General features: G+C 39.2%; 5 protein-coding genes across 9 annotated transcripts; 2 read left to right on the forward strand and 3 right to left on the reverse strand.

Moving 5' to 3' along the window:
• Positions 1 to 16899: 16899 nt before the first annotated feature.
• mlip (muscular LMNA-interacting protein) lies at positions 16900 to 45893 on the reverse strand. Of its 4 annotated transcripts, none has more exons than XM_083922935.1 (12): positions 45728 to 45893; positions 39668 to 39793; positions 33679 to 33816; positions 31656 to 33230; positions 30820 to 30891; positions 30276 to 30356; positions 30112 to 30195; positions 29962 to 30006; positions 29553 to 29597; positions 28609 to 28671; positions 28361 to 28486; positions 16900 to 21396 (listed from the first exon to the last, which is right to left on the reverse strand). In XM_083922935.1, exons 1-12 carry the CDS (start codon positions 45755 to 45757, stop codon positions 21187 to 21189), a joined length of 2595 nt encoding a protein of 864 aa, XP_083779061.1. In that variant the 5' UTR covers positions 45758 to 45893; the 3' UTR covers positions 16900 to 21186. The 4 variants fall into 4 exon arrangements, with proteins under 4 accessions (XP_083779061.1, XP_083779060.1, XP_083779062.1 ...); XM_083922934.1 differs by having other exon boundaries at positions 29553 to 29600; XM_083922936.1 differs by lacking the exon at positions 39668 to 39793 and having other exon boundaries at positions 29553 to 29600.
• Positions 45894 to 55867: 9974 nt separating this feature from the next.
• On the reverse strand, positions 55868 to 79596 carry lrrc1 (leucine rich repeat containing 1). Its single transcript, XM_083923527.1, has 14 exons — positions 79013 to 79596; positions 71170 to 71287; positions 70478 to 70556; positions 68581 to 68670; positions 64961 to 65017; positions 64718 to 64781; positions 63904 to 63978; positions 63409 to 63553; positions 62939 to 63057; positions 61457 to 61540; positions 59595 to 59710; positions 59103 to 59275; positions 57912 to 58051; positions 55868 to 57312 (listed from the first exon to the last, which is right to left on the reverse strand). Exons 1-14 carry the CDS (start codon positions 79169 to 79171, stop codon positions 57154 to 57156), a joined length of 1578 nt encoding a protein of 525 aa, XP_083779653.1. The 5' UTR covers positions 79172 to 79596; the 3' UTR covers positions 55868 to 57153.
• A 2467-nt stretch (positions 79597 to 82063) lies between these two features.
• eloal (elongin A, like) lies at positions 82064 to 88049 on the reverse strand (the record flags this gene model as incomplete). The annotated part of the gene is made up of 12 exons (XM_083923232.1): positions 82064 to 82168; positions 82332 to 82438; positions 83417 to 83528; positions 84143 to 84323; positions 85203 to 85300; positions 85386 to 85550; positions 85630 to 85723; positions 85806 to 86155; positions 86519 to 86715; positions 86807 to 86919; positions 87032 to 87088; positions 87972 to 88049. The coding sequence occupies 12 exons, from the start codon at positions 88047 to 88049 to the stop codon at positions 82107 to 82109; spliced, it is 1614 nt and encodes a 537-aa protein (XP_083779358.1). The 3' UTR covers positions 82064 to 82106.
• A 941-nt stretch (positions 88050 to 88990) lies between these two features.
• On the forward strand, positions 88991 to 93047 carry klhl31 (kelch-like family member 31). Of its 2 annotated transcripts, none has more exons than XM_083923325.1 (3): positions 88991 to 89124; positions 90050 to 91255; positions 91348 to 93047. In XM_083923325.1, the coding sequence occupies exons 2-3, from the start codon at positions 90081 to 90083 to the stop codon at positions 92078 to 92080; spliced, it is 1908 nt and encodes a 635-aa protein (XP_083779451.1). In that variant the 5' UTR covers positions 88991 to 89124; positions 90050 to 90080; the 3' UTR covers positions 92081 to 93047. The 2 variants fall into 2 exon arrangements, with proteins under 2 accessions (XP_083779451.1, XP_083779452.1); XM_083923326.1 differs by having other exon boundaries at positions 89072 to 89124; positions 90053 to 91255.
• A 4168-nt stretch (positions 93048 to 97215) lies between these two features.
• On the forward strand, positions 97216 to 107201 carry gclc (glutamate-cysteine ligase, catalytic subunit). Its single transcript, XM_083923138.1, has 16 exons — positions 97216 to 97854; positions 98976 to 99088; positions 100924 to 101106; positions 102141 to 102254; positions 102539 to 102597; positions 102976 to 103112; positions 103278 to 103352; positions 103523 to 103639; positions 104460 to 104598; positions 104696 to 104808; positions 104918 to 105010; positions 105135 to 105239; positions 105375 to 105456; positions 105540 to 105649; positions 106265 to 106385; positions 106497 to 107201. Exons 1-16 carry the CDS (start codon positions 97705 to 97707, stop codon positions 106676 to 106678), a joined length of 1893 nt encoding a protein of 630 aa, XP_083779264.1. The 5' UTR covers positions 97216 to 97704; the 3' UTR covers positions 106679 to 107201.
• Positions 107202 to 109162: the final 1961 nt, after the last annotated feature.

A 109162-nucleotide genomic window follows, 5' to 3' on the forward strand; every position in this document is an offset into this window, starting at 1 on the left:
AACCCTAAATAAACCAGGGAGCTTTAATCGCTCTCATCTTGCTTTAGTCGCTGAAATATTCGGGTGGATCAATCCAAACTGTGGTTGGGATACAGCTGCTCTTGCATCTGTCCAACAAGCACTTCTGATGTCCTTGTAAATGCAAGAAGGGTTGAGACAGATTGTGAATTCATGACTTGTTATTGGTGACGTGTGGCTTTTTCACCTTGTCTGGACAGTTTTCATTCTTGAGAAACTGGCTCTTTATGTAACATCTGCATTCACACAGGGAAAGCTGCAATACCCAAAGACATTTCACAAAAGCTAGCACAAAACGTACAATAAGTATTCTCTTGAAGGCTAAACTAACAAGGTGAGTGGGACCTTGATGTTGCTGACATTTTCACTCATACAAATATCGATTCAAGATGTTTAGTGTCACTCTGTCACACATGTAAAATACTTTTGCTTGAAGGCTCCATTAAAGAAAAACATAGAAGTAGAAAATGTTAGTGACAAAGAAGATATAACAAAAAACAAATATAAGAGGCAATGGGAAAAGAAGGAAACACACACACACACACACACAACACACACACACACACACACACACACACACACACTCACACACATTATTACCATACATTATTAATATATTTTGTTATCAAATTAATCTTCAAGACATGTAAGTTGTTGAATATCTATTTTGTATTTATTTTTCTTTTCAGGAAGGCAAAAATGACAAATTTTGAAAAACAACGTGTCACATTCACACTCTCATGCACAAATATTTAAGATATATTTGTGCAAAGCTTCGTGTTTTAGACTGATTCAGTTTTTAGTATTGTAACTTTTTTGTCACTTTTATATTTTCTCCAAAAAGCACTTATCGTTATATGGTAAACATTTCTATTGCTGACGCTCAGACTGCACACATACATTGATAGCACTGTGGGAAAGCAATCACAAATTTTCTTTTGTAGGTAAGACTCAGGAAACCCTTCTAAAAAAAGAACATCACATCTTATCAATGGACCGTGGTTTCCTGTTTATTCAGGAAATACACAAAACTTTAACAGTTAACTCAACTTTAAATGCTGTCATCCTGCTACATTTCCTTCAGATGTAGGCAGGAAGCAAATAAGATCAAATGAGCAAATTAATCTGAGATGTTTTAGTTATTTTAATGAATAGCTAAAATGTTTTTATTGGTAAAAAATGTTCAGGTTGAAAAAGAATAATTTCTACAGTTGCTATAATAAAAAATGTCAGATTGAGTACAGCACATAAATAATTCAACTGATTTTTACTGGAGGTGGGTTTTCTATTAGTCATTTTTTCATTCATAGTGCCTGTGTGTTTTTCTCAATTTGGCTCTAAAATCCAACATTACTGCTTCAAAAGTGTTCAGAAAACCAAGACACCAATAATATACCCTTTAGGCAGCAGTGTGACGGGAATAATATATATAGAATATTTCCACAATTACCCCAAGGTATTTTGTAATCCAGGTACTGTATGTGTGTAAACTATCCTGAGGCTCTAAATAACATTCAGCTAAATGAAAATCGTGTTCACACTGGCTGTAACATAAACACACGCACACACTGACCTCACCACTAAATACACACACTGCACAAGGGATTTTCACAATAATACTATCCAAGTCTGCAGCTGAAGGTTGAGAAAGAGCTTGGCATTATTTGACATTATGGGAAATATTCTTATACACTTTCCTAGTGATTTATGCAGCCTTGGGTTTTGTGGTTTTGCTTTTAGAAAAAGGCTACCAATATGAGTAGCTTATAAGACAGCGAGTGAAGGAGAACGCAGGTCCTGATGAGAGACAGAATGTGATGTGCTGTTCTTGTTACACAGACGACAAGCCATATATAATAAGTGATGGATTTGATTAATTTAATTTAGTTGCAAATTTAAATTTTTGTATAAATGGACTGGTATTTGGTTTGCTTCCTATATTTGGGTCAGATCATGTTCCCTCCTAAAATGAACTTGCAAGTGAACCGAGCCCAGGTATTCAGGTGGAGTTCTGTTGTTGTTGTTTTTATCAGCACCAGAGTTCAAATGGGCTTTCACACCACTTCAATCAATTGGACTATCGGACGATCAGTTTATATTGTTTAATCTGTACAGAAGTGTAAAAACAACACAAGGCTAACTGTTTCAAAACTGTTTACGGTCTGTATGCTAAGCCAAGCTAATCAGCTGCTGACGGGCGCGCGTATGTTCACTGTCAATGAAAGTGATATAAGCAAAAACATTTCCAAAAACTACTCCTTCAAACCTCCAACAGAGTAAAAGTATTCTGATAACAAGCTATCATGTATTTATTTTAGCTACATAGTGTGCTTAATCAGAGGCAACAGAGGTATGAACAGGTTGGGATGATATCCTGTGAAAAGTTAAAAAACAAACATTTTTTAAAAAGTGTATGATAGTTTACAAAACGACAATTGGAGCTGGACCCCGACGGTTTTACGTTTAGGAAACAAAAGGTGTTGGACAGGTGTAGGCACCAAAACTACCGTTACGTGCCCGGTTACGTTTAGCCAACAAAGGTGACAGTTAGGGTTGAGAATCAAAGCAATTTAGCATTGGAAAAACGATTGTGGTTTGGCTTAGTACTTCTGTGATTGGAGCACCGCCGCCGGGACTCAAACTCAAACACAAAGTCCTGTTAGGGGCCCATCCATCACCCGAACTAGTCTTATATTATGTCCACTGCTCTTAATACGTGGACGAGACACAAATTACAGTGCGTTTAATTTATACGGTAAAAAATACATAGAATACAAACAAATTGCATTACTTTACTTTTTGTAGTCATATGCACAAGCAGTGAAGGAGATAGCCTGTCCGGAGACATAGATAGGACTCAGGTCTGGTTTACTCTGTCAATCGTATTTGTTAAAAGACTAGTAATAGATATGAATTCATGTATGCATGTTTGTTTTTCTTCTTTTTTTGAATCAATAATCAAATCCATCCATGGCATTTGCTCGTCATTTAATGAATGTCAGCAATATAGAAAAGCTAATTTCTTCTTATGCAGCCCACTCTTGTCATGTGAGATTCACTGAGATAGAGTCAGGAAATTAAATCTAACACCATTGTCATAATTAATTGAAATGTAATAAGGCAAAACACTTTAATGACATGACAATTATTTGATGTGATCTAATTAATTTGGTCTTCAAAATTACTCATTAAATAACAAGTATTTCACAGGAAACTATGCAGTCGAGATATACAGTGTGTGATGTGTTAAATGGATATGAAGACACTGTTTTTTTCTTAAGACTGAGATACTGGTGGTTCTTCAGTGGCTTCCCCTGAAAAGAGCAGGAAAATGATATCTGTGCCATTATTTAGTTGTGTTTTGAATCTGGGTGTGTGTGTGTAGATAAAGTAACATGTGCATTAAGTCGCAGGGAGTTTCTTTTCCTAGGGCAGCCTCTAAGTGACTCACCTTTTGTGACACCCAATCCTGGCTCCGTGCAGTCATCATGATCAGTTCCTCAGGCGGTTCTCGGCTACTGCTGGCAAGTCTGAGCAAGTGACATGATGTCCAGTCTTAAAGGCATCTAATTTTAAGTTCCTTTCTTTTGTTCGACGGATAATTTTCCTTTGAGAAATATCCTACAGCCACCGAGATCACACCAGCTGCCACGCCAAATCGAGCCAGGGGTGGAAAGTGTGACTGTATCTTGCATGGTTGTGACGCTATTACGGTGAGAAAATGTATCCACAGAAAGACAGACAGACAAACAGAAAATGCAGAATTATGTCACAATGCCAAATCGGTCATTTTAGTGAAGTTGGCAGATTCAAAGCTCAAAACCCAGGCAAAGTTCCCATTACAGCAGGAGTGTCCAAGACGCACACACACACGCACACACACACACACACACACACACACATACACACACACACACACACACACACACACACACACACACATACACCAACACACACACACACACACACACACACACACACACACTCACACACACACACACACACACACACACACACACACACACACACACACACACACACACACACACACACACACACACACACACACACACACACAGACTCTCTAGGTAAAAACAATACCTGTGTCACAGCTAGTAATTATTATTTCACAGTCAATTTGTTCTATTCTATTCTGTTATCTTCATCATGCATCATTTAAATCAACACTTCAGATCATAATGATGTTTAAAATGCAAGACATATAATAGCATGTTCACATAAAAGGTGTCGGTTGATGTAAATTACACGTTTAACACTGGATCTGAATGTCTCCGCTGAGGTGCACATTCAAACACAGGAAGGAGAGTTATTTCACCCAACGCTTAAAAACATCTTGTTTGGTGGATGAGGACTCAGTCGAACAAAGACTACCATGGCAAACACAATAACAATGATCGGTCAAAAATAAATTCAAATATATTTATCTGTATATGACTTTTTGACATCTAGTTTACTACAGTATACCTATTGATAAATAAGTTACAGAAATGTGTAATTTCTGTTCAAACAGCTTTTTAAAATCTAAAACCAAGCTAAGAAGCATATTGAAAGAAAACGTGCTAGTCTTGGCTAAAACTAAAGCTAGGTTTAGTTATTGATTTTCTTTATGGATTTTATCTGTAAATGAAAATTATAAATTTTCATGAACTGACAGTTTCGTTATGCAACATAGTTAACTTCAATCAATTCATGATGAGAAAAAAAAACCGTCACATGACATTTTGATTAAATGAAAAACTCTTTAATGCAGCATATTTTTAAACTTTTTTCATATACTTTTTTATAAGATATATTTTCTGTTTATTCAGTGTGACATCTGTTCATATTGTTTTGCTCTGACTGTATCAGGTAGCCACACCCCGGCGGAATAAAAGCTACAGGCTTCGGCCTGTGGTTTCTCTCAGTCAGGATGGTGCTTTCAAGCACCAGTTCATGCTGTCAGACTACACTGTTCTCCAGCTGTGAACACTTGTTAGAGAGCAGAACATCAAAGCACCCCACTGACACTGTAGTAAGCCCCTCCTTATGTGTCTGTACAAGCACCCACAGCTTTTCTACGGTATATGAGATTTTCCTGTAAAAATTATAATAAACAAGTAAGCATGCAGGCAGGCGGTAGAGTTTTGTACGTAATGGTGTCTATTGATTTTGTCGGTCGAACCATAAAGCGTGCTATTGCAGTAGCTGACTCTGGAGGTCGAGCTACATCACCTAGTGCTTAGAGGAATACAAGGCTATAACATAAATGTAACTAATCTAATGTGCAATCTAACGAGTCAGCCCTGCAGTTCTCGACACTTCCAATAGTATGTGTCTGTGTTCAGGTCTAAAGAGAGAAGTGTTCTATTTCACGTAGCCTCACTTTAAGGCAGGGTGAAAATCCTGCTGCCATAGCCTTCTCCTGTAACACCAGAATTCATAGCTTATCTCTCTCCAAGAACTCTTTGTGTTTCTGCATGTCTCTGTAGTTTCCATTATACTTTAAACCACTGCACCGCGTTTTCCAAACTGCTTTTAAACTCGTGGATATGCTCAAACTGAATTCCATGATCTCACCAGTACCTGAAGCAGCACAACCCCACCAGTGCAGCCCTTTGCCATTTTTTGAAATGAGGAACTGTTTTCAGTCCAAACGCCCGCTAATGGAACACACTTTACAAAGGCATTTAAGGGGGATCTTAGTTGTATGCCCACAAAGTGACACATATTTGTGTGAGGAATGAAAAAGAAAATCTTGAGTGGGAACGCTTGTCTGATTTTTTTGTTTCAGAAAATTAGTGAGCCTCAGACACTGTTGGACAATCAGACAAAATGAGCACTTTATTTGAAGCGTCGACGCTTTTATCCACCCCAGATCCCAACCCCTTTCATGCAGGCCTACTCCGACAGCCAGTAGTAAGAGCCAGCAACAAGGACATGAACCATCACTGGCTCCCTAAGTTAACACTAAACATTGTGTTCTTTAAAATGCTCTGCCAAGATAGCCTGGAGGCCAGAGGTCTTTGATGTCTTCCTCTATTAGAATATGCAAATCAAAGAGAAATGCCTTCTGAATCCTATACTTATATCTGACTATCCCATAATTATGACTATGATTGTGTAATTAGGAGATCTTTTTCACTTGATCCTGGGAAAGCACCTTTGAATTGTATTTTATTTGATGAGGACATGGGGTTTTGTATTTAGGTCAGCATTGATGAAAACATAAATTAAGTGAATGAGTATTATTTTTCACGTCAAGAGTCACTATATTTGGGTTTCCATGTGTTTACATAGATGACACATGCATACAGTGCGGTTGGAATTATAGGATCAAATTAAGAGATATATCATTTCCTACATATGTTAATATGATTATGTACAAAATTAAAAGTCAACAAACCATTGCTAGTTTTAATTTCCTTGAAATGGATCATGACATGATAACCATGTCCAGGATCTACCCTTTGACGGCTAAACAAGACGTCAGTTAATTAGAATGAAAGGCTACTTTGTTTTCTACAGTGCTGAAAACTGAACCCACAAAGAGTGTCCACATCTTTAGACCATTTTAAGTTTAAAAAGTAAAAAATTAGGATCTTTTTTCTTCTTTAATCATACCGGTTAACAATAGATATTTACAAAAAAATACATAGATTATTTAACACTGTTAAAAGTCCGTACTAGCAATGTTCTTGCATTTTTTCCTCTTCCTCTTTCTTATCTTGAATGTCAGGCTCAACTAATTTTGCACACTGCATTACCACTTGACAGGCTACTAAAGACCATCTAACAGTCTGTGGTAGCCAGTGCACTGCTCTCTGTGGTGTGTTGGGATGTTGACATGATCAATCCTGGTGAGGCCAGGAGAAATAACAAGCTTACAAGGAAGGCCAGTTCAGTGGTCGGATTACAACTGGGCACCGTGGAGACAGTGGCATAGAGGATAATGGGTAAGTCAAAGCCATCCCAGATCAATGGACACCTCCTTGAGCCACCGATTATTCCACGCAGGTGCAAAACTGAGGGCTACAGGTGCTTTTATGTACCTGCTGCCATCAGACTGTACAACAGCACTGTGAGAGGCACTCATCTCCCCTCTCCATTTTTCCTCTAATGGACTGTTGACCAACTTCTTATTATTTACCTCGTCGTGTTGCTGATAGTTATATACTATACCTTAACATATGTACCACAGTATATTTGATAATTTTTTTCTATTCTATGTTATGTCTTGTCTGTTCTGGTCTCGTCTCATCTTATTGCAGTCCCCAACTGCACAAAAACATCACTGATCCAAGGATGAGAGGACATACAAAGTGTATAGTGTAATTCTGATATCAATTTTGAAAGTTTTCCACTCACCATTTCATATTTATGATACGTTCCACTGCACTGAGCCAGTTTACAAATCAAAGACAGTTATCCCCCCATGCTTTAAATAATTTTAATTGAGAACAGCAAAATAATTGGTTGAAAATGATTAAAGTCAAAGAAAATTACCCTCTTGTAATAATCAGATGGCCCTAAGCATAGTTTCATGTTAAGAGGATGTCAAGTATGATCCCCACAATTATAATAAACAAGACATGCTTTTGGTTTTTGTTTTTGTGTTTTTAACCAGGGTAAATATTTTTCTAAATTTGCGACTGTCATTCTGTCTGGACCAAATGAAACACTATTGATATATTTTTTTTAAAAATGTGTTTTGATGAATTGATGCATAGAAACTGAGAAAAAGCCTGTGATTGAAAACTGGGTCAGTGAAGACCGGGGATAATGCACTCCTGCTGTCAGAAGATATGCTGGAACAGTTGTGCGAGGATAATAAAGCTCAAGCAGCATCCAATGAAAAACATGATTCATCAACATAAAGATTTAGAATGACCATCAGTTTGGGGCACATTCTTTGTTTTTATAACATGTTTGGCACATTTTAAACAAGGGGAATAATGAACTAATACTGTACATTTCAGAGAGTGACAATTGCCTGTTCAGTAAAACTTCTAACCTGAACAGCGATTGTCCAAACATCGCTTAGCAATCGAACTACGTACAGCAGACCTGCCAAGCTTTGTATTTCTCCCCATGCTGAGTTTGGGTGCATAGAGCTGTGATAAGTGGTATATTTTTTTAGCGCCTTTCCAAACAAAAACAGTGTAGGTAATAGATTTAACCCTGTTTATCTGCTCTGACATGCTAAAATGTTTGCTGTGACAAAGCTCAATTATAAAACTGTATGTAGCTGTTCCCATACTATCACAAAACATTAGATTGCAATATATTTTACCTTTCATGCACTGATAATACAAATTCTAGATGAAACTTGCATATTTTAATAGATTTGCGCCAAGATGTTGATTCCATCAGATTTTTTTCACATCAACACAGGTTGGTTTAAAAAAAAGGCAGGAAAGCTGTTCAGGCACTGGTAAGCTTTCTATTTTCTGATAAATTGATGAAATAATATTGCTATCAGGTGTGTCTCAAACATAACAGGTCAACTCCGTTGCCCTTCTAAATCAAAACAGAATAAGAATTGTGGTTTAAAAAGGTCCTCCTCCTGGCCTGCAGAGTCTTACACTTAGAGTTAACAGAAAAGCTATCTGGGTCTATCCCTAAAACACAAAGTTTTGCTACGCAGGGTACCTGAATACCTGTTATTTTACTTAGAGTTTGAACAACCATTTTCCAAAAGCTACCAGTTTAGGACATTCCCATACACAATGAATCAAAGTGCCTTTCTCAGTCAAACACTTTACACAAGTATCTGGAGTGTCAGTGGGCCATTTACTTTTAGTTTCTCAGGGGTTATGTACATCCTCATTAACCACTTGTGTTGTAGCAGTTTCATGCAAGTATTAACGGTTTATGTTTGAGCTTTTATGTAAGCTATCGCCCACTTAGCTTCTTCAATATCTTTATTAATATCTAAAGTCCATGCCCTCCTTCTGTCATGACTAGATTCCTCATCATGTGAGACAAGTACTGTGTACAGTATAGAGATTTGATGTTTCCCATTCATGTTTTACCACTATGGCCCTCATTTATCAAACGAACGTAAGGCAGAAAAACGTGCGTACGACCATTTCCAAGCAAACTTCGGCATTTATCAATTTGGACGTGAGCGGGAGCTACGATCAAATCTCACGTCTGAGATTGTGTACGCAAATTTGAGCCTATGGATTTGGGGTGCAGCACAGCAAAATCTGGCTGAAAATAATTAACAAACCTCAGCTGACATTAAGGATAAGCAGTCACATATTAAGAACAGATCAAAACGGATTCTTAAAACGAATAAAAAAATAAAAATTGTGGTTGGAGCAATTGATTGTACTCATGTGCGTCTGAAGGCACCATCCATGAATGATTACGCATTCATCAATCGCAAAAACTACCACTGGATAAATGTACGGGTGATTTGTGATGCCAAGCTATCGCTTTTAAACGTGGTGGCCAGGTGGCCAGAGGGGACACATGATTCTTTTATATTTTAAAACAGCTCGGCACCAGCCACCCGCGACCCCGACAGGGACAAGCAGTTGAAGATGAATGAGTGAATGAAAGAATGTGTTGGCGCGCTGCTGCAGGAAAGCGCACTGCAGAGCCAAAGTCATCTCCTCTGTAAGTGGCTACCCTCGATAAATTGCATTAAATCAAACAAGGTATCAGATGATAAACATTTTGGTATGGTTCTTCTAGACGACAAAGGTTATTCTCTAACGGTATACCTAATAACCCCGCTGGCAAACCTCGCTACACAGCAGGAGCGCAGGTTCAACAGTGCGCACACACGCACACGGGACTCAGTGGAGTGCTGCTTCGGGTTGACTGCCTCCGTTATTCTTTTCCATTCAGCGTTTTTATGGGCCCCTTTTATTCCACTCTTAAGACTGACAAAAAGCACATCTTTATTTTGCTCCATCTCGGATGTCAGGATGCCGATCTCTGTGTCGGAAAAGTTTCTTTTCTAAACAGTGTTCCTTCTCTCCATGTTTGACCTCAGTGAGGCCTCCGAAACAGGAATATTTAAGGGCGTAACGTGTTAATGACGATCAAATTCAGCCAACGCATTTATCAAGACCCGCTCATTCGTACACTGAGATTGGTCAGATACGAATGTTTCATAAATCACACGTGTGTCCTGTCGTATAACCAATTCTGCACTCAGATCTGCGCCCGTTTTCACGCAAGATTGATAAATGAGGGCCAATGTCCTCGAGGCAGGACAGCGGCGGTTCATGTGTATCTTGATGACACTTTGACGAGATGAAGTGCTTCAATTGTAAATATTTAAAAAAGTGTTTATTTGGAATTGAATATTTTAATCCAATTTTTTGGCCCAAACCCGAAAACCAACATCTGCCCCGCCAGAAGTGAAGTATTCATTACCCCAGGTGAAAATTGAGAAATGGGAGGTTTATCACCAATATGTGTATGAGCTTTGAACCATATATCAATAGAGTTTTTAAGGGAGGGATTTGTTTTTTTTTTCAACAAATCTCTTCCTTTTTTTAAGATCTGCTGAATATAAATATAGGCTTAGTGGCAGCCTAGATAATTATGGTTGTTCAATATGAACCCACGCTGGGGGAGAACGTGTGACAAAATAAAACATAGCACTGCGAAGCTGAGCGGCCCAGTAGTACCACTGTAAACTGGGCATCTGATATCCACCCCCTATCATATGGCAAATACAATAATCTGAGTCTTAATCTAGGTTTTTGGTTGCTCCAGATAAAACTATATCTTAAAACCTTTAAAAAATAAAATGGCTAGTTACTTAAACTATGCTGTGAAGTGAAAAAAGTGACATTTCGTCAACTCCGTAAGACGCCAACTCCGTCAGATATTATATCTTATGGAGTTGACATCTATGCTGACAGAGGTGACATAACTCTTTTTATTTTAATAATTGAATAATGTGTTTGAAATCAGTACTTTATATTCAATTACATTCTTTAAATATCATTACTACATTGTTCAAGTGTTTTAATGGATGCACATCAATGACTAAGAAGGCTATTCATTTCAAAATGTTTCAGGTACAAATGGTTAAAGACAACCTCTCATTAGAGGCGAAGAGGGCCAGAAACAGAAAGTATCAGAGAAAGAGATGGGAGAGGGTAAATATTCAGCACGACAGAAAGGCAGAAGAACAACAAATAGAGAGAGAAAGGTGGAGAAAAAGGGTTGTTATCGTAGTTATTGTTATTAAGTTGTTTTATTTGTTTCATATGACGTCAACTCCGTCATAGAGAAGTCGCCTAAAGAACACGCTGGAGAGATTATATATCTCATCTGGCCTGGGAACGCCTATGGGTTCTCCAGGAAAACCTGGAAAATGCTGCCATGGAGAGGAGGGGCAAATGTGTTAAATGGGGATTCCAGTATTTTTCAACCTGGACCCTATTTCCTTATGTATTTGTGTCAAAGAGACTAATGGGATCAACAGTTTTTGAAACTGAGCCAGTATTGAGCAAGAGCATTACAGTCTGGCACCAGCGAACCGAGCTGCAAAGTAATCAAATCGGGCAACAACGACTGTCAGTGTATGTCCACTAAAAAATGTTTGTTTTTGCCACTTGCTTAGATTGTTATATTTTGTGTATGACAACATTATGGAGAGATGGAGAAATTGTTGTTATCCTTTCATGCTTTTGTGAGTAGCTTAATCTCTTGAGTAACTAAAGCTTTATCTTATAACGTTAGCCTACCTCTGCTCTGTCTGCAGCAGGTGTCTCCTCTCATGGAACAACGTTTTTCTTCAGGGAAATGCTTACATAGGATTTCTTCTCCTCTTTGGCTGGTAGTAGTCATCGTCCCAGGTTCTATGTATGTCTGCAAGGCATAAAAATATCCAGAGTGTTAGGATTAGGATTCATTTGGCACGACACTAGCTACAGCTTCAGCCTGTCTGTATCCAAAGGAAACGTTAGTCGATGAAATCTGTGCAAAGTGTATCTCTATGCTTCACAACAAATTCTCTGGCACTCCTCTCTCTCAAGTTCCACACCGCTGTCTTTCAGATTTCAACATCTTTGCAGAATACAGTGAGACACTTAATCTCTATAAACAGATTCTGCACGAGAATGTAGAAATTCTAGTCAACTGGAAAGGATTTGGGTAGCGGAATTGGTCTGGTTTTTGAATGTGGTCTGCGTAATCATGTTGAGCTTGCTTTGGTTGCATGGAGGTAAACAGTCCATGTGCTGAGCAGATGAGACAGAATGTATTGACAGAAATGCAATCACAGCACCCATTCGCTATCGTTTTAATGAAAATTTAACTTTTCATTAGCTTTTTGTTATTATTAATCTAAATTTTTATGCAGATATCTGTTCATAGAGATGCCTATCTCCAACTCCATTTTTATGTCTCAAATTGCTAATCACCCATGGCTTCTGAAATTGGACATTTATAATAAAATAATCTGAGTCTGTCAGTGGAAAAATCAAGCACTTTTAGTGGACATACTCCAATGCAACGCAACACAAATCAGTTGACGCAGTGCAACGCAGCGGAATGTTGGGTAAACATAGACTTTTTCAACGGAATTCCATTGCTAGGCAACAGCCTTGGTCCTTGTGAACTTCCTGTCATTTGATGCCATTCACATTCACTGCAACAGGAAATTAACTAGGACAGATTTCGACTGTTTACGTCTACAACTTTGAAAAAGTCTATGTGAACCTGAATTGAACTTCTCTGAATGAAATTGATCTATAAATCGCTCTGTTGCTAACCACCTATTTAGTTGAGTGTTCTTGCTTTCACTCTACATTTCCATACCCTTCGTGCAATAATTGCAGTGCAGACTTGTGAACTCAACCTCGATGAGTCAGTCATGCTTCTCTAGAGCTAAGCCTTTTGTGACTTTTGTAAGTGTTAATTACAGTGAATTTCACCAATGTGGGATCAAAACAGTTGGTAGATCAATGAAGTGATAATCAATCCCAAAATTTAAAACTGAATGTTTTTTCACACTCCACTAGAGTATGACAGTCAGATGCTGCTTTTCTAGAGTAAACACTGCTGTCAACTGCGATGACATTGTTCCCACCAGGTTCTTACTGTTGGCTGAAGTTCCACCTCCTCACAGCAGGTTATGCAGCACAGAGCCAAACATGTCAGTGGGTTGCAACAGCACCATACAGAGATCTCTTTTCTTCTGTTTGCTGATGGATTTAATACCAAATCGAACTTGTTTGCACTCAGAACAGCCTGTGGTCGCACTCACAAAGCTATCCTGTGAAGAGCTGGTCCTGACATGACCTGCAACATTTTTCACCTTAAATTAAACTATCTGTACTTGAAATAATGGGGGGGAAAGGGCTGGGATTGCCACCACACAACTCCTGCAGACCATTCCCCCATTCGGGAAATTCCAACGCCTATTCCCGACCACATGCACTTATGTGATAGTGTGATTTCATGTGTGGGTAATTGTATGATTTAAATACAGAATAGTATAAATAGTAATGAATACGTTAGTGAAATTAGATTAAAAAGAGTAAAACAATTCATTGCAAGTATTTTAAGTAGTAAAACGATGTGTTCACGTGTTAAAAACCATTCCAAATCATTTGAGGTGATAAAAACATCTGTATAATGATAACAAGTCATTACAGTGCACTTTGGATGTGTGTTCGGTGATCGATTAGTTTAGGCCTGAAGGGGGAGCCCTTGCCGCACGTTGCTTCAGTTTAAATGAAGCTGGCAAAAGGTTCTGTTTTATTCATCCACATTTCCCTCTTCAGTTACGAAAAACACGTTCAATGCAAAATGTGGTTGTGCTGTATTTTTGTTTACAATGCATGGCTGCACTGATGTGAAGCAGAGTCGCACAGAAAATGTGACTTTGTTGTTTAGTTCTCATGTAGCTCTTAGTATAGTATGAGCTAGTTAGCTAGCCACATGTTACTCACGGGGTACTGTTAGGTCTGAGAGGATACGGGGTGTGCGCGTGTGTAGAGAACAAGGGAGAGAGGCTACGTAACAGTGTTCATACATAATAATTATGTTGTGTCATGCACAGTATAGTCACAGGTATTATTTATTAATGTGGAGTATATAGTATGTGTATGTAAGTATATGTGGGCACTATGATTACAGGGTTTTTTTATTCTGTGTATTGATGAAGCCATGTGGGTATATATGAATGTAACGTGTATAAGTAATGATTTTCTTTTTCACTTTTAATGAAGCTGGCAAGAGGTTCAACACTGTGTCTGTTTTATTCATTCACATTTCCCTCTTCAGGGACATTACACTTACAGGTATAATGTTTGCCACTTTTACTATCTTAGTTTAACATGTTAGTATGCTGACATTTGCTAATTTGCACTAAAAGTACAGTTGAGGCTGATGGCAAGTTCAAGTTTTGCGGGTATTTGGTCAAAAAACAAAGTAGCACTCCCCTGTTTGAGTGTTTTATTCATTTATTAGGTAAACATATAAAACGTAAACTTCACACACAGCCTAATCTCTTTATTGTGCCAATGAATTAGGAAGATTGTCTGACTGAATGATGTGTGTTGCCACTTGGCTTGTTGTTCAAACACTATCAACACAAAAAAACATTATAGCATCTACACAGATCAGAACAAAGAAAAAAAGAACAAGGTTTGAATTGAATGGCATGCGGGATGTACTGCAGACAACACACACAATATCTCACACATATTCTTTACTATTCTTTATTCTTCAGTTGGATCACAATAATAAATCACACATAAAATAGCAGTGAATAAGTGGAACCACACCATATAAAACAAACAATAGTTACCGACAGTGGTCAACAAGCAACCTTATTGCAGATCACTGGAAAACAATCTTAACCCCAGACTTAGGCATTTTAATCTTTCTTGAGACACTGTTCATGTATATTGGTGAAGATATGATTGATTCAGGTTAAAATAATAAAACCACCAACTTCTGTAGAAATCCTTGTGGGTGGACACACAACCTGGGTAAGTTTGCAGGCATCATCTTCAGAAATCAACTTCTCGCTTAATGGACAATTCTTAGAAAACCAATCAATATTCAGGTCTCTAAGAAGGAAGATATCCTTACTTTCATCTAACACTATCTGGATTTTCACATATACTATCCAAATGTTTCACATCCTAACTAGGTGGCCTATAGCAACCGACCAGAATGTGCTTACAGTATGGAGGGTGAATCTGTAGCCAAAGGATTTCAATGTCAGTGCATGTGATGTCTTCTCATACCACAACAGGAATGTGTTCTTGAATATGAAAAGCAACTCCACCGCCATTCCTGTCCCTGTCTATTCTACATAACCTATACCCTTTAACAGACCGCTCAGAATCAAGTCAGGTTTATTTATATAGCCCAAAATCACATTACATGCCCCAAGGGGCTTTACAACTACACACTTAAGGATTGAAGCAGGCAACCACCATCAAGTCAGAAAAAGTGCTTTAAAAACAATTAAAAGCAGTGTATTAAATGCATACAAACAAATGAATGTAATTCACAGGCATAAAACCATTAAAAATTAAAAAATAAATAAATAATAATCATTAAATGTAGTGTCTAGGTGTGTTTCTGTCTGCAAAAACAGCAGATCATATATGATCTTGTGGACCTTGTTCCTGAGGCTGCAAATGTTTGAATGAACTAATATCAACCCCTTCCTTGGCAAACTTAATGACACCGAAGTAGGTTTGTTCTTTGGACCCATGAAAGAATTATTAATTTAAAATAGAGACAACACCTTTCATACAAGAAAAATTGAACTGTGAAATACTTTAAGACACAGATTGGTTTTGTCCACCTCTGTCCGTGATTACTAGCTTGTGGTACTTCAGGCTGGCTTTATCTCCTCTTTCTCAGGCAGCTTTCAACTTGGGCCACAGCTCTGTCCTCCACAGTTGTACTGCTTCAAAGAAGTCTTCATTTATGTAGATTTTTGTGCCCTTTCATTTCGCAGATGACATATACTCTCTCTAGTGTGCAGAAGTTTTACAACAATTCTCAGAGCACGCTCAATGTCCATATTTGTGCCATTTAGGCCGTGATTGCTTGAAAGCGTTCGTCTAACCTTTTTCTCTGATCCGTTGTGACAGCCTGCACTGTTTTCAATGGAGTCAGACTTGGTGAACATTCGATCCATTTCCCGATTAGAATTCCGAATTCCATTCAATATGTTGTTTTCAAATGACTTTATCTTTGTTTCAATCTCAGTGTATCCCCTTCTGTTCTCTTCAAACATTTCTTGGGTAAATTCCAAGCTGGTTTTACGCTCCTGTACATTTCTAATATCACTATCCAGTTTTTTGATTGTTCCATCCAAAATCAGCTGAATAAAGCATTTAAAGTTATACTACTATTGCATTAACATCTCCTTGTAGGACTATTTCTGCTGCTCCAATAACTACAGTCATTGTAACTGCAGAGCAATCCTCACAAGGGAATGATTTAGCATTTTTTAGGCATTTCAGTATCAAACAAAGATTTCTTGATTCTAGGATTTAAAGGATTTAACATTCTTCTGTGACCCTAAAACAAGAATTGATCATCCTACATATTTAGTTTTTAAGTTTCTGGCTGGAGGCCATCCAAAAGATGATCTCCTTGTGTTGTTTTGGCTTCCTTTCTCCTTTTTTCCTCACAAATTGAAGGCCCATAATTCATGCTCATGATGTGGGGGCAGCTGGCCGGCACAGCTGAGGATCACGGGTGCTCCAAGAACTTCAAAACAACTAATCCCAGCTCCATCCGCTGCAGCCAAAGTCTGCAGTGTGTTACATCACAGAGGCTATGAAAAAACTCATTCATCTCATTATGGAACTGAAATCTGAAGGATTTATTTTTTCTAAAAAGCGAGTGTCAGACTGACAGACTGACAGTCCACCTCTCTCTGCCTCTCTCCTGCTCATAAAACCCTGTGAGACCAGCAATCAAGTTCACATACAATAAATCCATACCCCTATGTCAAGCTTGAAATATTGCATGTCATTACATCATTTTTACATTTATAGGTATCTCTGGGTACACTGATGTCAGTATGTGCCAAACTATGTTACTGTATTTGTTGTGATCTTTGGCCTTAATTGGGGAGAATGTTGGATTTATTCTGGTTCCAAAACAGGGCTCATGTTAACATCAAACACATGTGGACAACTATAGAAAGACAGATTTCAGTATGTATAGCTGGGGTACTAGAAAACATTTAAATTACTGACAACATTTGTTGAATAATTAATTAGTAACATCAGTTATTTAGCATTGCGCGTTGAAGTAAAACAATGGGCAGAATGTGGCAATAAATTACTATTTTGTTACCTTGAATTATATATTTTTTGCATGGAGCATACTCCTATATGATTTTCAGACCATTTTGCAGTATAGTGGAAGAAGTATTCAGATCTTTTACCTTAGTAAAGTAACTACAGTGTAAACTAGTCTGTAGAAGTAATATTCCTGTATTCTAAATCTTCCTCATGTAACACTGCGTAATTACTGGCATAAAAATGTACGTATCATACCTAAAATACAAGAACTCATTATGCAGAATGGATCAGTAAATCTTAACATTGGATTATAATTGTTGATGCATCAAAGTGTTGATCATTTTAAAGCGGGAAGCTAAGCTCTCTCTATTCTACTATTGATGTCATGAAATGCTGTGTACATTTTCTTTTCTTTTCTCAGTAGAAACAACCATTTTCAGTACTTTTCAGGCCTGTTCAAAGCACATTGACTGATCCAGGTCTGAAGGATGAGTAGCATCATTTTGCTGTGAATATGTCAATAGTCTCCGAAAGCAGCATGCAACAGATGAGTGTCCTTCTATCCTTTGTTTTCTATGCACAGTCTGCTACATATGAGTCATATTGATTTAATCCGTTGAAAATAGCTGAAGTAAAGTGATGTGATAATACATGGTCAAATAATAACATTTGAATAATTGTTGACAGAATAGTGCAGAAAAACTAGAATGAAAGACGCTTGAAAACCTTGTTAAAAGTCAAAATAGATCTGATAAACAGGAAGGAGCAGTGTGGAATTCAAGCACTAAAGCAGAGACAATCTCCACACCCCCTCACACTTTGATAAGTTCTTCTTGTCATGCTGTGATATACAGAGATTCTGAATGTCAAAACTGCAGACTTAATGTGTACTTTCATGCTGACTGTGATGTGTGCACGTTTGTTCCCAAAGCCCGGGGGTGTAAGATGGCCAAACAGAAGTGAAATGTACTTGTTGCCATGTATGCCCACATAACAATACTGCTGTCTTGAAAATTGGTGGTGAGTGACTGATCCTTTGCTGTGGATTGTCCTTTGCTGGACAAGGATGACAGTGTGTTTATAGAAGGAGGTAAAGAAGAGGAGCTTGTCTACAGCTTTTGTCAGTTAACTTTTATTTCAACAACCTGTCTCTAATCCAGCCAGCGGTAATAAAAAATACTCATCATTCAGTTCCTGAGTTAAACAGAGCTCGAATCCTACTGTATTAACCGAGTGAATGTTAAATGCAGTTAATGTGCCAAAAACTGCTGTTCCTTGAATGACCACCATTCAGTTTAATGACACTGTTCAATAGGGTTTCTGCAGGATCTCTGCTGTTGCTACTTTTGGATTTCAGGATGTTATTACTAGCAGCCTCCTCTCGGGTTTATGCTTAATTTACATTTTAATCTGACTGTAATAAAAGAAAGCATCCCTGACGTTTGGAAGACTGCCTACGTCAGCCTCACTTATCATGCCAAGCTAAAGTTTTAGAGAAACTGGTAAATGGTCATGTGAGGGAATTTTTTTTATCAACGCTTATCTTATCCATCAGGTTTCAGACTTAGTACTGTGGCGGCAGCATTGAAAGTTTTGAATGATGTCACTAGTAGTTTAGATAACAAGCAGGATTGTGTCCCCCTTTTTATTAAGTTATCTGAGGCTTTTGATACTGTCAATCATCAAATTATTTTGTGATGCCTATATCTACATGACCGCCTACATGACAAATCTTGTAAATGGTTTGCAAATGATCACATCAGTCCAGTTTTATGAGTGTTAACAAAGGTGTGCCACAGGGTTCTATTGTAGGTCCACTTTTATTTACACTTTTTATAAATTAATTAGGTGTAAATGTTTAAAACAGATCAATTAATCGAGGATGACGCCATTGTATATGCATCGCCCTTTGTTGCACAGACAGCTCAAAACTTGCATATTGATTTCTCTGCTGTACAACAAATTTTAATCGATCCTAAATCACTGTGAAATTCTGATCAAACAAAATACAAGCTGTTCTCTAGAAAAAATTGTCCCACTGAAGTGAATATTACTACCCTTTTTGGGACCCAAGTCAAAAGAGCATCCCCTTATAAATTCCTTGGTTTCTGGCTCTATGACAAGGTGTACTGCACTGACTAAGTTCATATTGTGCTCCACACAAGTGGAACAATCTGCAGAGGCTTGAGAAATAGCTCAACATGCTTATCCCAGTTTACCTTTTTATTTAAAGCCCTTCTGTATATTGTAAATTGTGTGTTTGTATTGTTTATGTGTAATCAGGACTTCCTTGAAAAAGAGAACTTGCTCTCAATAGTCCTCAATGTTTTAAATAAAGGAAAAGAAAGAAATGCATTAATATAATTTAATTTGGTAGTGCCTAACACCCAGTTCAGCCAAAGACCTGAGAAGTCGACCAAAACCTGAACTAGACTAAAAACTGCTCTAAAATGATCATATTTTAAATGTGATTAATAGATAAATTAAGCTTATGTCCAACAACAAAATGACAGTGCTCTAAGCTCTTAAATTCAGGGTCAGGATCATTAGCTATCATTGAAGATTTATTTTATAATGCTGCTTCATCAATCTTGACTTTGATTGTTGGCACTCATTGTTGGACTATTGGACTATTGTATCACTGTGACCTACAGTAGGTAGTGGAGGCTGTGAGTGCATCAATCATCTGCACCATTTAAATGTCTCCAAGAGCCTCTTTGAGGTTGAATAGGCTTTGCTTTAGGGATTTCTATCCAGCTACAATCACATATTCTTTAGAGGGTCGCAGAGGGCTGGAGCAAATCTCAGCTGAGGCGCAGTAGGTAGTGGAGGCTGTGAGTGCATCAACAGGTCGGTAATCAATCTACATCCATGAGAGTCATCAAATGATCAGCATGTAGCATAGTTTGGGCAGAGTTTGCATGTTCTCCCCGTGTCGGCTAGGGTTTCCTCCGGGTACTCCGGTTTCCTCCCACAGTCCAAAGACATGCATGTGTTAGGTTAATTGATGAGTCTAAAATTGCCCGTAGGTGTGAATGGTTGTCTGTCTCTGTTCGTCTCTATGTGCCCTGTGATAGACTGGCGTCCTGTCCAGGGTGTACCCCGCCTCACGCCCGATGTCACCTGGGATCGGCTCCAGCACCCCCGCGACCCCGACCCAGGGATAAGCGGTTGAAGATGAATGAATGAATGAATGTATGAGAGATCCTCGCCATTAATAACATGCCTGTATATACCTATTTTATACCTTTTTCAAGCAGATTTTCACATCATCAAAGTTATTTTCTTTATTCATACGGACATCTACATACAGCAACATAATGATATAAATCTCAGAGCATAAGCTACGATAGGGATACCCTTTATTGCACATTGCAGCTTTTCCTGAAATCAATCAACAATATTTAAATTTATAGATATTTTATAGAGGTTGAATGAGTTACAAAATTTGCATGATGTATTATGTTATACTACAATGGTCTGTGAGGGATTCCATTTTTTTAAAATCTTTGCTGTTGGATTTTTTTTGCACCAATTAACTACTCACTAAACCCATCACCAAAACAACCAGTGTCTGAGCATTGCTTAGAAACAGTAACTCAGCACGTTAGGTATGCCAAACGAAAGGGGTGTGTCTCAGAGAACTGTCAGTCAGTCAGTCAGTCAGTTTTTATTAATTTTTATCATCTCTGTAAGGCTTATCAAACACTTTTTGGCAACAACTGTAAACAGCTGTACATATATATATATATATATGTGTGTGTGTGTGTGTGTGCGCTCATTCACTTATTCAGGTAAGGTGCAATTAACCAATCATTCCTCTTTTTACTATGCCATAGTCTTGAATGCGGCTAGTGTCTTAGCAGATAATTGTTCAGTAAAAATTTAGAAAAAAAGGTTTGATGCTTTAAATATGAGTCTCAAAGGCTTCCACCTGTCCATCAGTTGGACTGAAAGATTTTAAAGCATCTTTCACAGCGGGATTCATCTGGTCTTCGGGCTCTGTTATCTGCAGATCACATACTCTTCTTTCAGGTTTCCTCGCTTCCCTCAACGTCTGGCTTTTTGACCTTTGGTAAAAATATTTTCCTGCCTCTTCAAGACCCATACTTTCCATCTGAAATAGAAACAAACACCAAAGTTTTTAGGTTCATGCATTGAGGCCGGAGGAACAGTTTATTTCGATTTCCATTTAGACTTGCAATCTGAACTAATTTCAGCCTGAAGTGAAATTGCTTGAAATTAGTCCCCCCTGTGGCTGCTTGAGGTTTGCACTGGCATGAATATTCATTTTGTATCTGATTATAATTGACTATTATCTTTCTGGATTGCGTGGTGATATCAATCACCTGCTCTATGTTTTCTCTATTTATTATCACAATTCTATTGATAAGTCTTTTGGGCTGTTCAATGTAATTTTGATGCTCAAAACAATGTGTTGTCTGCTATATTGGCCAAATGGTCAGGGACGAGAACTCTGGTCTTCCAATGTCAAATGTTGCAGATGCCCATCCATCCGTGTGCAAAATACTAATTTTGCTGCAGACTGTGTAGGCTCATTAACCTGGAAACAAGACAAATCTGTCCAATTCATGTTTCATTTGTTCTGGCAGAAAGGTCTGGCAATCGCAACATCTAATGTAAGGCATATTTATTCAGACGATGGCTGACAGCGTCCGGACTGCAGGCCTGTTTATCGCATACGTTTTTCAGGCTCACTCAGGTCGAATTGACAAACTGGGCAGCGCTGATCAAATATGACTCAATATTCTGTTACTGTATTGCCTTTTTCTCACATAAAATGCTTTCTGAAACTCATTTTATTGTACTGTTATCTGTAATTTGATACCGTTTGTACTGCCATTGTTTTCCTCTGACCGATCACTGCGGTTCCGTTATGGGTCTGATTGGTTGTAGTTCTATCCAATTCAGTCCAGAGGCGTATTGCTCTGCACCTTTGATAAAGCCTCTTGGTCTGTCTGTGGATGAACAACCCAACTGCTGCATAAAGGTGGATCAGGATACTGATGTCTAATTCAATCCCCTTGATAAAAAACAGAGCAATATTTCTCCTCTTTTGTTTTTGTTTTATTTTTTTTGAGGCTCTACACGATTCACTTTAACCTTGCCGAGGCAAGGATACATCTTTGACACATCTGTGTTTAAACCTGCTGTTTAATTATTTCATGTTAGTTCAAACCTGCTGTTTAATTATTTCATGTTAGCCGTTTGAGTGGGAAATGCCAACGTTATTCCTAAATTAAAAGTGCCCTGTGGAGTTATACTGTGAACAAACAAAAGCTGTATTTTAAATCTTGTATCCTTTCCTTCCTCATAAACTATATACAAATTAATATTGCATTGTTTACTTTCATATTTTCTTTCTAAAAGTCTTTTTCCTCGACGCATTTCTTTGCAAATTACTGCCAACGGGCGATCTGCAGAATAATGAAAAACCTTTTACAGAACATTGTACTGCATCACCCTTGTGCATTTTTTGAACATGTAACAACAAAAAGTAATGTGCGCGAATTTGCGTACATTCCACGTAATCATTGTCTGTGTATTCCATGTGACATATCTCCACTTAAGGAGGTAGGTTAAGGTGTTGGATTGATCGCAAAACACAGGACTTTCACCCAGGCACGCAGGGTTTGTTTCCCCGGCCATTCATGTCTTCATGTCTTCACTAAACCAAACCGCAACCTTTTTTCTAATCCTAACCAAGTGTTTTTCATGACAAACCCTAACCGGCACCTTTTGTTGGTTAAGATCAACGGTAGTTTTGGTGCCTTCGCCTTCTGGTTTTTGACTTTGCGGTCCACTTCCGTCCTGCCACCCTCTCAACTCAAAAGAAGACAACAATCACTTTTTCAAAAGTTTTTTGCCTTCAGCAGCTCTCAGTAGGTAAGTCTTTCAAAACACTCTTTTAATAAACTCCAGGTTTAACTACGTTGTTGGTGCTTCATTTTATGTGTAGGGACTCACTTATCAATGCTACTGCAGAGGTTTGGTGTCATTTTGAGCAGTATAAGTGGTTTAAAAAGCCGCTCTAATGGCTTCACCGTACTGCCCGGAGCTGTCGGTGCTGGCCACATCCGACTGCTAGCGACTGTTAGCGACTCTCCAGGATACCTCCGTTAATAGTTTATACACGAAAATGGCTTATTTGATGTGTGCAAGTGTCGAAAAAGACCACGGGATGATTTTGAATGATGAATTTCACTTTAAATCAAATTCAAATTCACATCTAATTTGTTTTATTGTTAATTCACTTGTTTAATTAGTTCTGATGTTAAAGGGAGTTATGTACTGGACTATTTCTAGATTGGGGGGCAGTCCCTTCCTGCATGGATTCTCAACTGGCTGCCTGTAAACCTTTACATGTATGTCATTATCTATGGCCCAGTTTCTTATTGGTAGGGTTATCCGATCTTGGTGATCAGATCCCAAGTGGACAGCTCTCAGTCTGTGTGTTCAGACCTGGCAGTAGCATGCATCTCCACTTGTATCTTCAGTGACCACTTGTGATATGATTCCACTTCCCTATATAAATCACCACGTACATCGTTTCCGTTTAGGATATCGATAACCTAGCCTACCAGTTTTTGTTAGTGTTGTGTTGTGTGTGAATTTCATTGGTAACTCTAATCTCACATAAATCATTACAACTGATAAGTGCGATCACTCATGAAAGAGCGATTCCCTACTTCTCTTGTTTGTGTGTAATATGTTCAGAATTTTGGGTGTATTTAATGAACATATAGATAACGATGTTAATCTGCCGTGGTTTGTGCGGGAGAGTAAAAAGAAATCCACTTTTAAAATTCTCCGTGTTCAGCTCGTTGGCTGCATCAGTTTACCTTCATGTTAAGGAAATAAATGTGCTCATCCACAGCTGCTGAATTAGGGGTAAAAATGGACACACCGCCAACAGTCTGGTAATAACATCCAGAACAAAGGAGTCACTCAGTGGTTTCTGTGACATGAGAAATACTTTCAAAATAGTAATAATGTAACAGCCAAAATACTCAGAGCTACAGGCTCAGATGTTGTGGACACAGCCCGTGAATGAGGACGTACTTCCTCTCAGGCAGGGGGCGGCAGTTGAGTATGCATACGTATTCTATCTATCTATGCTATCTTAATGTGGACATATGCACCCTGAGCCACCTCCGAATTCGGTTTTTGACATCCGATCCCAATGCGTCTTCAGTGCATCCTAAAAATGTTTTTACCTGTAGTTAGAGCTGTTCACTTGGATCACTCAGACCTATGTTAGTGCCAGGTCAGAACAAGGTTAATGTGTCAGTTTTACTCTAACAAGATGAACTGTGTTAACTGGTGAGCTTTGGAAGTACTGGTAGGTGGATAGCTGTTTCTCTATGCCGGCTGAAGCTTCATATTCCCTGTTTTGTATTTACTATGAGAGTAGTATTTATCTTCTCATCTACTATTAGAAAATTAATATGTATATTTCCCAGAATGTGGAACTATGCTTGCATGATCATAATATCAAATCCCAACCAAACTAAAAAAAAAAATGCATGTCTGCAACAAGTGTATACAGATTTTAAAGTTTTATTTATCTTCACTGCAAACTAAGACGAAGTGTCAGCTAGCAGCACACAACAACTTAATCGACTCTGTGCAAACAACTCACTGAATGTTGTTGACTGTTATAAATCAAAGATCTGAATTTAAATCACAATAGCAGGATACATTGCCTGTTCCAAGGTAAGGAGCATATTGCATTACATATTGAATATTAATATGTCATTGGTCCTTACACACATTATTAAGCTGGACAAACCATTTACAAAGCTGAATACAAGATAGACTTTGGAATATAATAATATATCCGCATCATAAATAACATTGTTTGTCTTTCTGGATGTAAACGGCCTTGTCAGAGAGAAAAGTGTTTTTGAGTCAAACATGTCAGGAGCCTTGACGTGATATGGAAGATTATTGAAAGCATGCACTCGCTGCATTGTTAAGGTTTAAGTGTTCCCCGTCTCAGTAGTTCTTTGCATAACTAGAATCTTGTTGACATTGACATTTAATGTCAAATATGTTAAAGAAATGAATACGATTCAGACAAAATTTGCATAAAGCACATGAAGCATGAAGCTTAACCTTGTGCTTTTAGTAATAATTTGATAGCAAAGTCATGGTGGAGTGTTCTGGTTTTTAATCACTTCCAGTCACCGTGTGGGAAAAGGCTCTGGGAAATAAGAACTTGCCTGTTGTATGGAAAATGTAAATTTATTACAATCCTGATGAGGAACAATGTGCGTCACATACAGAGAGAGAAAATACACTTTCCATCCACCTCTTTTCAAGTTTTTTTTTAATTTTTGCATATAAGACGTATAAAAAATGGACGTAGCATCACCATCGAGGTCCGTTCTCTAGACAGGCTCCGAACGTACTCACCTACGGGAGTCGCGATCTTGTCAGACTTTGATTCCGCCTCAATTTTTGGGGAGGAGGGGGATATATCCACCTAGCTGACATATACATCCCCTCAGTGTTGTCATGGAGATTTGGCTTAAACATACAGACTAGAATGTTGTTTTATACCACGCCTTAAATACGTTTAATTCTGCTGTGAAAAACGGCCTATTTAACATGCGGGTCAATGAGAAATTGCTCTATTTCCTGCTCCTAGTGGCCACTGAAAACTGCAATTTTTGGCACTTTCTTATTGAATCAACCAGGAAGTCGCTGTGGTGGTGGCACACCCTCATTTTTGAAAATGTCTTTAAATGTCGCAAAAAAAGTTTTTATCTATAAAAACAAAATGCAACAAAGGGGATGAAACAAACATAAATGTCATATTTATTGCACCCTCTTCTTCTGGAATAGTGTCATGGTTTTCTGACTGGAGAATTAGCAGTAGAGGATGGAAACAAGCATTTATTTGAAATTAGTTTTGCCAATTTTCTTGAAATTCAGTTAAAATTTGTGATACACTTGATGCTACACTGATTATCGGCCAGTGATTCTGTAGTCGTTGTATTGCACAGTATTGTTTGACATTTACCATCTCTCATTGTTGTGTATGCTAGATGGTTTGATAAATTGCAATCATCTATCCTCCTGTTCCCCAAAGCAATTTCAGTCAAAAGTCCATGTACGCAACTGACCAGGCTGGACCAGTCCCAGCCTGGTCAGATGCGTACATGAACTGATGAAGCCTCTTGGATGAGAGGTGAAACGTCTTCCTAGACAAATAACCAAGTCCAGTTGCTTTTGACTGAAATTGCTTTGGGGATAACGATGACCTGGACAAATGAGACCATTTATAGGCTTATCCTCCTGATGGCTTTTCAAACCTGTTTTTCTTCATCAGCAAGAGTTGTTACCGAGATCCTCTGAGGCAGAGTGAAGAATACTTAACCCGAGGAGTCAAGCTGTTTTATATTGTTAAAGTGTTGGTTTTTTTTCTATACCCTTTAAAAATGATACTTCACCCTATACGTTGTATCAAAAACTCTACACTGCTCCGAAGTCGTCCAGCAAAATTAAGTGTGGAGCAGAAGCCCATTTCCCAAGCTCTTCAGATAAAGTAGTTTGACAAGAAGAGGTTTGGAGACACGCCAGAAACTCGACAGCTGGAGAAGCAAAAGGAATCGTCCTCTCAGAGGATTTGACGAGGCTGGCCGACAAGACAGACGATATGGTGAAAAATCGAACAAGAGGAGAAGACACCACATGGCAAAACTGGATAGTTACGGGCCATAAAGGTATCTTATTTCTTTTAGTAAGTTTCTATCACCTTTAAGCTAAACATCCTATTGATTTTGTCCCACAGTAGATGAGGTGACTTCAGATAAATGGATGGACTGAGGACTTTATTTGTTTAACCTGATGCTCTAGCCTACTCCTGGAGAGCTACTGCCCTGTATGTGTTCTCCCTATTCTCACGCACCTGATTCCTACTCAGAGCGCCAATATTTCGGAAATTGGACTAAAAATGGATCTGACTCTGGGACAAACTCAGATTCATCAAAGTAATGCTTTGTCATTATTATTTAAAGCAATTCTTATCTTTCTTGCATGTCTCACAGCGATTCCCTCCAAATTCCCACCCTCTCACTGACACGTGAAGTGCTGCGTTCCACTACAATAGGAAGTCAGGTGTTTCGGACCTCCAACTAGGCAAAGAGCACTGGAATGCCTCGAAAAGTTGAACCTCCTAATAGCGAATTTGGGGTAGGTCGACCTCCCTTGAATTTGATAGTAGGAGGTTCCACTGTGACAGGCATTCCAGTGCACTTTGCCTAGTCGGAGGACCGAAACTTCGGACTTCCCATGGCACTTAAATGCATCATAAGCAGCGCAAGTGAAAATGGAGCGACAGGTGACAGTCATGAAGCTCTGCAAATAATTTTATTCGGGCCGAATAAAAATAAGTAAATATATGAAAATTGAATATTGATTAGTTTTAACACCTGGTGGGTTTTATTAGGAGCATTTTAAGATTACAAAAGAAAAGTGTAAAGGTAGGAATTGCTTTAATATTGCTGAAATTGATAAAAGTGAGAGGGTTCATAGCTAAGGTACAGTATATTTAATGTAAGCTTACCAAATTAGATGAATGTTGCATTTGAAATAAAAACTGAACCGTAAAAAGTCAGAGAGAGAGAAATCAAGCATGAGTTACTAAAAATAGAGTTATCACATTTAAAATATTGTACCAAATTTACCATAGGCAGAAAGGTATGTTCAATTTGATATCTATTTTTCATCACATGAACCCATGATTAGATCTGTTTCACCAGATATCTGTGATAGAATATTCTAAATTTAAGGTAATTTCCTGGGATTGTGCAGAGTACATATTAGCAGGTCTTCTTCAGCAGATGAAACTCGCTCAGGTATCATTATGTGACCATTAATACAGTAAAATTGTATATAGAGTCCAATTGTAACTGAAATTGATTAGACCCTTTTAACAGCCACACTTTAATACCATAAGGAGTGATACAAAAAAGACAGATTTTAATATCTTGCTGTCACTTAAAGAAAATATGGGTTTGAAAACATACACAGGCAGTATAACACCAGTCTACCTTTCTGTTGTCAGTCGAGGTCTGCTTGACGGCGAACTGCCTGAAAGGGTTTGGATGAAATTCTTCTTCGTCCTGGACTGTCAGCTTTGGAATGGCCGTCATTGGACGAATAACCCCGGGCTTTGTCTGGAAGGAAATATTCAGAGTTTGATGACAGAGGAATTAATTCCTTCTTTCCAAGACACTTTGCCATTAATAATCGATGCAGCAGGAGCCCCAACTTGATACAATAATATTTGAATAGGTACCTTTTTAGGGGTGACAAGCTTTCTTTCCACACCAGTAGATGGGTGCAAGCTGCATACAGACGCCTGAATAAATAAATAAATAGTAGAAGAACATTAAAGTAACATTATGTAACCATTTTACCTTAATAGAAGGGCTTCAAAATCAACTTGATGCTACTGTGGCCTGTAGCCCAGGCCACAGAAAATAGTGCCTCTGTCATTCCTACTGTGCCCCAAATGCCTGTTTTTTACGATGTAACTCTCGTGGAAAAGTGCATAACACTGATTTTGGTGAAACATGATTATATTTTATGGAGAAAACGTTTTCTGGTTTTCTCTATCATGTCCTCCAGCTTCTCTGCCTCTACTCTCGGTGAAATTAATTATCCATTAAATTCTAATTCTAAGCATATATTGTTAGTTGTGCAGGTCATGAAAGAAGACCATCATAAAATACGTTCAACAGTTGCTGGGGCAACGTGTTTTGACACAAAGACATGACCGCATAAGCTTTAAAAAAATTAACTTGCGCAAAAAAATGTGTGTGTGCGTATCCAGATAATGTACCGCAAATAAACACAAATAGCCCAATGGTTAAATTTGGCAAAACAATGGTCAAGCTTTCTGTCTGAATACACAAAATAATTAGTCTTTAGTCTTTATGCTAAGCTAGGCTTACCGCATGAGAGTAGAATCTACCTTCTTATCAAAAAAGCTAATATTAAGCATTAATATTAACTCATAATACAAGCACAATACAAGTGTTCACAAATGATAATGTGTTGACTTGTGGTGAAAGATCAGTCCTGCAAATGTGAGATTAAAACTGTAAAACATTAATATGAAGAAAATTAACCTAGTGCCAGGCTGGGTTGGCACTTTGGAGGAGTGTATTAGGAGGAGAAGTATTCAGAAAAAATGTTTGCCTTTAATTCAATGGACAAAACCACCTGACTCTTACTCACATATTTGGTTTCACGTCCCAAGGATTTTGCAAATGATGAGTTGTTCTGCTGAAAGTCAAAAACAAAGAAAGAAAGAAATATATTAAATAAAACATTGTTACAAAAGCTTCTAGTGATGGAAAAATGGGAACATGAAAATGACTCGTGTTTTTGCGGGGAACTTTCTGTCTTTTCATTTCTTGTGCTGATGATTATGCAGACAGAAATCCCTTTGATCTCACTTCCAGTATGTTTTTCAGTAAAACTCATAACAGACCATTGGTTATTTCACAAAATGTCAAACTCATACTTTTAGAAATTGAAAGTGGAAATCAAGGGTTTATACGCTTGCCCTTCTTGTCACATACTGTTAAAGATACACCTTTATCGACCCCCAGTGGAGAAATTCAGATAAAGAAACACACTATACCTGCAGGCCGAAGTTGGGAGTCGATGACCTGGATGACTGCTGTGACTGGGAGGTCAGGTTGGAAAAAAATAAACCCATTAAATCCCTTTTGAATGTTAGAAATCAACATTTGCACATGTTTAATTTAATAGGATATAGAACTGAACTCACTGCAGTGGTGGAGTCTGCCAAAATCTCATCAATAACTGCGTAAAGTTCCTGCGACTGTTGCCGGAGCTCAGCAGGGGAGTACATCTGTGGGAAATAATTGATGTTACCGGACTGCTGAATGAAGTGTGTGCAGTGAAACCCAGCAGGGATGTGTCCAGTAATACCTCAGCGTGGGTGTCTAGTGCATCGCCTCTGTCCAACCTGTCACACGGACTCTCTTCTCTCTCCACCTGCTCGTCTATTGCCTGTGAATGCAAAGCAGAGTGAACAGATTGAGCCCCTTGCAGGAGTGCTGCTCTCTGTCTCCACAAGCCAATTCATATTCATTTACTTTGTATTCTTCACAGACAGCTCTTTCCTCTGCAGCTCTACATGTGCCAGTGATAAAAGAGCAATATGCCATGTTTTTACACATCTGTACAAAGGCATCTGCTTTATCTACAACCTGTGAATCATTATGAAGTGAGTTTTTTGTCAACACATTTTTGCAAAGACAAATAAAAATGGAATTATCTATACAGCCCGGTGAGTGGAGACTTGAGAATTTTTCAGAGGAAAGCAAAATGCAAAATGTATACCATAAGAGTTCCCCACTCACATAATTTCTACAGTGTCTACATCAGACTTCCATTAGGGCTTCATCTGCCTGAATGTTTAACAGGACAACAAGCTGAGTTAGTGGGATTAGAGTTAAATAAGTGCACTCACCTGTTGATCCATCAGGAGGGTGTTTGTGGGAATTGCAGCGAGCGATTTGTAGCTTAACTTAATCTTGTGTGTCTGGAGTTCATAGAGAAGAGCCAATGAATATAAATTAATTCAAATTATTGCCTTTTACTAAAGATTGACTCTGTAGAATGTGTCGGTTAAATTCACCACATGTTTTACATTCCTTTGGACATGCGTTATCACACACTGCAGCAGGCCGCTAATCATGCAAAACAGTGAGCCTCGCTTGAAACGCCCAGCAGCAAGCACAATACTGAAGGGTTTTTTGTCTGCTCTCACAGCTGCTCAGGTGACTGACTGTAAATGTTACCAAAAAGGTCAGTTAAAAAACAACTTTTCCACACTGACAGGCAAGACAACTAGACGACAGTGTCCCACACAACCCTAACCCTAACCCTTATATTTCCCTCCTTGCACTGAAAAAAAATGGATTCCTGATGGTTCTTATTGAGCTACTTGTGTTACTTATCTTAAAGCCATATGTCTGGTCTAAAACTCAGGGTCGCTGTGTTAATTTTTTTCATGATGGGTTCCCTGTTGCAGCGACATATGGCATTTCAGACATCAATCATCCAGCAAACAGTGTGTTTAAAAAATCTCTGCGAAGCAAAGATCTGTAACAACATCAACAAATGAGATGCAGACAAACAGAAATCTAAAAACAGCTCAGCACAGAGAACGGCACTTGATATCCAACTATCAAGTGAGCGAAATCTGTTTTTAACTACATAGCGTGGGAGGACAGCTTGTCACATGGAGCATATTAAGAAATATTCTCAGTGTAAACATGCATTATGGCAGAGCAGAGCGGGTACCTTTCTTTTTTTACCCTGCGTGTCACTGCAGTCTGATATTCCACTCCACGGCCTCGGGGAGGGAGTGGAGCACATGGAGAGAGAAGGGGACGGGGTTTCTCTGATTGGTGGAGCGGGAGAGTGCATAGGAGTGGGGGAGTCGGTGGGTGATAGCCATCCGGGAAAAGCCATGGGTGTGTAGCGGGAAGGAGACAGACAGTGAGCTTTGTGAAAACCAGCCGATGTTGTGGCACTTTTGAAATCAGAGCAGCTCCTCACTGACTCGCACCTTCCTGTGGTGTTTGGTACAGGTGATGATGCTGTGCCACACGCTGAGTGTGATTGAGGAGACTGAAGCCGAGGAGCGCAGACAGAGGGAGATCTCAGTTGTTGAGAAAGCAAGTGAAGCCTTGAGAGAGATGAATTTGGCAGTGGGCTCAATTTCTGCTGCGCTGAGGTCTCTATATCATTAATAACTTTAGGGGACGGGGAGATTAGTTTTTTTAGCTTGTTTTCTGCAGGGCCCTTGAGGTATATGTCAGTATTGATGGGTTTCATGTGCGTGTGTTGCAGCTTTTTAGAAGTTGCACAGTCTATTTCTTCAGGCTTTAGTGGAGAAACAGTATGTAAGTTGGAGTGGAATAGAGACAGTGGAACTCGTGGTAGAGTGCCCTTCACTGCTGTTGGGGATATTACTTGCTCCCACTGAGGCGAACTGCTTGAGCAAATTTGCTCCGAGCACCTTTTCACTTGAGTTTCAGGGCTTGTTCTGCTGACCTCATTAGACCGCACAGGTGGAGATGTGACACATCTATAGGGCTCCCTGTGAACATGGCTCTGACTATCTATAGATGCAGATGAGGAGAACCAAGATGAAAACTCGAGAGGAATGGAAGCCACGCTGGAGGCTGCTGAGCATGCGTTACAGAAGGACAGGGTCACAGGGTTAACAGGCCAGCAGGGGGTGTAAGGCCTCTTCAGAGCAGAGGACAGGACAGGAAGACGGCCTTTTCTTAGGATGGCAGTGAGAAGGGAGAGTCGGGTGAGAGGAGGCCGGTGCCGAGGAGGAGGAGGGGGGGGGGACTGGGGACAGACAGAGGAAGACAGGCTCTCGCATGATGAGAAACAGGGGGTGTGAACCAAACTAGCGCCAGGAGCGAGAAAGTGCCTTTTAAACTGGACAACAGCAGGGGAGAAGACGCCTGAGCGGACAGACGAGCAGGGAGAAACAGTGCGGCTGAAGGAAACAGGAGAGGTCGCAGAGGAAAGCTGCACAGCCGACCAGCTCTTATCTCTGTCCGAGCCATCTGAGAGGATGGACTCTCTGGATGAAGCTGGCGTGGGGAACAGGTCTGCAGAGTCTGTGGGGCTCATTCTGTCTTCTGACACACACACTCTATTTGCAAAGAAACCCGACCTAACCTTAGCGAGTCCAGAGGTATCGCGAAACTGCCGCTGGGAAATGCCCCTGTGTTTATCAACAGCTGTTTCCATGGAGGCTGTCCCGGCAACTTCGTGGTTGGGGGTATTTTCAGACTGAACACTCACTGAAGGAGACGCTTTGGTTTGAGAGAGGCTCACGTGATCCGGCATAGGCTGAAAAACAGAAAAACGTTTTTAATAAATGCCAACTATAGTGTGATTGTTTTCTCTTTTCTGTGCTTTTACTTTAAATTCTTAAAATCCAGCGTGACCAAAAATGTGTTCAGAGAAGAAGAAAGTACTCTGATGAAGTCGCTCTCGGAAACTCACACAATAAACTCATTATAGAGCAGAAACTATGAAACTTGTTAGAGGATTTGCATATTAACTTATTATTATTAGATTCTAATTAAACCGTCAGATTTGAAGGCAATTCATTTCCACCTTTGACTGTCACATCCATTTATTTTATCTGTGTGCCAACTTGATGAGTGTATACTTACCCTGCAAAGCTATATTACACATACCCACACGCACACATGGACATATTTTTATAGTACTAATGTCAAAAACTAAGCTTTCAGTCATAGCACAACATTGAGAGTGCTCGTGTTGTTCTTACTTGAAGTTTTGTCCCTCGTTGGGTTGTGTTTCCTGCTCCTCCCTCTGCAGAGTCTTTGATAAAGACTATCTCCGCTTCAAATATTTCTCTGTCCGTCATGGTTTTCCCGGTGGTCTTCTCATGGGACACGATTAAGTCCTGATAAGAGAAAATGAGGCAAATGTTAAGGAGGAACTGAGCAAGTGAAACCTGAGAAAACCTGAGGTGAACTTCTGCAAGCCTCTGAGCTCAGGGGGTGTGCCTGGTTTCCCCACACCACATGCCCGACACATGGCTGTAATTCACATGTGCACGCATATGTCCTGCTGACATCAGTGAAGTACAAACTTAACAACTGAGGAGACGCCTGCCATCATACACAGTAATTTAACCCTAGCTCTGCCTGGTCCTAAATCCTTTCAATTCAATCAAATGTGAGCCAAAATTTAAGCATTTCATGTGTTCCAAAACCAATATGACAAAAGGGATTAAGCTGACAGACATAACTTTCTGCTTGATAAGAGGGGGTTTTGAAATAGGGCTTAGTTTAGCATAAAGGCTGGAAACAAGAGGAAACAGCTAGCCTAGCTCAGTCTAAAGGTGCATCCACCTACCAGCACATCTACAGCTCACTTTGTATCTCATTTATACTAAAACTCAAAGCCAGGTTTCTTTTGTTCCCAGTTTTTATACTAAGTTAAGCCATTTGCCTTCTATCTTTTGCTAAAGTGTGTGTGCTGTTTCAAGTGAAATACATGTGACATAGTGCGGTAGGGTTGAATTGATTTTGCAAGTTTGACATCATTTACACTCACTCCACTATGATGTCCCTGCTGAGAGCGAACTTACTCATAATTATCAGATGATTCAATCATAACATAAATCTACCATAGTTGTGGTTCATTGTATGTGCAAGAACTTAAGTTACATTAATATTCTAAGATTATATATGTGACATTTAAGCTGTGCTAAAAAAGCTAACTGATTAATGACATGCATCATTACTGGCATGAATTCCAACAATTATGGTGGACCTAATTGTGATCCTACATCACATGATAATGACACCATTCAACTTTCAAAATCTTCTGTTACTGTACTGTAGATGGGCAATATTCAGATAAATGACAGGCTGCCAGAATGACATTTATCCCTGGGACTGTGTTTAACATATCATGTGTCAAAAGCAGTTATATTTAGAACTATATATATATATATATATATATTAAATGCAGTAAGTCAGTGGAGGGTTTTCATGTCTTGGTATTGTTGCTGTAAGGACTCACATTGCTGGCTGAAATTATAGTTCCAAAACACGATTAAATGTAAATTTATTTTCATAAAAAAACATGCTTTGAGAGCATTTTAAAAGCACAGTAAGAAATGCTAGAATGATAAATTATAGCTATTTCGGCAAGAAATCAGTATTTTTTACTATTTAATCCCATTTGGTGTGGTTCTTGTTTTAGGCAAAATTGTTAAGAAATACAGATGTGATTAATTTATTCTTGTTGCTCCTCATTAGCTGAACTAAGCGTGTCTTCTTTCTGGCACAAAACTGAATAAACTATCTCATAACAGTTGCTCCGGGTATTTCAGAAAGGAAATGCCTGCTACCACTTCAACTAATTTAGTCTGTTTGAAGATATGTGATGGACAATGGGTTAAGTAGCAAAAGAAAAGAAACCCTTTCATTGGATGCAAGACGATAATTAGAGAGGGAAGCTGAATGATTGTGTCTTAGTACCTCATATTTCAAATTAACACTGGACACTCTGCAAACTGATAATCATCACTTGAGGTTTCACTCACTGATTTGAATTACTGCAAAAGGGCACATATGCTGTCCCTTTCTTTTGAATAGGGCATACTGAGAAGTGAAGGCTGCTCTGAATCCCAGTGGTGGATTAATGAGCCGGCATGGCATGGTTTAAAATGACAATAGGCCTATGTAGCACAAAAAGCAGGTGTGGGAAAGCAAAAAACGGACCCTGTGCATAACTCTACTCCACATGAGTGCAAGAGGAGAAATCTACGTAGTCCAATTGTACCGACTGACGAACACAGATCCTGTGCAGTGATGGACTGTTTGTGATGTTCACAAATAGACTTAATGGTGTTATCACCGGGCTTGACACTTCAACAACTAATAGAAAGCTCTCAAATCTGGTGACACAAATGTATTTTCAAAGAAGTTGTGAAGAAGTTGTGTGAGAAGGTTTATAGATAAACAGTATGTTTTTAAAGTGTAATTTCACAAAATTGCTTGATTTTCTTTTTTTGCTGTCTAGCGGAGACTCGGAGGAGAATTATAATGCCTACCACTTTCATGTCTGTATGGTAAATATGGGGTCATCCCAGTCACATAAGCCTATGTCTCTGCTGCTTTAATTCAGCATTATGTTAGGGTTAGGGGTTATGGTTAGGTTCAAAGTTAGGGGGTAGCTTAAGGGTCTTCATAGGCCTTTTTGCTGGGGAATTCGGCACTGATTAATAATTAGCTAATAAGGGAGGAGGAAGCTAGTCTGACTTATTGTTTTGAAACAAGACATTAAATGAGCGTTCGAGTTACTGCAAGACAGATTTAGTTGATCATTGGATTACAAAAATACGTCAACCCTTAAACATTATATTTCACCTAAACAATAGACTGGTATAAAGCTTCTTATCTAACTGTGGGCAAGAATCTTTCCCTGTAATGTTACATTGAGTACAGTTTTAACATGCTTAGCAACAAAACAACTAAAGAGCACAAGACAGTGGAAATGTACCTGATTATTTTTCTCACATGCTGAGATCATTTATCTAATGCATGGTAAAAAAGTAACCTAGTTCAACATTTTGTCATACTGTGGTATACTTAGGTATAATTTTGAGGAATTATTACTTACTTGAGTATTATGCTACTATACTTCGACTTGCTTATATTCCAGAGAAATATTGTACTTTTTACTCCACTATAACAAGCCTGACACTGTACATTTTTCATATAAAACATACCATAATGTCATAAAATATGAACCAGTTAAAGATAATTGCTATATAAAGTTGATGAAATGTTGAACTACATGTTGCGTAACAATCCAACATTAAAATAAGCTAATTTAGTCATTCTGCATATAGAGTCCTACTTAACTCCTTAACTTTTAATAGTTTGAGTTTATTTCGCTACCAATAGTCAGTCAAACATTGATAATTTATGATCATTAAATTGTGGTATTGCTACTTTTGCATTAATAAAAGAAGTGTCAAGACTCGTTCTGTCAGTGTCCTCCTCTCTTCCTTTTTCCTTCTTTCCGTTTGTTTGTTCATGACACCAAGTGTCCCACACACGACCCCACTGCTAGTTATAAAGCAGCAAAGGGTGTCACCAAAATCCAAAAATCTTTTGGGAAATCTCTAGCACTGCTCAAATAACAAAACAAAACAACAACAACAGAGCAGCAATAAGAGCGAATGATGGACATAGAGCTATGGACATGGATGAAGTGGAAGTCCAATTGAAGGCATGGCAGAAAGAAATAAGCCATGCATAGTCAAATCAATCAAATCATGTGCATGTATGGGAATATATTATTCCCTATGCATGCTAAAGCATTGGGTTATTCTGCACTTTTTTTTAGTAGTCATATGTTGTCATTCACATGAAGGGCTGCCACTCGGGGGAAGATGAGAAATGGTGCCACCAACCCCACCCCGAGTGAAAAGATCTTTGAAGTCTGACTCCATGCAGAAGAAGCAGTCACTTCTCCAGATGCTCTCAGAGCTGTGGTGCTGCTGTGATGTTAATGCTGGATGATCATCCAAAAGCACATTTTTCCCTTTAGCAGCTGACACTACTGGGAGTCCACAAGAGTTGGAATAGAATAAGTAGAAACAGAAAAGAAACCCTTTCATTGGATGCAAGAAGATAATTAAAGACGGAAGCTGAATGATTGTGTCTCAGTACCTCATACTTCAAATTAACACTGGGCAATCAGAATGCAAACTGATAATCATCACTTGAGCTTTCTGCCAAGAGCGCAAGGGACAGATGATTTCAATAACTTTAAACATTTGTACTCGGGGTGCATCTTCTAATGCACTCTTATATGGTGAACTAAGAAATCTTACTTGTACCTGGTATCAGTGATCTGATGTGATCCCTGAATATGCTTGATATTGATATACACATCCTGAAATGTGATGTTTGAGTCAGGCACCTGGAGTACAAAATAATTGGATAGTCGAACAATCACATTGTGTCAATCAGTGATTCCCAGTGTTGTTTAAACCTTTGTGGAAAACATACAAGAGGAAATATACAACAAGACATTTCTTAATTTGTATTGACATCTTCAAGCATAAGAAATTATTACAGCTTGTGAATGTGTTTTGCTCATTTCTCCATTAAGAAGAGACATGCTGACAGTTGTTTCACCGACGGCTGGTTATTGGTGTAATTGCTAAAAGGTGGCAGGCGAGAGTGTGATTGATTCTTCATCAGACGCAAAGGTGTCATTTAATCCTGAAGCTACTGGCATGATTGATCACAAGAAACAAAAGTAATTTAAAAAGTCCTAAAAGTTGCATAAGTATTTGTCTGTCTCGTGGACCTTTTGTAGTTCAAGTTTTACTTTCTCTTTTTTGGCCATCATCAGTATTGAGAGTATATCTGCACACTAACATAGAGAGTTTGCAAGTTATTTTGTCTCTACTGTTGAAAGAGTTCGAACGAATACTATTGAGAGTGAAAGTAAAAGTATTGCGAGTCAAGGCTCATAAGTTTGATGAAAATCATAAATCCAATAGAGAGAATAAAAGAAAGTCGTCATATTCATAAGCTGCCATTATTCTTAAAGAGGGACAGTCTGGGTGCCTTTAAACTGGTAGTCTTAGCACGTAGCACGAGGCTTCGGGATCAAAAACTAGATTACATGAATTCATGGGATAAACCCATAGACTGTAAAAAAAAAATGTACGAGTCGAGTGCAGGCATTCCTGTGTCAGTCTAGTAGAAAACACACCAGCTCCGGGAGTGAAGTGCAGGCAGCCAGCATTTATGATCTATGATTCAAACCGATATTCAACACAGAACCATGCCCATAGCCTGTTAAACACCATCCCTCACGGCCCGAATCATCCCGGGGCGCCTTCAATAGTAGGCTGTATTCAAGTCGTGGTGCAAGTGCGGCTATTTAATTAGCATAACAGAGCTATCACACTGTGTTACTAAACCTACTGTTTGTACAGTCGATTGAAGAGCTAACCATCTTGTCACTAATGGTAACACGCCACCACATGAATGGCTGCAGTCCAGGTTGAGATGTCGGAGTTAGCATGCTAATCCTGACAACTAGCCTCCAAGGTCAAGTGAGGGCCAGCGGCTAGCTGTCATTCAAGAGGCCGCACCCCTAATTATTTATAAACTTTAACCTCCAATAAAAAAAAATCTAGCCTGGTACAAAAAAATTCACCCCCCTAAGTGTTGTCATGGAGATATGACCTAAACATACAGACTTTTGTACCAATCCTTAAATAGGTTTAATTATGCTGTGAAAACGGCCTGTTTAACATGGGGGTCAATGAGAAACTGCTCCTTTGTGCAAACTACTCCTAGTGGACACTCGGAGAACTGACATTTTTGGCACGGCCGTATTGGATCAATCAGGAAGTCACTGTGGGGGAGCCTTGGATAAACCAAACAAAGATTAGTGAGGACTCAGACAGGATGAGTAGGTTAATTTTTAAGGCTGGTGAATTTTCCCCAAAATATAAACACAAGTATGCATTTCTACCTGACGCAAACAGACAGACTACAAGCATCAGGTGGTAATACAAAGAAAATTTAATTAGCCAAATGAACACCATATATAAAGTCATCATCTGTCAAGTAAGACAATGTGAATGCCTTCTTATCGAAGCAGTGGTAATAGTAATCATGTTACAGATAATAAAAACTAGATGGTGATAACAGGCTATCACTTTTTCATTTACCAGGTGTATGCTGCTGCTGCTGCTGCTGCTGTACCTTATCTGGTTTTCCTGTCAGAGCTCCAGGTCTCTCCTCCTCAGTAAAAATGCTCCCAATTGGTAACTTCTGCACCACTGGTACAAATGTGAAAAAACAAGGCTTAGATGGCACTCCTATTGAAACCTGTAAAACAGAGAGGAAAGGAACAAATCGTCCACATGTTGCAAGCTCTTGGTAATGATGCCCAGGTTATTTCCCCGCAGAGCACAAACACTTGTTTACTCAAAGTCAGTGATGAGCAAAGCATTATGGGACGTCTTCTCTATTTAGGGTTTAAGGGATCAGGTCAAGCTCTCCATAAAATACATGTTTCAGTCAGTCATAGTTAAATTGGTTGTAATTGTACCAATTTTGATTACAATACTTTACAGTAAAAGCTCTGCATGGCATGACGTAGATGAAAGGATTTATATATTTTAACACATCCTTCTGGTGTTGTAACTCCCGAGTGACTGATAACCAGCTTTTAGCGAACTGGTGTCATTTCCATCACATAATTACTATAGGTTGGAAGGTTTTTTTTGTTGATATGCTGTGTTCTCTGTAAAACTGAAAAGGGGCTTATGTAAAATCACTTTGGTGTTGACTGATGGATTATGAAACAACCCCTGGGAAAGTAGATCTAAACTGTGAAACCTCTGTACTCGGCTTTTCCTGAGCCTGCATAGTTAAGAGGGTACACCACACCATTCACACTATCAGCGCTAATGAGTTGATTTTCAACACATGCTAAAACATATGGAGAGGTGGAGCTGCAGATCGTGGAGGGTAAAATACAACGGATGGCTCGAATCAAGCAATCTGATCTGGTCGTTAGCCGAGATATAATTCTCATATATCACGGCTATGATGCACCACAAAGCACCCTTTAGCGTCTGTCACGCACCAGGCTTTCAGTTTGACTGCAGCGCTAGGAGATCGAGAGGACTTTCACTCAGGAGACCGCTGTTCATGTAGCCTACTACATAGCTTATTGGCACATTACAAACATTCTTTAACCAAAAAATATATTTTCCTAAACCTAACCAGCTCTGTTGCCTGAAGACTACCCAGCAGGATGAAAACTTATTCCAAAGGGGTGTCCAGCAAGTGTTAAAAATCTGCCACCAAGAGTTCCTGAACATTAGATAGCAAAACGATTGCATCTCAATATACAGTGGAGAGTGTTGAACCATGTAGCCTTTGCCTATGATGCTTTTTATTTATTAAGGTGACAACACAGTTCCCATCACTGTTAAATGGAATTCAATAGTCTGAATACGTAAAAAAAAAAACATTTCCTATTTATTCTCACTGAAGCAATCAAAGCACATACTGGTGAACAGAGCATCTGCTTCTTACTAATCACACCTCTTCTGTCCACAGTGTTGACAGGTAATCTCCACAATGCAAAATGGAGGGTGAGGGCACTGAAATTTCCTGGACTAATCAGTGGAGGTTACTGTAGCACGTACTTGAGACTCTGTTAATAACACAGCCGCCTTAGGTTGATGTAGACACAGCCAAAGAATCAGGATATAAGTCTTTTTTTAGCCTTTCATGTACAGTTTCACTGTGTTAATCTGAGGGGAACATATATAACATATATTTTACACAATTTTCTGTGCAGTGGTCTGTCCTTGAATAAGCTTTACAGAGAAACTGACATTGTTCTTTAGTCTGACTGCATGTCTTTCGTTCTTTTTATTTGAATAAATCTGTTGATTATTTCATGAACCATGAGAGGTCATCCACAAGCACTGCATTATAGTTTTAAATTTTGGAGGAAAATTCTGTCAATTTTAAGCTTGAAAGCAGATTCAACAGGTGGAGCAGGGCTGCTGCTGCACTCATTAACACACTTTGTCTGAGTCAAGGTAATTATAACACCTCATACAAAAGGACGGTATATTTGGTGAGTGTGTTTTAACATGTTTAAATATAGTGAATGAAGCAGCGACAGAACTGTCTGTAATTGAAAATGTAAAATGATTCTGAGGTGTTATCTGCTGTATAAAGCAAAAGCACACCTATTCTATATATGGCAGAGAGAGGAAAGCTGCACACGTGGAGAGATGTTTTTAATTAATTTGAAAGGTAATTACCGGGGACATATATAGTCCATTCCATCCTGTTATTAAATAGTACAGAAATGCCTCTGACATCAACATGTTCACAAGTTTAAGAACTGTCAAATACAACTTAGAAAAACTTCCAAAATCTTCTAACGATGATGTTAGAAGTCTCAAAAACGATATATTTTAAGACAGCAAGTTTTCTATTAAAGCTATTCTAACTCCGCCACCCTCCAAAGTCCCACCCTCTTCCCGCTGCCTGACCTCTGAAGCTTCCTCCTCCCACAACGCGTTTAACGAGAAAGTGAACAGCGCAAGTGAAACGGCTGGTTTGATTATACTACTGGTGACGCTAATCTTCCTTGCACAAATAACATAGTATTCAGAACGGATAACTGAAACTCCATCTCATCTCTTTTTAGCTCCGGATGAAGCTTTTAAAGCCCCTGAACACCCACGCAGGTGATTTCAGTTATTCTGGCTGATTGGACCTCTGCTTGGATTGAAGGTGGGTGGGGCTTTGATCAGAATTTGATGGGTATTTATGAGGTCATAAACGTCCGTCTACCACTAAGAATGATAAAGGTGTAATTTGTCCCTCCTTAACAAGTGAATCACACCCACACAGTCCTGAGAAGAGGTAAAATCAACTAGTTAACTGAAAACACCCATGGCGGTGTTCAGGAGCTTTAAGATTAAAGAGAAGTGTCAAAATGCCAGAAAGGTAAGAATTTTTTATTCAAGAAATTAATACTCCACTACATATATATATATATATATATATATATATATATATATATATATATATATATATATATATATATATATATATATTAGGTAAAGACATTTTTTGTTAACTTCTGTGTGATTTACTATACTTGTCAAATGAGAAGTACTGAATATTTTCTAATTTTAATAAGAACTTCATTGCAAAATGAACATAACATACAAGGATCAGAATGTAAAAATCAGCCAAAAGATGAAAATGTTTCTATAAAGCAGTTCAGCTGGAGATGCTGCGGGAGTATTGGGTGAGCGGGTCACTTCTGTGGGCCATCCAATCTCTGTACACCCAAAGCGAGAGCTGTGTCCGGATCCTCGGCAGTAAGTCGGATTAGTTCCCGGTGGGGGTTGGCTGAGCCGGAAGGCAAAGCTCCCGATCTACCGGTCAATCTTCGTTCCTACCCTCACCTATGGCCATGAAAGCTGGGTCATGACCGAAAGAACGGTAGAAGAAAGGTCACGGGTGAAATGTGTTTTCTCAGGAGGGGGGCTGGAGTCTCCCTTAGAGATAGGGTGAGAAGTTCAGCCATCTGTGAGGAACTTGGAGTAGAGCCGCTGCTCCTTAGCGTTGAAAGGAGCCAGTTGAGGTGGTTCGGGCATCTAGTAAGGATGCCCCCTGGGCGCCTCCCTAGGGAGGTGTTCCAGGCACATTCAGCTGGGAGGAGGCCTCGGGGAAGACCCAGGACCAGGTGGAGAGATTATATCTCAACACTGGCCTGGGAAGGCTTCGGGATCCCCCAGTTAGAGCTGGTTAATGTGGCCCGGGAAAGGGAAGTTTGGGGTCCCCTGCTAGAGCTGCCCCCACGACCCGACCCCGGATAAGCGGTTGAAGATGAGAGATAAGAGTACAGCTGCTGTTTTTACGAGATTACCATAGAAATTATATAGAGAATATGTACTGTAGACAATTTTAAATCGTTTTGATGATACATTTCCGGGGCGTTGTACTGGGCAATATTATTATTTTGATTATTAATCCAAAACTGCAATTTTCAAATGATCATCTTCCCATAGGTGTTTCAGAGAGCCTTTTCTAAGAAGTTTGAGTTAATGTGCTTGTTTTTGTCAATTTAGACAAAATAACTTTTTATTTTGATATATGATTTCATCACAATACAATTCCACTGAAAGAATATAAATTATCATATTGAATTATTTCCCAGCCCTACTTAAGTAGCGCTTTTACAAATGAAAATAACTGAGTATCATTTTATAAGAACTTCAGTGCAAAGTTAACATGACATGCAAGGATGGAATGTAAAGCATTAATTGTGGCAGCTGTTTTTTATATTACGAAAGATACAATATAGAAAATCGTAGACATTTTTATGCCTATAGAGGAATCACACAGAAGAAAATACGTAGAGGAGTAGGTGCTGTGTTATGTGCTGTCAAAACTATCTTTCTGTTTCCCTTGAACGTCAAAAATACTGGTTTTATTTGTTTGTCCAGTTCCATAGAAGCAGAAGACATGAACAGGTATGCAATGGATATGTAGCTAGAGCTTTCACATTGTGGTATCACTTAAGCCAAGGAGAGTACTTATTTTTCCACCCCTGTCCTTTGTGACATCTACTTCCTGATCCTGATGAGGTTTACATTCTTCTGAGGGCGAAGATATTTATCTAACAGATACCAGTGTATCTATAATCTGCTATAAATAAAGAAACTGAACAAATGCCTTGGCTGAAATAATCATGTGCCATCTTTTAAACTTGTTTATGTATTTATGTTCTTGTGTAACCTACTTGTTTGCTTCTGTCTTCTGTTGTCTTCTGTAGTCAAAGCAGAGTAAGTTTATTCTGTGAAAGGTCATAGTGAGCATTTCCTACTTGCCCCACGGAGCCCTCTTGAAGTTTTAATGGCGTCTAGTGTTGCCGAGGTCATGCCGTCCCCGTAGATCGCATTTCCAGTCACCAGTGGCTCGCTGTGCTACATGCCACCTCACTCATGTTCTCACTCAGTTATTTCTTGTGGCATGTCGGACTCGTCCCAAAGACCGAATACAAGCAGCATTAAATCATTTTCTGAAGCAGACCACCCTATGAGGGGGACCTTTAAAAGGGACACTCATAAACAGTCGACAACCAGAAAGTGGCAAATACACTTAAATGAAACATACTACTGAATGAATGCAAGGGATGGTATTCCTTGTGTAATGCAGAACATAAGTTCAACTTTAAGCAGCACTCTATACTGTCCATAAGTTTAACATTATTATTCACATGTTCACTCACGTGTGTTTGCCCTTGGTTCAGTTCAGTGCCACATTGAGTATTAGAGTTATTCCTCTTCAAGGTAAGAGCACAATTGCTGCTGTAAATCTGAAACCGCTGTGTTCCACAGATGTGAAAATGCAATCTGAAATCTGAGTGGCCGCAATAAAAGCATAAACAGTTGGGCGTGTCACTAAGTGAAGACTTTAATTACAGATGAACACACTACCCCCTCCCACCAGAGTAAATAGGGCTTGCAAATATAGCCAACAGCCAGCTGCTACCGCGCACACTTGGTTTTCACACCTCTTTCTGATTATAAACAAATGTTATGATTCCGAATCTCAGGCTAAAGGACAAAACCAACAACAAAATGCACTTATTATAATCAATGGATGTAAGTTTCAATTACATCGTACTGAGGGAGAAAATGTGGATGTTCCTGAATGAAGAATGCTTTTCAGAGTCGTGCCAGGCTTGTTTAACATCTCATAATTGCTCACATACACAAATGCAGTACACTTACAAAAGTGAAGTATTAAAGTTGTAATACATGCAATTTTCACAACATGTCAGCACTGATGCATTTACATTCATTCTTCTGGTTTTTTCCTGTGCTTTTAAATTCATTCAAAAGCAGTTTGATAAATGTTTTTCATCCTTGTGTGACAGGAAAACACAGGAGAAGTATCAAGTAGCAGTGTCTGAGTATATACTGTATCTATGTGTTTATGTGTGAAAGCCCGGAAGGTTGCAGCAGGTGGTAGAGGGCACAATTGGGGAAGTTAATTGTTAAAAAAAAAAAAGTCATTACAATTTAGCTTTGATGTTTGATCCTCATCTAAAACAGAATTTAAAGCCAGAACCATTGTAACTACATCGGTCAGTGGACAGTAAAGGTCAGTGATAACTTCCGCTCTACAGCTAAATCACCAAGAAGGTTATCTGGTTCATATTTTCGAAAAAAGAAAAAGCAGAAAACATCTATTTTCAAACCATCTTACCTTCCCCAGACTCTTATTCAAACTGTCCATTTCTGCTTCAAATGCCTCTCCATCCAAAAGGGTTGCTTGTGTCCAGACTTAGAGAAAACGTCTCTCAAGAATTAAAATGTTGATCAAATCAGATACGGAAAGAAAGATGCACCCGTTTCAGCCTGTCTGGCGAAGTTCAAAGTGTATTAGTGTTGGTGCGTGTATCGCCCTGCAGATTTCCTTTTATAGACACATAATAGCCACAAATAGCTTGCAGACAGCAGTCAGCCTGCTGGGCACCAATGACAATGTTCACGCTTTGAGCTACAGACAACACAACACTGTGTCCCTGGAAAGTTTTCTTGACTTTTTGTTTCTGAAATAAACTTCTTTTGTCTCCAAAGTAGTGTATTTCTCCCCAGGACGTGCCTTTCATATATTATATACTGACACAATCTGACTGACATTGTGCTGAAAATGACAAATATCTTGGCTGACTGACCTCAGATTAAAGATAAGAGAGGTGGAGATAATTGTATCGATGACAATGATTCCGCTGATGGAGAAAAAAAAGTCAAAAGTCAATTTGTTATTCTTCTCCTTATGATCCTCATATAACATAAATGAAGGTCCGCTGCGAAGAGCTTGTATTGTGTTGTGAAGCTGTTGAAATGACAATGAATAGAAAACTGAATAAAGGTATCTCTGTCTGACAGAGAACACCACTTTTAAATTGAACAATATATGATGTTCATTCAACCAGCAGAGAATATAAACCCCTGCCAGCATGCAGACTGACGTCACAAATATACCTGCTTGTTTCCAATAACGACTTGAAATAAATTAATTTGCTTGCTTGTTTGAGGTTGTATATCGAGTTCTCTTCCCTTATCAGTGAGTGAAAGCAGACCTCTGGAGTGGATGCTAATCCTTTAAGTACACTACATTCTTCATTCCTGTCACAGCTGTTCTTGTCAATTTCCACCCTGCTGTCTCCCGTCCCCCTGTCTCAATGTGGCAGCCGCACACAGAGAACGTCACAATCAGACAAAGCATACACTGACACCGATGCCTATTCCTCTTTATTTTACCTCTGGTCTTGTAAACTCTCTGGAGTCTTGTTATGTTGTAGTTATCCAAAGGGGTTCTGAATTAAAAGTATCTGACAAGCGCCTGAAATGAAATATGTAAATTCTTATGACCATCAAATTTTAAGCTGTTTTAATAGCAGCAAATCTTAAATTATAGCCTTAAACAATGACATCATTTTCATATAATCCTGTTTCCCCTGATTAATATCCAATGTCTGTGGAAAAGGGGGAAAGTCTCATCTATTTGCTTTGATTTCTGGCATGTAACATGTAACACTAAGTATTTGCTTTTAGCCTCAAGGAAATTTTTTGATACTGGAATACAAATAGTCAACACCAGCGGAGGTATGTCTCAGATGTGCAGTGTTTATCATTATGTAGTGAGATAATTGTCAAATATTAAAAGAAATCCCTCCACAGAGAAACAAAACTAATTAAATACAAGTTTGTGAAAATCAAGTTAAGAAAACTGCAGATAAACAGACTTTATGGATAAAATGGATCAGTTAAATTAATAATGCCATGCCATTTATCGATGAAAGAAGAAACAGGCGCGTTCACAGGAATCTGGTGCACACGCACTGACGAGCACTCGATGGGAAGGAGCTCCTTGGTAGTGGAGGAGGGCTGTGAGAGTTGCAAACAAACTCCATCTGCCGGACTTGCTGACTGCAGCTTTAAGCCAACTTTCGCTCAAACACTGTGTCTGTTACATTAGGTTTTAACGATACAAGAAAAAAGTTTTTAGGATGACTAACAGCTGGGTTTTGCTGTAGACTTGTAGTCAAGACCGCCTAAACCGAGACCGAGACACTACCGAGACCAGAGCGTATCAAGAAAGACAAGACCAAGACCAAGACCAATACGGACCATGTCAACACCAAGACTGATTCAGCTCGAGACCAAGACCGAGAAACAGAAAATACACTTCTCCTCTATAAGGTCTGATGTTAATCTCTACAGAATCTATAGCCTAAACCATTCTGCAGCTGTAGTGGCATGATAGACTCATAGGGCCACACAGAAGAGGACTTAACTATTATACATACAATATCACACAATCAAACATAATAATAATAAAATAAGGCTGCATTGCATGTTGATCATGTAGGTCGGTTTTCAGCGGGAAACACTGAAATCCAAACAGAGACCAATGCTTCAGTCTTTCGTTAGCTGAAGTCAAAGCCATTCGATTGTCAAACACTGTGCTTAGCATGTGTTTACACTCAGTGTTCACCGGGTTAATAAAGTCTGCAGAGGCTTACAAAATGCTGCACATGTAAGTACACATAAGTCACAATAATAAATTACATAAATAATCTGTTTGGTCATGGGAGGTTTGAGAGGTGGTTAACGTTACTTCTAACTAAGTGTCAGAGCTAGCTGCTTAATTACGTTTCCCGGTGTTTCGGCTCCAGGGGTGTGGTGAAAGTGGATGTGGTCCCTCCTGCCTCCGTTAAGGACGCTTTGCAAAATTTTCAAATTGCAGAATGCTTCTTCTTCTTAGTAGTGTGGCAAACAAACTCTTTATGGTCTGTAAAACCAAGCATGACGATTGACGAATTCGCCAAAATTTTGCGTCCTCCTTCATGGATCAATGACCGTGCTTCAGAGGGGGAGGGGGGGCGTGAGTGGACAGGCGCCAATACCGTCTGTGTCACAGAATGCATGTGATTGGTACCACTTGAAGGGGGCGTAAAAAAAACTGTGACTGCCTGGATATTATAGGTTACAAATCCGAGACATTGTGAGACCGAGAGACCGAGAGACCCGAGACCGAGACAAGATCAAGACCAAAGACTTTCTGGGCCGTTATAAGACCCTCGAGACCAAGACCGGTCTGGAGAACTACAAGTCTAGTTTGCTGCAGTTTTAAACTTACTCAAATCTAATCAAGTGCTGCCAGAGTTGCTAACATTAGCCTATAACTTGGATAGCCTTCAGGATGAGCTTCAACTTAGAGGACATGTGCTTGTGTTTTATTTTTTTTAAATCAACAGTAATGCAGTTAGTTAATGATGTGTTCCTTGGCCATGAAAGCAGCACCCAGTTACTACTGTGGGTGTATGCTACTTAGCTAGCTTTTTTACGATGTGTCAGTGCAGATAAGGATGCTCTTTGATGAATTCTTCAGTTTTTTGGTTTAAAGACACTGCCCTCTAACTCTTGAAAAGCTACTCCAGACTGAAAATAGACCAAAGTGAGGTCACACCATCAGACACTGCCCTTTTTCGAGGGTTCCTGCGCAACAGGTTTATTCCTGTACACATCCAACATTTTCTATCCATGCGTATGTGGAAGGGCTGAGAAAACAATGAGGAGCTGTTTCTTTGCTACAAGGAGAAAAAGGAGTATAAATGATCCAAACGTATACCTCATAACAATTTTGCATCAACTCACATCTGTGTGACCATCTAGGCCAAGCATACTGAGCCTTGAATGTGAGTAAGGGTGTTTTTTGTTTTTGTTTTTTTTCTTACAAATTCTAGTTTCATTTTTAAAAGGTAAACTGTTATTCTGTCTTTGAAGGCTGCATATACATGTAAGTTGTCAAGACTTAACACATTAACACGACTAAAACTACATAAGACTGTCATCATTACTTAATAATTCACAATCAATACAATGAGTCAGTAATTGTTATGAATGAATTCAGAGTAACAAATATTTGTGCACATGCTTGTATGTTACATTGAAACATTATTTGCCACTTAAATTGCAGATAACTTGCAGTCTTGTTGCAAAACCAATGTCTGCAGAGTCACACTTTTGTAACAGAGTAATCCAAATCCAGACTTGTCCTCCTTCTGACTCCAAATTACTTTACACATTCGCCTCTTGAGACAGTCGAAGACTCAAGTCTCACAATATGAGCCGGACCAGCCAGTGATTGACTCTTGACTGAATCTCACACACTGTGTGTGCTTTCCAACAACTTGTGTCCCCAGATTATTATGACCCAACAGACAGTCATCACTGCATCACAGATAAAACAAGCAGTCATGTCAGTGTGAATGTGATCATATAAACGTACAACACACAAGAATAAGAAGAAGAAGAAGAGATATGTATTATATAACACCCCAGCAAAAAAAAAATTTTCTGGCACACTGTTAACAAAAAATCGATTGATTGCTCTTTTGCTGTATTGTGCAGGTGTTCATACATGTCGGCATGGCTTTGTCTGTTCTACAGCTCAAAGAAAACAAAAGCTCCTTGGATTAATATATATGTGCTTTATTGAGAATGTGAACACTGAACAATGAACTGAACAACGAATTGTTGCTAATGTAAAAGCTGTGAAGTAGCACAAGGCAGGTTTGGACAAGCAAGATGTCTGTTATCTTTTCAAAAAAGCAGAGTGCTTAATCTCACAGTTCTGAATTTAGCCCATTCAGGATATACTGTATCTTCAGTCTGCATCAGGACTCAGCAGGGCTCGGACTTCCTGTTGTGCACTCACTTCACTCTGTGTGGCATTTTATCTCAGTACTAAAAAAAAGTTTGCAGGCTTCAGAATGTCAAAGGCGGAGCCACTAGTAACCAGCACATCCATAATTTACAGCACAGTAGTGAGAAGTAGAGGTAGCCAGCAGTGTCCATTTTTTATTGACTGTATTTAATATTATTACAAGAATTAATTCGGACATTAGAGAGTAGTCTGTTCATGCTTTAAAGTCTCTGTTTTATGAAGTTACACAGGCGAAACTGTGATTTTAGTAATAAAAATAAAGTATTTCCGTTCAGTCTTGCAAATGACTTTAATGTCACCAAATATCCTACTATTAGCAGCATTGAATCTGACAGACAAAGCTTTGTTTTACACAAATCCACCACAGTAACATTTAAAAAAAAAAGAGCTGGATGATAACAGTCTGTGTCCTTCATGTATGTACCCCGAGGCTGTGATCAAGGTGGGTAGAAAGCGCTGTCAAAACAGTGTATGCGTCTGTCGGGAATGTCAGAGTCATGTAACTCTCTGCTGGGGATCTGTGTCAAGAGCTCCACATCTTCATCTGAGGTTGAGGGATGTGTGAGGATGATCCGTGGGATCTGTCAGATGATTGCCAGAGAAGGAAATGGGATTGGAAGGAAAATTGACAAATGTCACAGGCTTGGTTTGGCAGGATTTTTTTAATAAGGTTTCAGTGTAAGACGATGAAATAGGCCTAGGTGGTATATTAGGAAATCTGCTTACCGTCATTGTCTGTTTCCCCCCTTGAAGTAAATCAATTTTCATTAAGGTGTGCACCTCCGGTTCAGACAAGGTCCTTTTTAAGTCACTCTCCAACTCAGGCTGAAACACAAAAAGACAAGAAGACAAAGAGAAAAGAAGTGTATAAAAATTACTAAATATTCCATAATTCACACATGGTTTAAGGCACATTGTATAAACAATGTTTGATTTGCGTAAACCACCCACAATGCCGTTGCCGTTGCAGACAACCACCTCAGTCTTCTTGGACAAACAGTCTTCTGCACGCTCTATCTTGGGCTTGCATCTCTGGCCTCCACAGTCTTGGCTGCATGGCCGTATGCCCGTCACGTCCCGAGGATCATGAGGCTTGTGTGGTTCACAAATCTCTCGAGGTAGCAGCCTCTCTCTGAGTACTTTCATCTTGATGCAGCTCCCAGCATTTCTTAGGGCGCTGACTGCCTCGTGGTGGGTCGCAGTCTGCATGTTGAGACCATTGACCTGGAAGGACCATGGTAGCATTAGACATTCAGGCTTAGTGAAAGTAAGAGCAGGAGTCAGAGGTGAGGGATCGAGTCACACTCTACAGATTTTATTTTGATTGTGGTTAGGTTGTCTTCTATTTTTCGGCTTCATATTGACTTATTTAAGGGAAGTCCAAGCTGAGTGTCCTCTGCTTGTCTTATACTGCCCTCCCTTGGTCACAATAGGAACACCAGCAGGAAGTAGGTTGAGACAAATAATAATATAAAGTACACGTATGTGATTTCCATTCACACACAAGAAATTATGAACAGAAATTACAAACATGGGAAAACATTATTCCAAGCTTACCTCCAGCAATCTATCTCCAACATGGACCCCTGCTTTTTCTGATGCCCCCCCTGTATTTACTCTGGAAATAAAAATGCCCTGCAAGGAAAGAGACATGTTAGCCTGAGTGACAGTTGTAATAACAATATGCTCAAAGCTTTTTTAGCTGGTAAATTTGAATGTGTACTTGTAGGACTTCAGTGTCTCAAGGCTGCCACTTATCTTTCTTCAACTTAAAGAGCACATGTGTTACAAGAGATAACACTGCTGCACCCGCACTCACCTCATCATGGTCTTTGTATGGCATAGAGCCCTTCCCACCAGCAATGCTGATTCCCAAACTACCCCTCTGGCCTGACACTTTGATCTGTAACTAAAAGGAAATTGTTTCATTACACATTAAAAGCTAGACCGTAATGGAACAACACAAACAACAGTGAGATTAGCAATATGTTTGCCACAATCAATATGGTCTCCAGCAGCGTCACAGAGAGACAATGAGACAGAGACAAGAAAGATACGGCGTGAAGTTACTCTTAATGGCACTTGGGAGATGAATGATTCCGGAGGATGGCTCTTTTCTGTCACCGAAGAAGATTTCAGATGCCCTGTGATGGAGGAGGTCTTTATGTCACGGACGTGGTCTCCATGGATACCACACCTCATATTAAGCGCTCTGTGATGCAGAAATGTCCTCCCCTCTTGGGTTTCACCTCTCTGATGGCAAAACCGTGGTGGTAGGGCATCGTTCTCTGGCAGCTGCCCTGCACCATCCTGGTGATAAGACATGATTAAATGTTTTATACCATCCGCCTGTGAGATTCACCCCTGGAGCCTGATATTTCACTTTCAATGCACTCACAACACATTAGCAAAGTGAGAGATTGTAAAAGGATAAAGCTTGTACACTGGAGATCAAGATTAGAGAACCAATTCTTGATTTCTATTCTGCAATACTGTTATTTTTTTAGTGTTCATTATGTAATAGAATACCTGCTGTGGCTAGCATGTTTTTTTAAATAACCAAGGAACTTCAACAAAAACCTTTATTTTGTAAAAAAAGAAAAAAAAAGCAGTGAGCTAAATTCGAGAACAGTAACCTCTGTGTTAGAAGATAACATTTAAATAATGTTTCCTTAGGGCTATAGGATTTTAAAATAACTTCAGCACATCTGCGCCCACAGGACATCAAGAGTTTCTCACACTGCTCTGGTTTGATCTTGGTCCATTCTTCTTCAGTCTCTTCCACAGTTTGGTAACTGTAGGGGGTCTCTTAGCCATTACTTTGTTGCCACGTTTTTTCCAGAGATTCTCTATGATGTTTAGATCTGCACTCTGGGCTGGCCATTTCATCATTTCAATATTCTTAGCTTTAAGGAACTGCTTAACCTGTTTTGCAGTGTGACAGGGGTCATTGTCTTGTATGAAAATTGCAGCTGATAGGGAGACAGTTGCAGTGAAGGTATTGCATGTTGCTGAAGGAGGTTCATATAAACATTTGCATTCACCTGCTATGTGGCTGTACAAGATGCCCAACTCATGCTGCAGAAAACATCCCCAAAACCATGACACTTTTAACTGAATTCTTTACACGCTTTGGGTTCAGTCTGTTCCCAGTTTGATACCGATCATAATGTTTCCCATCAGACCCAACAACATTTCAGAATAAATCAAGAATATAATAACTTTAAGTATTAACTAATTTTGATCGCCAGTGTAATTAAAGGGATAGTTCAGTTTTTTTTAAGTGGGCTTGTATGAGGATATCAACCATAGTCAGGGTATAAGATGGCGGTCTGAACGCCCCAGTTTGAAGAAGCAGATCCTCCCTGGACAGGAGGCATGGATGCTAAGCGACGTTGTTCTGTGGATGGGGGCAGCAGCTCAATGAATTTTAGCCACCTAAATAAGTATCAGTTTAAGCATATGCGAAATTTTAAATATTTTCACTTTACATTGCTGTCGGACAGCTCTATTTAAGTTCATGCAACAGGGAATTGAAGCCATTATGTCGGCTCTTGTCAAATGCACCAAACTCCACTGATAAAATAATTTATAATTTTAGCTGTAAAACGCAAACATTTGTGACCAAGTCTAGCCGAAACCAAGCCCCACCCACCAGCCGACCGGCCTGACAAACATACAAATTTTACGGCTAAACAGTATTCTAAATTATGTTTCTGAAAACACTTTACGGAAGAAATATGCGAATCATATTTGATCAGCGCTGCCTAGTTTCACAATTTGATCGGAGTTCATGAGCAGTTATTGGCGCTGCATCAGAGACTCCTTCACTTTGATTGGTTGTCGGGCGGTTGTAGTTGATCTAGCATGGGATAGATTACTATTCCATAGATCGTCTGTCCCATTGTGCTGTCAATAAATAATATAGTGTTGAGCAAACATGAAAAAAATTATTTATTTTTTCAGCTTTAATCTGATACTGATCTTGTTTTGGTGGCTAAAATACATTTTGCTGCTGCCCCCATCCACACCAGTACATTTCTTAACCTCTAAGCTTCCTCCTGCCTGCTTCTCCACACTGGGGGTGTGCTGAATGCCATCTACAGAAGGTAACCGACTGACTATGGATAAGTACCTCATACAAACCCACTTCAAAAAATCTGAACTACCCCTTTAAACAAGCATCTTTCAGAATAAAAGTACAGTTGATGGCCATCTACAACAAAGTAGAGCTGATACAAATGTTAAGGTGTACCCATATCAATGAGCAGTCTAAAATAACTAAACTGGTAAACAGACCTCCTCAGAGTGCTCAATTTCCTCTGCGTCCTTCTTTGCGTTGGAGCAGCGACAACACACACTGTCGCTGGCTGGGAACACTTGAGGTCTCGTCTGCTGACATGCTTTGTTTGCCTCCCAGCTGAAGCCTTGGATCATGATGCAGTTTTGGCTACCAGTCCTGAGGGACGGGTTAGTATGAGGCTTTCTACACTCCTGGAGATAGTTAGAAGACACCAGCCATAGCTGAAAGTTTCATTTTAATGTAATATATTGCAGTTTATAAGTAGTGATAGTGATGGATCAGCAGCAAATACATTTGATGAAACCATGTTCCTCATATTTGAAGTGTAAAGAAAGAACATATAAGAGCAGCACAATTTCTCAATCATTGGAGGATTCCATGTTTTCCAGTAGAGCAGATGATAATCAATGTAGACTAAGGCACTAATGAAATCCTGCTTGATTATTCATAATGCATGCTGATGATGTGCACCAGGGGGCACCAATACAGTTATTACTGCAGAGTGTAATTGCAGTACTATCACCGCTACAATCATTTTGAAGAGCTAAAAAGCAGCTAAGATTGAAGCTGGAACGCCAAAGGTTTTTTCGTTTGGCTCCTTCTCTGCTTTTTTGTCTCTTGATGCTTCTTGAGAAGGAGGAAAAGAAGGAGAGTGAAGGATGATGCCATGCTTGAAATGCATCGTAGTCTCAACTCAAGAAGCCTCCACTTAAGAATAGTGGGGCGTCTCCTAAAGTACCGCTACATGTACTGGTGCAAACTGTTCAGCACCTGAAACTGAAAACCAGTAACTAATATTTTCCAGTGAGGTTTTTAAAGCATTTGTAATCGTTGTATTTAAACACAAAAAAAATATAGTATGTTCATCTTCAAACGGTTAATCAAAAAATGTACAATGAGACTCAAATAAAGGTGCACTTGTCATAAGCATAAAAAATATATACGGTATTCATACATTCATTCATTCTGTGATATACTTAAAGCATGCCGGCGTCAGTACAACATGCAGCATGTGCAGGGTGGACAAGTCTAACATGACACATGCTGGCAGAGCATTACAGAAACATCATGCGCGGCTGGGCAGACAAAACAAGCAATGGAGGGGTCAGGACATGGAATATCTGGTTTGTTGCCTCAAAGCAAACCAGTTTAAGTCGGAGCTTATTTTGTCAAGATATTATTTCAAAGATATGGATAATCAGAACGACCACATCAAATGTATGAATTTATTTTTAAATCGGACATTTTAAAGTTCAGTGAGTCTTTTATAAATAACATTAAAAGGAATAAGAAACATGTTTAGTGTTGCACTCGTTTTATTGATCAGTGGTTAAAAGGTCATCCAAATCTCAAGGCCCAGTGCCCATTTGAGATCTGTTTTGTGCAGTTTGATCAGAAAATAATTAAAACATAAAAACCAACATTGGAACCAATTTCTCTGGTCCACCCTTTGCAATCAATTTAAAGACAAAATAATAGAAATTATCACGTACCATGTAAAAGAATTTAAGAAACGCTGAGAAGTGCATTAAAGGGGAACTTCTAACTGCATTTTTAAAAGGATGCCATCCTTGCGGTACGAACCTCACTCTCACCAAAACCTCCAATGATTATTCCATACAATAATCTTTCTTAAAAAGGGAAAAAAATATATATTTTTAAAAATATACAAATGTTTTGGCATCTATCTGAAAATAAACATTGCAAAGCAGTGAAGCACAGCACATAAATAAGACAGCATTCTGCGTAATTACGTTGCAGATGATGAATTAAAGGTTGATGTGCAGTACTTAAATTCAACTTAAATTCCAACTTAATTAATCAAAATCTATTTATATTCCAAAAATAGGTCTAGATGGTTTACAGATGAACAAAAAGAGGATTCAAAGCCATCTACTCACCCATGACAATTATGCGGATTGAATAAGACATCAGTGAGTGTTTTGTTCATTTCTTTGATTTTTTTTAAAAAGAAAAAAGTACCAAGTTTGAAAAAGAAAAAAAAGTTTTAAATCTGCAACTGATTAAGAGATTTGCTATACATTTTTATTTACATCTGAGCTGCCAAAAAGTATAAAAGTATCAATATTCACAAGAGACTATACAATAATCCTTAATCAGTAGGTCCAAAAAATCCTGCTTTTATGTTTGCCCAAAATGTAAAAAGTATTCACCCAGTGTTTTAAAAATAGATATAGAACAAATATATAATACATTTGAGAGAATTTGACCATATAATGAAGACTTAGAATAGTGCAACTACCTAATGTATGTTTTTAAAAAGAGGCATTTAAAAAAGTAATAAATCTTTTAAATATCTTTTTAAAAAGGAGCATCTATGTGCAGATTATTGCTATGGACATTAATTAAAAAGAGAAAGGCACAGCGGCCCTGGTAGACTGAGTCAAACACGTTTTACACAGGATTGGAGATGGAGTAAGGTTACAGGCGTCCCAGGGTTAAATCAGAGGAGGGGTAGGCCACACCGGGGTTCGTAGGAATAAGAAGAAAAAAAATGGGGGAGAGCTGCAGGGTTGTGCGGGACGACACGGCGAGACACAGGAGGTAAAAAACATTTCTGAGGTAAAGGTCACACAGACGTGGTCACTCTGTCTGCAGCGTTATTGACCTCGTTTTTGTTGGAGTCCAGGCCTTTGGCAGCGTTCAGGTCGTTGCGGAGGTTCTCAGCTGCTTTCTTCATCGTCTTCAGCTCACCGGGGTGCGGAGTGGCCCGTCGAAGTAGTGTTCCCTGTGTGAAATATCCGAAAATAGATTCTTATTAGCGGTACGTTTGGTATATCTGCAGCAAAAAAAATAGTAATTGTTTACATGTTGGAGTGGTGATCGTAGAACTGATGTGTTACAGGAGCAGTGTGTATGATTTAGGAGCATCTGTAAACGCCTGCGGTTTGATGATTTTTTTCAGAATCAGATCATTTATATCATATATAATTTATATTGCTTATAATAGATTATCAGTGTGCTTTCTTGCCAGATTCACTCGTAGCTAGCGGCGAAAATAGACCAGATGCCAAAACCAATTTCAGGTGAATATACACCAATAAAAACATAGTTACGAATATTATATTCCATTTCTGACCCTTGTAAATCCTACACAGTTGTCCTTTAAAAACGACTGGATGGTTAAAGGCTGAATCATAATGGAGCATCACTACAAAATGACAGACAAATCTACAGTACTTTCCCTGCAAGTAGCAAAATGTTCATTGAAAAAATCTTCTTTGCAAAAATTTAAACATCACCAGCAGCAAGATAATATCAGAGTGAATTATCGCCAAATACTGGGTGGATCGCTGTGAAATTTGCCCTCAAGCTCGCCGGTCTTACCTTGTCGTCATCCTCCTCCTCATCATCATCCAGAAAGTGGATGGCACTGATCCTGTTCATGGCTTTGTTGTCCCATGTGTCATCTGCCATGTCATTCACCAGGCTCTCCAGGGCGCCACAGCGGGCAAGATTATCAGAGCCTGTGGTTGTTTTCAAAAGAGACAACATAATTTCTTGTTACTGTAATTCATGCACACATCAAAATGCTCAGATTGAATTACAGCGTGAGCTGAAGTGAATATTTCAGCAGATCAATATTAATATTGTTGTTATGACTGCTTCTCTGCAATCTGCCAACTCAAGGAGCTGTCACATAACCAAGCGCTCATAAAAGAGAGCATGAAACTGCCAGATCACAGTTTCAAATCCCGGCTTAGTCACAGGCTTACAGCAACATACATCTTCCCTGCCCCCAACCTCGGATTGAGCCTCACTTGCCTGACCTCCGCCAGTCTTACATCTGCATCTCTCCCACAAGAAAGAGAGATGGCACATCACAACGATTAATAGTTACATTTCTTTTTTAATGGAGAAACAAAAAATGTTTTAATCCAAGAAACAAACACTTCTCAATAAATCCTGAGAGAGTTATGCGCAGGGCTGTGGATGACAGTAAAGGAAAGAATTAAAATAAACTGTTGTATCAGGCAGAGATAGAGTCAGCCCTCAGCTGCATCTCTATACCCAGTGGGCAAGCCTTTAATTGCAACAGGCCAGCCCCTTCTAAGCCTCTTTAGCTCTCCAATACACCACATTTCTGAAAAACATAACCAAGGAGGGCCTCAAGGGGCAGGAGAGGCTCTGATCTGTTATAGGCTGTGATCCCTTACAGGACCTCATAATCGACAGATACTGGAGGGAAGGATCAGAGGGCGTAGAACACACTGTGCTTCCCTGAGCAGATCATGCGATAATGTCATCAAAACCGCAAGGCACTAAATAATCAGAGACGATGCAAGAACTGATGAGGAATAATAATGAAATGTCACAGCGTGGCACCAAGTCATTTCACTGTAGAAGAAACCTGATACTTTAGGAGCATGGGGACACTGATCTACACTGTTCATGAACAAATATACAGTCATTTCAGTCAACCTGTCCAGTATGAGAAAAATGTCTAGATAAAGTCACTGCTTTTGATAATACAGGGGATCCATGAAGGATATTCAAAGGCTCAATGGAAGATATTACCTTTATGGTCCGGTTCACATGGCTGTTGAGGCAGCAGCACGCAGGTGAGCACCTTCTCGCCTGAGTCAGGATCCTGGTCGGTCTGAAAGGTGAGGAGAGGCTGCGACTGGTTTTCAGACAACCATAAGGCCTTCAGTCGTAGTGTGGTCAGTGACAGCGGTAAGTGGGTGAGCCTGAAGACAAACAGGATGTGGATCACTGGTTGGCTCGTATCACGTAGGATATAAAGAAGCCACGAGACACCTGCAGGCTAAAAGTTGTTTCGGGAAAACAATCTCCAGACACAGAGGTGAACATGTTTGTGACTAAAGCAGCAGACAACACTGCAGCTTTCTCTGAAGATGAAGCGTGAACCAAAACAGGTAGGGGCAGAGAAACAAAGCCAAAAAGACCTCTGACTGACTGACTAACTGACTGACTTATGTGGTGAAAACATCAAGATCCTCTTTCGATCACTTGAAACAGAAGATGCGAACGTGCTGTTGGACTAACCTATTCCCAGAGACGTCTAGCACGTGCAGTTCTGTGGCCTGCGACAGCTCAGACGGTATCCTCGTCAGTCTGTTCTCTCGTACACAGAAGACATTCAGACCGCTACACCCCCCAATCTAAGAAACAGAAGAGACAACATCATGAGGCTGCATGGCAGTCAGTGTACACGTATCCTGCAAAGCATAAAAACATAGTTTGGGCAGGCATACATACAGTAGAGGTTTTAATTGCACTACAGTTGGATGATTGGACGAATATCAGCGATTGCGGGGGGGGGGGGGGGGGGGGGGATTACTGATATTTTGATATAATCATTTTTAAAATGCAGTATAAATGCATGTGTGTATTTTCAATGAAGCCAAGAAAAAAGAAACCAGAGTAAATTTGACGTCAGCATTTGTGCACTTTGTCCCAGAATTGGTGATCTCAGTGGCAGAGTAGTTAAATGTCAATGGGTTGTGGCAGAGGGACCTAAAATTAGGAACAATTAGGCCTAGTAGCGAGACAAGGCACAGACATGACGGGGCCAGCTAGACTGTAGTTTTAATCCATTAATCTGCCCAGACACAGAGCTGGGCGGGATACAAGTATTGTTACAGGGATTCATCATGTTAAAAACGGGGAGGTTTAAGCTCATCGTCTACAGAGGCTAATATGATGCTTATCGCATTTACCAGTGAACAAACATATCACTAATCCAAAAACATAATCAAACACATCAGTTAAGTCTGCTTCCATGCAAGCACAGACATAATTCAACCAGGAAAAGGTCTTATGAGCAACTAATCAAAAAATCAATAGAATCGATAAAACTGAGCCAATGGTCAAGTAGCTCAGAAAAGCACAGATCAAAAACTGGGCCATGGCTACACTGTGCTCGATAGAGATGTCATGCAATGCTGGTTTGAGGAAAACGGTGACGCCATCGAGTCGTTATCAAGGCCAATTGTTATTTTTCTCCAAACACTGCAGTCTTTGCCTCATTAAGACACAGAGGCATTGTACGATGTCTGCAGAAGAAGCCTTTCAGATGGAGCTTTAAACCAGGCGAGCCTTAACTTAAACAGACGAGAGGTTTAGAAAAGAATGTCACATACAAACACAATGGAGACACACAGACAGAGCTGAACAAACCAGAGGACTGAGCAGTAAACGTTAAATGAGAGAGCTTGACAAGTAAGAGCATTGTTGATCCAAACGTGAATGTACTTTAGATAGTTTGAGGCAATGGAAATCTCCACACTAGCATTAAGGAATTACGTAACTAAATGTTATGTTTGAATGTTATTTTTGCAGTTTCAGACCATCAATTCAGATGTGCAGCTCCAAACTAAAAAGCACCCTCTAACAATGTAAAAGTAACAGCAGCGACTGTTTAGACCTGAACATCTACAGTGTAACAGCCTTTTCTATTTAATTACCTCTGTTTGTTTGTTTGTTTGCTCGTCGGTCAGTAGAATTATGGAAATACTGGCTTGGGAAAAGGAAGAACCCATTCAATATCAAGCTAATTATTCTTGGTTAATATGCATGTTACATTTTTTGGTTTTAGAATTATATTTGAAACATGCACACATTTTTTTTTTGTTACAAGCTGAATTGCTTTTCTGTTTCTTTTCTTTAATTAATTAAATAACTTTAGTATTATGTATTTTAGCTCAATCCTCTTTTGGAGGATGTCCCCCTCTCTGCCAGCAGTCAGTGCTAGATGTTAGCTATCAATCTTACTTTTTTGTTTTTTACAAAGGTTTTGTTTTCATGCCTTATGACGCCCGTGAAAATGAGATGCTGCATCTTAAAAGGGGTTTATGGACAAATTAAATCTGAAATAAATGATGTTGGATGATATATGAAAAGCTTACCTCCTTAGGTAAAGATGTTAGTTGGTTTCTGTCACAGTTGAAGTTGGAGAGTCGCTTTAATTTCCCAACACTCCTAGGCAAACTCTGCAATGAAAGAGTCAAAACAATAAGAAAAGGCATAATGAGTTTTTAAACACGTAGATGTCAAAAAAGATGACACAAGTCGAAGAAGACAGAAAGACTTGCAATAAGCACAAAGGCCCAATAAGAGTATTTCCTCATTTCATTAGTGTCTTTAAATTATTTTTAGATTTTATAAAAACTTTTTGTCCTGTTTGACAATTTATCTAAAATACAACAGAGACAACCCACTCATCCATTTGTCATCAGTCCAGCGAAGTGCAGTGCTCCCAAACACAGAGACAAAAGGAGACGTGTTGCTAGATGTAGATGTTTTAGTTACAGTTTCACTTTAGTTTATTTGAATAGGGAGAGTGCAAATGAATAAATACACATGGTATTTGGTATTTGTATAAATTCCAGAATTAGCCAAGAGGCTATTTTTCACCTACCACCATGTTATAAAAGGCAAGGCAAGTATATTTGTATAGCAGAATTTAACAACAAGGTAATTCAAAGTGGTTTACATAAAACATTAAAAGCATTGGGAAAAATTAAAACAAATAAAAGTTCATTTTAAACAGAAAAGATATAAAACCCATAAAAGGTCATTTTAAACTTATAAAAGATGGTTACAGTTTCAGAAGTTACGGTGCAGTTTACTGAAAAGCAGTGGCAAATCAAAGACTTTTACCTGTCACTGTTTGCTTATGAGACTGTGCTTATGTTCTCAATTAGTCCAAAAGCCTCAAAAAGCACAAAAGGCACGCTATTGTATGCTTTTTGGGCTATTGACTGATACTCAATAGGGCATTTTTCAACATGGATGTAGTGTTTATACAGCTTGGTAAAAGGCACACACAAACTACACATCTACAACAATTTGATGTTATGTGTAATGAGGATGAAATATTTTAATTTAGGGCTGGGCGATATGACAATATACTGTACATTAGATTGTCAAAACTGTTATAAAAATGTCTATTATATATTTTTTTCTATGATGAAAAATGAGCAGCCAACTGCTTGGGCGACGCTTTACCTTCTGGTCCGCGCACTTTCTTAATAATATAAGAAAATACTCTTCATTACTCAATACTTTTCATTTGTCAAATATCTAATTCACAAAGACATTACAAAAAGTAGGCTTTATCGTGTATATATTTTCTTGTGATTCAATAAATATATAGTCAATATAAAGACTATTTATTTATTGAATTACAAGAAAATATATTGTGATATATATCGTTATTGAGATATGACAGAACCTATGTCAGGAAAGAAGACTTTACCATACCGCGCAGCTCGATTTTCATGATACCAAAAACATTATGTGACATGCAGCTGCTTCTATAGACCATTCATGCAATATCTTCATTTCAAATGGCAAAAGACTTGATAGGAATTCAGTTGCAAACACACCTGTATTTGGTTCTCTGTGAGCACAAGTTCAGTAAGGCTTTCACAGTTACCAATGCTCTCTGGAAGATAAGTTAGCCTATTCTGATCGGCTTTCAATATAGAAAGTTTCCGTAGTTTTCCTGCAGAGAAAGAAAAATATATATATTCATCAAACTCAACATTGTTCAGACATTGATTGGCACACTGATGAAGCATTTACTGTTATTTAGGAAAGAAAACGCCTGCATATTTATTATTAGTGGGTTGTTTTCACGCAAAGCACATTGGTTCGCCACATACTGTACATGCAGCATCTTCTGTTCCAAAAATCCATTTTGAATGAAACTTTGAATTAAATGAAAAAGCTATTTTGTTACCACAGCTGAGAAATACCCAACTAGGAGAATTAACCTATTAGATAATATCAACACATACAGAAGACAAGCTCTCAAGCTAGCATAATGATGCTAATAGAGAGCTCAGGTGCTTACCAATGCTTTCTGGTAGAGCATCAATGAGGTTCTGAGACACCAGCAGGTCAGTGAGCGACACTAGGCCGCCTAACTCCTCTGGAAGTCGCTCCATTTTGTTTTCTGATACATCCAGACACAACAGGCTTTTCATACTGCCCATCTCCTAAAGTTCACAGCAGAGGATTGTGGTGAGCAAAGATGCAATAACACGGCAGCAAATACAAGCTAGGAAAGCATAGAAGAATCAATGTTGTCTATTTGAATTTGTACAAAGGACGTTTATGTGACCACTCTAATAAGTTGACCTGTGTTTATACAGTAAAATTCACATGAATAACTGCACAGCAATTATATTTGGAGCAAGATAGAAAAATAATTTCTTCCTGTTTGTAGATTCTGAACACTTACTAAGGTGTCATTCAAAGTCTTACTATATCGCTATATGAAATGGTGGTAATTAATACTGAGACAATAACATATTCTCAAACCAAAGAAACAGGTTGATTAGCTTACTGAGGGGATTTCAGCCAACTGGTTTCCATCCAGCCACAAGTCCTTTAAGCTGACAAGACCACCTATTGACTCTGGCTATGTGGGAGGAAGAAAGGTAGGGATTGAAAGAGTGAGAGCCAGGGAAAAAGAAGAGAATGTAGAAAAATACATTATAAGTGACATGGTTCTGAAAATGCACTTATTTCTTCTTTATAAACATAGTGCACACACAGCAGGGTGCAGACCACTGGAAGCATAAGCACTAAAAGTCATTTGAAATGCATTTAAAAAAAAGTTACATAAAGCTCCCGTATGCTTCTATCTACCCCCTAAGAGGTCGAAGCTACACTGCTTTCTTCAAGAGGGAATTTTATTATGGCTACTTTCAATTTGTCAAAGTCAATTGAATGTATAACTTACTTGTCATTTGTATATATTCAACATTTCTCTTCTACATTTATTAAAAGCGCCAGCATGGTGCCAAAACAGTTTGACAGCAGAAAAAAAATTCAACAATGTTAATAATTGAATTTGATGTACTAATGAATAACATAAAATGCATACAGAGCCATGTCTTAACAGCCTGACTTGATCTGTCAGTAAATCATTCACCATCAGAGTCCGACCACGCACATAAGATTACAACTTAAAACCAAAGCCCAAAGCAGATGGCCGTCCTCCTATCAGGGTGATAAGAGGTGAAAGCTGTTCTCGAGGGATGCTAATCTACTTGGATGTGACAAGGAGAAGGAAACGGGAAACGCTTCTTCCTGCTCATTTTGTGCATTCTTTTGAGTAAACAAGGTTTCCAGCATACAGAGAAACACACACTTACCAAACTGTACAGTTCATTATTTCCTAGGTCGAGCTCTTCAAGTCTATGAAGCATTGATAGTGACCTGTGGATGACACATGCGATGGAGGCTCAAAATAAAAAAATTCTATAACTTACTCTGTTAGCAATGTAACGCTGCTACGCTGACATATACAGGTAAAGAAAATACACAACTTCACTTACAAAACCTATACATATACTGTATATTATCCAGATAAACAATGCAGTTTGTTGAATACTTACTCTGGTAGGTATGTCAGCAGATTTTCTCTGAGTTCTAGTGATATCAAATTGGAAAGGCTGCAATGACAGGCAAAAAGGGAGAAGATTATTCGTATCTTTTCATATCTCCACAATAAAGATAATTATCATAGATGATGCTCTGAGTGTTTCATAAATAAAACAAATAGCGTTTAATGAAAGCAAATACATTGTTGTTAAATGTCTCCTTGTAATCAGATATCTGAGAACAGGAAGTCTTTTGGAGGTGTGTCAGCGTTATCAGGGCTGTTATATCGTGGTAGCATAAACAACCCCTGCATACTTTAAATGAAGAGCAAAACGTCTAAGCGGCTATCGCAGACCAAAGAACAGGGTTATCGTCTTGCACTGCTGCTTATGTACGCCTCAGTAATGTACGTGCACCCAATTAATCGAGGGTTTTATGACAACAGGCAACTAGTACAGTACAAAGTCCATCTTGTTGATCAGAACCCAGATTAAGGCATGGTCCAGACGTACACAGGTATTTTTGAAAACAGGGTTATTCCCTCCTTCGCTCTCCCACCACACAAGCACTGTAGCAAGTGAAAACATAAAAACACACTGAAGCACTGTCAAGAGCATACCAAACCAACAGGTGAAGATATAACCGATGTTATCGTTTTAAGCTACAAATCTTTTTCTGTTCACTTTTAGTATGTACTTATATAGTGCATATTGTTCCATACAGTATGCATACAACTGGACCATAATACTTCTAATACTACAATACAAGTTGAACTTTGACCCTCTTGCTAAATTAAGCAACACAAATGATTGTGAGTCAGAATAGCCAGAAAAGCGTGATGGTTTGCATTTTAATAGTATTGTATGGGTATTAGAACACAGGGTTAACTTGTAAAAAGTCCTGTCAGCAACTAGCACCAGCACAATTTTGGGCCATGTCCACCACTGCCCAAAATGTCACCTCACAAAAAGGAGAAAACAACACACACACACTGACGTTACAAACCCAAATATCCAGTTTTCAACGGACCCATTTTCAGTGACCTGACGCCAAAACGCAAAGAAATGCCTGTGTGCGTGTGGACTAAGCCTAATTTATTCATCCTCCGTGGGGTTTGTTTGTGCTCGTTTTTTTGTTGTTGAAAAAAAATGAACTTGTTTCTAAAATATAGCACTTAAAGAATATTTGCTTATTTGAGGAATTGTATGTACTTGCATTATTCCTTACATTTCTGGGTGGCAGCTTAAAAGGGAAACTTTTTAGCAGATTTTCAACCAACATGTTTCCCTTTAATGGCTGAATGCACTTATTGGATAAAAGCATCAGCTAAATTAATGTAATTTAATCTTTGGTATTAGAGATGCACCGAGGAGCCAAGAAAAAACCTTAACATTCATAATGTGAGCAAATAGATGTTTGACAGAGCCAAAAGGGATTAACATAATCTAGTAGGTATGTTTGAACTAGTTTTTACAGGCTGACCCTCAAATGTGACAACATGAACAGCTACTTTTGCTTAATCTTGTGTTTTTCATTCAACCACAGCAGGCCTACTGAGCCACATATTAAAAGACAGAAAGAAGTAATGATGAAAACAGCCGCAGAACTGCATCAAGAGTCTCAGGTTTCTTTAAAATTCTTTTTTTTTTTTGTTAGAAGACATTCCCATCTCTGGAGATAAACCACTGATGTCATTCAACTCCTTTCAAAGTTAATCTTATCCACTTCTCAAAACCCGCACCATGTTTATCATTACCTTCTTCCCTTGACAGAGAGCAGTTACTGCGTTATGTAAGATAGATATGGGACATATGTGGGGCACATGGCGTACCATGAGGGAAAGGAGATCTCTTGAACTCAAGCAGACTTTGTTGTTAGGAAAATTGTATATGTCATAGAGTACAAATCAGTCATAAGCAGATCCAGATCGCTGCTGCCCTTGTCTAAGTTTAGTTTACAGCCTTCGCCATGGTAAAAAGAAATCATGAAGAATATGAGAAATAGTAGTTGTATTTTTTTCAAAATTATATCTTTTTGGGAGGGCTTGAAATAAATTCTGTCCATGAAAAATAATGTGTTGCTAGGAAGCACATAGTTTGTAAGAAGACAGACCAGAAATCAGAAGTATTATTTAAGACTTTCACAATGCAGCATTCAGTTCAAAGCAAGGACACTAGTAATCTTCATTGACTTTGGTTTCTATTCATTTTAGGTTTGGTTTAGCATTTTGAAGAATCTGTTACAACTACAGAAATATCTACAACCAGAAGATCACACAATACTGCAAGAATTGTTCAAGCCTGGATTTATCCCACACATCTATAATCCATTACAGTATGGATCTTCATCAGAAAATCCATCTGGCGTTTTGTGCCTTGCATGAAATCTAATTTAGGTCCATCATTCGGCTAAATACAGTATGTGTAGAACATTAGAATAACATTAAGCTTAAAAAGCTCATCTATAAGTAGCATAGTATTATTTCAAAGTCTACAAACCTGACGTATGATCACTAAAGGAGCAAAAAGAATCCTTTCCTGAATCACAGTCAGGCTCTCATCCGACAGTCATGTATTATCCCTCAGAGGTTAAGCAGTAATCCTTAATTTATGGCACCATGGCAAGCCAAGACAAATCTCTGTTTAGTTTAGCTCCAACTGTTTCACCAGTTATTCAATGGTTAAAATATGCCATCCAGAGAAATTCCAATAATTATTTAAAATGCACTAGTTTACACTGTAGTGATAAACATCCGAAAAAAAGTGCCTTTTAAGAGCATGTCTTTATTGGGAGCTATTTTTTGTTGTTGTTTTTGGGTCTTAAAAATACATTCAATTCACATGGGAAAAAATAAAGTGTCTGTTTTTCTCAGCGGTTGCATCCTACGTTTCGTGACGCAAATATCACAAAATTATCAACATTTCTAAATAAATGTCTGAATTCTACAGTCATTTTTTACTTTACTACTTTAATTGAGTTTCCCTTGAACTCCAAATTTCTCCTAAAAACATCCCTTGTGGCAATTTTACCATAAAAGCACATAGTTCTGGTATCAAAACCAATTATAACTGGCCTCAACAAGAATGAAGAGGCTTTTAGGAATAAGAATGTTTCTTTAACTGCAGCAGATTATATTCCATCTCACAACAAGCCTTTTGCCTTTTCTGAACAAATTCAATGCCACCAAAGATCAGACAATTACTGATGTGTCTGTGTGGTTGTTGTTGTTTTTTACCTACTCCGATTTTAGAAGAAATTATTACTATCAGGTGAAAAGGGAGAGAATAGAAATGGCAGTAAAGCACTTTTAAAATGTTGGGCCTCATGCTTTGGGGTTTTGTTGTAAATATCTGGTTTTAAAAACAGCTAAAATTGGTTCAGTGTTTTATAGCATTTATAGAATCAAATTAATTTATGTGTAAAAATGAATGATTGTCCAAGCAAGACAACAAAGGCTAAAGCAAAGTGCAAGACGAGGAAAAGCAGACAGGTGGGATGTTGCAAGGATAAAGTCCCTTGACGTCATCATTACATTATGCACCTCAGGCTGCAATGAAACGGTGAGGAAATGTTTTACCGCCTAGATTCACTCAATATACCAAAGCCAGTATGATGAAACGGTCCATTTACTTACTTCCCAACGTTATCTGGAAGAACTTGCAATGAAATATCATTGATGGAAAGGCATGTTAGATTCCGTAGCTCTGGAAAGCTTTCAGGTAACCTGGAAAAAAGGAGGCCACAAGATAAGATGTAGGCGGAAAAGGAGTGCACAGTGAATTATTTAATTCAATTACTTCAACAGATATGTTTGACATTAACCTTGGAGTCAAAATTGGACTAGCATTTTGCAGCTAGCAAGAGAAGAAGACTAATTGGATTTCCATGTTGCTTTATTTTTTCTGAGAGTGCACCGTAAGAAATGTTAAGCATGAGGTTAACAATTCAGCTCTTGATACGTTTGTAAAGTTTATCCGGGCTTGTTGCTAGTCTTATTTTCCTCACCCTTTCTATTCTCCTACATAAAATCCAACTTTAATATGAACAACAGAATGGAAAATTGGGGGTTAAAATAGTCCTGTTTAACTTTAACGTTAGGCTGTAATTATATGGGACAATTTGTTGAAACAGACATTGATATTAGCAATATGTAGAACAAGGCAATAAAGGGCTCAGTGCTCAAGTGCCCACATTTTCATTTTCTAAATGGACTTAATAACTACTTGTTCAAGACAAACAGATGGCTTGCATACTTCCATTTGTCAAGTTTTTACTTTCAAAACCATTATCCCCTTTAATATTGCAGGCTGGCCAGATGGGACTACTTAAGATGCTTGTTATGGTCACACTTTGATCAGTAGCAGCGACAACAACAAAATAATGCTTCACCATTTTTGGTGGCAGCCGTAAGTATACTTGTAATTGTCTTTGAGCATCCTATATATCCTAAATGTGGGCTGGTGAGACACAAAAGGCTACCTCCGCTTTAGTATTTATCTTCAAAAACATTATTCAGAATGAATGCGAACCAAAGATCCCATAGAATTACACTCATTCACAGAGCCTTGAAATCAGGTGTTGTATATTTCTTAAGCAAGCTATCAACAAGTTTTGCACAACTAGAACCTGCCTTCAATCCCCAAATGACAGGTCCTTTAATAACAGAGGAAATGCAGATGACTTAATCATAGTTATTCATATTTTCTGATGCTGTCAAGACAGAATTGTGTCTATATTTCAAATATGATCCATTGAGACACACAAAAGGCTTATTTCCATTTAAATGTCATATGTGAATATACTTTTATATAGTTGATACAGATTGGGTCTTTAACAGCCCCTTTAATTTATGATTGATAACAATGTGACATCCCTGCTGACCCATAGTTGAAACTAGACCTTAACTATCAACCTGTTAAAACAGGACTGACAAAAGAGTGGGAAAATGGGTTACTAGTGTGGAAAAAGAGTGTTGTGGGTGTTTGTGTGTACAAGCTTGAGTGCACTTTAAAGGTATTGAACACCAATGTCGTAATGCTATTCATTGTTGCCTCCTAAACTACATACACTGCAAAGTAATGTGGGTTTGTGTTTGCCCCTGCTGAGGTGAAAATTAGATTCAGTCACACCCACACATGAAAAGCATATTATGCACAGTCCGCAATCTGTCAAGGAGAGTGTGTGAACATCCATAACAGCAGGGGGGTCTTTTAAAAAGTGTGTCTGAGTGCAGACAATGGACACAGAAATTATTTTCAACTAGAAAGATATATCTTTTTGTCATTTTTAAAGATGTGCACTCTGCTTTTGTTATCTCAGCATGTTCTGATCTCGATAAAACCACTAAGTATTAAAATCAATATGAAATGTATGGTTTTAGCAATGTTACAAACCTTGACAGAGGAATATTAAAAACACCAGTATATACTGTATATATATATATATATATATATATATATATATATGCATTAAATATGACTGTTTTTTTTTCCTTTTTGGAAAGTGAAAACATCATCATCCGGAGACAGTACCTTGTTAATGGATTTCCACTGAAATCTGCCACTTGGAGGGCTTTGCAGTATGAAATGCTCTCTGGAATTTCCATAATATCTGCATTAGAAAACAGACACTGGTTACAACACTTCAAAGCACAGCTTCTTCAAGTGCATGTAATAAAAAACACACAACAATAATGGTGCCAATATAAATGCAAAATGGTATTTAGTGGTAAGTCTAATAGAATAAAATTCTTTATTTTTGAGTAGTTCTGTTATCCAGTTCGAACTCTTGAATACAATGCATCAAATTGTGACCGAAACAAAATGAATTACTGTTACTTAATACGCTTCAACACAAACAGCACAGTGCGTTAAATGTTTGTACTTTCTTTTAACTAGTGATGGTTACACTTGTGAAGCCTTTTTTATTGCAGGAGAAACATCACCAGTCCAACTAAAGGAATATTTTCGCTTCTTCATAAACGAGATTCAGGCTTACTGCAAACCATGCTTTATTTGTATGCGTTTGTTGCGTCGGCTTCACTAAGGAGGAGTAGACTTGTCAAATGTGATTAATTTGTTGACATATTGCTAAATTGAAAACATATTGCTATTATCTCTCAGATATGAAGAGCATACACAGAAACACATTTATGAAATGTAATTTGTAACAAATGGGCATGTGCTATAATATTTTAGTTTTGCGTTGCTTTGTCCCGTCTTACCATTTCGAGACACATCCAGTTCTACGAGCTGCATGAAGTTGGCTATTTCTGGTGGGAGTCTCTGGATCTCATTGTCACTCAGCCCAAGTTTTCTTAGTTTCACCAGCTGGAAAAATGGCTGAAAGGTAAAAAAGAAATGCATATTAAGTAAAAAGCTTTTAATGGTATCACATTTTAGCAATGCTCTTTGACATTTGTAATATTTCATGACATTATACCTGCTATTTTATAACTACAAGGAGAGATGAAGAACCACGGTAAATAATGTACATTTATGGATGTCAATGTGCTAGTGGCTAGTAGATTTGCTTCAGTCACCAGCCAAAAATGGTAAACAACTGAGGGGCTGATCAAATGTGAACATTATTTGGCCAGTAGACAAAAAGGTTCATCTTTCACCCTGTGAAGAACTGAATGACATTTTGACAAGTCACCATATCACACACATCCTTTTCCGTATTCACCCTCTGTCTGAAACTGTGGATTGAGCGTTTTTATATTTTCACAACACTGCACCTCGATCTGCTTTAAAATAAAGAATACATAGGAATCTCACTTTTTACAATATTGGTCTAGTAATGTAATGTAATGTAATGTAATGTAAGAGCTGGGCCTGTCTGACATCCCTGCCTGTTATAGGGAAGGTTTTCGTTGCCACCGTACTCTACGGGTGAATTGTTGGGTCTATGTTAATCATAAATAAGTCATGTGGTCTTTACCTAGTCTGTAAAGTGTCCTGAGATAACTTTTGTTATGATTTGGCACTGTAAATAAAATCTATTGAATTAATGAAACAAGAATTATTTCCCCCCTTCCTCTTTCAATTATTTGCCCTGTTTGTACAATCTAAAATAATAAGATGTCCAGTGGCCTACTGACTGAACACCCAGTTTTCAGTGATAAGCCATTGTGACATGGATGTCTGACAGCATATTTTTACTTTTTGTCTCTCAGTCTTACACGCTCCTCTCTACTGTGCATTTCTGGCACATACAACTCAAATTATTTGGAGAGGCCATGGTCACAGGTTGCTACTCAGAAGTACAGAGATCCGTCTTTGTTGTCAACTTAAGAGATGGAAAGATTCAGTTGGCACACTGGTTTGAAAGGCAAAAGCAATTATCACAAGCCCACGCCCAGAACAAGAGCGGGCAGAAGCTAGCCTGTGCGGGGGTAAAACACGTATCTGACAATACTGTTTCAGGTTGCCTGAATGTTTTGGCATGAACAGAAAAACCAGACTCATGAATTTCCCCTCTGGCCTTTGTATTTTCCCAACTGTTGCTAGTTACAAGGCAGCTGGCCATGAGGGCTCAGCCACAAATTGTTAAATACATACTTTACTCATTACAATCAATCACTTAAGTTGACTGTTAAATATTTGATGTACTCTTTGCATCTGTATGTTGCAAACACATTGTTTTCATAAATGTGGCTGAACTTTGTTCTCTATTATTGTGCTGTGTATTTCAAGCAGACAAGTTGATTGAGTTGCAGGTTTCTACTTTTCTATTACTTTCTATACTCTTTGATGCTGAAAAATGTGTCACCATTCGAATCCTTTGTAACTGACATTAATTCAAGCTGCGACAGCGTTTCATAACCACCTGTTTAACAAGACGAAAGCAAGTATTACTCACAAAAATGAAACGTAAAGGATTAATATAAATGGTATCAGTATGACTGGTGCACAGATAAACCCATGCAGCTCATGATTATAAAATTAGCTTCCCTTTTCTACCAGCCTTAATGACTAGTGATTAATTCTTAATGATCGTGCCACTTCAGATGATATTTAAATCCATCTCCCTCAAAAGAGAGAAACCAGCAAATGTGCCGTTTCTGGATATTTAATGGGGGTAAGGAAGAAAAAGGTGTAAATGCACTCTGTAAAATGGGTTTTTAAAAATAAGAACTCGTGCTCAGTTTGCCTCCTTAGACCATATCCAGATACACATCACATTTTAATAATGTGTGCACAATAAATAAGACCCAAGAGTCCAAAAGTCAAACTCCACCCTAATACAAAATGCACATTTCATTCCAAAGTCTTAAGACAGTTCAAACAAGTTTCTAATCCGTCATTTCATCAAGCAAACAAACTTGTACTTTTACAAGTAATACCTGTCTGAGCTTTTGCATCCTACCTACCTTCATTTCACTTTCACTTATTTACTAAAGTTAATTGTGGGTGCATTCTTTGCTTAGTCGGTCTCCCAATCTCAAGTGCACAGCTTGAAGATTTGTCTCTTGATGATATCATCAAGGCAGTCTTACCCTGTGCAGACTTGTCCATTTCCAGAAAACTAACCTGATCTGTGGCAAATCAGAAAAATAATGCAAATTCAGTTTACTGTTTACGACTCTCAAACTTCCTGCTTGAACTATGCCACACACTTTATGACACCGCAATCACAGCGGGAAGCAAACACAGGTACTCTGAATCTTTCAAGGATTTAAAACTTTCAGCTCAAGGTAAAACAAACGCTGTTCCAGTGAAAATGCTTTTGTCTGGCTTCTGTCCTGTTTTAATCCTCCTGATAAGACAATCAGAGGAGTAACAAAGAGCAATGCATAACTGATTCCATCAAGTCGCAAATTTGCTTTGTGAGTCCTGCATTAGCATGCTGACAGCAAACCTGTTCTTCCTGTTGGTGTCATTCAGCGCCACGCCCAAAACAATCACCCATGTGTGACACAAAAACCAAAACAGGCTGAGTCAAGGATAGATTAACCATTCTCTAAACTCCCAAGTCAATGTTTGAATCTTCAGTTTCACCTTAAGCACTGTTTGTTAGAGAACAAGCAGAAGCCTGAAGGTGGCTTTTGGGAAATAAGTTCATAAACTATTGCACTGCAAGATAACAACAAATACATATAACATATTCATACACAACAAAGCTGTCTTTGTAGTTTAGTAACACAATTATTACAAAACCTAATCTAAAGGTGAGGAAATAGCTATAAAAAGCAAGAGTTTCTTTGGCAAAGCAACAACCCCAAGACTTACGTAAAATACATGTATTGAATGCTTAGTGGAGTTTTAGGTTACATACATATAGGTTAAATGGTCATATGCATAAATAGTATATGTCACAGCATAGTCCAGAGTTGAAACTGTCTGAAGTAACTTTCAGAACCTCATCAAGTGCACTACCTTTATGACAGCTCTGCCTTTACAAGAACGTGTTCTTATAGATGCGTCAGTAAGTCGGTTCTACCACCAGCTTCCTGCTGTGGGATTCATAACGCCCCTTATTGACCACTTCACACTTATCACAAACCCTGCAGCTTCCAGAAGTGGCTTCTTCTCTCCATCACTGCCATCACTGTGTATACTTTCTGAAATGCCTGAACTTGGTGACTGTTTTATCCAACAGTCCAAAACCCAAAGCTATTCAGCATGCTTTTACTTAACATGAAGAAAATCTGCCAGTATTCACTTTTGAACAGTGTGAACCAACTGATTTTGCATCTTTGCTTTAAAAAAAGACTTAAATTAGCAAAACTACAACATTTCTGATGGCAAACAAAGAGAGTTCCATCTGGTCATATTATTCCTTGTTCTTGGTCATTCTATTGTTTTACAATCCAACAATTATTTTTTACTATCAATGAATCTGCACAATCATTAAATATTTTCAGAAAATAGTGAAAAAATCCCAGCTAAATTTCTCACAGCCCTAGGGGTTTTATTTAAATTGCTTGTTCTGTTCAACCAACAGTCCAAACCCTAATATATTGAATTTACTATCAAATATGAAAAAGAAAAGCATCACATCCACACACTGAGGAAGCTTCAACCAGAAAATGCCTGAGAAAATTGACTAATTTTAAAATTGGGTCTCTGTTGCAGTTCTAAATGATTAATTATTATGCATATAAATAACAGACATAACAAAACGTGTTCTCTGTGTTGAAACATCCACCCACGCCTCTGTCTTGCAGTTTTACAGGAACTGGGAACAGTTCTGTTTTAAACTGGACAAACCTGCAAGAGCATTTCCACGTAGTCTTTCATTCTTATTCTCCCTCTTTTCAGTTAATTTCTTAGTTTGACGGCTGTTTAGCAAGCTAATGACTTCTGGACAGGAGGGCGCTATGTACAGTATCTTGAGAACAAGTTGCTTAAGGGAAATTGTTGAATAAACAACAGTCACAAGTTATTGTTTGCTTATTTGGTCCACTGCTTTAGCACAAATATTACATAAAAATAATCAAACAAACTAAAAGGTTCAATACAATTCAATTAAAAAAACGTTATTTGTCCCCGGGGGGCAATTCAGGGGTGCCAAGAGAAAAGGTGCCAAGAGAAGCAGAGTCTATCCATTAAACATACCTTGTCTGCAGATTATTCATTGCAGAACTATTGAAACTAGCTCAATTCAACTTGCCTCATCTTGTTACTGAAAAAAAGTGCCTTTGCTGTTTCCTCTAACTGCTTTGTGCACGTTTTTATCTGCCTGCTGGTTGAAATGATTAGCTTGAAACATGTCACTGTTTATTGCTGACATCATTGTCACTAAGTGGTCAGCATTTATTCATTCAGCCACCTCGGAGGCAAATGTGATGAGGCCACACAGCGAGCACTGAACTGGACTGATACAAAGGTTTATCCAGTTGGACGTTTCTTGGGTTCACTCACCAAGCATTTATGACATTAGTTACATGCCAAAGAGCACAATAAACCGTTTCTCTTGTCGCCACCGCTCTACCCTCTAAACATACTTAGAATATTTGAGCGTAGAGGTGCCTGAACTGTCACGTAGGTGTCTGTGTTGTGACAATGCAAGTCCACCTGCTAATCACATCCTGACGATGGAAAAAGTTCACTTTGCCTAGTACCTAGTGTCTCAGGTGTACTGCCTGTTATGTGTGTTAGTTTATGATTTTATTGGTCTGTACTCAACAATTCAGGTCAATTATTCATTACGACTTTGTTAGAACATTCTAGCACAACAAAACACATAACGCTGTCTTTGTTTACAGTCAGAATACCTGTTCCTGTGCTTTTCTCCACTGGACAAAGTAAGCAGTGTGACACGGCCATAGGAGGTTGCTCACATTATCTCTGTCCCATCACATTTCTATGGGCATGCCAAGCCCCAAAATACTCTTTCAACTCTCTTTTCTTTCCCCTGTTGGTTCTGTAAAGTGACAAAACCACTGTGTATTCTATTTAGATTAAAAAAATGATGAATGCTACCTATAAAGTTGAAGAGGTTGTTTTGGGACACTTGTGAACCAAAGGCCTTTCAAAGGCCCAAAACAGTCAATCTAATCAGCTTTACACCTGATCCAACCCACCATGGCTTCCGTTATTGTATGAGGTCAGACATCTTCCATAATCTGTCTACTTGTCACAAACAGCTGTAGACCCAATATATTACCAAATGCACTCACTGCTTTTGAAGGTTACATTGAGAACACAATTTTCTCAGGCTTAAAATACACTCTCCAGAGCGGAACTGAGGGCGACTTCTACAATAAAACCGGTTTGACTGCAAAAGTTAAAGGGAAAATGCTACAAAACCACAAAAGTCAGTCACCCTTTCACTCATTGTAGCAACTCTAGGCTGTATATATGAGAGCCATTCCAAATAACTTTGATTTTGTTTATGTATTTATATGACATGCACATTAATTAACCGACGGATTTTCAACTGCAGTCCTTTAACGAGATGTTTTGAAACCAGCGATGGTAAAAATGGACAGACGGACATCAAGACACCCTAAAAACAGCAACAACAACAAAATAGGCCAGGCAGCTACACATTAGTGCAGTTATACATCAACAATGTCCACTATTCAGTACATGCAAGCAGGCAACATGAAGTTACAAAAAACAGCCAAGCAACGACTGATTTAGATACACTTACCGGTTAATTAAATGGAGACGACAAACGCATAAGCTATGCAGCACAGTTGAAAGACACAACTATAGAAGATCATATGATATTGTCATAAAAGGTCAGCCTCGGGGATCTTCAGTTTCAAGCCCAGACATAATGAAACACTACACAGACCCTTCATGCTCATGGGAAATAACCTGCAAATCCTTTCACCAGTATCCCACTTAATCCAGAGCGTCAGGGTCGCAAGTAAGAAGGCCGGGCTTGGGTATCCCCACCTCACCAAGCCTATCAGTAATTTGTCCCTTCAAGTCTCTTACAATACATGTACCTTTGGCTCTACAGTGGACAGACAGTGTTGGATTTATTATTTCATTTCATACTTAATCACGTAGTAAATAATTTGAGTCATTTATACAGCAAAAATACCAGTTACAGCTTCTCCAGTGTGCTACTTCTGTCTTAACTGCATATTGTTCGAATGTGGACTGTTGGTCTGGAGTGGATGGTGTTTGCTTTTTATTTTATTGTAAAAATGAATTTACAGATCAATAATAAACATTCAACTTTAACGTTACAGTTAGTTAATGAAACAACTCTCTTATATGGATCTTACATACTATGAAATAATAATGATGTTTCACTCAACTCATATCACTCACCTCTACGATGGAATAAATAATGGCTCTCTAGAGCACCATTACTCAAACCCCTTCATGTATCAGCAGTGGTGGAAAACTGTATGAACTATAAACGGAGAAATCCGGTAGAGACGCTAACTGTCGAATGTGGCTAAGACTGATTAGCTCAGGGCACTATTGTGATGACATTAAAACACCTTTTCTAACCACTAATGCTGCTCCAACTAACACCAGACCTCTGCATTAGTATGATAAGAGTCCTTACACATAAACTGAAACACCAACAACGTAGTTAGTGGAGGTTAATAAAAGAGTGTTTTGGTACCATGTCATCGTAGTCAAGTTCATTCAAGTCAATTACCAAATGCATCCAAAAGGATGGAGCTCATTGGTGCTTTGTTTTATGTGTAAGGACTCTTATAATGCTACTGTAGCAATACTACCCTGCAGAAATATTCTGTTACAAGTAAAAGTCCTGCATTCAAAATGTTACTTAAGTAAAAGTACAAAAGTATTTGCATCAAAATGTACTCCTGCCTGTTTCAAAGTAATATATTATTGGATAACAAACATTGTGAGATTAATGTCAATCTTAATGTTGCAGGTAATAAAGGTGCGGCTAATTTTTATTACTCTACAGCAGACTGATGTGCAGCTTAATCTATCACAATATAGCCTATTTTATTTGTTGACAATATTTTGTATTAATAAAGCAAAGTACAAGTGCCTCAATATTAAGTACAGTACTTGAGTAAATGTACTTTCCACCACTGCCTATCAGGATACTGAGATCTTATCAATATTGTTAGACTCCCTGGAAGAGTTAGGTATCTAATAAAGCCTGTCATGGCTCTCTGTCGTGTGGCAAGCCTCAGAGTTTAGAGAGGAAGGGTCATGGGTATGTGTGCCCTCAGCAGGGATCACCTGCCCAAACAGGTTTGACACATCAGACACCATGTCAGGACTTTAAACGCTTTACATATGAGACACCCGGAACTCAAACAAAAAAAAGTGTTTTATGGCCAAAAGCCAGACCGGTGCACGTGTGTTGAGTTAACCCGCGGTGGGGAGGTGTAGTTCTGGGGTAAATTTCCACCTACACAGGGGGCCTGTACCTTGCTGATCTTGCGTAATTATTGTCCCCAGGTTCCACCACCAGACTCTCACGGGATGTGTGATCAGCTCAGTTAGCGGCAGCAGCTCTGTGTCAAAACCACTTTAACCAGAGGAGGGACGCATTTCATGTTGCCAAAAATAAGCTGCAGTTACCCCGCTGCCTCTGAACTGAACCTGCCATTAAAATAAAAAGCATGAGTGAGCGGAAGCGGGGTTTTTGTTTGGTCTGCTTACCTTGGGCAAGTCTCGGAGTTGGTTGGCATCCAGCAACAGCTCCTCCAAACTCCGTCCGTAGCGATAAATCTCGTCGGGCACGTACAACAGGGAGCAGTGGCGTTTATCGATCACTTCAACATGACGGTTGCACCGCCACAGGGGTATGCAGTGAAACATCACGGGGGAGGAGGTGGTGGATACAAACGCGTTCCCGTGCGATAAACAAACAGTGGAGGAGAAGTACGGGGGTGGGGGATGCAACAGATTGCTACGGCGGGACAGTCCTGTACTAAATACACACAAGTGTAGCGGAACTCACAGGCAAGTCGGCTAAACACCGAAACTCCAGCTGCAAACGAGTCGCGTTACCGAGCTAACGAATTACTCTCCGTCGTCTCACTTTGGTTAGTTTGCAGGCACCTGTTTTTTTCTCTCTCTCTCGCTCTCCGTGTGGTTCCTCGTCCACGTCGACCTCCGCCGCTTTATGACCTCCCTCTTTCTTTAGCATGTAAAACATCTACATCTCCGTGTTGAAGAGGGTAACGTTAGCATTCTCGTGTGTTTTCCCCGTCTCGTCCCGGAGTTAATTTCCTCTCCCGTCCAGTTTCTGACCCGGAACATTCACTCCCTCATTCCAATCCTACGTCACAGTTCCCGGCTGCTCCTCCCTCCTCCCTCCGGCCCTCTTCTGGATAGTCCCGTCCCGCACAGGGCCGCCATCATGGGGCACAGAGGACCCGCGACAGCCCGAGGGGGCCCCTTTGCTGAGGGGTGGAGGAGGACACAATATAAAGAATATTAAAAAAAAAAAAAAACTCTGGACCTCAAGTATATATTTTAAAATATGAATGTAGTGTAATTTGAATTGTAATTAACTGAAACACTGAAATGTCTCCAATGTGGGATAAAGGGTGATCTTATGTTATTTACTTGATTTAAAATATGATCGTTGTGGATGATGGAAAAGATGCTCCTTCCACTTGTGAACTGGAAATTACCAGTGCGTTGTGTTCAAGTGCGTATGTTGTCGTAGTTAAATGAAACATGGCTGACCCACGGAGCCTGACCTGTTACTTGGGGAAATTATTTTAGACTGCCTAATTCATCAGCTCCAGCGAGAAGAGGTAAATAATAAAACGGCTGTATTTTGTATAGAATATGAATAGTAGATTCATCAGGACAAAAGGGAAAGCTAACATTTCTATTTTAGCTATATAAGTTTGGTATACACTAATCTGAAGCACACAATCTTCCTCACCAGCTCAAAAACAGTGTTGTTGTAATAAAGTAGACTCTTGCATTGCGCTCCGCCATGTTGCAATGGTCAACGGTTGTCTCATCTCGACAACTCGTGTATCAAAATATTCTACGAGCTTCCCAGTGGAAATTATCACGAGGGGGTATCCATGTGCAATTTTCACACATGCTTTTGGTATTTACCATTTCATAATATACACTTTGTTGATGATACTTAAGTACTAATCCACAGATTAGCCATTACTTCATCTATTTGCATTTTGTAAAGTATTCCTAAAATGGATTATTACGGAGCCCTACAGGTTTATTTTGTGACAATGTGATTAAACTCAAACTAGTTTAGGAATATGTACCATAAGCACAATATTGACTGAAATAATGCTTTTAAAACTAGATTTTGACACATGGGATCCTCTTTAAAGCAGGTTTTCAAGCTCAGGTATTAAATCAGTACTTACAATTAATCACTTGCCATGTCTGTTAATATTGCATTTAAGTAATGCTGTGTATATTCCTGAATAAAGTTACAATCAAACATATACAGTATACATCAACCCAATGGCTACACACTGAACCTGCACTTCTCATGTCATCCTCCTCACTTGTGGATTTTTTCACTTTTCCCTTTTAGGTCAGAAGTCAAGGTCAACACTAGCCCTCTGGTCCGAGGTCCCATTACCCTTACAGCAGGGACATCATTAACTGTGGTCATTTTTCCACCCCCTCCAAGGTTAGTAAGGCTTCTGCCTGGACTTGAGCCTCTCTACCTTAAACATTTGGAGTATTAGCTATTAATGAAATGGTAGTTTTTAAAATTCCCAATCTATTTTCTAGATTTTTCTCTTCTGACCCTGTATAAACAGATTCATGACAAGAGACTTGCATCCTCACAGCCGTCAGACCCTTTTCTTCACTTGCATCACAAGTGATAAGCCTCCAAGGTCAACACTTTAAATCTTAGCAGTAGATACATACACAAGCCCCCGGGGAATTAGCAGCTCACCTCAAAACGATAAATTAGACATGAAGATGGATTAATGATGGAGTCTTAGCAGGCTGCCACAGGTGGTGCTGAAGGCTGCAGCTGTTTCACAGCCTCGCCTCTTTATATCTCAAACAGTTGTTTGCAAAAAAAAAAAAAAAAAAAAGAGGATAATAGATGGGAAGGGTCCTTGAGAAGCGGCAGACAGGGGATGTCTTTCCCGAAGAAAGATAACAGCTTTCTAGGGATTACAATGTGTTGATAAAAAAAACCTTTCATTGGAACGATTTGTTGACATGAATGAATTGTTTGTCTCAAAACCAGATGGATATGAAACACTCAATGAACCGAATGTATTGTGTGTATGAAGTTATGAATTCTAACACTTGGAATATTCTCATTGGTACACTTTGATTTTGTTCACTTAAGTGTTAGACTTAAGAGGAATGTTTAAAAAAAACAATACACTGAAATCAAAAACATAACAATTTGAGATATCTCAAATCTGAAGTATCTGTAGTAAAGAGTGTCTGTAGTGGAAATTACTAAAAATAAAACAAAATAAGACACTTCTCTATACATCCTCTAGAGGGAGCCACAGCCCCTTAAATACCATACCAACGGCCCTTCTTTACCTGATACAGGCTAAAAGACAAAATATGAAATCACAGAAACCGTCTCTTTTCATTGTGCCTTTAATGGTGAAGACAATTCACAATTATAGAGAGAAAAAAGCAAATGTTTGTAGATTTAGACAAAATAACAGAGTAATCTACAGTGAACAAGTGCCTTCTATTGTTCAAAGTCAATGAATGATAGAGTTCACTGACCCCACAACCACACACTGTAAATACCAAGATCATATAAGAGCATTTATCTGCGTCCCAGCTGTTTCTTAAATGCCTTCAAGGACTTTGCCATCATCGGAGCAACTTCTGTGTGTACAACAGGGGGGTGGGGGGGGGGGCAGAATATCAGTCATCAAGGTTACATAAGTTAGATTTATATGCATAACTGTCATTCTGACTGGCAGACCGCTTAGGTCGGTTCGGAAAGTTGTAGCAAACGTAACAACACTGCATAATTCTGTCAGCTCACTTGTTTTTTTGCGAGGGTCTTGTGTATTGTTTGCCCCTGAACTGGTGCTGGTGGATTTGCTGGGCTCATTACAGATCTGCTTCGGTTTGTTGTCCTGAGTCTTGACGCTGATAATGGAAGCAGTAACAGCACATTGCATAATTCAATCAATGGAATTATATACAAAACAAAAAACAATACACGTTAAATGACAAAATGAGTCTCCAGCCACAGCTTGTGAGCATAACATGCTAGTATGTTGCGACAGTTGACAACAAAAGAACCATGATCATCTCTAACCAGAATAAAAACCAGTTTATCCAGCACATTGTTGGGCTAAGCTCACCCAAAAGGCATTTCACTCACTGTTATCACATGATTCTCCAACAGGTTATGACCCTGCTAAGCTGCTGCTGCTGTTGTTGTTGTTGAGTGATCACTTCGTAGTTAAGGGCTTTTATGTGGAAGAGGCGCAGAGTGAGCACAAAGCTTACCAGGGCCCTGTTTCACAAACCAGGTTTAACCTTGAACTCTGAATTGACTAATCCAGAGATGGGAAAGTGAGTTTTCACTTCCATAACAGCTGATCAAAGACAGTTCAACTCTGCCATCCTCCCTGCACAGAATTAGTGTTATAAAAAAGGACATGCAGAGGTTTTATTCTGAGTTGCATTGAATATTTTAATGGGAGCGCAAAAACGCTGTTCAAATAAGTGACTGACGCATACATCAACTAGCTTACCTCCAACCGGGATTTTGAGTCTGACATCAAATAAACTTTCCGAAATATAATGTGCTTCGATACACGCTTGGATACGGACTAAATCAAGGAGGAAATGAAAGAGCGTGTCTGGCTCTGTAAGGAGGGAGCTAAAATCTGCCAGTGACAGGTTAGATCAGGTTTCACAATCCTGCTTTCTGAAACATCGCCCTGGTGTTCATGTTGGTTTGTTTTTCTTTTTGCTGTTTACATGATCAATCCATGATAAAAAAAAGCAATATAAAATAAAGATTAAATTAATATGCATACAAATTAACAACAAAAAAAAAACAAGTGAATCACAAAACCTGTGAAGATATTTCTGTTTCAAGATGCTGAAACCCACCTGCACCTGGGCCGAGGCTGCTGAGCAGCTTTTCCATGAATTTCCTGCTGAATTCGCACATCTCTCGGTGGCTTAGCTACAGTGTGAATAAATGCCATCTTCACCTGCCGACCTAAAAAAATAAAATAAATAGTGTCACAGTGAACAGAGCAAAAGGACTGTATTTTCTAGTATGTAACGTATTCACTTTTTATGGTTAAAGTGTCATTCTGGCAAAAAAGCATCCCATAGTCTTTTTCATCAAATAAGTCATCGAGACAATTTTTTTTTCATCGATCAAATATTAACAGACATCTCAGAGAGTTACTAGCAGCCAGACATGGCAAACACCAAGCAGATCTGGGCAGAGCACTGAACCAATGAAAAAAAATGGCTTTTTTTAACCAAAATAGCACCCAACCTCTGCAGTGGCAGAATATATATACGTCCATATTGAGAGGCAGTCGATAAAAGTCGATTACTGAAGGCACTTCAGTAAGTTCAGTTCAAGATTTTTCCTCCTTAAATGTTTTGGATGGTTTAGCGCTCCGCCCCACGCTACTCAGTGTTAGCCATGTCTGGCTGCTAGAGACTCTTCGGGATTTCTAATTTGATGTATATTCATGATGAAAAAGACCATAGGATGCTTTTACGCTGGAATGACACTTTAACTGTTCTAATTAGGATTATTTTCTCTTTAGTCCTACTAAAAATGAGTCTCTTACAGTTTCAGTATACAGCAAATACCTTTCGGTTTGCTAGAATGTGCAGAGACAATGCTTTTTGTCAGTCTCTTGAGTTTCCTTTCCCTCTCCTCCGACAGCCTCGCGTACATCTCTTTCCATGATTCATACTCCTGAAGTTTGGAGGATTTGAAGTCCCTGTGACAATGTTTCCCCCACAAGTGATCCGTCTCTCCGATGTACATCTGGGAAAAAAAATTACAAGGCTACCAACAAATACACACCTGTACGCTCAAACTAAATTCTCTACTTAACTTCAATAACTTCAAATTCCTCACTTTGTTGTTTTTTTAATCTCTTTTACTAAACCTATAAAAGTCATTTCAAAATAAAACGACATATACTGAGTGGCCACAAGAGGTAAACCTGTTCATTAACACCATGAACAGCCTTCAAAGCTCCTTTAAAGGTTCCACATTATGATCATTTTAAGGTTCACACTTATTTTGGGTTTCCACTTGAACATATTAACATGCCTTAGTGTTAAAAAAAAAAGAAATTCTGGGTCTTCTGCATCAATGCGTTCGGCGTCTCTGCACCGTCATTATAGACGGGAAATGACCGCAACCGAACTTTGTGACATCACAACCGTACGAGAGTCCTGCTCGTTTAAAAAGGCAGTTTCTGAATACAGGCTGTGTGCATTTTTTATGTGGCTCGAGCGTTTCGATACTTTCACAGTATTTATACGGCACCTCCACCTGCTTTATAATCAAAATATGGGACCTTAAATGCTGAGATGTCAGATTCTAAAAGTGTGTCAGTGGAGTAAGGGTTTAAGTTACTGTTAAACTAAAGATCATTATACAAAAGACTTGCCATTGACATCTGCGAAAATGTCAACTTTGCACAAAAGACATTGAATAGGAAGATTAACCGATTGCATTCATACTCTCAAAGGACTATACTGTATAGATTTAATGATTTTATGGTTTTTCTTCTGGACGAAAATATAGTTGTAACATATAAACAACAAATGAGTGCAATGCAGTGTCAGGCACGTGTACCTAATAAAGCCACTAAGCATGTGTCTGTGCTAAATCTATTCAAATTCACATTCTTACTGGATTGCATTCTTCAATGCGTAGCAGCTGCTCTGGTGTACACCTCTCCAACACTGGCTCGAGGATTTCAAACGGGACTCCACCAGTTTCGTACAGCACTGGGGAGAAATCCCTGCACTTAAATATAAATCCATCAAACTGACAGACTGATCAGCAAAAAAGGCTTATTTTGGCTTTACTCACAGTTAATATTATTCTGGAGTGTGCGAATACACTGTTGGTGCAAGCTCATCATGGCTGGGAGGAAGACGGTCTTGGCACCGGAGTACACTTGCATCTTTTTGTTAAGTCGTTGACCGGTGAAGACTGCAGACTCCTCAGAGACGTCACAGGAATCAGACTCCTCAACTTTAAGACGGAAGAAGGCGTGTCAAGAATGAAATAAGCAGTGTGAAAAATACAGTTGTATTTGTTAGAAATACAGTACCTTTCCTTTCAAAGTAATCAACACTGAATGGTTTTTCACATTCAGGCAGAGGGATGGTAAATGGAATCAGCTCAAATACAGACTTCTTAAACTTCTGAAATATGAAGGATTATTAGTCACATGTAATCAACTACTGCCTGCACACAAAAAGCTTTCAAGATCATTGTCAAACATACCTGGGTCCGAGAGGTATCATCGAAACACATCACAGGTGACCTGAAAGGTTTCACGTCTGGCTCTTTTCCTACAGTCTTGATTGTTTTGGGAGGTTTCTTCATTTTGGATCGTTCTTTTCTCTTGGAAACATTCACTTCGTAGTTCAAGTATGATTCAAAAGACAGGGAGGGCTCCTCAGGCTTGTCTCTGTGCTGCGTCTTGGCCTTTTTTCGTTTTGAATGTACCTTTTTTTCAGACTCTTGAGAGCTGTGCTTCTCTTTGCTTGTTTTTTTCCTTTTTCTGTTTTGGGCCACTGAGCTCCTGGACATTTCTGAAGATCCCTCATCCTTGACACTGGTCGGCTTTAACGCTTCTGAGTGTTTGTCACTGAACTCAAATGAAAGAGATTCTTTGCCTTCCTTTGATGATTTTTTTGGTTTGTCATTTGACTCTTTGTCTGACCTAAATTTTCGACTATCAGAACTGCTTTTCGATTTTCCCCTAGATTCAGAGCTGGGTTTCTCAGAGTTTTTATTTCCAAGCAAAGAATCGGTGTCTCTTGATTTTCTACTCTCAACATTTTTCTTCTTCTTGGAGACAACCAAGTTGTCCGTTTGATTTTCTTGGATTTCAATGTCCCTTTTCAAGATGTCATTTGCAGAGATATCCTGGTTTTCTTCAAGGCTTTCTTTATTTTCATTCTGATCCTTATATCTTTTCTGTTCTTTTTTACATAGTTTCTCTGGATCAGCTTCCGTACTCCCTGTTTTGAAGAGGACATCATCTGAAGAATTCTGACTCTTACCATGAGGTGTTATGCAATTATTGTTTGAGTCCTCCATTGTCAAACTTCCATTATTTGGACAGTTTTGGTCATCCAGTTTGTCTTTTACAGACAAACTCTCGGATGCATCTCCATCTTCTGTGTGGCTGCATCAAGAAAAAAAAACACATTTAAGGTGCCAAATGTATAAATTACAGTATACAGTTAAATAAAACAAAAATGTTCAGTATACATTACCTTGCAGATTCCTTAGGGACCAATCGTTTCCAGCCCCTAACTAGCAATTTGGCCAGTTCTCCAGCCTGTTCATGTTTGCGCAAGGAGTTAACTGTTTTGCCAATTCCAGTTTCCTAATTTATGCAGACAGGAGTCAGCACAGTCAAAAAAACCAAAACTGTAATTATCCAAAATCCATATGCAAATATATATCACCACAGAATACATTCTTTGCAACAGACTCACAGCAAGAATATCTAATGTGATATCCAGATCCTGGAGCTTCTGTAAGATCTTAACAACCTGGAGAGAGATTAATAAACACATTACTGTTTGTGTTGCCTGAACATGGTTTTCATGCATCTTTAGGACAAAATGAAATGAAAGAAAACCCAACATGCCAAATATGGTAGTACTGGTTTTGGATCACCACAGTTGCTGACCGTGCATTGAGAGCAGAAGCTATGTATGGGAGCCTCACACAGCCGCTTAGGCTGCTCCTTTTACTGAGAACTATAAATGGATAAAGCTGCCGGCTGTTAGAAAGTCTCCTCATTTGACCGAATCGTTTTCAGGTTGTGCTTTAACATTATATCGGATTTTAATTTATTCAAACTTAAATCTCATTTAAACATTAGCCAGTATGTAAGTGCATTAATCCGACTCAAACGCGCCTGCAGAGCGCCCGGGCCTCCTGATGATGGACAGCAGCCATAAGTTGAACAACTGGAGGAGTTACCAATTTTAGCACCAAGGCGCCTCCCATTTAAAACAGCATGACCCCACAGTGAAGTGCTTTAAAATGCTGTGTGGTGTGGCAGCAGCGCACATGTCACTGACTTAAACAGCTCTTAATCAGCCTGTTTCCACACGGGTCTAAAGGTAGAGAGGATGTTTTTAAAGCGCACGGACGATTTGACAAAGACGACACTGTGGATGCATCATTTTTGTTTGTTTATCCAATAAAAACAAAACACAAAGTAGAACTAAGTAGAGCTAATATAAAACCTCCGAACCAGCAGTAATGTTTCTGGGACAATATTGGCTGTATCATTACAGGCTGCACCACAAAGAGTAGGCTATGGATCAATTTGGGCCCTTAAGGCAGGAGCCGTTCCCTTCATCTTTTTTTTTTTTTTTAACTCTGGTTTATTTTACCCAAGAAACGAATAAACACTGTATCTACCGTAGCAGACTGTGCTGTGTCTGTCAGCTGAAGTTTGAAGCGCATGATTTTCTTCACCACATCAGAGCAGCTGGCCATCACGGTGATTCACGTGCAACCGTCTCTGCACACCGGGCAGCGCGTGCCCATTGATGACATTATTATAATGGGCGGAGCCGACGAGGGGTGCACGGTTAAAAATTGAATGAAACAATTAAGCGCATGTAGGCTGGATGAATATGTGACAAAAATAAACAGTGGTATATTAGTGAACATATAGCTGCAATAATGAACACAACGACAGTGAAGTAAACTTCAATACATTTCCCCCCAAGTCTTCTGGGTAGTTTACCTGCAGGCCCCTCTCTGGGAGCTAAGGGACATATTCGGCTAATAAAAGACATGTTTCTCATTCTTTAAATCAGACATACATTAAAATCGTGTTACTCTTTCCAAGAGTTTAACTAAACATATGCATGACTTATATGGTCATGACCCAATAGCACACTGTTGATCACATGTTTTGAGAAAATCAATGGATGAATGAATGTCCACCTACAGGTTTTCATCTATCAATTCATCAGTCAAGAAACTAACAATTCAACATGAGCTGGACATAGTTGGTAGGCTCACTCTTACGCTTCATCAAACGTAGTATTTAGTATAGCGTAATTTACCTTTTTTTCCTGTCACCTGGTATATCTTGCGTACACAGAGCTGCAGGACTCTGAAGTTTGGCAAACACATTAATACTTTGTCAGTAACAAAGTGGTGCTCAAGTGTCTTCTGTATATTTTAATTTCTATTTTTTCCATATGTAATACCACAATAGGTTACACTGTGAGAGCTGCATGCAATGCAATTTTTCTAAATAGTGGCCAAATGAAACTCTTTATATGACATCCCATTGAGGATATAGGTCAAGCCTCCAGAGCATGTTGACATCAACTGATTGGAGGCTATTGTGGGACACTGTATGTTGGAGCTGGGGGGGTTGTATGGACCCTCTCCCTGACACATGCATTGCACAACATACTTGATTGGCACTGACTCCCCTAGAGGAGGAGTTAACTGCTTGTCTCTTTCAGCCTGGGTGACTGCTGCTCTCTCTCTCCTGCTCCAGTAACTGGAGGTACACGTTCCTTTCTTCACCAGCCTCAACTTCGTTTCTCAGGTAAGTGGAGATTTCCCTTGTTTGATCCTTCTCCATTTAAATGATGAAAAGGCAATTTGGTGCACTAAGTGCTTCAGTGTTAATCTATAATTTTAGAATGGAAAATGTGCTTTTTTCTCATTTATTCTGGATTCAAAAGGAAGACCAATTGCCTAAAGCTGTTGACCTTTTTGATAAAATCAGTTTTTACACACAGCCATGGTGGCAGTAAGCCTCAGGTTGTCTAGGGTTGTGGCTGGATAATGTGGGGAGTAGCTTTTTATGAACTTTTTTTGTCTTGTAGATTGTGTTCATTGCAGACGTATTCAGGGCAAGCCTACAATACTTAAATGAAATTAAACAAAAATGGATGTTTGCCATAATTTAAACCTAAACAGTCAGAGGACATGAGGCCTGTTGCTCCTGTCTCAAAGTCTATAAAAGGAACGTCATGGGTGAGCCGTCCAGCGTTGCTATTCCTGGACATACAGCTGATAAATTGTGACAGATGCAAAGAGGGGAATGTTGACGTACTCACTTGCACCAGCATCACCTGGTAGCATGCCTGTTTCCAAAGGTGTCAGTGTCTGGTAGTGTCTAAAAACATTTCTACTTACTCCACTATGTAAGTTAAATGTACAGGAATTTGACATTATTGCTTAGTTCAAGGCGAAGAAAACAGTTTATAGACATGGCACAACGACATTGCATGAAATCATTTAAGGTTTAAACAATGTAGGCTATTTTAATGTAATTCAAGCTTGTGAATGTGGCACACCCTATTTCAGGTTAAGTCACTAATATTTTGATGTGCAGACCAGATTGAATCTAGGCCAGTTGTTTGCCAGCGTGTCTATCACAAGTTAGATTTTTTACAATTGATCTTTTTTTATGATTTCTATTCATCATCTTGGCCTTCTCTGACATGTTTTATGTTTATTTACAGAAGGTCTGGGCTGTGTTCTGCTGCTACAGCCATGGCACCCAAAAAGAACAAGGCGCCCAAAAAGAGTAAAGGAGACATAAATGAAATGACCATAATGGTCGAGGACAGCCCCATCAACAAGATAAACGGGCTGAACACTCTGTTGGAAGGAGGAAATGGCTTCAACTGCATTTCAACAGAAGTCACTGATTCAGTGTATGCCCCAAACCTCTTGGAGGGTTTGAGCAGCATGAGGCAGGATAGCTTCCTCTGCGATCTAACAGTTGCCACCAAGTCAAAGTCATTTGATGTCCACAAGGTTGTCATGGCCTCCTGCAGCGAGTACATTCGAAACATCTTGAAGAAAGATTCGGTCCTCCAAAAGATCGAACTGAACGACCTCTCACCTGTCGGCCTCGCCACGGCGATTACATATGCATACTCTGGAAAGCTGACCCTGTCGCTGTATAGCATCGGCAGTACCATAGCTGCAGCCATGCTGTTGCAGATTGGCACCTTGGTGAAGATGTGCAGTGATTTCCTCATGCAGGAGCTCAGCGTGGAGAACTGCATGTATGTGGCCAACATCGCTGATGCCTATGACCTCAAAGAAACCAAGAAGGCAGCCCAGAAGTTCATGCGAGAGAACTTCATCGAGTTTTCTGAGATGGAGCAGTTCCTGAAGCTCACCTATGAGCAGATCAGTGATTTCCTCTCAGATGATTCCCTGCAGCTTCCCTCCGAGATCACTGCCTTCCAGATCGCCATGAAGTGGTTGGACTTTGACGAGAAGAGGTTGAAGTATGCGGCGGATCTCCTGACTCTCATCCGCTTCGGCACTATCTCAGCCCAAGACCTGGTGAATCATGTCCAGAGTGCGCCCAGAATGATGCAAGACCCCGAGTGCCACCGTCTCCTTGTCGATGCCATGAATTACCATCTGCTGCCATTTCAACAGAACATCCTCCAGTCACGTAGAACAAAGGTGCGCGGTGGCCTCAAGGTGATTTTCACAGTTGGTGGACGCCCTGCCTTGACAGAGAAATCTCTCAGCAAGGACGTTCTCTACAGAGATGAAGATAACGTGTGGAATAAGTTGACAGAAATGCCAGCAAAGAGCTTCAATCAGTGTGTGGCAGTCTTAGATGGCTTCCTGTATGTGGCAGGTGGTGAGGACCAGAATGATGCGAGGAACCAGGCTAAACATGCTGTTAGCAACTTCTGCAGGTAAGAACTAATTGTCATACTTGATTTTGACTTTGTCACATTAGTTTGTGTAGAGTTGGAGAATAACTGTGAATCCCTCTTGCATTCTTTAGATATGACCCCCGCTTCAACACTTGGATTCACTTGAGCAACATGATCCAGAGGCGCACACACTTCAGCCTCAACATCTTTAACGGCCTCCTGTTTGCCATCGGAGGGCGAAACGGTGACGGTGTTCAATCCTCCGTGGAGTGCTATGTGCCCTCCTCCAACCAGTGGCAGATGAAAGCTTCGATGGAGGTGCCCCGCTGCTGCCACGCCAGCTCCCTTATCGATGGCAAGATCCTCGTATCCGGAGGTTACATCAACAACGCCTACTCCAGGGCCGTGTGCTCGTACGACCCCTCCACTGACACCTGGCAGGATAAGAGCAGTCTGAGCACACCTCGAGGCTGGCATTGCGCCGCCACTGTGGGAGACCGGGCCTACGTCATCGGCGGCAGTCAGTTGGGGGGTCGCGGGGAGAGGGTGGATGTCCTTGCTGTCGAGTCTTACAACCCTCACGGCGGGCAGTGGAGCTACTGCACGCCTCTTAACACAGGAGTGAGCACGGCTGGTATTTCCATTTTGAACAACAAGGTCTATCTCCTCGGAGGCTGGAACGAGGGTGAGAAGAAGTACAAGAAATGCACTCAGGTTTTCAACCCTGACCTCAATGAATGGACTGAGGATGATGAATTGCCGGAAGCTACAGTCGGCATTTCCTGCTGCGTCGTCACCATACCCACACGGAAAACACGAGAGTCAAGAGCGAGTTCAGTGTCTTCTGCACCAGTCAGTATATAAAAGTCGAGATGATTATAATGTAGTTTACATGTCTGAAGGTCTCCAGCTTTTATGTTGCATGAACCTTGGTTCTAAGTTCTACCATAGGCCCTTTTTTGGGTCTAAGATGATATTTAAATGGTCGTCAGATTAGAAAACATTTTATGAAACGCAAGGATTACAAATTTGGGAACATGTTCTTATAAGATTTTTTTTTTAAACTCCTTTCATTAGAAACAAATTTAAGCCTAGAAATGTATTTATAGTTTATTAATTAATATAATTGGAATCATTAAGATAATGGTTATGATGGAGACAAACTGGACGTATAAATAACCAATTTTATCATTTTTAGACAGAAATGTACCTTTGGGGCCAATTCATTTGGGATAATTTCATAAAGGTATTAAAATGCAAATCAATGCTGTTGTTGAAATTAAGCTATAACATGATTGTCTTTTTTGTATCCACTGCCATAAAATTAATAATATAGTGTTGTTTGTTTGCAACAAAATCATGTTTTTGGGAAAAATTAGGATTTTGGGACAGTCCTGTTTATGACAACTACTGTGATTATCGGATACTTGAACAGAATAATGAGCTGGAATGTGTGTTAAGTTTCGGCATCACCTGCCAGGAGTAGGTGCTTGTGATTAGTGTTTAAACACACTTCACAGTAAGGCTGCAGTTTCTCTACATGTGTCTAATGTACTGTACTCTGTGGTCTTGTGTCATGTGTTGTGTGATCGACATTAACACTAGCAGCGCAAAGAAATGGTTTCTGTTGGGACAGGTTGGGGTGATGAGGGTAGAATGGGTTTGGAAGGGACAACGATAAACTATTTTGTAAAAAAGAAAAAGAAAAATAGAAGTTGGGAACGACATTGTTAGCCTGAGCTTTCCTGGAAGTCATGAATTCCCTGACTGCTCATGTCTTTTATTTTATTTTTTGTTTTGTTTTTAAATTAAAGAGATGAAGTGTAAGCTACTCTGAGCCATGGTCATTTATTCAAATCATTTCCATAAAGTCTTTTAAAATGGTGCACTTGTGTGACACACTCTTTGAAAAAATATGAATCAGAATCCCCTTTATTGGCCGAGTAAGTGTGTACACACACACAAGGAATTTGACTCCAGTTCTTGTTACTCGCAACAGCTAAAAACTATATATAGACTACATAAACAACTACAGCACAATGAAATTAGTACACAGTGGTGCAATAGTGCAGAGTGCATGGGTGCTGGAATAAATATGGGATTATTAAGGAGGTACTGCACACTTAAATGTGTTTTGGGAGCTGTAAACTTAATAATATGACTGTACAGTGATGGTGTTAATATTCTTATAAAAATTGGCATTTCATGGCTTGAAAATGACTCAACACGCCCCCTACTGTTTTAAATCAGCCCTAAAATTGCAAGTCCAATGCTAAGGTAGAGTTGGGACTTTGCTCTGTCATCAGATTTAAAAATGTTAACACCCTCTAATGTGGCGCGGGCAGCCCCCCATCCCCTCACCCCCTCTCTGCCCTATGCACACTTGATTGCCTTTTTTTTCAAAAGTTTGCCATGGGCGGGGTTAGGCTCAGGCCTGGGGGTGAAGTTACAAGCACATTCTAAAAACTGTTTAAACTATAGAATATATATAATTTACAGTACAAAGTACAGTGGATGTTTGGTGTTACAGCGTTATTTATTTGACACTATGACTAATGTTAGCTGTTCAGTAGTGATGACCTGTGGGGGCTTGTACAGTGATTTCTAACTCCTACCAGACGGGAGAGGTGAACAAATCTGCATAGACCTAAAATCCGGTTCAGACACGTACATTTTTTTCTCTTTTCAATTTCTAATTTTCTACTTGCCCTTTTTTTAGTAGTTTTGACACTTTTGGGAAATTATTTGTGGACAAGGAGGAGCAATCCCTGAGGGTTTCCATTTTTTTGCACTTTGTCTTTAGTCAGTGGTGTCAAAGGTCATAACATCTGTATATGTCCAGCAAGAGACTTTTTTTTGTTTTGTTTGCTTTTTTACATATCTTACGTATTGACATAACAAGGAGGCAGGTGAGTGACTAGTCCTACAGCTAATTGTAGCTGTTAAACAATTGTGAACTCACACAGATTTGAGCCCCTGCTCATTTACACTGTACAAATACTTTACACTGTGCGAGTGAGGATTTTTGGCGTACATTAATCCCAAATAGTGAAGCATTGCAGATTCCCCACCAGTATCATCTGCCACGACATACCTACAGTCAGTGTTATTCTGTTACACACATAATATTTGTGAAATTTAATACATTTTCATAAAAACCGTTACCTGTGAAGTAGTTAGGCTATAAAATCAGTTTTTCAAGTTCTGTGAAGGTTTGAACATTTGCTTATTTTTGCAAGTCTATTTGGGTTTTTGTCCTGGCTGTGCAACTTTAGAAAGATTATATGGCGTGAGATGTCATAAATCAGTCAAATGGAAAACATCAAAGACAATCAAGGGTGTTGACAGTTAAGACATATTTCAGTGCAGTTCAACAACCTGTTTTCCAACCCCTCTTTTATCTAATCATTAATCATACATGTAAAGTAGGCTACTATGCACACACCCTCTCAGAAATGTGCTGTGTCATTATTACGATTACTATTTTCTTTTCTTCGACGCTGAATTCAGGTTCATGATCAGCTGGTACTTCCCACACTTCAGTTGCAGGGCTGCCCCGTTGGGAATGGGCCAGTTGCTTGGCTCCTGGTATTGCTGCTTGCAGCGTTGTTGGTGGGCATGTCCGTTCAGAACGGGAAGATTGCCTGATCCCTGGAGGTGCTGCTTGCAGTGTTCTCAAAAACCACTCATCCAATTGACTGCACTCCCTTGGGTCCTCAGCAGTACACCTGCCGAGTGTGCAATAAATTGGCTGAACGTTTCTTGAGCTATGTGAAGGACAGTCATACAGTGATAAAGACACACTAATTCCTTCCTTTATAGTTAGATGATGCTGCTACAGCTCCACCAAATTTCCTCAAACATCATATAGACATATGTCTACTAAATGTGATGCAATAGCACAAAGCATTCAAGAGATATGGCAATCTCAGAAAGTAACTTTTCCTGCCTTGGTTCAGGGATGTTCTGTAAGAACGTGGAGATGATTAATTGCTCAAAATTTGTAGGAGTAGCGAAAAATAGATTTGGAAACAATTCAAAAGGGCGGAAAATCAATCCAAACATAAATGAGCGTAGCTTATATGGATAGATTTGTCTGGACCCACAAAATCCAGGGTTTGTTGTTATAGCGCCCCCATCTGGCCAAATTGCACCAAATTCATCGTGACATTTCCTTGGTTCCCAAGTAGGCTAATGGGATACATCCATAGATTTCTTGCTTTTAAAGTTAAATTCTGATGTTTGGAAATGATCAAACAGAGAACCCAGAGGATTTAGCCTAATTTTTAATATCTGGTCCCAAGAGCGGACAGTTACAACTGGTGCTGAAACAATTAGTTGATTCATTGATTGATCAATTCACAGACAATTGTGCCACAACAGTTCTGATAACTGAGTAAACGTAGTTTGTCAAACAAATGTCTTTCAACATCCTAAATGGGAGTAGTAGGTGCTGTTCTCTGCTGTATATCAAAATAAATTGAATAACTGGGAGTTTGACTGTTGGTTGGACAACATAAGCTATTTGAAGATAAGCTATATATTCAAATAGCCTATGAAGGCTAATTTTACCCAGAAGTAAGTTAAAAATGGAAGATTGAACAGAGAAAACTAGTATCCTATTGTGCTACTATTGATCTATTGTATTACTGTAGAATAATCAGTATGGCAAGTGGTTTTAACATTTAAGCAACACACTCCTACATTTTAGATATCCATAATACCATTAATACACCAAAATTGAATTCTCACTAGTCAGAATGATAAATAAAATATCTACGATGACATTCTTCCTATATACAGTTGTCATTTCAGATACCCAAAAGATCATTCTTACTAGTACAAATGACGTCACTTTTGCCATTCATGTGTATTGGGCTTTCAATTCTAGATAGCCACAATTACATTTTAGATTTCTACAATGAACATTCTGGATATATGTAATGTAATTCTTACTAGTAAAAAATACTCCCATTTCAGATATCTGCAATCCATTTTTTTTTACTAATCACAATTTTAATTTCAGATAAGCCAAATGAAAAAAAAAACATTACAGATATCCATAATGTAATTGACTATCCAAAATACATTCTGACTAGTGAAAATGTAAATTTTACTAGTAAGAATTACATTACAGATATGCAGAATGTTCATTGTAGAAATTTAAAATGTAATTGTGGATATCTGAAATTATCTTTTTGACAAAGAAGAATTTCATAACAGATATCTGCAAAATACATATCCAGTCTAGCTATGCTAAATGTTCAATCCTCTTGCCATACTGATTGATATGGAAGCTTTTTTAGGACAATTTTATCTGTAAAAGCACAGCAATGTTGTAAATCCACAGAGTACGATTCACAAGTATTTGACTATCCACACATATGTATTTGTTCACTTGCAAATACATATAACTTACTCTGAAAATACGTAGTTATATTTATGCATTTACGGATCCATTTCTTCATGTGAAACTGGATTTGCATATGATAACATCTATAATACACATTTACACCCTAAGTTCTAACTTTACACAACAAAAATATGCACATAAAAAATGATTGCACCTCACATTTGTGAGGTTTATTCTACAGATCTGTTGTTGTAAAAGATGGACAAAATTATGCAAATAATTATAAAAAAAAAAAGCCATGAATGTTATATTGCTCACAAACTCACAGGAGGCGATCCACAAACTTGCAAACCCGGTTTCACCTATGGGTTTCACATGGAGAAATGGATCCGTAAATGTAAGTAAGTTATATATATTTGCAAGAGGACAAATACATATGTGTGGATAGTCAAATACGCGTGAAACGTACTCTGTGGATTTACAACACTGATGTGATTTTACAGATAATATTGTTCAATAAAAGCCTCAATAGACTGACACTTCAGTGGGAAGAAGAACGCTGAGTCATCGTGACGTCACTCTCCTCCGCTCCGCCTGACGACATCACGTGTGCGAAGCCGGGAGGGCGGTCCGGTGCTACGTTATGTACAACACACAGCCCTACTGAGAGAAGCAGCACACTGGTGTGGTATCAACGACCCTAAACTACCGGCTCGCCGAGCTGTCATCCCGTCACAGAGCTGCACAGTACCGGACCCGGGTGCTTGGTCGTTAACAAGCCGAGGCTACAGCAGGTTTTTCCGGGTTGCAGCCACATCATCGGCTCATGTGTGTGCGTGCGCTTCACCAAAGCTAACCAGACATTAGCAAGTGATGAGCAGGGGCCTGCTTCTCCTGGATGCCCTGCTAAGGTGACCGACAGGCCAAGAGACTCTGCTTCAGCTTTTGAACTCTCTTGACAGCACCTTACATCATCCAGAGACCGTGTCACCGGTGCGTCTGGTCCCGAGACTTCATGCGAGCTCCGCGAGAGTTGGGACAAAGTAGCCAGCTTAGCTAACGCGCGGCGTGCAAGTTCACATATAAAGACACCAAGCCGTCAGCCCTACACTTCCAGCCCCGGTGAGTCAGTGCGATGGGGTTACTGTCACAGGGGTCTCCGCTGAACTGGGACGAAACCAAGAAGTATGCTGATCACATCCGAAAGCACGGCATCATTCAGTTCCTCAACATCTACAACAAGGTGAAGGAGCGGCAGAAGGATGTGCTGAAATGGGGCGATGAGGTAAGAAAGGAGCTTTTTTTTTTTTTTTTTTTTTTCTTACTTTACATTTGGAAAGATGTCTGTCATGATGGTTGTGCAGTATAAAAATATAGAAAGTTACTGTTTTTTCTCTCTGTCACTGTGCGCGCGAAAGATAATTAGGGTATATTATTATTATTATTATTAATATTATTATTATTATTATTATAGATGGTGCGACTGGCTGCTGCTCGTGAAGGAATTGCTGGGTCTCTGTAAATCATAAGTAAATCATAGTGTTATAGACCTACTCTATATGTAAAGTGTCGTGGGATAACTTTTGGTATGATTTTGCAATTTAAATAAAATTGAATTGCTCTCATTGCAGAAAAACAACATTTACAACCTGCAATTTTCAATAATGTGCAATCTTAAAGATGATTTGCGTGTACGTATGCTGCTGTCATGGACATTTTTCCACTATAGAACAATTCATAATATCTCTGTGTAAGTTTGTTGACAAGGTAATAACAAGTGATGACAGACAAGTTGGTGTTACTGGCTTTCCAGTATTAAGTGTCAGATTGTTAGCTAATATAGGATTGGAGTTAAGTTATTATGGTTATCCATATTATTCAACAGTTGTTTATATATGTCCCTTTTGAGTATTACCAATCATGCAGTGCCCCTGTAACTTTCTGATAATGCTAGTAATCCAGGGAGTGCTGCTGCTAATTCATAAGGCCACTCCCTGTAGAATACATAACATTAACATAAAGCCTGCTTTACTATGTTAACAGACTGTTGTGGACGAGGCGGTTGCAAGTTTTTGCCCGTAACCAGTCCACAAAACTTCAGTGTGCTACAGCTTGAACAATGTGTTTTGATTTGGAACAATGTGGAATGCTGTTGTTACAGATTAATCCCTCTTTCAGACAGGGGATTACAGGGCAGCAGAGTCAAAGTCAAGGAAACATAACTGATGAATTGGAATTGATGTGATGGCTTCCCAGTCTTGAACACGTCTGCTTTGTGCTGTTAGTCTAGCCTCCTTTTAGAACCCCTGGTTTAGAAAAAAGTGGTTAGGTTAGGGGGGCTGTAAAGCAGTGTTTGGCAATTTGACTGATAATATGTCCTGTTTGTTTTTAATGACTCAATTGTAGGTTGAGTACATGTTGGTGGAACTGGATGACAAGGATAAAAAAGTTCGACTTGTTCTGAACGGCGGAGATGTTTTGGAAACTCTCCAAGACCAGGGTGAAAAGATAAACCCCAAGTAAGTAAGTTTGCCACAGAGTAAGTTACGCTCAATATACTAAATATATATCCACAGATAGTAAAATATCCAGATGTATTTTTAAATGAGAGCGGCTATAATTTACATAGATTTGTTTTTATTTGGCTTTGTTTCCATCCTCCTGCCACAGTGAATTAAATGAATTCTGGTTAAATTAAACCTGATATATCATAAAAAGTAGAGGCAAGAATAGACTCTGTATAGAAGGCACACAGTCATGCGTCGCCACTACACACCCTCATAGATATTTGTTCTGCGCGGCACGTTGATCCTGTTTAGTTGATTTAAGAATATGTAAAAGTGAGAGGTGAATACAGAGACGGCTCTTCAGGGAAATATACACTAGTATGATTTTTAGATGAACTACACATACTTTAGCTTCTTCATTAAGTGTTGTTTTTGTAAAAACTCACCACTTTCTTCAGCTGCTGCATGATCCATATTGTTTTTAAGGGATCTGCCTGTCTTTGGTGTTTGTCGGAGCATTTGCTCCATTGTTACGTTCAACACTTTATGTTAGTTTTTAACTTCAACAAACTCCTCTGGTGTGCAGTTTAACAGACGTCTCTCTGTGTTCAGTCTGAATTTGCCTGCAAACCTCAAAATTTGACTTCCAAAATCACCGTTCATTATTCATTCATATCACATGTCACGGTTAAGTCCCGGGTGCTTTTGCTCACATGCACAAACCACACCACACAAGGAAGTCCGATTCCCTTTTTAAACTGAATACTGTGGCGCAGCTTTGCACACCTGGATCGTCACCTGTGACAGATCCCCTCTGACTCCTGAAGTTGCTATGGGAGGATCAGTAAACTGCAAATTCCATAGTTTCAACGAGCTGTAACTGGTTAGTCTTTACTTCTTTCCCAGTCCCTGTCTGTGGAGGTTATCTGTGTGAGGAGGAGTGTTCTTCTTCTAGTATTCAATCAAACATTCACATTGTTGTCTCAATAGATCAGAGAGTCAGTCATTAGGTGCTCTTTCACATTTTATGGGGCTTTCTTGTTGTCTTTATCCGAGTTCTACAAAATAAGAGGCTTGCTGAATGGCAGGAATGTTACATTGGCAGGTGTGCGCTTTTTAAAATCTTCTCTGATCAAGTAACAGAAAAGGAAAAAAAAACCCAGAGCTCAGTTTGAATGATGTGAAGATGTCAAAATAAGGTATCATTGCACTTAAAAATGTCCCGTTTGAGCTGTGAAAAAAAGTTCATCAATTTGTCTCTTTTTTTAACATAGTTAGATTTTTTTTTTTTTTTTTTTTCAGAAGTGCTCCAGGTAAATTCTCCAACATGTAGAGATGATTTAAAGTTATTTTGCCGCAGGAAATTTGTCAGTGATAACAATCAGAGCTCCTTTCTCTGAATGCCACCACACGTTTGCTCGCTCAAACTCTAGTAACGCTTTTTTCTTTAAAAAAAAAAAGAGGAATTCTCTGCTGGCGTTGTAAATGTGTTTGTACAAGCTTATGAGTGTTATGCTTGCTCGCTGCTCATGACGTCGGTCCGAATCTGTGGAGCCAACTTCACCCAGGGGAAATACCAGTGGCAGTGGGAATAGTAGAGCCGATGCATTCCTCATTACTGCCCCTCTGTCGCACCCACCAAAGAGCACGCTCTGGAGCACAAATACGTTGCATTCGTTTGCCGTGCCAAGATTACGGCTGACATACGATAAAGGGAGAGCTCTCAGTTAATTCAATCAGAAAGGTCATCGTGATACCGAGATCAGGGGCGTTTTCTCAATGGCCTCTTTCCCTGCTGACCTATAAAAGTAGAATGTTTCCACACGACACTTTTCATTTTTGTGCAGTCACCCCACACTTTGGAGACCAGAGTATGGCAGCTACATGATTGAAGGAACTCCGGGGCAGCCGTACGGAGGGACAATGTCAGAGTTCAACACTGTGGAGGGCAACATGGGGAAAAGACGACGAGAGGCCTCCTCTGTGCTGAACCAGAATGAAACCCTCTGCACCATCACCTCATTTCCACGGTACTTTATTCTACACTGAGCAACTGTTTTATCCCTCTTTGATAACCGTTAGTGGAGATGAGAACAAAACATAAACAGCCTGATCGTATACAGTCTTTGCAATTATCTGCATTATTTTTCAATCATCAATTTGATGGATTCTATGAGTTTACAATATTTATTGACCATGAGGTGCTTTTACATTTAAAACAGTGTTTGATTGCGCACAGCATGAGCAACACAAATTTAGGGCTGAATTTGTTGAATTGAATACTATTTCAGCACCGCTATGATTAGTTGATTCATTGATCAATCTACAGTAATTAATTAGAAACAAATGTGACTGGCGGCCTCCTGAGGGCCAAGGCATGCCAATAGAGCTTTTAACACAGAAATTCTTTAACAGTGTCGCAATGAAGGAACGCCAGAACGGCAGATTTTTAGTAATTCACACAGAACCAAGCAAAAGTAATGGGAAGCCCCCCCCCCCCCCCCCTGGCATTCACAATGCAAAATGGGGTCACAACAGATCTGTCACCCCACTTTGTCTTTGACACTTTCACAAAGATGGAGTAACGAACAGGCAGTGCGAATGGGACCATGGTGACATGACATCAAGGACCTAAAGTACTATGTTGCTGAAAACAGTTTTAACAGATAAATAGTTCTGTCATAGTGCCTTATTTCAGCACCATGGACAGAGAGCGCATGGTTGATTAATTTGTTTAAAGTTCACAGAAAAAATAATGAAAAGCATCGAATTACATAATAATAGTAAGTTGCTGGACGACACTATAGATTACCCCTGGGAAAGGAAAAAGCTCTACCAGGCTTTTTATTCCAAATGTAATTCATGTGTTTAACAAACTACAGTAAACTTGATAGAGAGTCGAGGCTGTGCACAATGGGTACAGTTGAGAGATCTTTGTTCTGTTAATGGGACGTTTTTATCTTGTGGACATGTTTTGTGTTTATATTGTCCTGGGTGAGACCAAAGATTCAATAGTTTGTTCTATTCTATAATAGTTATGTATGTTTTGATCCTTTTTATTTAGGTTAGGTTGCCCAGGTTTCACCAAGCCAGAGCACCGGCCGACCCCTGTTGAAAAAGGAGTGTCGAAGTCACTGTTTTTCCCAGATGAAGCCATCAACAGACACCCAAGATTCAGGTAGGCTTCATGTTGTAATGTCCTGGCAGCCCGCATGCGTGTTTGTATCCGTTTACTATTAAATGATTTAAGGATTATTATTATTGACTCCTTTAGTCAAGATGAGCAAAAACAACAACTAAATAAACACATCATTGATTTCTTTTAGTTTATTTTTACTGTAGGTGTCAGTAGGTTTTGAAAATACCATAGTTATTTCTGATACTAGGTGTTTTTCTATAATGACGTGTGCATTAGTGGGTGTGTGTACATGACTGCGTTTGTGTGTGGATTTTCTTTTGCAGCACCCTTACCAGAAATATACGTCACAGAAGAGGAGAGAAAGTTGTGATTAATGTGCCAAGTAAGTTTGAAGGAAATGACACGTATGAAGAATGAACAGTGGTAATTAGTATTTATTGTAGTTTTAAACCTAAATTTTTGTTTTGTTTTGTTTTTTCAATAAAAAATGTGACATTTAGTTAATTATTGATTTGTTATTCTTATAAATGCTTTTGGTCGATCAATAGTCTTAATCAATTGTTGTAGATGTGGACAGATATTTCCCCAAAGACCATTTTTGTTCCTTGTTACTAATGAAAACTATTAACAATACATTTAAAAAGGAGTTATACTTCAAAAAGGGATGACTTAATGTGATTTCAGTTGGACTCTAAGGTTTTGATTTGCCTCGCAGACTGCATGTACATTTGTTTTTTAAATATTCCTTCTTGTGTTTCAGTCTTCAAAGACAAGTGCACTCCATCCCCATTTGTGGAGGAGTTTCCTGAGGATGATGGTGAAGCAGCGAGGGCGGCTCTGCCTGATCATATCTACATGGACGCCATGGGCTTTGGCATGGGCAACTGCTGTCTGCAGGTAGTAAAGGAACTGACTGAGCCGTCTTTGTTGCCTTTAAACAACCCTTTTATTTCAAACGATGATGTAACTTGGACTATTTTGAGTGTTGTGTGACTGCAAATTTACAATCCCAATGAGTGATTTATGAATGTACTTCAGCCTTTTTTAACAATGTGTTTGCAGGTGACATTCCAAGCTTGTAGCATTAATGAGGCAAGATACCTTTATGACCAACTAGCAACATTCTGCCCCATAGTGGTGAGTCCATAAACAAGCATGTGCTTCCTGTCATATATTGTGTATATTTACCTAACCAAATGTTTTTTTTCTGTTATCTAAATAAATCAGAGATACAAGACGGTGGGGCTTTGTTTCTTGTTCCCATGAATTTAGAAAACAATATTTAAAACACATTTCTCTCCGTACAGATGGCGTTGAGTGCGGCCTCACCCTTCTACAGAGGCTTCGTGTCGGATAATGATTGTCGCTGGGGAGTTATTTCAGCCTCGGTGGACGACAGGACGCCAGAGGAACGCGGGCTCAAGGTGAGCAGGCAGAGCTGAAAAGCGTGGGGGAAAAAAGTCATGAATGCCCTTTGTTTACAGGGTTCATACAAAACCTTGAAAGTTTGGAAAGTGTTTTTTAGCCGTTATATTTTCGAGGTTAGGAATATGGTTGAATCTGAATTTACTGAAAAATGCTTGATTTTCAACATAATGCGGTGATTCATCTACATGATCGTGCGTGGCTGTAGCGCAGGAGGTAGAGCGGGTTGTCCACTGATCGCCAGGTCAGCAAACCCCCAATTGCGTGAAGTGCCCGTTTGTGTGTGTTTGAGAGACAGGGAGAGAGGGAGAGAAAAGAGGGAGGGGAAGAGATAGTGGACTTTTGCACACAATGTTTCTGTAGGCTATTAATAATTCAGGCTACTCTGAACGCTGCTTTGTCACTTTTTCCCCTGCCTGTGGCTCACGTTCACTGCTGTGTGTCGTTGCGTCCTGCCGGCTTTCCTATTTGCACAGACATCAGCTCGGCATTGTTGCGGTGCCGTAACTACCCCCGTTGCCAGCTCACAGGCACAACAGATCTGTCCCCCCATTCCGTCTCTGTGCCTTTCACACAGACGCCGGGGTGTAATAAAGGCGCAACAGCCCCGCAACAAACAGGCAGTGGGAAAGGGGTATGTGTTTACTTCGATGAATACAATCATAGACGAGACCCACGCAATCTTATATTACTTGCTGCCTCTTTAATCTTTTCTCAAGCGGAAGGCAAACGCACCACATAGAAATCACACTTTAAATGTTTGTGCATTAGGGTTGTATTTTGAATATAATGTATGAAAATGAATGTTTTCCCCTGCAGCCTTTGAAAAACAACAAATACAGGATCTTCAAGTCAAGGTACGATTCGATTGACAGCTACCTGTCTAGCTGTGGTGAGAAGTACAACGACATTGATTTGACGATAGACGAGGAGATCTATAATCAGCTGCTCGGCGCAGGTACTGTCTTATGTCTGAAATGCTGTCATCAATAGATATCAGTGAAACATATTCACAGTCAGAATCCACTGATGAATAATGAGCTTCCTGTGTGTAGGAATTGACAAGCTGCTGGCCCAACACGTAGCACACCTCTTCATCCGTGATCCGCTCTCCGTCTTTGAGGAGAAAATCCACTTGGATGATGAAAACGAGTCTGATCACTTTGAGGTTTGTTCCAGTTTCTTAGACGATAACCAACCATGTGTAACAAAAAAAATGCAATACAGGTCTAACCTTCAGTGTAAAGGAGTATTTATTCAAGCTCGTCTTCCTGCAGAACCTCCAGTCGACCAATTGGCAGACGATGAGATTTAAACCTCCACCTCCAAACTCTGACATCGGCTGGAGAGTCGAGTTTCGCCCCATGGAGGTATAAACCAACTGCACCATCGAGAAACTTTGACTTTTAGTTGTAGTCTGTATTTATGTTCAATCATCTGGCCTTTCAAATACGGAAAAAAAACCATGATGCTAAGTTAAGGTTCATCTTTCAGGTGCAACTAACTGACTTTGAAAACGCTGCGTACGTGGTCTTTGTCGTCCTGCTCACCAGAGTGATCTTATCCTATAAACTGGACTTTCTGATCCCTTTGTCAAAGGTAAAGCAACAGTCGCACAGTTCTAGTCTTTTATACAGTGTTTAAGAGGAATTAAATGAATGAAGTAGGACATTTGGGTTCTAATGATATACTAAGTACGTGGTTCTCTGATAATAAACACTTGTCTTACATTAGGTTGATGAAAACATGAAAGTCGCACAGAAGAGAAACTCTGTCCAGGAGGGCATGTTTTACTTCCGAAAGGACATCTTCAAAGGTGGGAGAAACAGAAAGTGCTTAGGTCGATGCTTAAAGCCTCAAAGAGAAATTGCTGATCCCATTTCTGTCATCCACCAATAGGCTGCAACCCTGTCCTTGACGGCACAGCCTCGGCTGAGAACGGCTTGGAGACTGATGGTGCTAATGAGGACTACACGCTGATGAGTATCGACACAATCATCAATGGAAAGGTGATTATTGTCTTACTACATAATAAAAATATCTGAAAGAACTGTCGAATGGATATACAAGTCAGGTGTTGCTTATCCGCAGTCTCGTCTCGTCCAGCTTGTTGACGAGATTTATACGGGGCCGCTCTTATATTAGCCTGGATCCCAGCTCCCATCCTAGTCTGTGTCTCCTCTCTGCTCGGATGTTGGTCTCCTTGCGTTATGCTGAGCAAGTAATCTCCACTGGGATTAAGTAAGACCTCAAGGACCCGTCCATTGCAACAGTCTCTTAATCACAGAATCTCAGTTACATTTTTGAGGAGATGGCAAGATTTATCTGCACACAATCTTGGAACATTGTCATCTGAATCCTTGCACACGGTCAAATGCTGCCCCCTATTGTTTTGGAGGATGTGGAAATTTTACACATTATACCTTTTTTTTTTTTTTTTCAAAAGTGTCGCCCTGCCATGAGCTAATGCTATTTTGGGGACTTTAGCATTTGGAATAGTGGGAGGTTTTCCTGTTCCTCCCATTCTGTCATTGTTGTGTGAACGCTTTATATGTACTTTTATTAATTACAGCCTCACAGAGTGACTTTTACCATTACTGCTGTTCTTCTGTTTTTATCACCAGGAGGGAGTATTCCAGGGGCTTATCCCAATCCTTAACTGCTACCTGGAGAACATGGAAGTGGACGTGGACACCAGGTGCACCATTTTGAATTATCTGAAGCTCATCAAGAAGCGGGCCTCAGGTAAATTTGCATTAAAGGAAAATGTGTTCTCATAAGCTATAAGCAGATTTTCTCTTTTACAGCTTCAACTCAGAGCGTAACTTTTTAAATATTTTCTGATCCAAATTATAGGCGAACTGATGACCATGGCCAAGTGGATGAGGGAGTTTGTTGCAAAGCATCCGCAGTATAAGCAGGATAGCGTCCTAACCGACAAGATCAACTACGACCTCTTCAGGAAGTGCGACAGCATTGCGAAAGGCGAAGAGCAGTGCCCTGAGCTCATCGGCAACCCAGTTAACAAATTCAAATGAGAAACCCTGCAGAGATGCAGAGTCATTAAACAAACTGGCATGTAAAGAAAGACCAAATGTGCAACGAAAGCGGTCCAATTTTAAGAGAATGCAAAACAGCATGTGTGTGTTGTGAGAAACACACCTGCATCAAATGTATGTGTATATACTGTATCAGATTTTTATGATTACAGAATTATTTTAATAGGGTTAAGACATGCAAAAGGTGTAATAGAAATCAGATGTGTATTTATTTTTCTCTGGAAATGAAGCCTATCTGTGTGAGAATGTAAATGTAGCAAAGAGTTATACAGTAGTCTGCTTTTAATCCTGTGTTCTATAAATACTGTACTTCCACTCTTTTAAACATTAACATCATGGGCCTTTTTTTTTATTCTGGTGGTGAGCTTTTCTTTGCTTTTGATTAGAGGTTTTGAAATGTTTCCTTTGTTCTGCTGACATTGTAGTGGGATCTTGAAAGTAGTGTTGCATTCAAGTGGAAATGTTGAACCATTGTTTGCAATGTGATGCTGCTTTAAAATAAACAAAACACACACCAGTTAGTCAGTTTTCATATGTTGCATGACTTTTTTATTTTTTTTTAAAGGCGACACAGGGAAGGAATCTAATTAAATATGTCAGGTCAGTTTTTTTTTTTATACAGCATAGTTTAACAACAGCCCACCGTTGACCATAGTGCTTTACACGATAAAAAGAACAGAAAAACACCAACACACCAAAAACACTTACAAAAATACATGTTGACACAAAGAGGGAAAACAAGTGGGTTTATACCCTGGATTGCCACAGAAAAAAAACGCACGGTCACCTTTACGCCTAAAACGACTATTAAACGGGGAAAGTAAGCATGTGAAAGGTCACTGAGATTAGCTGGAGATAGCCTGTTAAACAACAACTCGAACGATGAATGCTCTCTGTTGAAAGTGTGTTGGACAACGGTGCTACTGCTGAGTCTTTTTATTTAATAAATATGGGCTGATATGTTACAAAAGTATACCAGTGCATTTCAACGCACTTTAAATGTCCACCAGACAATACCTGAACATTTTCATCCACAAGATGGTGACATTGAACCACAGCTTTACATAATAGTGAGCTGCTGCAGTGACAAATGAGAGCATTGCCTCAGTTTGACCTGTTAGACCAGATAATGATTATGACTGGTACAGGCCCACTCTATAACAGACAGACAGGAAACAGAGACATTGAAGCCCTTGGAAACGTTTTTCTATTCAGGAAATGGACATTAGAGTAAGTTATGTTACATTGTTGTGTTTACATAGTTGATTTTCAACTCAAACATTTGTAATAATAAATGCTTAGAAAGTCTGCACAGATATTGAAATAAAAAATGGGAATATTGGGAGTATATAGGGATATGGGAACAGCAAATGTAAACACAAAAATAAGTTATTAGAGAGGACACTTGATGTAAAAAATGAATGTGAAAAAAATGTGAAGCGGTAAATATGTAGCAGCTCAGTGAAGGCTAGTACAGCCATCTGTCCCAATAATCCTGAGGACAAATAGGCCTTTTCCCCAGCAGACATTTTAACTTGTGATAGAAAGCACAGGTGTTACTAATAACATTAATGGCTCTGTCATAATCAACTGTGTAAGCCAAGGACAGTGAGCCAGTGTGCACAATAACAGGACCCTGAAACTGAAGCAGCTAAATCGAATGCAGCCACCATTCATTTAATTATTATTTTTTATTCTTACACCTGTGCCTTTTCCTGCTGACGTGTCATGGTTAGAGAGGGAGCTGCAATAGCATCAGTTTAATCAGAACTGGAAGCTTTTATAGATGGAAAAGATGTTTTCTTTCTTGTGATTGACTTCAGCGAGACTTTGAGAGACAGATAATTCATCCAATCACCTGCCAGGTGTGTTTTGAAAGCGCCTGCCCTTACCCAATCAGAGTTAGAAATAAGTGAGTTTACTAGACCTCTGTAGTCTGTTCCTCGTGGCTTCTTGAGGCTTCATTTGCCACTACTAGCATAACAATGCAATCAGTTGTTAATATTAGTTTGTTTAAGGGTAGTGGGGGAGACCGGGGTTGGTTGTCACAGTGATTATTAACCCACTAGAGGGTGCTGTATCATCATGTGGATATCAAACATTTAGTGTCAATTTGACATAGTGGGCAAACGGAGGAAGTGCAACTTCTGTGTCGGTAGTGTGATGCCATTGGGCCCAAAAAGACACTTTCTCATTGACTTAACATAGCCTACATGACGTAAGATTTTTTCGAGCATCCCAACCCCAGCGAAATTACTCAAATATCAGAACTGAATTAATTTGTTCGGATAACATTTCCAGATTCTAGAAGAACTACAGAATTCAATTGTTTGATTCCCGTTCAAGTTAGCCGGCACACTAAAATTAAAGTACCCTGTGGGCCCAAAAATGCAGAAGTTGTGCCGATCATCAGTGTATCCGCCCATTTTGTGGACGACACAACAGACATGAGGTGAGGAGGAC

The sequence above is a fragment of the Echiichthys vipera genome, assembly GCF_963691815.1.
Source record: "Echiichthys vipera genome assembly, chromosome: 11".
Classification (NCBI taxonomy): Eukaryota; Metazoa; Chordata; class Actinopteri; order Perciformes; family Trachinidae; genus Echiichthys; species Echiichthys vipera.

Coding starts and splice junctions, on each gene's coding strand:
- mlip (XM_083922934.1), bottom strand. CDS start 45,757: ATGGACAGTTTGAATAAGAGTCTGGGGAAG. Junction 30,892..31,655: donor CGCAGGGTAAAAAAAGAAAG/GTACCCGCTCTG, acceptor TATGAACTCCAG/ACACACAAGATTAAGTTAAG. Junction 28,672..29,552: donor TGGGACGTGAAACCAAATAT/GTGAGTAAGAGT, acceptor TTATTTATTCAG/GCGTCTGTATGCAGCTTGCA.
- lrrc1 (XM_083923527.1), bottom strand. CDS start 79,171: ATGTTTCACTGCATACCCCTGTGGCGGTGCAACCGTCATGTTGAAGTG. Junction 64,782..64,960: donor CTGCTGACATACCTACCAGA/GTAAGTATTCAA, acceptor TGTCATCCACAG/GTCACTATCAATGCTTCATA. Junction 59,711..61,456: donor TAACATCTTTACCTAAGGAG/GTAAGCTTTTCA, acceptor TCTGTTTCTTAG/ATTGGGGGGTGTAGCGGTCT.
- klhl31 (XM_083923325.1), top strand. CDS start 90,081: ATGGCACCCAAAAAGAACAAGGCGCCCAAAAAGAGTAAAGGAGACATA. Junction 91,256..91,347: donor GCTGTTAGCAACTTCTGCAG/GTAAGAACTAAT, acceptor TGCATTCTTTAG/ATATGACCCCCGCTTCAACA.
- gclc (XM_083923138.1), top strand. CDS start 97,705: ATGGGGTTACTGTCACAGGGGTCTCCGCTGAACTGGGACGAAACCAAG. Junction 99,089..100,923: donor GGTGAAAAGATAAACCCCAA/GTAAGTAAGTTT, acceptor ATTTTTGTGCAG/TCACCCCACACTTTGGAGAC. Junction 103,640..104,459: donor CAGAGGAACGCGGGCTCAAG/GTGAGCAGGCAG, acceptor TTTCCCCTGCAG/CCTTTGAAAAACAACAAATA.